Consider the following 144,179-nt stretch of genomic DNA (forward strand, 5'->3'; position numbering starts at 1 on the left):
ACCTAATTGCTCAGAAGGAACCAAACTTCTGTGAAACTTTTCATGATGAATGTCTTAAGTCTATCATGCTAGATCTCAATGTTCATAAAGTTTTCTTCTTAGAAACATAAATGATTTGCTGATAAACTTGTTCTTAGAGAGGTTTTTTTCAGCTTATTTGTCTTGTGGGTACTGTTGACCTTATGCAATAATAAACTTCAGAATTTAGTTTTTGGGACTATAGCATTTTAAGCCACAGCATTTAAGCACTGTTGTAAAGGCAAGTGGAATCTTCCTATGCTTGAAGTATGTCGCTGATATTTTTGGGGCAGTTCAAAAGCATTCTGATCTTTTCAGTGGTGGGCATAGAGGGGGAAAGAAAAGGTTTTGTTGGTTTGGTTTGGTTTTTAAAAAAATTGTTTATTTGTTCATTTGTTTGGAGTTTTAAAAATAATGTTGTTGTGGTTGAAAACAATTTTAGAGAACTTGGTTACTGGTCTTGTATGCTTTTGAGTTTAATTGGAAACTTTGTTACTCATGGCATATGTTCCATGTACTGATATAACAATTTTGAAAAACCTAAATTTCTATGATTCGGGTTCCCATATTCAGGTTGGAAAATTCCATGATTTTCACTATCTTTCTCTCATAGAATATCATGTGTACAATTATCTTTCAGCACCTCTTGCTGTATGTACAACCCTCTTCCTGTATGGTTACTGAATACAAAAGTTGTGTGCATGATATCTTATTGTTACCTCAGTAGTATCCTTTCCCACATGTAAGTGACAATGTTGGATAATGATGGCTTGGTGTGCTCTTATTTCTTTCTAGAGAAGAAGACTTTCTTCTCTCTGGAAGTTAATGTGTTCCTTTTTCAGCACAGGGTGCAGGCACTCAGACATATAATGTAACAAAGCATAAAACCAAGGTTTCATCTCAAATGATTTTTATTTTTCTCTAATAGTTTATTGTGATAGAAGACTTTTTAAACTGCCTTAATTTTAGTAATGAATAATGGATGGTGTAATTACATAGAAATAGCATTTAATTATGCTTTTTTTCTTTGCACAATATGATATATTAGCTACAGGGATTGAAGCCCATTAAACTGCAATAGACAACAGCATTCACAGTGTGTCTTGGTCATGCCAGAAACCTTTTGCATCATTTTGTACAGTTTGACATTACTTTATTATATTTGAGTGACTGAAATGAAATATGAACTCTATTGTAGCTAAAATTAAAAATTAAAAACTAATTAATATTTGAAATAAATCTTACTTCACAATCCTAGCATTGTTCCTAAATAATAGCACATTATGTTCTTTCAGTATAACTTTCTAGTTTATTGAACTACAAGGAATAATTATTTATTAATGGAAAAGCATACAGAATGTTGAGCAAATTTAGCTAATTCTACTCAAGCATATAAACCACCTATTATCCCAAATTAACACAATCCTTGAAAAGTGTATAAGATTGAAAACAGTTAAGAAAGTTCAGAAAACTGAAAATATGAATCTGTAAATGAAGGACTGATCAATCAGAGTGAAAGGTATCAATACAGGCTGGAGGATGAAGGGACCAAGGGCAACCCTGCTGGAAAAGATTTCAGGGTGCTGGTAAATGACAGGCTGGACATGAGCTGGCAATGTGCACTTACAGCCCAGAAAAGCTGCATCAAAACAAGTATGGCAGCAGGGAGGTAATTCCTTCCCTCTGCTCTGCTGTCATGAGGCTCCACTTGGAGTATTTCATACAGGTCTGTGGCCCTCAAGGTATTGGAGAGGGTCCAGAGAAGGGCCATAAAAATAATTAGAGTAATAGAACACAACTCCTGTGAGGAAAGGCTGAGGAGAGCTGAGGTTGTTCAGCCAGGAGAGCAAAAGGCTCCAGAGAGACTTTACTGAGGTGATGAAATACAAAAAGGGGTCTTATAAGAGTGATGGGGACAAACTGTTTAGCAAAACTTGTTGCAAAATGAAAAGCGATGATGTTTTCAAACTGAAGGGGGGTAGAATAGATTAGATAGGATTAGATTAAGAAGAAGTTTTCTTACAATGAGGGTGGTGAAACACTGGAACAATTTTCTCAGAAGTGGTACATACCTCATCTCTGGAAATATTCAAGGTCAGGCTTGAGGCAGCCCTGAGGAAGCCTGATTCAACTGAAGATGCTGCTGGTCATGGCAAGAAAGATTGGACTAGTTGACCTTTAAAAAATCCCTTCCAACCCGAGTTATTCTATGATTCTGATTCTATGATTTGAAGTAAAAGAATGAGTAGAGAAACGTCTTGTATTGGTAAATAAGAATTCATTCACTCATATCAGTGAAAGGGCTGAAGGACTGATGAAATTTCCCCAACAGTGAACTGAGGACCTGAAATATTCTAAATGGCAAAGGTTTAGAAAGTCAATGCTAATAAATTGCTATGAGTAATACTCTTTACTGTCTGCCTGAGAGAATCTGATTTGATTTCTGCATTTGTTCTCCTTCCTTTTCAGGCCACCAGGATTCCAGCCAAGATCCCCTCTTGCTAAAACAAGCCTGTCTTTGGATGTTGTCCAGGCTTTGCTGAAAGCATAGTGACTGCTTTATTTTTCCATAGGGTTGGTGCCCCTTCGCTATTTAACCCACACTGGTAAAACACATCTGAGTACCATGAGTGTGAGAAGAGCTGCTTAGGAATCAAGCTATTCCCTTTAGGTTACTTGTGGGAAAAGACACTGGAAAGAAAGGTCTAATTCCAGGGTGTGAATACTCAATCAAAATCACTCCAGGAAATCACAACCTGGCTTTAATGAGAGCAGAAAAAGTCAAGTCTTCTTAATGAGCATTAGAATACCAAGTTGTGAGGCTACTGTCAGAATACTATGTATGCTGCAGTTGATCTAGTTTGCCAAGCTATTTTATTAGTCCAAATTAGCTAATTAACCACTACATTAAAAGTAAGATCATACTTTCCTTAGCCCCTCATCTCACTCTGCTTCTTTGAGAACCCAGTTCTGCAATGCCAGCTCAGACAAACATTCTTTGTACTTAACTCCATTCTTTGCAGTGGATGTCAGATGAGGAACAATTGTTTATGTGAGTGGAGTACAGAAAGGTTTAAATATCTTATTTGAGAAGTAACTGCTCAAACTGGGCTGAAAAAGCATAGAAATATTTAAATGTGAGTATTTCAATATGTAAAATACCCTCACACAGAGGTAGAAGAGCCAGTTTAGAGAAAATCTTTGCAAGTTCTTAGAGCCTTCCCGACTCGCTTAACCTCCTTAAGGATGAGCCATCTTGAAGGGAAATAAACCAGTGGCTACAAATATACAGGAGTCTGAACTATTTCAGCTGTATTACTACAGCTATTATTTTGTTTACATGTACCAGATTCTTTTAATATGTTGCAATAACAATTACAAAGCTGAACTCTAACTTGATTAGAATATCAGTCTAGTTTTAATCTAATTTTTATTTGAAATATGTAATTATCTTGGAATCCAATCTTGAGATTAGATAATGGCAGACTGAAGTCTTTCATTTGCCACTTGATTTTTTGTCAGTACATGCCACAGCAGTGCTGGGGGTAGAACAGACTGTTTAGTAGGAAATGCCACTAATGCTGATATGAAACAGTAGCTTAGACTTGTTGCCTCTAGCACTGCATGCAAATGTCTGGAGAACCACTGTTCTCCAATGTTGTGCTGAGGATATGTAGGTTGCACAAAGATAAGAATTGCCTCAATTTCCACAAATTTTGAATTAGATTTTTTTTTTATTTTTTTTTTTTTTAATCAATATGTCATTGAAGTCATAATGGGAAATAATGGCTTAAATGAGTATGATAGTTATACTTCCTGGTTAATTTTAAGGAAGAAAGCCTAGGAGAATCTCTCATCTGATTATCTTTTCATTTGAAGAGCAACAAACCAAAGTCACTTGTACAAATATTTGGCAGTGATATCGAGTAAGATCATTAGGAGATTTAAAATCCCAATGAATTCTTGAGGACTGGCAAGCTGCCAATGTGACTTTCTGAACTCACAAGCCTAATGCAGGTTATGTAAGACAAGCTACAGAGAGAAGGCTAGATAATTCCAACTCTTTGACACAATTTACTTATACACTATTTGACTATACTGTATAAGAGTCAGTGTCTGGGATGTATTTAGTATGCTGCAGGTGCTCCAGTGCTAAACCACAACCTTCAAGTAATGACAGATATGATGCAATCTGGGATGCAGAAGCTCCTTATGAGTATTAATACTGCATAGGAAAGCCAATTGTTTTTCTGGGCCCATCAGGCTGGCTTTGATTAGAGAAAGACAGCAGAAATATTCAATTAAACAGTTCTTTCAGAAAAATGGCCTGTGCATCTTATTCTCTGAGTATTTCCAGTGTGTAACTGGACCTGTATAATTTTCTGTCAGTCTTTCCAGCTCCTGTTGAGTTTTAGCTTTTGTCTTGCTTTCTTTAAATATTTTTAATTTCCAGGCTTTTTAACAAGCTGAATTAATGTGTCATCGCAATCATTACTGAGTGAATAACACAGCTGCACCACAAGGACCACAGAAGAAGGTAAGGAGACTAAACTAGTAGCTATTGCAGGGATCTACATAATTTTAGTTAAATTAGTCTTGTCTATGTATTGTGTAGGTGTCTTTCAATTTTGTATATTTTTATAAGCAGCGAATGAAATGCCTTGTTGTATTTAAGATGCAGAAATGATAACATAAAAATCTCCTCTCATCAAATATTCACTACATGCCTGGATTGTATTTCCTATAAATTTCCTATTTTTTTTTCTAAGTCTCTGAGACATGACTGACCTTAGGAGTCCAGACTCCTAGTCCAGACACTTCAGCTGCTATCAGGAACAATAAACTGTGCTTTGTCAGCCCCTGCTTGCCAGCTCACATGGGAAAATATTTGAAAGCATAAGTCCAGAGTGACCATACTGTGGTCTGTGAGGAAGCTGTAATCTTCTCAGACGTTTTTTACACATTTAACTCACAGCTAAGTGTCTTGACTATAGGAAGTTTTTGGGTCAGAGACAAAACCGAAACTCAAATAATTTCTGTGTTATATTTATCACATTTCTTGTCAAATATTAACTACAGATAAAAAAAAAGGGAGCTGACATTTGGGCTGTGTAATCCCTCATAGTAGTTTGTCCTCCATTTGGAAATGTCCTTGTTAGGAGAAACACTTTACCAGTGGGCAAAGAACATGCATATTGTTCCTTCACCTTGGGGTGAGGTACCTCCAGGTTAGAACTTCATTTATTGACAGGCTGGCACTGATCTAGCCTGCTCAACAGAGAAACCAAAGACATAAGTTTGTAGGAGTGCATGTTTTCAACAAGTTGTACAAATAATTGACTGATTTCCTTCCCACCTGGAATGAGTAACTAACTAGTTCGTGCTAGAGTTAGAGGAATGAACAGAAGTGTGAGGGTGCATCACTCCATATTTGCAATGGGTAGCAAACTGGTTATTTTGAACTAGTTGATTTCTTTGTCAGTCTCTCAGATTTGTTTCTTCCTTAGTATTTACGTTCTCATGGACGTCCTACTCATAACTGTGATAATATTGCAATAATCTCTATGGAGAAGTATGGGTTTTCCAAGATAAAAGACAGCAGCTGTCAAAGTGGAAGAAGCTCCCATTTCTGACGTTCCAAAAAAAAAAAGAAAAAAAAAAATTTCTCTGCCAGTTAATGGGTAATCCTTCCTAAGACTGATTTTCTATAATATGTGCATATAACCTGTTTATTTTCCAAATAATATCTTTATCAAAATCACACAAATTGTGGAAACATTTAGGTATGTTTTGTTCAGCTTTGCTAGCTTTGCTGAGTGTGACAGGGTAGAGGATGTTAATTTTAGCAAAGATCAGCTGATGTACATTGTTATTCCTGGAGAAATTTGGTCATGTGCCCAAGTTCTTTCAAAGTATAAAGCAGCATAAGTGATGGTAGAAAACCTCTTATTCTTTGTGATCTTGTGACAGTATATCTATTCTTTTGCTTCACTGTAGCATGAGTATTCCCTAAATTAGTCTGATTTCTTCTCTTTTCCATTTTCTCAGTCAGAAATAAAATTAAAAATTAACTATTTATGTGTAGTCTATAAGTCCCTCCTATATTCAACTCATAAGGAACATAATCCTGTTCAAAGCACTGCAAAATATATATAGCATTGTGCATATGGGATAGGCAGAACCAACTGAAGTTTCTCACTTTCGCTTCTCTTCTAATTTAAAAATGCCTACTAGAACTCAGGTTTTTGGGCACCAATTGTTCATACTCTTTCCTAGCCAATATGGTATAAAATTTAATAACATTTCTTTTCATTTTTCAGTTACCAAAAGGCTCAGTTACTTGTAGCAGGGCAAAGTAGTAACTTAGATTGAATCCTTTAGACAGGAGTATACCCTAAAGGGACATAAAAATTGGAGACTTGATGTCTTACTGTGAAAATGTGCCAAGTCTTTTCTCTGAAGACTTTGTTTGGTTCAAAGTCCAAACTCCTTTATTTAACATAAAAAGGAAAGAAAGAAAAGAAAGAAAAGAAAGAAAAGAAAGAAAGAAAGAAAGAAAGAAAGAAAGAAAGAAAGAGAGAAAGAAAATAAAAAACAGAACCAGAAAAAACTTAAAGAAGAAAGCTGTCCTTCCTTAAACCTTTTAAGCACAGCACTCTGTCATGAGATTCATTTTGCTGCTAAAATTGGAATCACTTTGTGCCTGAACAGGTACCCAGGATGCTCTTTCTTTCAAATGGTCTCTGCAGAGTCCTTAACAGTAGATCAATGTTTCTGAATTTTTATAAAGGCTTTAAAGGGAGTACTGAAAGGAAATTCTCTGTTCCTAGATATAGTAATGCACTGTTATATTTGGAGAGATTTTACAAAACAGTTTCTTTACTGGTTTACTTGAAGGACCTGTTGGGTATAACTTGATATACCTTGCTCTTTCCAGCCTGTTCATACTACTAGACACAGATAGAATCCTCAAAGTCTTTGTAAACATGAAAAGAACTTCCAATGCTAGAAAGACTGCTGGAGACAGCAAGATGAGCAGATAAAGATCACCAAAAAATAAAGGTATTCCTAATAATGAATGAAAAGTGTTATGGAATCAGAGTGAGTGTTCTTTTTATTTAATGCCATTTATGGTGTGCTTTCTTGCATTCCTATTACATATGAGATTTTAGTTTAAAATCTCATCCTAATTTTTCTTCAGGTTTGATAATTTCAAGAAAACCTGAACAAAGTGAATAGGAAAAAAACCTTAAGATTTTTCAAGTATTCCAAAAGTCATTTTACTCCAAATTCCTAGTTCATTCACAGTCTTATTAAATTAACTGTCAGTAGATTTACTTTCTCTTCCAGTCCCAAGGAATAAACCCTCATTCTTGTAATTTTCTTTGATGTCCTCTGAATGCTAGCATTCCAAAATCTTAGTCTAGTAGCACCTTGTGCTCATTGTTATTGATACAATAAACTGATGTCTTGAAAATATTTATGTAGGAAATCCATAGGGTGTACATGGCTAACATTTGATACCACACATCTGTCTCCAGTTTTAAGTTAACAACAGAAATCACTGACAAAGTTGTACAGAACTGAAAATGAAAACCTATGTTGGCGCAGGTTTTAAAGAGTATTCTGGTTTTTGAATGTGCAAAAGTTAAATCAAAGATTCATGCTCACTGACAGCTCAGTGTAAACTTTGTCTGTGTGCTCCCTGATTAGTTGTGTTAAATTTTAGAACTAAACATATATGATATCATGGTTACAACATCCTGTCAATAATTTATGGTAATTGGGATTTTGGGGAAGCATTGGTTTTGGGTTTTGGTGGGGGTTTTGTAGTTTTTGGGTTGTGTTGGGTTAGATTGTGGGTTTGGGATAGTTTGTCTGGATTTATTTTGGCAGTTTTTATATATTTTTAATGTCTAAAATCTATCTGAACACAGATACAGCAGCTTTATATTTACAAAGCACTGAAGTAGAAGTCTATAATTGGACTTTCTGAATTTCCGTCTTTTGCACCCTTACAGCTCTGGGTGCAGATGTAACTATTCATGCTGATTTCTATGGTACTGAAATTTGTGAACTAGTAGAAACATTTAACTTGTTACTTGAATTTTCTTCCCGTTTCCTCTCTTTTCCCTCCATCTCTTACAGGGAAAATAGAAAGAACAAAGTGTAGAAAACTAAAACCTTGTACCTAATTTTTGATAGAGTTTTGCTCAGTTTAAACTTTTAGATAAGGAATGATCAGGATTCAGAACAGAAACCTACATCAAATGGGAATATAATGAAATGTAATATAATGTACAATGAAATATTATATTACAAACAGGACGAAATATGGTAAAAATATTTCTAATGTTATGAGCATATAATCTGCTTTGTGGTGTGATACTCACTACCAATCTCCAGTGAGTTCCTTAGGAGTAAAGCTGTCTTACTTCTCACAAGATTCAGGATTAACAAAGTTATACCTTAATAAAGGAACAATGCACAGTGCTGGTTGCTAAGGGAGCAGGTGAAAAGCTAATGTGTCATGCTGTATTGTCACAGCCGAAATCTTCATAAAGGATTGCATTTGATCATTAAGAGAAATTATTTCTGAGATAAGATCAGAGAATTACAGAGTACTTAACTTGTGCTTTGAATGCAAGCAGAAATTAGTCAGTTGATGTTTGTTCATGCAGGAAGCTCAGAGCTGACACTTTTGTTCCATATGACAAATATAACTGCAGATATATGACCTTGATTTCCATAGTTCAACTCAAGAGCTTTTGAGCAAATTATACTGCAATTAAAGGAGAACAAAACAAAGAAGTGTGGATCACTGCTCTCTGTCAAGTTACAGTGATTGATCCAAATAACCACCACCACTGTACCATTTCCACTGATTCAGTAAGATTTCTGGAACTGCAACACACATATATGCACACATACAAGACAGTGGCTTAGCTACTTGTCAAATTTTTAAAGTCAGTGGTTTTCAAGGGATATATTCAAATATAATGAAGACAGAAATCTCACTATTTACATCAGTCAAACATGCACTCACAGGCATGGCTAAAATGGAAATGGTTTTGTCAGAAATTTTAGGCAGGAGAAAAGCCTCACAATTAGATTATTTATTTATAATTTAGATTATTGATTAGATTATGTATTATTTTAAAATATTTATTATTTTAAAATATGATTAGTATGTTCAATACAATAATGGGCTTCGAAAATTCTTTTTTTTGTTAGACCTCAGACAAAAAACTTACCAAGATTTTTACTCTTAATGATATTTAGAGAGCCAAAATGTCTACTCTGTAAATAAGAGATTCCAGTTATTCTTCTGCATCCTTGTATGCCTGAGGCTATTCTACTTCTCTCATCAACCAATTTGATAAGCCATTGACCATTTTATTATAGCCTTCATCCAGAGAAATCTTCTCTGGCTGCTAGCATGCTAACATGTTTCCAAAATGACAGAGAAATGTCTCAGAAACAAGTAATAAATGCCTCATCATGTCTGAGATATTTACTTGAAAAAGTGGCAACTGCTGGGGAAATCTGACCTATTAAGAGTGAGACATTCATTCATTTCAATTCAGAAATCAATTTAAATTTCAGGCAAATCAATTTTTAATCAATTCGATTTTTTCAGTTTTCAGTTTCACTTAGGCATTGGCAATCCCTCTCTAAATGAAACCAACTTTCACCATAAGTTGGTAGTTAACTGGTGAAATGAATCCAAAAGAAAAATTAAAAAATTAAAGCCAGATCAGTTTCTACATCTGGTTCAGTGTCACACAAAGGCAAAAATGAGTTGCTAGGCTGAAGAAAAGACAAGACTTCTTACAGAGACATTCTGTCAGATGTTTTAATGAAATTTTGCATTAATTCTTGTTGCTTCTCTGGCAAATTTTCCTCTTGTTTTCTTGGTTGCACTCTCAACAGCCACTTCAAACTGCAGACTCTTCAAAACCATCCACTTACTACATTAGGCACTATTTATCTCAACATTTCAGTGTCAAATACATGCCTACCCTATCTAATCATTATCAAAGACCAGAATATTTTCTTACGGGTTAAAAATTTGAAAAAAATAGCACTTCTAACAATACTGATCAAGAAATGAGAGCAAGTAATAAATAAATAGGAGAGAAAATGTGCACTGGGAAGAGTGAAACTCAGTGGGTCTCAGCATAGTTCAAAATGTAAGAAGTGGAAATCAGATCCAAAATTGGCTTAATACTTATCCTTAAATCACCTAAAGTTGGCATTTTCATATTAAAAGGTGTAGGATTATTGAAACTAAATTTTGAATATCTGGGAAAAATTAATTTTTGACCCACTAGTCATAGGTAATCTGAGTGAGATGTCAGGGTGCCTTGCCTCAGTCTTTGCATGTCACTACCAGACAAACCAGACAAACTACTAACCAGTATCGTTAATTTACTGTGTCTATTGGTTGATAAAAACCGTGCAGGATTTCCTAGACACTATCTTTATCAAGAGAAAGAATTCCAAGTTCTCTTAATATCCTTCCTACACTTATATAGGCTATGTAAACATATTTTTGATTTTTTTTTTTACTATTTTTGATAGTTCATATTGCTCTGCAATCATAAATATTTTATTTCAAATTATGGAATAGATATACTTAATTTAAGATTTTTTTTTTTTGTTTATTTCACTACATGTAAATTAATTCAATATAATAAGAGCTAGAAAAACTTCACTAAAGACATTTGCAAAACAGTTTTAAAATAAAAACCTGCCTTGCCCTTCTCAGTGAGTGACTACTGCTTTGCAGGGCAGCAGTCAAAGATGGGTTGGCAGTGAAAACTTCCCACATGTGAGGGAAACTTCAAGTATCATTATGCAGATCATCATTTAGGAGCCACTCATATCTGAACAGATGGTAAAATCTATTCAAATGAGAATGTAAACATATTTTCAAAGATCACAGCACCCTAAATAAGAGCGCTAGAATTTATTTATCTTGAACAGTTTTTTGATGTCTTAAAATAAGACAGAGATAAGATTACTGAGACAAAGATTTGTCAGTGATAAATGCCATTTCAGATGTCAAAATCCAAAATTTAGATCTTTAAAATCTTCTCATGGCCACAGATGTTCCAGAATTACTAAAGCACCAACTTTTAATGCCAAAAGGATCTTTATAAGCCAGTATTTCTGAAATGTATCCTATCATATCATCTGATGAAATCTGACCATGGCTTGATGCTACTACATTTTATCTCATTAAGGGCTCTGCAGGTTCAAACTAATGATCACAGAGAGAGCTGAAAATCTCATAGCTTTGATGAAATCTACTAGATATGTAATGAGATATTGCGTTTAGGATATTAATTTATACAGAATGAACAACAGATCTCCTTCCTGTTTTCATTGAGTTTAAATAGCCATTAAGTATTTTAAGGAAATGAATAATTTCTCATATTTAACCAACTATATAATAAAAAAGATGGAATCTTGTTATTTTCTCTGAGATCTACTGTTACTCCTGAAGAGTAAAGCAAGAACACTTCTTGCAGATAACTTCCTTTTTTAATGCCTCTGTTGAATTATAGCTTTTTTGTTTTAACTAGTATGCTAAGATATTTGAATCAGAAGTGATGACAAATGGTGCAAATACATTATTTAAAGCCTCAAAGCCACTAAATATTTTGTCTAACAAATAAAAACTCTATTCTGCTTCTCTATTTTCACTGACTTATACCTTAGAACTACCAGAGTGCCCCCGAGAACAAAGCAAGGACTAGCTTTTATATATATTTTGCAAAAAAGCATTTTGAATCATGCACAATCCGTATGTGTGACACTCACACTTAGAACAGACAATTTAGTCATTGTGAAAATCTTTTGAAGTGTAAATGACTAACATCTCTTTTCATCCTCTCCATGATTTCAGTTTTATCTGAAACATGTCGTTAACAGGAGAAAAGAGTATCCTTAAAGCAATCTTGTCATATTCTTTTCAGCTCTCACTGAACCAAGAGTTCCCATTTCAGTTCAGGACATCTTTTTCTAGTCTATGTGTTTTTTTCCTAACTACTCTACAGTTGCAAGTACAGCAATTTAGAAGAAGTTAGCCTAGTGTTTGCATTTGGAGACATAACGTCAGAAAAAGAAAATCAGTTGCATTTAAGTCAGTTAAGAAATTTTTCCTCTTGGCAGTGGTCTGTGTCTACCTGTATCTGAAAAGAAGTTTACCTGTGAAAAAGGAAATCAGACTTTCTGATGAGAATGGCAAACTTTATTTATGTGTATATTTATATTTATATTTATAGATAGTAAATAGAAATCTTAGACTGAAGGAATAATTACAAGTATATCAAATATGAAAGATTATTTGTATGGCAAGTTAAAGAATTTACTTTTTAAATATATTGTATAGTAGTTGATTGTAAAGAAAGGTAAGAAAAAAAAAAAGGTTTCCTTATTATTCCAATGTAATCACAGTTTTAATCAAGATATGCTTTTTTATCATTTCATTTGTCATAATATATGTCTACTGCAGTCCTTGCTGTATACAGAGGAGTTACCAGCAATCTACTGTCTAACATAAAAGTGACTGTCTGGATTAAGAAGTCTCATGTTCAAATGATCAAGGAAATATTGCTTAGGCTGAATAATTTTAGTATTCCAGAAAAGTGGTAACAGCAATCTGAGAGAATAAATCAAGAGGATCCCATTAATTGTTAATTTCTTAGTAATATTAAAAAATATAATGGCCATATTTTGAAACATACTCTTCTACTCACTTTTCCCTAAAGTTTCCAGCTTTCTTTTGCATCTTATTGAAAAAAGAAAGGCAAATCTTTCATTTCTCATACATCCGCTGTAGCTCTAACAAAGTTTTATTGCAGCTCATCTAGTAACAGAAAAATATGAAAGAAGAAAAAGTATTTATTAAAAAGAAGAGCATTGTGCTGCCTGATATTATGGAGAATTTATACTGCGTATCGTGTAATTATTCTACAAAAAAATCTTTTGTTGGCATGTACAACTATCTGACGAGAAAATTACTGAAGTATTATTGTGAAAAAAACAACCAAACAAACAAAAATCCTGAAAACATACGAACAAAACAACAAACAAAACAAAACAAACCCCTCTTTTTTGTAAATACAAACCAGAGATATTTAACTTTCAGTTTGATTTGCCTGTAATAATCAAGGTGGAGGCCACTGTACGTTTACGCTCCTTGTCAAAGGCCTGAAGAGAAATAAGATCAACAACAACTGAAACACTACTTTCCACAATATCTCTCTGCTAGATTTATGTTTTATTGATTCACTAAACCTCTTTCCTGAAATCAGATTGTGAAAAGATGTGGTGAGATCTTTGCAGCTAAAGGCTACCACTTCACACTGAAAGAGGCCTAATAATCTAAACCTGAGAAGATTCAGATTCCTTGAGACAATCTCCTCCCTTATTGTCAGTAAGAACTGAACCACGACCTCAGTCATGGAAAGAGGAATATTTTTAGATGGCAAAACTACCATGCAGTAGCTCATGAAGAGCAAATGTTAAAGGAGTTCTCTTTCAGCTCACCTTGTACAATATGGTGAAATAATTTTTACAATTACTCCAATGCAGCTGTAAATAGGTTACTGAACTCTTACAGACTGAAAATCTGCTAAAACAAAATGCATTGAATTTGCAGTGAAACTGAGCAATAAATCCAATGTATATTTGGGTAATTGAACTTTGAATGTTCATGGCAGATGATTTCTCTGGATATTAGAAACCTGTGCCACATAGCACTGAGACAATTTTTCTCATTCTTCTTTGCAATCAAGAAATTCCTGCCTGCCTACAGTTTAAGGAATTGACTTGTCTGTCTTGTCTATTTAAGTAGGCTCTCTGGAAAATCTTAACATAAGGTTTGTTCTTTCTGTAATATTTAATGGTTTATGAGTCATTTTTCAGGTGTCTAATCTGCATGCAGTTGTTGGGAAGATGCTAGTTCTTCTTTTCTAAAACAATACAGGAATAATTTGGACATCCTTAACTGGAAGACAGTAAGATCACAAATGCATTTGGAATTTTGAAGAAAAAGTTGCTATGCCTAAAACATGTAAGATATAAAATTAGGATAATGAGGTGAAGAAAAGGTTTATTTTAGTGCCCTTTTCTATATTTTTTGTTCACAAAAGAACTTCATTCATTCACATCTCTATCTGTGGTGTCGAGACCTGTTGAGAAGTTCAAAAATCCACTTTGTCACTGGAAAATTGCTGGACATTTCCTTGGACGTAATCCCTGTTCATTCTTCCAGTCTGTCATGGAACAGAGAAAGTAAGATGGCTCAAAAAATTCTTTTAGGGTGTTAGCATGAACACTTGCACAACCTTGTATCTTTGTGAAACTAGAAAAACTGCCATAAAATGTTAAACAACTTCTATGGATGTATTTTTTTAGCAGGATAATCTTCTACATCTGCCTTGAATTAATACTGCTATTGCCTCAAGAATTCAATAATCCAGCTGGGAAACACAGAATTGTCACCTTAGTCCTCAGCTTAAATGTATAAAGATTCTTCCAAAAGGTCTGTGACCCTTCACAGGTCTGAGAAAACAGAGGAGCTGTTTTGGAAGAGCAGAGAGAAGATAACCCTCATGTATCCACCTGTTATCTCTCAAAGTGTTTCAAAATAGAACCTCATGCATGGGTAATAATTCTTATATGAGTGAAAATGGTGCACATAGCAACGCAAGGTGGGTGTGTTGATATTGCCTGGTAGCTTGAGCTCCTGCAGGAAATTTTTGAGTTCAGGTTTGCTGTGCTTTCATTTGCACATGTACGACATTTTCCTATTCATAAGCACATATGATCATAAATGTTTCAGCAAATGTTTGGAGAATATGAGTAAAGTAGATTATGTAGTTGTTTCTTGTATCCTAACAAATTTAATTTATGTACTTACACAATTCAGTGTACAGATTGTCTAAAATTGAAATGAATGGAATATAACACCCTGCTGACAGTAAATATGATCAAGACTTGTTTCTCTATGGACTATTAAACCATATGACAAAGCACTCTTGCTTTAATGTGTTTGAAAGGAAAAAAGGGTTTGGCTGTAACTTTTAGAGGTCTTCTGAAAGTGTTTTGATAAAAATAGATCAGAGTGGAGACTGAGACATAAATATGCTCAGAAAGAAGTAACTGTGACCTCATCTTATGTCAGAACATTTTTGTTGTATTGCATTGTTTCCCTGTGTTGGTGAAAACATTATCACAGGCTGATTGCTCAAGGTCATGACCTGAAGATAGAAGATAGTTTGAGAGATAGTTTTTTAGTGCAGACAAAAACCAATTTTGAATCTTATCATCCAAGTGAATATCCCAAACTTTACACTTAAAAGTACACATGTAAAGTAAACAAAGATTCCTATTTTATTTTGAACCAAAAAATGAAAATAAATTGTAATAAGAATCAGATTATCTTCTACTGTTCTATTTACAGATCTTGTAGCTTAAGGCAAGGATATATATTAGCTTTACAGAGGATTACAGCAGTCACTTGGTAGTTCATAAGACACCAGAAAATCAAGTGGTTGCTTATTTTCAACTTGCAACAAGAAAAGGGCCAAGGACCTGCTATTAATATCACTTTGTCATTCATGTCACCATTACTATGCTGCCTTTATCAACATTCTAAGTGCCATTTACCCATGAACTGGTACTTGAATAGCTTGTATAGTGAATCCCTCAAAAATAAATCACTATCAAAGCTTTCATATCCCCAGACATGTGACTATACCATTAGGAATATCTGTTTTCTTGCATGACGTTTTTCGATATATTCAGAACTGTCTTATTACTATCAACACCACCAGCATTAGACACCATGTGAAAAACTCCAAAAGGGGTATGTGCTGGTGTAAATGCTAAATGAAATCTTGTTTGACTTTTCATTACCTTCTGAAGGAGCTATATTCTCTTTTTGTTATTACTATCCTCTGGAAATAGTAGAATATCTGCTCAAGGGTGTTTTGCAGAGAGAAAGGCATTTTTTGAACAGAGTATTTTTACATTATGGCATACCCTGCTGATTTGGAAACACTAATGGCATGCTAATTTATCTGACAATGTAAGACACTCTTGTGACCACATGAACACTAGTCAAAACCCTAAATATATCAGATCACCTCATTTTTCCAAACTACTAAAGATTGCAGAGATAAATTTTCACACATTGCTTGCCCCAAGGACAGTCAATGGTAGGTGTCAAAGCAGAGAAGACTAATTAGTTACCACTCAGTACTTCAGGGTCAGAAGAACAGGTTTTTGTAGCTTGCATAAAGTGATCATCTACACTTTCTTATGGCAGATTGTTCCTCTCCATTTTTCCCATAATTTTTAAGGGAACACACGAGAAAAAGTTATGATAGAGAACTTATTTCTGCAAAGTACTTTGGGCATCATCAAATTTTTGTGTAATTCATCATTTTCTTCATGGAATCAATTGATCTTGACTGTATTTTGGTAACTGTGTTGTCTGCTATTTAAGTCTTTTTATCTTTACATGTATAGATGTGTATTTTGTATCTTTTTAATGCATGTCAGGATTCTGAAACTTTAAAGCTTAATGTCACCTTGTACTTCTATATGTTTAACATGGATGTGTGATGATTGCCCATCGTCATTCAAACTTTCATCTTATGGTGTCTTTGAAAAAGCTTAATGCTACATGAATGCAGAAGATAATTTTTTCATAGTTCCTAACACAGTGAGTTGGTTGTTCATTAATAGATGTTTGGAATTTCACTGAGTGTAATCCAGTCAAAATTATTTTCTTGTCACATTTTTTGAACAATTCATTATTTTGCTAGCCACTACTATTGCTCAAATAAAAAATTCAAAATTTAATAATTTTTTTAAAATCTCAGTGTATTCTTGTAAATGGTAACACATAACTACAATTTAGAGGCATAAATTATTTTTAAAATAGGTTTGTTTTACCAGTGAAACTAACACAATTCTTCAAGCCTGGCCATTCATATCAGATACTTCACATCCATATTATACTTTGGGAAAGGCGTATAGGATGGGTATGATAGATTTTCAACAGAGAAGGAGTTTCCTTTTGTGCTGTAGGAGAAAGCAAAGTTGTGACAGATGCTCCAGAAATTCTTCAGCTTACTCTGGAATATGGCCAAACCTTATTAATGCAGTTCTTAAAAATGTTGGGTTCATCATGGAACAAATGCTTCCTTTCATCTATGACATCTGTAGGGCACATAACAGAATAAACTTCTGAGCTGATGTCCTTTTCTTGCTTTTATTTTCATTTCCATTACGATCTCTCTTCATTTAGTCAGTCATGAAAAATTAGAACACTTGCTCCCATCTGAACTGCAGTTTCCAAACCTAAAGTTACTTAAAAGATGAATCCAGTTAGTCTGTAATTAAACACGAGGGAAAACATAAACATCAGTTATGGGTCCATGTTAAATCAAGAAAATAAAAAAAAATCCTGACTATGCTTAAGGATGAAACTGACTTTGGAATGGAGAATTTAAACAGAGTTTGTTTTTTTCCCTAATGTATGGCTAAGAGTATTGGATTGCACGTTGTAGTTGTAGCAAGATTTTGGGAATAGCATTCATTCAATGCACTCAAAATACATGTAAATGTAGAGTACATTGAGGACTAAGGAACAGCAAAACCTATGAATGATTTGCATTTCTTTCACACATTGAGTCATAACAAGCAAGTGAATTTCATTCTTTTTCTTTTAAATATTATGAGTTAATGTGGCATTATGAAAAAAAAAAGACAAAAAATAAGCAAGCTCTATTTTACTTAGGGTTATGAAACACAGAAAATATTTGACTAAAGGCACAACTTTTACTATAGCCAAGCTGCTAACTTTTCTGTAAAGTTCTGTTAAATGAGTGTTGATCTGTTGGGTTTTGAGAGTTTTGTTTGGTTGGCTAAGGTTTCTTTGCTCTTCACAGCAGTATGTAGCACACCTGAGTTGTTGAATTAACAGTTCAATCTCTATATAGATTAAATTTACACTGAGATTTTGCCTCTGGGAATGTAAATGAATCAGATCAAATAACAGAGTGCATATTTCAAGGACTGAAGCTGTGTATCCCACTACAGGCTTTTACCTAAATTGTAGAATAAGCAAGCACAGGCTGTGGGATGTTACCAGTGTACTGACAGTCTGGAAACCAGGATTTCCAGACTCTGTAGACACTCAGAGTCAAAACAAGGACTCCAGAAATCCCAGGAAGGGTGTTTGGCCAAGAAAAAACCTTCCTGCTAACCCTGGAGTGAGATGAACCTGAAAACTCCAGACTCCTAAGCTCATTCAAGGAAGACAAGGAGCCCTTGGGACTTAAGTAGGCGAAGAGCCCTTTTGAGACTCCCAAAAGTCTCAGGGAGCCCTGAATATTGCAAGAGCTCTGTGGTCACCACGGTAGGAGATTGCTTGTCGATACTCCCTTGGAACTTGAAAATCTGAGTATCTTCAAGCACTTTTGACCTGCTTGAGGGAACATAAGGGAAAAAAGAATCTTTCAGGTTTTTCTTATGAGTTAGTTTAACTAACAGAGAAACAGACAGCTTTGAAAGAGCCCAGATCACTCAATGAAGTCTAGTACTTGGCCAGGTTATGATATGACAAGATCCAGGTAAACATTTCCTTCTTTTTAGGCTTTTTATAGAGATTGAATTCAAATAATATTTTGGTGTGCCTTTTTTTTTTTTTTTTTTGGTCATTTTTTTGAAACAGAACATGAAAATCCTGCTAATACAAAAATTTTAAACTATTATGCATTGCATCAAACCAAGATCTTGTTCAATGTCTTGTCCCTCACAATCATCAAGAGCACATTCTTTAAAAAACCAAATAGGGATCATAGATTTCCCACTTCATTTCACTAATAATTCTGTGGGCTTTCCATCTTCTGTCAGTATCCCCTCCCCAAACCTATAGAAGGTACTCCATTTTTCTCAACACACTTCCTGTATTTTGATCCCTATTTTTTATATTTTAATGTTAGTTTTTTTAAATGGGATGAACAGCACTGCAGGCAGAATGCAAGACTATGCATTCTAACCAAATTCTTACTTATTCTTTTTTTTATTCCTGAATGGCTAGCATTCATTTGCCCTTTTTGACTGCTGAAAATTCTATATGATATTTTCAAAGAGCTACCTGCAGAAACCTCAGGAGCTCTTTCACATCATAACAAAGCAGAATCTTTTATTATGGTTATGTCATCAGGTGACTTTTTGAAAATTAATTACCTTGTATTATTTCATTTGAATTAATTTGCCACCTTATCTTCCATTTTTTGATGCTTCCTTCAAATATTATAAGGTCGTCTCATTATACTTCACATTCAGCTTTGCCCCTTGTGCCTGATTTTGTATTCCTAGAGAGGTATATCACATCATTGCTCCTGTAATTTTCAGATTTATTTGTAAACATATTTGACAATTGAGAAAAACCAAAAAGGTCTCTCTGAGAAGTCCCTGTAGTTCTGAAAACTGACCATAAATTCCCATGTTTTCCTTCTTACCATGCCTTAATCTTCCCTTATATCTCTGACTCCTTAGTTTATTTAGGAACTTTTGTTCTGTATGTACTGAAAAGCCAAAAATACTTTATCAACCAAATTGCTTTTTATCTTCTCACAAGTTTATTGCTCTCTTGGAGGACTCTTGGGATGTGTCAGACATGTCTTTTCTCTACAAAAGCTCTGTTGATTCTTTGTAGCACCAGTATTTATCCTCTTGTTTGTACCACTTTGTCCTCTATGGGTAATGGTGTTGATCTATCGTTATCCAGATAATTATCCAGCCTTCTTCCACAAGTTGGATTTGCTACAGTAACAATTTATTCCCAGCAACTCTAGTTTAAGCAGTGCTTTGAACTCACCCATAAAGAATAGTTCCAGAGAGGAAAAATCCTCACCTCCTTTGTAAGCAAAACCAATAAATAGGATTCATCTTCTTCTTTTTCTGATAAAACTTTAGTGTTCTCACATATTCTATTTATTGTCTGGATCTGTCTTATATATCTGATTTTTCGGGTTTTCATTAAACTATGAAGCAATGAAAACTGAATGAACATATTCCCTTTTCCTCTACATCATGTATTTCTGATTTTGAAAGTAGTATGAAATCCAATATTAATCCTATTAAAATTTTCATCTTGTAACTCAGAATGTGAATGTGACTTGTGGTAGCTTATTTTGGGAAATGTAGCATTTCATTAAATGAAATGAGTGATATTATGATTTAATTCAGAACTACAGTGGAAATTAAACCTCTTCAGTAGAACTTTTAAAATTGAAATAATTTATTTTGCAAGGGTAAAGACAACTTAGTGATGAATTTAGGTTCACTTTCAAAAGTGCATTTCAGAGAGCATTTAAAGGCAGTAAGCAGATATAATGCCAAAAAAAACTAAAAAAAACCCCAAAAAACCAAACCCAAACCCCAACAGTCTATAACTCAGAGTATTCTTGAATTAACTTTTAAATCATCTCAGAAATTATATTACCTGTAATAACCCATCCAGAAACAACATAAGTGGTTTCTGCTAAAACTAAAATGCTTTTCATAGACCACTGAGAAATCACTTAAAATATCCCACATAGAAGCTTGAGAGGCAGTAGTTTGGCAAACTATTCCTCTGCAGGTAATTTAGAGGGAAGAACTGAGATTGTAAAACCTACAGTTTATGATTTGGGATATCTGTGGTTTTGTACATTTCTTCTGTGATCTCAGAGCCAAATACTAGACTGATCATAATGCTAAAGTGAAAAATCTAGTTCCCTTAATGGAGAAGTAAATTTCAGCTGTTCAGCATCACATACCCTGAGCAGCAATGTAAGCTTGGAGCCTCTTGTTGCTTAAATATACACAGTTGACCCATGTCATTTTGTCATTATATGGTGGATTTGCACCCAGAAAGATTCAGGTTGAATATTAGCAATAATAGAGTTACTAGAGCATGGAAAGAAACTGCCCATTGAGGCTTTTCTATCTCCTTCCATAGAGAATTTAAGGTCTGGCTACATGAGCATGTACCAGGAATGACAAATATATGGTTCACCTAGTCTTGTGCCAGAGAACTCAGTGACCTCTTAAAGACCCTTTAATTTTTATTTCCCTATGATTCTATGAAGATTTGAAAATAAATACAATAAAAGCTTTGAGATGGAGTAAAGGAGCCGTATAATGTTTTGAAGAGATGACACCAGTGCTGTCTTCCTGGGACTTTTGCCAGGTAAGTGATTTTAAACAACAGCTTTTCTGAACACTTATACTACTGAATCCCTCAATTTATTTTCATTGAAGTCTTTATTCTTAAATCCATATTAAAAAATTAGGCATCTGTACAGAAGGGAAACACACTCTGGTCTTTAGGAATTGAGCAATATGCTACAAATATTAATAAATGTAAATACCTCTGTAAAGAGCATTTCTGTATAATAGATATTTTCCTATCTGACCTCTCTCAATTCAGACTGCTGGCCAGGCCATCTGATTAGTAGTATGTACATGCAAATCCAAGAGGGTTTTATGAGCCTTTCAAGCCTCTTAATATTAATGCTGCCAGAGAAAAAAATGGTAGTTTTCTGTGGTCAAAGCCTCATTTTGGTATAAATTTGGTATAAATTTTAAAGATAAAGTCAAATAATAGTTTTAATTGTTGCAATGTAATTTAGATATGACAATCTATACGAAATTGAAAATTACCTTGAAAAGTAATTGAAAACATGAATATAATATAAACTTAGAAGTTAGGTATGCTAAGTGTGAGATTATTTTATATCCTGATAATGTCTCTCATTTGCATAACACCAATATAGAGCTTAATTAGTTTATCACAATCTATTTTCTTCTAAAAAGATTTTTTCACACAAGAGCAAAGCAATAGCACCATCTAGAAGAAGCCTACTTTCAGTTATATGTTAGTCCTTTCATGTCTATCTTTTTTCCTCCCTCCTTTGCACTGGCTAGTGCAAACCCTTTGTGTTTCCAATTCAGTCTATTTGTATAGACTTTTAATACTATAGTTATTTGCATGAGGAATCAAAAAATTAAATTAATTTTCTTATATTTAAAGTAAGGTCTTTAAAAACTTTTCAGATAAATAATTAATTACCAAAAATTTTTTTTATATTAGACTGAGAAATGATTCAACCATTCTTGACATTTTTATAAAATACAAAGACAGAACCAGATACTTGGCAGAAAAAAAGCTTACACAAGTAGACAAAGCTTATAAAAATATGAGAAACTGAGAATGGACCCTAAAATCCAAAATGCTAAGACACCTGAAATAAGCCTTAATACTGGATATTCCTCCCAGGATTTTTTTTTCATATTGGTAATACTGGAACAATATTAACATGCCATGTGGCCATGGGCAGATGAAAAAATATTTGTCTCATATAATACCATGATAATACAGATAAAATTTTCTGCCACAAAAAAAAAAAAAAACAAACAAAAAAACCAAAAAAACCCCAAAAAACCCAAAAAAAACCCAAAAAAACAAAAAAAAAAAAAAAAAAAAACAAAAACCCAAAAACCCCCAAAAAATCCCAAAACAAATAAACAAACAAAGAAACAAACAACTGACATAAAGTTTTATCTGTAGGCAAAGAGCAGTGGCTTGAGTGTTCTGTACATCAAAAGTTTCTTATGTCCAGCACTAGATTTTCCAGGAATGTTAAATATATAAAACAAAGCCTCTTGATAATAATTTAAGATGCAGCACCCCTAATTTAAATATGTAATCTAAATCAGAAAAAGAAGAATCAAAACCCCTTGAATCAGAATTTCACAGATTTCAGATGGAGGTTTTCTGTCCAGATCTCTAAAAGAGTTTTAGAGAAGGTAAGGTCAAAATGCTGAACCTTGTAGCTAGGAAGAAAGGGGAGTATTTTTTAGTCATTTCCTTCACAATGATGCCAAGATCTTGCATCAGTTACTTAAATTTCATCAGATGCTCTTGCAGGCTGAACATATAATCTGCGATAAATTTTTAGATTTTGTTTTGTTTTGTCTTGTCTTGTTTTGTTTTGTTTTTAAACTAGATGATTAGGTTTGTTGTCTGTCTTCCTTCCCAAAATTTGAATTGATCTTTTAGTTTCCCTGGGTTCTGGCCATAGAGTAGCAACTGAATGAGAAATTATAGAGAAAGTCAAGTATTGTGGAGAGGGAAGGACAAACACAGTGTGTCCTTGTCAATCATCTTGCACAAGCTGGAATTTTCTCCACATGGGAAATGTTGTGGCGACACGTATTGCATTGCTGCAGTTCTGCTGTGAGGTGAGATAAGCATCACAGACAGAAGCAGTAAGGCAGAATTGTGTTGTGCAAAGCAGCTCTGTACACAGATACCTGAGCTAGCCCCAGGCAATGCTGATACCATCATGTGGTACACACAGCCTCCTGTTCCAGAGAAGTAACCCTGATCTCCTGGGTGCCTTGTAGCTCAAGCTTCTTCAGGCCATGGGGATGATCCTGATGGAGATTTCTCTCTGGCAGTGAGGGAATCACTGAGTGCTAATTTAGGACCAGCTATGCTGTGCTCTGTGGCACACTGCAGACATATCTGCAGACTTTAACTGCTCCATGAGGAGAGAGGCCAAAGATGTTAGACTGTAAAGTTGTAGTAAAAACAAAACTGCCCAAAATTCTTGTTTCACAGAATCACGGAATGATGAGGGTTGTAAGGGACTTCTGAAGGTCATCTAACCCCACTGCTAAAGCAGGTTCACCTGCAGCACATTGCATAGGATCATGTCCAGGAGGGATTTGAATATCTCCAGAGACCTCACCACCTCTCTGTGCAGCCTGTTCTAGTGCTCTGACGAGTGCTTCTTCACATCTAAAGTGCCTTCCTTGTGTATAATTTAAAGTCTGCACAAGATGGAAGTTGAAAATTTGCAAGCATAGAAAGCACTTCACAGCTTCAAAAGAGAACCTCACGCCTTCTGTGGAGTTAGAGGTGGCAATAGTCACAACTGCACAGCTGAGGTCTGACATCCTACACAGTGCAATTATGGTGTAACAGTTGATATTCCTATTCTGCACAGACTGGCAGAGAATCAATAAGAAAAATGGCACAACATAACCAATGAAAAGGCATATAATATTTTCCCTTTTTTTAAAATCAGCTTATAAAGAGCAGGAACAGGAGAAATGCCTTTAATATGTTTCAACTTGCATTTAAAATGTATTAAATGTAAGTGATTTAGACTTTTTTATTTCATGTACTAAGTACAAAGAATCAGGACATTAGTATTTAGTGTTCTTTTAATTAAAATAGCAGTTTACTCTAAGCCCTGGAATTAATTACTTTTTGAACTGCTTCTCTGCTCTGCTAATAATGTTTGACAGTTTTAAAATAGAATAGTTAAACTTGAGGCTATTCAGTTTAGTAGGCTGATGCAGAATGCACTGAGAAAGATGAACTGTAATTTAAAAAACTGTCATGTGCAATAGGATACCATTCATTTAATGATGAAGACCTCTGTCAAAATTTGCATATGAACACTGTGAATGAAAGGCCATTCAGAAGATGGAAACTGAAAGTAATTTTAACATTTATTGACTTAATGATGCTAAATTTTGTCCTAGCTGTGACTTTAAAAAGAGATGATTATTTTTACATGAGATTGGGCCTTGGAAAGAAATAGTTTACATTTTCCAGGAAATGTGTGTTAAAAATGTTGGGTTAAACTGGATTGAACTGCTGGGTTTTTCTGATTATGAAGAAGTGTTACAGCACTTAAATTACAAGATGTGCATTTTAAACTAGAAACAGAAAAGTTTTCACTTGTAACAACTTATTCATGTAAATAATAATCAAAGAAGAACTCTATTTTTAGTCACCTTCTTGGAAAAATTGCAACTTTAAAGCATACTAACATAATGTCAACGTTAACTAACATTGCCCTAAAGCATAATGGAATAATTTTGCCTTATTTAGAATATTTTGATGCCAGTTTCCTGAAAGCAAAACCCCATGTATACAGATTCCTAGGTCTGTTAGTATTTGCAATGAAGCAATTTTACCTGAGAAAAGTCTTCAGCATAATCCATTAATATCCAATTAGGATACTAATGTTAGGACTATGCCAACTTACCTTATATATGTATTCTTTCCATCTTGTGCCAGCCTTCCCCTTTGCTTCCATCTCAAGGTTAAGAGAAGGACAATACAATGAAAGTCTAAACTGTGTGTTAGTCTAGAAGCTAGTCTTTTAAAATAAGGCTTCACTTGGACTGACAAATGTGTATCCAACATCTTCAGTGAAATTCTGTTGATTTACAGCTGCCGATCAAGCCAGGCTTTTCCTTCTAATTCAGTGTTCCCAAATAACTCTTCCCCTTCTGCCTTCATTTCAATCCAGTTTGCAGTCCATCATTTATTTACTTGTAGCTTTGCTGCATGCACTACATGTATAACTCATGGGCTAGATAAAGCAAAGATGCTGACTTGGAAGATAGAAAATTGCATACAGCTTTCAAATTCCTTTTCCATAAGAGATCATAAATAAATGCCTTTTTTGAACCAGGTCTACAGTAATTAGTAATTTCATAGTATCTTGAAATAACTAATTTAACTCCAAAATATATGATTTGTGACCACCTCTGTTACTCTCTCGCAAGGATGAAAGGTTTGGCAAGACAGCAAGATTCATGGATTTCTTTCCATGGAACAATGTTATAAATATTCCACCTAAATAATAAATATGACTCACCCTGCCTCTCTAGTGTAAAAAAGAATATTTGTCTTAAATGGTAAATTGAGCCCTATTAACAAGTCCCTGGAAAAATACATTTGATTACAGCATTCCACTGGAACACTAATGAAATAAGAATTAGTTGAACTTTCCAATTAACCCTTCTAAGATTCCACACGACTGTGTAGGAGAAATGGTGCTGCTTTGTCTTATTAAGGAGGTAATTTCTTTTATCAGTACTAAACAGATTATTTCAGGAAAACGTCCAATTATCTATGTAACTGAATTATATTTTCTCTTAAGTACTCTTTTTTCTTATAATGAAGAACAGGTTCATAGAGTTCTTATATATGTCACATTATTTCTAAATATAGTTTTCAAATGGGACCCCCATTGATTATTTGGGTTTATTTACCTTAAAGAGTTACAGGAAAAAGAGTGCAGTAAAAGCTGCAATGGAATGGCTCAGAGGTAAGTGTAGATGAATCAGCTAATAATAGACTAGTATTTTTTTGCTAATTTTTATTATGTAGTAATTATCATAGCTTTGTAAGGAACCAGTTATTTATTTTAAACTAATTTTAGCTTCAGGTTTTAATTTTAAAATATGCAGATTCCCATGGTACATCTTCTGCTGTTGTCTTCAAATTCTTAACCTTTGATTGATGATTCAGAATATAATCCTGAAAAGATTTACCATGAGTTTCATGTTCTCTTACAGTTGTTTCTTTGAAAACTTATAATTTATCATTTTTTCTTGTTCTTTTGTTTTCATTTTGGGAGTTTTATTTGATGTTAGTTATTTTAGTCAGAGTAGTAATCACAAAATTCTTACTAGATGACTTCGAAAGGAGAAAATTTTTTCAAATATTTCTGTTCAACAGCTTTTTTCCAGACTTTGCCAATAATAGGCATGGGATTTCTTGAGCTCTTTCAGATAGCAACATGTCTGTGTTTAATTCATAAATCAAATCATCAATATGTGAATGCCAAAAAACTTAAACAACTAACAAACAAAACCAAAACACCCCACCCCCCTTCTGAAATGCTCATTATTCTTGAAATGGTTGAATTAAAGGTTCTTGAAAGTCTTAATTTAACTGACAAATTTATCTCTGTCTTAAATGTGAAATCTGAGCTAGCACTTTTGCAAATACCATTTGCTCCAGAGGGGATATCTGGTAGAACTTTAGTGGTATTCAAACTTTGTTTGGTAGCAAACCCCTATTAGTAAGAGATTTTTAAGCCTACAGCCTAATATATGTTTGTTTACTTATTTATAAAATACATACATAGACTAATGTGCTAATGCATTGTGTTTATAAACCATATAAAAATAGAAATTAAGAGGGATGAGATAAAGATGAACTAAGAAACTTTTCCTTTAAAAAATGTTTTGTTTATTGATGATGTAAAAAATATTTTCTTTCTGCACCCCAACAGGTTGTATTTTGGAGACCACTGTTCTTAATAAAAAAAGAAAACCAAGTACAGTAGGCAACCTTGACAATTCCTGTATCACCCCAAAAAATTATTTTTTAATTCATTCAATTTCAGAGTGAGACTAATCTAACAGGATAAAAGAGAAAAAGAAATAAAAGTGTCCTATAGAACAGAAGTCTTTTATCCACTGAAATTGTGTGGTATCATGTAAATCCAAGTTGCACTTATTAAATACAAGACTAATTATGAAGAACTGTAGGTGAAAATAATCAGATTTATCTTCATTCCTTGTTTAAACTGCTTTTTTCTCATATTTAAGGTTATCTCCCAGACGGGTTTGCAGAAGGGAAATACACTTCAATTTTCAAGAAAACTGTGTGAGAAAAGATGTTCTAAATGTGTCATATTTAGGCAAATATTTGTTGGAAGAGTGCAGACTCAAAGTTCTTCTGCACTTACAAGAGACAGTCTGCGAATGACCAGAAAATGGATAAGAGAAATGGTGTTATTTTAAGGGGCTAAAATGTTCCATTATCCTGATATCACACAGAAAGGTATGTGTTACGCCTCTCTGTAGGTGTTTCATCACAAAAGAATGGAATGCATTTCAGTTTTTTGTGTTTCAGCTTCTAGCACTGTTGAAAGAAATGCTGAATAAGTCCATATTAATGTACAATTCAGGGCAAAAGGAGCCTATGTGAGGGGTGAAATGGTTGGTACAGAGTTTTCCATGCCTGCTCTGTACCTGTTTTAAAGGGTATTTATTTAGCACGACTTTTACTCTGTTCCTGTGGGGCTGCATGCCCTTTAGAAGTTAGAAAACAGACTTTGCTCTAGGAACACATCTCTCAGCTTCGTTTCATCTATGAGAAAAACAGCTCACACACTCAAAGCCTGCTCCAATTTGCAATCCAAAATGCAGTAAGTGAAGGCAATTGGGAGATTCATTTTAGAATCACACTCCTAATCTGAACTAAACCGTGAATGTAGATGTGCTGATCAGCTTGGTGATTCATTTCAGTGTTTCCAAATGTCACACTGCACATAACTGTTATATGGAGCCTGTAGTTTGGATTTGATACATTCTAGCAAAAAAAAAAAAAAAAAAAAAAAAAAAAAAAAAAAAAAAATCATTCACAAAGAGATTGTGGCAAAAAGTGCATCTGTGATTACATATGACAGCACAGAATCCAACATGTTTTTAAAGAAGGCATAGAGAAGAGAAATACCACTCTCGTATTTCTTCCTTCCCACCCTCAGAAGCATAAATTGCTTTCCCTAAATAAGGAAGCCAGTGCCTTCTCCATTTCATAACTGTGCTGTTTCTTTCAGTTCAAGGAATGTTTTGTTAAAAATGTGGGAGAAACTTGTGTTTATTTTGAATCCTTTAAATCTCTTAACTACACAAATAGGAATTAATTCACTTAGTTTTTATGGGGTATAGTTAGAACAGTTGCCAATGGAAGAGTTGGAATAAAACAAGACTATCCAAAGTAGCCAAGAAAGGATGGACAAATGCTGGTCAGGTCTTGTTTTCACAAGAAAGAATTTAGTTGAGAAAGGCATGGAGGTAATTTACCTTGGGTTCCTCCATGCTGAGGAATTTTTAACTGAGAATAATTTACCATTTTAACTGAGACTGAATAATCTCCTCTGGTTCAAGGAGAAAATAATCGAGATATATTGTCTCATTTTCTTACCCACTACAACTGAAAGCAAGCCAAGTCAGTCCTGAATATTAAGGAGTTTTGTTTTCTCACCAAAACTGTTCCTCCACTTTATGCTCCATTGTTACCCACTGTTAACAGACTGAAAGCAACACAGAGTGTTTGAGGTGGAAAGGGATGTCTGGAGTATTTCTCGTCCAACTCCTTGCCTAGACAGGGCCACTTACAGCCAATTGCCCAGGACTTCTGCTTTTAACATACAAACACATAGGCTACCCACAGAAGTGGGGGAAGGCAAAGCAGAATTTTTATTTTCTTTTCTTGTCATTGAAACATCAACATAACACAATTCAGAGGCAAAAGCTTTTTTTCTGTTGAGGAAAACTCTTCAATGCTTCATGTAGATCTTGATCAAAGATTGTACACTACTGTTTTGGACAAAACTGTTATATATTTTCATGCATGTCAAATTGTAATCTCAATTGGAAAATGTTTCACAGTGCTTGAACTGGTCTATACATGGTGATCTCCTTTCTGTCATACCAACCTTCCTCAGGCAGATCAGTGTCTTAAGTTGGCCTAAAGATGTTAGACCACAGGAAGGAAGTGCTTCATATCTTGCTAAATAAAATATTCTGGGTTCAAACAAATTCCTCTAAAAATCAATAGAAAAATTCAGCTGTGAATGTGAAAGAGACAGGATGATAAAATTTGCTATATGAAGAGACTGTCAGGTAGTGGATGGTTAAAAACTACAAAGAGCAGCATTGTATGTACTGAATCAAGGAATATAATTATGTTAGGTTTTCTTGCTTGTTTTTAAAAACAAGGTTCAGCTGACAAGCAATATAGAACTAATAAAAGTAAATTTCTAATCTAAAAGTGTAGTTGTCATTCCATGAAATAAAATAAGCCAATGTCATTACTCTAAGAAAAATACAAAACCTAAACTCATTTAAAAATCAATAGGACTCTGATCAAGTAAGTCCAAAGACTTCCTAACACTACTAGGATGCCATTTGACATAATTGTTTATGGCTATTAGGCTTTCCCATTTTTTTTTTAAAAAATCATGTTTTATTAAATGTCAGTCCTTTTCTTCCTTTTTTTTTTTAGTTTACTGCTTAGTAGAAATGTAAGGTTCTGGCAATTGGCTAATTAAGGATGTAAAAATATGCACTAAGCTTATAAAAAATTAGCTATGGAATTCCAGGGTAGTGGAAGATGCGCCCACCTAAAGGCATGAGCTATTATTTTACTAGAAAGGGCTTTTATCAAAACTCACATAAAGAGATTTTGCAACAAAATAAGACAAAGAGCCAAAAAAAGATGGTGGTGAAGACTTCAGCAGTGGTTAGAAGTTCAAAATTTCAAACTCTCTACAGAAGAGGTATCTATTGAGGCAGAAAGCAATTTTGACCAGTCTCTAAAATACAAACACTGGGTACTTGCTTTTAAGCACTTTTGCACAAGCTTTTAGCATTCAACAATGTAGATACTGAGATATTGCTAATGAGAACATGCAGTGGCCATTGTAGTCATGCCTCATTTATTGTGTGGATGTCTCCCTCCATAATGATGGTTACTGATTACATTTTGGCATAAACACACTAGGTATGTACCACTTTCTATTTCTTAATACTATTGCAATGGTGTCCTTAAAATTATGAGTGACAATAAAAGATCTAAGAATTTTAAAACTGAAAACACACTATTTCAAAAAAGGAAAAATGTGAAGCTCACTGTTATATGATGTGACACAGCACATTTCCCAGAACAGCAAAATCAGCTGTTTTGTGCCTACTTGGTCTATTACCTTTTTTTTTTTTTAAGTAACTATAACTTGAAACTTAGCCATATGGATGTCTGCATCATCCTGCAGAAGAAACATCTGACTGTCTATAAACATTCGTATGACTGTTTTCAACATCACCCTTTTTCTGTTACTCTACTGTTGCTTGACTAAGGTAGATGGCACATCTGTGTAGAAGTTTATCCTATGGGTAAATCAGATGTCTTTCAATTACTCTACAAATAAAGTCCTGTAACTCATTGCGGATGAGAATAAGGAAGGTCAGAGAAAGTGCTGAGAGGGTTAGAAAGCAGAGTAGGACAGTTTATTAAGATTAACAGTTGCAAACATGATGTTGCTAATGGCAAGACGGATTACACAAAACAGGTGAATCCTTTCACAAAGTCTTGTATCTTCTGTATTCCTTATTATAAGGAGCTTACTCATAGCCCTGTAGCAAACCCCTGTGCCCTTCTTACCCAGCAGGATTTTTAAGTGCTCAGGCAGGCTGGCTGGCTGGTTGAAGGGCTGAATCCTGCTAGCTGAGATCACCTCAGACTTACCCTAATGTGCACACTGCTATTGCTGACTGCCTGCAACCGTGAGCATCGATGGCAGAGACAGCCTTCATTTCAACTATGGGGCAGACAATCCACAGGCTGAAAGAAACCTCTGAGGCTTTTTATTGGGAAAAAATAAATAAATAATCAAACAAATAAATAAATATCCAGGCTTCCTCACCATTCACCTTCCAGAACAGCTGCTGTGCTGCTCAGTGCTGTCCCAAAGGCAGCGAGGGTAACCACCCCATTAAAAGGCGCCCTAAAGACAAGAAGCCTGCCGCCCCGGGGCTACAGTGCCCCCAGACCCTGGGCTGGGGTCAGACCCGTCCTGTCCCCCGGGCATCCCGGCCCCGTCCGACCTGCGCTCACCCCGCCCGGGCTTTTCCGCACCCGCGCAAAGGAGGATCCTGGCCCGCATCTCATTTTTAATTGCCTTACAACCTCCTCCCCGACACCCCCGCACCGCCCCGGCTGCGCTCCCAGACACACTTTTCTTGTTGGAAAATGCGTGAGCATCAGGTGTGGGCGAGGAGGAGCGGCGCCGGCCCCGCCTCCGAAATGCTGCTGCTGCTGCGGCGTGGGGAGCCCGGGCAGGGGCTGCGGCTATCCCGGGTCTCCTGGCTGTTCCCCAGCCTGGCCGCCCGCAGCAGCCGTGCAGAGGAGCTGGAGAACCCCATCCTGCTCCCCCTGCTCTTATGTGGCACGTATATTCCCTTCTCCACGTCCCTTTCCGCCGCCCCAGCCGTGCGCTCCTGGCCGCCCTCCCTCCCTCCCCTCGGCTCTGCAGGGCCGGGTCCCCGGGCCAAGAGGGGACACAGCCCGTTCTGTCCAACCGCTCCTCCTCGCCTCTTGTTCTCCACTGAGACCATTCCAGGTCTTCTCAATACTCTTATTATTGATGTGTTTTCTCTACTCTATTTCCCCCCTTCCCTCCTCGCCCTGACCACTATCCCTCCGCAATCCCGTCAGAGGGATGGGGTTTTGGGGTGGGATGTAGCTGGGGAGGAAGATAAGTCCTAGGCGCGGGGGGAGGGCGGGAGAGAAAGGGAGAGAGATATTTTGCAGCCGTCTCTGGGCTGATTGGAAGAGGTAATCATTGTATCTGCGGCCGGAGGATTAGCAGATAAACTTTTATTGCTCCCTTTTGTGCGTGTGTGTGTGTGCGTGTCCTGTGCGTGCTGGCTGTGGGTGTGGACAGAAAGAAGTCGCCTCTCAAGGGGGAAAAATCTCTTCAATTTCCCTTTGGCAGGTGCAGGTCAAGGAGGAACTCGTGAGCATTCTGTCTGATCCATGAACTGATGAGGAGAGGGGAAGCGATCCCTCTCCTCTTACCCTTCCTTTCCCAGTTTTGAAATGATTCCTTCCCCCCCACCGCCGCCCTCCCGCCCTCCCCCTCCTCTTCCCTTCCCCTGCACTGAATGAATGGAAGAGTCTCCGCGGTTTTCTTCTACTTCCCGCCCTGGACTGGAGAAGTGAGAGGGCATCTATCTATCTCTCTATCCTCATCCATCTCCTTCTCCCTCCATCCATTCCCGAGGGGATTTCAGACCGTGCAATGTCTCTTCAGCCTCTCGCCGCTGCCGCCACTTGACACCGCGTTATATGCGCGGGGAGGGGGCTTCGCAAAAATGGATTTATTCGATTTTAAAGGATTTCTTCTCCAATGAGATTCTCATTGCACACAAATATGACTAAATCCCCTATTTGGTAAATCTTTCTCTACCCCACCCCTCCTCTCCGGGTTCCCTCCCGCCCGCCCCCACCCCTTCAGAGGAGCCAGCACAGGGAGCTGATGACGGACCCATTAATCCCTTCTTCAATGCATCAAAAGAAGCCGAAGGGCTGGAAGTCGCTGGGCTCGGAGTCCTGCAGGAAATGCTTCGATCTGCTCTTGGTTCTGTATGAAACTGGTGACTAGGGGCTCGGCCCGCTCCGCCGCCGCCCGCCGGCCCCTGGAAACCCGCGCGGGCCTCGCCCGTGGCCGCGATGCTCCGCCCGGGGCCGCGCCGCTGAGCGCCCCGCTGCCATGGGAGCCGGCCGGCCCTGAGCGCTCCAGGGCGGCCAGGGAGAGCCGGGAGGGGAAGGGCTGCTCCGCTCTGCTCTGCTCTGTGTGGGATTCGGGATTCTTTTTTTTTTTTTTTTTTTTTTTTTCTTCTTGTTCTTTTCCTACTTCCATCCTCTCCCCGCCACTGGAAGTCCTCCCGTATCTAAATGGAATTAGTGGAGACCGAAGCCCCTTGTGTAAGGAACAGACATGACCCATGGGCGCAGCTTCTTTCACAGTGAGTATCAGTCTCCCCCTCCCCACCGCCCACCCCGGGCCGAGCCCCGCCGCCCGCCCGGGCTCCTGCTCTCCGCTGCCGGCACACCTGGCCTGACGGGACGCCCGGGATCCGCGGCGTGGGGCGAATACCCCCGGCACACACCGCATGCAGTGCCCCGGGGGGCAGCCGGTGTCTGCCAGCGCCGTGGGGCTGGAGGCTTTCACCTGGGCTGGAGGCTTCCACCTGGGCGCGACGCTCCTGGCGGCTCTTGCCGCGCAGGGGAACTGCCCTCGCCGCCCGCGGCGCTGCCCCGGGGCCGGGCCGGGGCTCGAACCCGCAGCCGGGGGGGTGAGGGGGCGCGGGGCAGCGCCGGGAGCCGCGGCGGGGCGGGGGCGGCCACAGCGGGCACGGAGCCCGGAGAGCTGCGGGGCGGGGGCGGCGCCTTGGGCTGAAATCCACCAGGATTAGCAAGGAGGCACCGAAATATGTCACCTACTCTTCCAAGAGCTCAAGCTGTGCGGTTGGACCCCCTCTCCTGCCTCTGTTTGGCAGAGGGTCCGCTGTTCTGGAGGGGCTTGGCTGGCCACAGTTCCTCCTGCACTTCTCTGTGCGCCAACACCTGTGCAATAGCGTCATGGCCAGGTATTGCTCGTCCAACAACTCTTCGCCAGGCTAAGCCACCTCCGTGCCAAATCACAGCCTCCTAAAAGCCTGGCCAAGAGATAAATCACTTAATGTGCAGCTTGTAATGAAAAAAATGTATAGATCCAAAAAAGATGTAAAGATGCGTAATCAGAGTGGCACTAGAAAGCACGATTATAATTACACCCGTGATGAGGAGGGAAATGGGGAGGAGGAAGACAGTGAGAATGCAACAAGAAATTTTGTGGAAACTTTAAAATAATTCCCAAACCGACACAATCACAATATTGTTGCTATGCTGCCCAGCGCTTCCCAAATGACAGTTTTCAGTGAGTGAAGATTCTATAGTCGGTTTCTCTGGGGTGTCTTTTTTTCCCCCCTCTCTGAAAAGCACTGTTCTTTTCTGTGGCTTAAGAAAGAAAAAGGCAAGGGATCATAGAATAAAATGGTCTGCTTTGTCTGCTTAAATGAAATATATTGTGTTGGCTTTTCCCAGGAAGATCACATTTTTAATTACTTTCTGGACCCATGCATATTTTAGTGCTGCTCTTAATAACACTAAAGCAAGAGTCTTTCTCTCTCTTTTTTTTTTTTTTTTTTTTTTTTTTTTTTTTTTTTTTTTTTTTAATACGGAAGAAATGTTTCACTTTATCTATCCAAATATTAGATATTATATGTCCTGAATAAGCACCAAACCTCCAACACACTTAGTTTCTTAGTCTCTGCTTGTCTATTAGACTTTATTATCGAGATTATTTTGACTGCTTAGTAGTAACAAATACTGATATGATGACATGTAAGTATAGCTCTATGCTTTGGGAAAACAGCTCTGTGATTTGGAAACCTCTTTTCTAACAGTTATAGCTGTAAGTGAAAAGATCTGTAGGGTTTCTTTGTCATCTTGGTAATAATATATCTGTGACTTGGACCAACTCTACTTCTCTGAACTCCACTTTTTTTCCATATAAAAAATGAGGGGACATCTAATAGATATAATGCTTAAAATGAACCTGTAAGAATCAGATATGAATTGTCATTAGTTGCCTAAAAGAAACACTTCTCACATGGAGTTTGTTTGGTTATCGTGTGTCCTATTCTGGCTTCCACAAATTTGGTGGCAGAAGGAGCACTGGCAGCTGATTCTGTATTTGAACACCAATCCACTTTAGACTATTGAGAAATTAGGTGTAGGCTGGTGAAGATTACAGGCATAGATGCATTATGATCACTGCCTGAAACACAACTAAAGTAAACGAGCAACTGAGTGAAGGGGCGATTCCTGCCTTGCCTTTGGATTTTGACACATTTGTCAGGCAGAGTCCCAGCTAGTGTGTGTTTCCAGAATTCATCCCTGAGGAGAGGAAGGGCCTGAGTGGCTAGGTAGCATTCAGCTCTGAGCAGAAGGTGTAGTGTTCTCACTGAATGCCCATGACACATAAGAGTTTTAACTATCAGTGCTGCCAACATCTGTCTCTAGAGGCTGACTAAGAAATAGTGAATTTGCTGCCAAGCCTTCATTTTCCCAGAATTCCTATCTTGCCCTGGTTAATAGGGCAACCATCATCCATGCCTCAAATCCTCTGTCACATGGGAAAGGTCAAAGACATAGAAATAGGGGTCTCAATGCCATCAGAATACTGGAAATACGGAGAGTGGCTTCCTTTGGGGTGAAAATTACACACAAATTGTGATAGAAAAGGTGAAAATGTTGAAGACCCCATCTTGGAAAGGATCATAGTTACTAGCCCATGGTGGCTTTTGGTGTCTCTTGAGGAAAATAAGAAGAAATTATTACTTTCAATTGCTTTTATTAATTGATCAGTTCCTCATCACAGTCATTAACAAAATGGTAGCTGACTGACCCAAAATGTTCTGAATAACTGCACAACTTCATTTCCACCTTAAGGTCAGCGCAGCCTGGGCACTGTGTTTGGGTCTAATGCCAAACTAGCTGGGGCAAAGCCCTAAACACTCCAAGAACTGATGGATCTACTCTCTTCTACTCTTGCTATTCCACTTTCTCTGATAGCCAAAGATATGAATGATGACTGGAAAATCAGTGTGTCATTTCTTCATCAGGTAGCTAGCTAGTCACTTTGATCTTCCAAATTGGTCTCACTATGGCTGTACTAAGGGTTGGCCTCTTAGCCTTTTATAGTCGAACTGTTAATTTGGAATTTCCCAGAAACCCAGTAATTATCCCCAGGTCAAAGTCCATTTCAGAAAGGTTGCATTTGTTTCCAAGGGGAATTGTTTTCCTATCTTGGTTGGAGACAATAGATACCTGCTTGTAAATGGGCTGCAGATTCACTGCATCAAAAAAAGCAACATCCTCTCAACAAATCAAAGTAGATTAATGGGATTGTTAAGCACACACAATAATTTACTTCACTAGAGATTTGCAAATGCTTTGATGGATGCGAAGAACCCAACCCCTCACTTCCTTCCTACTCCCAGTACTCATTTTCAAATTTTATTATGCCATAGTGAGAGACATGTAGTACATACAGTGGCACTGAAATTTAGTCTCCCTCTGTTGAAAGCCACTTTACTATTACTGACACAAACTATTATTATATAAATAAGTATTATTAAAAATGTTTTTCTCTAATATTAAAGAAAAAGGAAAAAATAAGATGAGAACATCAGTGCCTGTGGATTTTGTTTCAAACCCAAAAGATCTCTTTATTTGCATACATTTGCAAAGATGAGTACTTACAAGAACAGGCCATGGAGAAATTTGTTTATACAATATGTGCAATTAAAAGATGCAAGTAAACATGAAACTTTTTCTTTACAGTAATGCTAGTTCATTTGTATTCTTGTGAGATATATGAGTACAAGTGATTTGATTGCAGAAACTATCACTCTGTGATATTTAATGCATATTTCTCTTTCAGTTGTAGCAAGTCTAATCATCCTACATTTGTCTGGGGCAACCAAAAAAGGAACAGGTATGTAAACTTCAGACATTCTTCTCAGTCAATTTATTAGAGACCAAAATATGAATTTAAATTTTGAGTTTAGTTTTTGAAATTTTTAGTAGCTCATTTACTTCCAGTGTCTGCCCTTTCCATTTGATTGGAGTATTCAAATGCCTGAATACACATAAACAATCCAGGGGTGCTCATCAGGCTCAGCCTGACGCTGACTAAAGGCTATAAAATACTCCAATTTCAAATTGGAAAATCCAGTTTGGGCACTTACCTACACTGAAAATCTTTTTTCTTGTTGAAGTATAATTAAAAACCCGGAATTTGGTATCATGGGTGCATTTGTGCAGGGGGGGTGTAGGAAGAGGTTCTTGAAAGCTTTGGATGCTCAGTGTGAGGACAGCCTAGCAGGGAATGCTGCAAAGCACAGTGTGTCTGAACCTGTGCCTGAATCACAGTCCCTGCAGGCTGGAATTTGTTGTAGGACATTAGGCTCCATGTCATATTCTGCCTGGATAGTGACCAGGGTGAAAAAGAAATGCTTGCAAAGTAGAAGTCAGATCTTAGACGGTTACTATCATCCGTGGAAGGTGCTTGTTTTTCTCCATTGATCCTAAGAGGGAGCCTCAAACACCTCTACTCTAGGCACCAGGGGCTTAAGTCATACGGGACAGTTCTTTGATTATTAGATACCTTATTCAGAGCAACACCAGTCTAGAACCTACTATCCTTCATTTTAATAGCAGCCTAGATATATTTCCTGAAGAACCTATCTCATTTTAGCCTACTTGTCAAAGCAAGATCCTCAGGAAGGAATCACTGATCTTCCTCAGCTTGAACTGGCCCAAACCTTTGACTCCAGTCTCTCTGCCAGAGAGCAGAAAGAAATGCAAGAGATCCAGGGCTAGGAAGAAAGCAGACAAGAAGGTCTGACTCTGCTCTCTGATGATTCACTTAGGAGAAGGAAACTTCTGGGCTGTGATTCCTGGCCTCAGAGCTATTTATTAATTTTACAGCAAACAGTGAGATAAAAATAATCTATGAACCAGATTCCAGGGATTCCTGTCTACCTCTGTCTGGTGAATATGGACTAACTATGCTGCAGATTTAAAAACAATTTCTATTTACAATCATAATTCTCTGAGTTATTTCCTTGATTCTGTAACTGATATATTTCTGTATTATGGGATGAAGTTTGCTGATAGAGCACATGCTTGAGCTTTTTGGGATGTATGTGTAGGAAATTCATGCCTTCCAATTCTCAAGCACATGCTTTCCCTAGAAGGTTATTATTTTAAAAGCAATGCAAATTTATTTTCCCCTAGACATCCAAACCTCTCCTCTGCTCTGAAAAAAGTGTTTTGAGTAAGAATTATCTGTTTGTACCCATAAAACCAGCCTTCTTTTCCCCTAGATCATACTCAGTCTCAACAGGTAAAAGTTTGAGGCCACTGACAGAAAAGGGGCTGTTGTATTTATCCTCTTAAAGAGTTCTAAGTGTCATGTGGACATAATAATTGGTGAGCTAGTGATATAAAGTTCAATGTCATCATTTCACAGAAAAGCAAACTACATCCGAAGGACAGAGACCAGTGCAGTGTGGAACTTGGACAAAATATGCAGAAGGAGGCATCTTCACTTCTCCAAACTACCCCAACAAGTATCCTCCGGACAGAGAGTGTGTCTACATCATAGAAGGTGACTGAAAGAAGAGTCTTTTTATATTTTATCATCAACTGTATTAAAAGGAATAGGTTTTATTATATGCGAAGAGTAGGTAAATTCATGGTAATAAATCTTTCCAAGACAAAAGATTTAGAGAACCTCTTGATTTCTACCTTGATATAGCCCATAAATTGGTTAAGGTGGTAAGTATGGCTTAGTAATGACTCAGTAATAAACAGTACCATTTATTTCAGGATATTTAGAAAATTAATAGAACCTAAAATGATGTAATGTGACAGGAGAAAGGATATTTTAAAATGAGTAGTAAAAGTGAACACGGAAACAGAAATTATTTTGACTTTCATGCAGACATTTTAAACTTACCATAACTGAACCAGGGATGGCAAGCTTAGCTAGGAAAAGTACAGTAAAAGAAGTCATACAGAAAATATCCATATAGTGAGTGTTAAAATGATTTTCTATCCAGTTGTTCATAAGAAATGAAAATAAAAAAGCCCAACCAAAATAGAACTAGAAAAGAATAAACATCAGCACAAAATACTTCCAAAATGTAGTTTTTAAAGAGAATACAATTGCACTGAAGTGATGCAGGGAAGACTAAAGCTGTATTACAAACAAATTAGGTGGTTTCTTTTCATTTGTCGTAGTACAATGGATGTTGAAATAATGAATCTATGGAAAGTAGTAGAGATTAGGTTCTGTCAGAGCTCAGAAAAGATGAATCAGGTACTGTATAGTAAGTCCCTGGAATCAAAAACTTTTTATAATGAGTTGTGAATACATGTAGAATAAAACAGTGGTGGTCTTCTATCCATGCTTCATTTAGAGGATTATTAATTAATTAATGATGGAGAAAGGAATTACAGAAATAATTGTCTTATGAAAGATGCAGGTAGTACCAAGATTTATTTCCAAAGATACATAGCTGATTTAAATTGAATTAGCTGTTCTAGGTCCACACGCTATGTACTTTTAGAAAGTCAAAAGTCACAGCAAAATGACTGAATTCCACTTTGGTGCTAGATAACTTGACTGAAGTCAGAAGAGGTGATTATAAATAATGTAGCCAAACAAACTCTTAAAACAAAATTTATGCTTATCTGCCTTTGTATATGTCTGAAATTTAAGCAGACATATGATAGATATTTAAATTGCATCATAGTTTAGTAATTGGTTTAAAAGAATTTTTTTTTTTTTTTGAGGAAGATAAATGTATAGGTTCAAAATGTACAATTTAGCTTTTTTTTCCTGGTTATACATATGTTGCTAGATCCAGATCTTTTTGCATATATTGATCAAGTGATCTAACACTCCTGTGAGACTGAGAAGAAGAAAATCTGTTTTATCTTCAAAGATCTAAAACATGGGATGTTTTAGCATTAAAGTGAAATGGTGCAGAAAATAACCCACCATTTTTATGAAATTTAGTCCCATATCTCAGGTCATGAGATGTTCTTCCTCACAGTAAGAAGGTGCTTGAAAGTCCAATACTGTAAAGACTTTTATCTTTATTACAGTTACTAAGTACTTAAAAACATTAGTTAATATGCTGAAAGATGCAAAATACACTGTTGAAATAAAGTGATTTAAAGTACCTTAAAATAGAAATGCCTAAGAACAGTTTAAGAAGGAAATATTTAATTAACCAGCTACTCTGACAAAGATGACAAAGATGAAATTCCATATTGACAAGTTTAGAGCGATGTATAGGGAAAAGAGTAAACTCAACAGAAATCATGTTATAATTTATTGGAAAATTCAATCTTGTAAAATCCAGCTGAACAGTTTGTTTATGGCACGGGTATTTTCTTCTTCCCATCCAGACTAATCAACAGTTTGGATTGCAGCTGGTCATTTTAAAACCCTCAATGAACCATAGGCATTGCACAACATTTTCAGCTCTGATCTCCCTGTGTCTATTTCTGTCTTCTAAAAAATTCAGAAATAGTAATGTCTGTCTGGAAAATGTCACAAAATAAACAGAGATATAGGAAGATATCTGAGCAGTAGTATTTTAAAATGTGGCAGATTAAAAAAAAAGGCAAAAGAGCTACTGAAGGTCAAACTTTTTTGTAATTAAGATAAATTATTTGTCCATTTTTTTGCAACATGTAAAATGACAGAAAATTATTAAAAAGCAAGCATCAGCTTTTCCCCAAATCTTTTATAATCTGTAAAACTCATTATCATAAGACACTGATATTAAAGGATTGAAAAAAACCACAAAACTGATAGCAATGTCTTTGAAATCAGATAACAATTTACAGACATTGTGGAGAATCCTTACTAATGGAGGAAATAAATAGTTTAGAGTAAGACAGAAACATCTCTATATGCATTTTATTTCTTTATTTATTATTGAAACTTCAAAATGCTTGAACAGCTTTTGAATCTTGTTGAATGCCAAGTACCAAACTAGAGGGACTGTTGATATGGTCCATAAAATCATCCCCCTATCACTATCTCCTCATTGTATGTCTCCGGGAGTTCAGCGTACCAGGATTGTAGATACCATACTGAAAGCTGAATGATGTGAGTATAAATACATATATGAATCACTGGGTTCTTTCCTGGCTGCTTGCATTCATTCCTTCATTTATTTGCTATCAAACATGGTCTTAGGGCAAATTCAAACACAATTCCTAGTGACTTTGGAGGTCTTTACTGAGGACTCCAGCTTGTAGCATATTGTAAATAGTTGACTTTCGTCTCAATTTTTCTTCCTCCACATTGTAGCTCAACTTACATGCGCATGCATGCCTTTTATTCATGTCAAAATTACTTTGGTGATGTAAAGGAGCTAGCAAAAGTTGCCATCATCATAGGCTATGAATTTCTGAAAGAGAAAGGGATTTCTGATTGCAGAGGCTTCTATCCTAGCAGTCAGACATAAACAAATCAAAGACTTGCAAGTTTCTTAGATTATTCTGCTTTGTCTCTCTCTTTTTTAATTTTTTTTTTATTATTATTATTTTTAGTTCTGGTTTGCCTTTCTAAAAGAAATCCTTTAAGTCATCTAGAAATTATGGACTCTGTACAAAAATTGTTATGCTAAAGAGGAGTGTCACAAGTGAGGCTTGGAGGAGGTGGATACAATTCCCTGAGGAGCTTCTGATGAATCCCATCTGCCTTTCAAAATGCAATGAGAATTTGTTCTTTTTGTTTGGGTTTTTTTCTTTCTTTTTTTTTTTTTTTTTTTTTTTTTTTTTTTCCTTTCAATCTTATTTGGCATATAGAAATCATAGAAAATGAACTGAGAAGAATTGGCCAAATTTTACCCTTATTTTGCATATTCGTGATTCTAACCTGACAAAATTCACAGCTGCCCAGAACAATCACAGCAGTGACAGCAGTAGCCTTTGCCAGACTGCAGAACATTTGGCATGTGTGCTACAAAAGGAAATTTGCACAGGAGATTTTGTAGGAGCAAAGTCTTTTATTTATATTAAAATATTGGGGAGTGGGATAGTCATACTGTACACACTATAACTCGAGAATTGGTTTAGAAGTCCTGTAAGTGAAATACCTGTAAAATTATAGCCACTCTTCAGCATTTAGTAATTAAGTGCTTATTTATGAATATAGTTATGGACTAGAATTGCTTTACAGAGATATAAAATATATCTTCCACTTTACATATTTGTGAACATAATGGGTTATCGCTCTTGAAAGTCTCATGTTCTTACAAAAGACGATTAAACTCTTTCATAATATTTCACAGATGTTAGAAAATTGTCATGTTATCACCAAATGAAAAACCTCTGTTCAAAGTCCTTTTGTATTTCACAGTTATTTTTGTGTTCAAAAACTTTCACCAAAACAATGAAAGAACACTCTTTTCAAATGGAGATAAATCTGATTATTTTATCAATAATAGCAGGATAACCAAAAGGAATGAGGATTATTGAAACTATTAGCAGGGTAACAGCTCATAGAGATGGCAGTAGGTGTTTCTCATTTCCATGCAGTGTGGCAAATTGAAACAGATTTTTTCACTTAACTTCAGCTGTCACTACACACACTTAGAGGGTGATGAGAATTAAAACCTTAATTGTGTAGTTTTGCTGCAAATGTTTTACTGCAAGCTGAAAGCCAATGACTCTTCTTTTTCATCGGATATAAAATCTCAAGTCAGCACTTGTGTAAGATAATTACATGAAAAATATGACAAGACATGCAAGCAGTAAGTAGGTCTTTCCATGGTACTGAACATTTTTGAGGAAAGAGAATTGGAAGTAAATGTGGAAGTTGTGAGATTTAAAATCAAGTCCTTTTATGAGACAATATATTATTCAATGTATTCCATTTGGAGCTGACAACAACTTTTCCTGAAAATGTAGCCACAGAAGTTCTGAAGATGTGAATGGGCTTTACCTGTGCATTAGGATATCACAAATAACCACTCCATCCCTCCTTTTCTGACTAGATGGCTATATGCCAATCCAGTCTGGAAAATTTGCATATTCTGTGGGGTTTTTTTTTTGTTTTATTTTTCTGTAAGTACACACAAAGTATTAGTAACTATTCTGGACTTGTTCCCAGTTTATTTCTGTAAATTTTACTGTGACCTCATGTACCCACACTTTGTTGCAAAAGCTGTGGCACAAGATGTATATTTAAACAATAACTGCTTGTTCTACCTTGCATTTAGCAAAGAAACCCCCTATAAAACCAGGGCATAAGTATGAAATTATACAATTTTTGCTAAAAGGAACTTAAAGTTGAGAATTTGAATTATATGTTTTCATCCCTTATGGTCATATCTAGGAAGTTTTGATTAATTATGTGTCTTATGTAGATTATTGCAGATATTTAACCATTGACTAAATATGAAGCACAAGATGAAAAGCAGAGGTGCATTTCAAAGCACTTGATGAAAAGATCATGAATTTGAGTGTTGCACCCTGAGGTTACACACAGTTACAGAAATATGAAGTGTTCCTACTGGCATGGCCAAAATGATGCCAGAACAGGACTTCACATTTAAGGAGTGTGAACGGGCAGTGGTCCAGCCCTCAAACTCAATCCCCAGCCCTGTTTTGCCCCCACTGGACAAGTGCTGCTAATGAATAGTCAATGCTCCATTCTTAAAGTGAAGTAGCCTCTGCTCACGGGACTTTAGGGAAAAGTGGAAACTCTTGAGCTCTCCTTGAGCTGATGTGATTCTCTCTGATCCTCTAGCAAGAGTTGAGCTTCACTAAGAAAAGCCTCATCTCGACTTTGTTGAAAAATAAATAAAAGCAGAATAGTGTGCACTGTAGCAATATTCTGGTCATAAAACTGGTTGGAGATGTGAGATTCAGAAAGCTACATAAAGATTATGGTTGTGGAAATTTTGCATTTTCTCAGATCATGCATTCACCCAGTCAGTAGCTCTCATGTAACTCTGCAGGCCTGATTCTTATTTACCCACAATCTTTCCTTTTACTTTAGAGCCTCCTATACCAAGGCTATGGCTCGCTCTAGGGCTCCTTTTCAACTGCAAAAATCACGTCAAATGACTGAGCTCTGAGGAGTCCTTGTGGCCATTTTCAATGTTACATAAGTCTTGTATACAGAGAAGACCTGTTAAGGATTTGACTATGGGCCAGCACTTGTAACCCTTTTCTTGCCACGGAATAAGGCAGCAGAAAAGAAAGTTTTCGAAGGATTAATATGTTATGATATTGACATAAGCCATTTTTGAAGCAATCACTTTGGCTTTGGGAAGTACAGCAGCCATATACTGTTCTTTGCTGCTGTATGTCGCTAACAGTAGGAGAATCAATCTTCGTATCTAGTTTGTGACATTAAAATATAATAATAAAGCTCTAGGCAGGTTAATAGCATAACATTGGAGTCATGAATGTGGAAGATTTTCAAGCCATGACAATCATTCTCTAAGATTACCTGAAGTGTTGTCAGGATAGAGTTTCTGACACCTGACTGCAGTCCTTAGGTGAGTGATGAACACTTTTCAACCAATCCCCTGAAATGGAATAAGAGCATGCAGAATATGACTCCAAACTGAAATTGCTGATTGATCCCTTCTGTCCTAGCATTGCTTAGTTGAGTTTAAATCAATAATTTTTATAAAAGTGTAAAATAAAGGATAGAAACATCTGAATAAAATCAATCAATAATGTCTTCCAGATATTTAATCTATTACTATAATCTAAAAAGATTTTCTTTGTTCTTGAAACCTCACAAGGATAGCATCATTATGATTTCCTTTGCAACCTTTATTATCTGACTTGACCTTTGTAAATTTTTTTGTACTTTCAAAGTGCTTCCTTTTCCCTAGACTGTGAATTTGGTGCAATTATATGTAAAACATAGACCTTTGCTTTTGCTATTGAATTTTTATGAGCATAAACATCACAAATTTCCTGTAAATTGGTATAAATAATGACAGGTCAATAGTAAGTATTTCCCTGAATGTGAATTTCTTCAAATTGAGAGCAGTAGAAAAGGTATCTTTTTAATGTTAAATTAAATGTTACAATAAACATCAATCATCCAATTATATTAACATTGTAAGTAAAGCTGTAAAAATAATCTTTCTTTTCAAATAAGATGTTTTTATTAACTTCTTAAATGCTTCCTATAAAATGAGGCTGTATTTCTTTACATAAAATAGTTGCAAAAGGGATCTATGTGCTCTTATGTAAAGATTTCAAAAATTTCAACAAAACTTTACTTAAAATCTTCTTAATTCAGTTAATTTTTAATAGTCTCTCTCCTTATGTGAGTAATGAGTTCTTACCAAGAGCTTCATTTTAAGATGTTTCAGAATCCAAACAAGATACTTGTTCTGGTCACACTGACAGTTTTGTTACTACTCTTGAGGAAGGAAATGTAGAGATACTGACTCCTGGAGTGGCAGAAGTTTCCATGCTAAGCAGTTTCCATGCTAATAACTCAGCATGGAGTTTGATCTTGCATATTTTCATGTGGAAAGAATGGTAACTCTGGCAAAGCTCATGGTAATGCAAACCTCTTTTGATGTGTGTCGAGTGTAGGACGTGATCGTGTGAGAGGCAATGACACATCAAATCCTAATCTTTCAGAAGGCTTTGTCAGCAAAGGGCTCCAATGCACCATGCTCCGGACGTGGAAGGCACATGGTTTTTGCTATGGCCAGGATTAAGTCTAGAAAACAGTGCACCTCTAGGAGGTTGCCTCTGATAAAATGTATCAATCCAACCATGACTTTTTCCTCTCCTTTTAAGCAAATACCATATTTCTATCAGTTACTTTTTATGCTTTATACAGGATATGTCAGTAAATATTTGTTTTAGAGATCGTTCCGTCTGTCTGTAGACTTAGTGCCTATCATTAAAGATGGATTTTTTTTTAAAATGTCTAATTAAGTGGCCACTATGGAGTTCCTTCAAGATTTTCAGTATATCATTTGCTCTTCAATTATCATCCTTATCTAGTTCTTTCTTAAGTGAGAATTCACTGCATTTGTTCTTATGTTTCCAATGAGAAGTAATTCTGAGTAGAAGCAGTTCCACTCCAGTCTGCCATCGACTGCAATACCTATAGAAACATAACCTGTCCTTACTGAAGCACAGTTCAGATCAGCCTTTTTGTCTTCATTTTTGTTAGTACTAGATATAAAAAAAAAGTACTCTGATTAACACCTCTCCCCCAAATATAAGAGAAAAGCTATTTTTCTAAATATGCAAGCTTCTTGGAAACATTTTATGTTTGAAGAAATTCTTCCTGTCTGTATTTTATTTTTTTCTTTCTCTTAGCTTTACTAAGTACTGCTGTCAAGAATACTTTTTTTAAAGGAGAGTAATAGACAAATAAGCTGACAGTGTGAAATCTATAAAAAATGCAGATGTATTAATTTTCCAACAGGTTTTTAAACAAAATTTTTAAATATATACAGAATTGGTATATTTGATTTTCTTCTGTTTTGCTTTAGTTTTAAAGGTCTTGGGTTAGAAAATAATAAGATAATTTTCTTTTTGTCTCTAGCTGCTCCTAGACAATGCATTGAACTACACTTTGATGAAAAATATTCCATAGAGCCTTCTTGGGAGTGTAAATTTGACCATATTGAAGTACGAGATGGACCTTTTGGCTTTTCCCCAATCCTTGGACGTTTCTGTGGACAGCAAAATCCACCTATGATAAAATCCAGTGGCAGATTCCTGTGGATTAAATTTTTTGCTGATGCTGAACTGGAATCTATTGGGTTTTCTGCTCGGTATAATTTTACACCTGGTAAGTACAAACCATCACATTTTTAAATAGAAAGAGCTTATCTTTTTAGCTTTTCTAATGATGTATAATCTTGCTGTTGAATAAAATCTTTAGCTGGGACTTAGTTTATTGTCAAGGAAGATATTAACAGATAGGAAATTGATAAAATTCATATATATCTTTTGCATAACTAATAAGGCTTATTCAAGGGAAAGATGTTCAGATTCTGCAGTTTTGAAAAGTATTATTTTCAAGTGAATGTTATTACAGAAGGTCATTCAAAATGCTTCATGGGAAGTTTAGTGTTTTATGCTTGGCTGCTACATTGTATAGCTTTTATTTCAAAAAGATCATTGATAAAGTATTCTAATAAAGTATGTCATTATCTCGGAAAATTCCATCATTGCTCTTCCACTTCACCAATCATTTTCCCAGCTCAGGAGTGTAATTGTTCTTCTTCCTCAATAAAGCAAATTATTACAAGTATTACTAGAGGATGTGTGAGGTTCAAATTGTAACATGTATTGAATATTTTTCTAAAAAGGCAGTAAATCTTAACTGCAGTGGTACAAGTATTCCTTGTCACTGTCACTTCATTCCTTAAAGTAAAACAAAATTAATAGTCATATTTTCCATTAATTCCCCTGCTCCCCCACTTATTAACAAAAGATTGCTGATTTTAAATTTCTTCTTTGGCTGCAGCTCCACTATAACTGCACTGCAACTGCACTGCTGGATGTGACGTAGTTCTGTGACTTCTTATGTACTGAGGGATGAGTCATGCTTTAATATAGCTCACTCTAAAGCACTGTAATTATTATGTAATTTTGTCAATTATGTCACTATTTTTTTCAGCTAAATTGTTGTATTAGCTTGAACAATATTCTCTGGAATACCACCTAAAATTACCAGACCCAAAATTCTTCCTTAATTATTCCGGTAACATTGCAGAAGTTGGCAGGTCTACATGCTCTATGTTGTTCTTCTTTCTGGTTTTCTTTTGTTAATTCAAGAAAAATACTTATAAAATTAACCAGCATAGTTAAATTTCCTTTCAAGTCAAGGATACTGTTTTGCTGTGGCTAAACAAATATAGAAGGTTCAAACAGCAACTGAAGAGAGAATTTCTGTAGCAAATTATCTGATAGCCAAGTATATCTATCTGTTGTAAATACAAAGAAAGTGGACAAATTTTTGTTACAACCATGTATTTCCACTCTGAAAAGTGAGTTAAATTTTTATCTCTCATTTACCATGGGTCTATGGGCTTTTGCCATTTCACCTGCACCCTGCCACCTCATCCTGCAACATGAGTTCTTTGCTTTAGATTTCTTTACCTTTGTTTTTCCAAAGGGTTGTGCATTATGGTTGAAAAGATATTCATAGCACAATCTGCAACTTAGTCTGTCTAAAAAACTCTCAAGTAAAAAAAAAAAAAATCATGGATCATGTTTTATCCTCATTCCTTTTCTACTGATGTAAGGAGAATTTCTACACAGAGATCAATGCTGGTAAATTGGTACAGCAGCATAATTTTTTCTAGACTTCAGATGGAATACCTCTATCTTTTTTCTTCCTTGTTTCTTTCTGTTTTTCACCTCCATACATTTCAATAGAAAGCTCTGCAAGTAATAGGGAATTTCTAGGAACATTGGCCAAAATGAGAATATAATTAATCTAACAAGTGCAAAACAGCAATACTGCCTCTTTGATCACCAATAAGAAGAAGCACTTCACAATTTCACATCATTACTTGGACAGTCTTTTATTATGCAGACATGGATAAGGCATGACATTTTGAGATCTACTGTCCATGTGTGTGCACTGGGAGGAGTTTCTACCAACTCATAAAACAGATCAATAGCTTTGGAGATTGTATAAGAGAGAAGCACAGAGAAGGCTTCACTCCAGAGTATAACAGAGTAGCATAGAGAGGATTCCAATACAGAAATTATCACCTAAGCCACCTAGAACCAGCTTAGGTAGTGACAACAAAAAAATTAAATTATGAACAATGGGAGATCAGAAGAAAACCTTCAGCTAACCTCTCTTTAAAGAACTTGAAGACAATGATCCAAAGCAAAGGCTTATTTGGAAATGATTGCTGTCTCAAGCAGCTGAATGCTCAGGGGAGATGCAATTTTTGTTGCCACTGATCTCACTTGTTGAAAGCAGGACACTCTTCCTAGCTGCAGCCTGCAGAGGAGGCTTTCTTCATCCAGACACAAGTGCAAAACAGCTATTTCTCGAGTATCAGCAGTCTTGGAGGGTCCCCACCTACCCATGACGTGTCTCTCATCTGCCTCTTTTGCATTTGAGATCTTAATGGAGGATAAAGAGATGTGATGTTAAATGTGTGGGTGTGTGCCAAGATTTAAAAAATAAAAAGTAAATTTGACTAAATCGAAGCTGCAACTGTTTATTGTTATTTGAATGGTACCTGGAGAAACAGGGAAAGAAATTATTTACTATGTCTTCAGGGTATATAGAAACAGCTAACTGGATGAAGTTGAAAAAGAAGATCAATTAGGGTATCATGAAAAACGCTGCAATGAATATCTATTAGTCTGTGCAAATGGAAAGAGTCCTACACCTAAGGCATTTTAAATCTAGTTTGGACTAAGTCCTATAAAAAGCAATTATATAGAAAAATCCTAAGGGATAGACTAATAATTTGCAATTACTACAACTTTTCTGTTCAATAGTTTCTTCGACTCCTTAGTATTGGAATGGTTGGAAATCCATCCACCAAGGCAAAAGTCCAGTAGAGACTGTGGTTTCAGAAACAAACGTAACTCTTTGCCATTCATTCTTTCCTTTTAAATAAACCATTTTTCAGAGGTCTTTTCAGTACTCTAAAAGGTGAGATTTTGCAGAAGAAAAAACTTTAATAACAAAATCAGAGCTACACACATAACCAACATGAACACACCCAGAAACTGGTAAAACTACTGAATGTTTGGCAAAAAAAGTTCCTTATTAAGAGGATAATTCAGGGTTTCATTTTTGTCATGTCTAATTTATAATGTTAAGTAACATGTGGATGAATGAAGTTGTACTTATGGTATAATAGGCCATTTTCAATGTCAAAACTCTGAGCTAAGGGAAAAGCATTCATCTTTTGCATTTTTACAGCTAATATCAGTAATAACCACATGTATTTTGATGTAAATTTTCAACCATTTTGCATATATGAGAGTTTATAAATAAATGAAAACTTCTTTACTTTGTATATCCTATTTTAATTTTTTTATTTAAAAATTCTGATTAACAGTGTTCATTTCAAAAAGGAACTTTCTGAACTTATTGAACCTTCATAAATATATACAAAACATTTTTGTTGGGTTGTTTCTTTTTGAGGAAATCTGATGTGTGGGAGAAATACATATCAGGCTACAACATTTTCAGGTTCCTCGGGCTCATTTTGAATACAATTTTGATTGGCTAGGGAAAAACCCATAACACAAGTCAAAGGATAATTCATCCTTGCTCTTGTTTTATCATTCTTTGGGCCATTGAAAGGCCTACACCTGAAATTTCATTTCACAGCTCTGAGTCCTTTGACTCAATCTATTACACTCATTTTTCCTAAAAAATTTTGTCTCAAGACTGTCTTCCAAAGTGGTGTTGAATCACTGTTTTTTGTAGAAAAATTCAAGTCCTACCTCAAATCATTGACAATCTTCTTTATAAAGAGTCATTTTTTTAGTACAGACAAGGATTCAGGCAGAGAGAGGCTGTGTTTATCTGAGCTTTCTTGCTCAGCTAGAATAATCAGATTTCTGTTTATCCTGGTCCCTGATTTTGCAGGACAGTGGCTTAAGATAGCACATCATTACTTTCAGTTCCTTCACTTAGTAGAAGCCATCTGTGTTTTTATTTAGCCTCATTAATATAAACGTCAGTCAGTAATGTTTTCTATTCAACTGCTTGATAATGGAAAAAGAAAGAAAGATTTATACTCTTGTGTCCCAAAAAGTGGAATATGAAACACTTTCTAACCAGAGTAACAGTACTTGTACATTCCCATTTCAGTGAATGTCAGAGTAATAGAGTAATAACGTCATCTCTTTTGAGAGAAAAAATAAAAAAAACCAACCCAAATTCTTCCTCGTTGGGGAATTTGCATATTTTAGAACTCATGAAAAATTTAATGTGAATTTATTAAATTCAGTTGCAATTCTAAAATCTTAGATAAAACATTATCAAATCATTTTGCCATCTAACGTCCATGCTCTGCCTTGATTGTATTTAAGCAAGAGATATTTCCCAGGCACCTCGGATAGCTGAATATTCATGTTGTGAACTAGCTCACTTGTACTTTGTTGTTTAGTCTTCTGAACCCGGTCTGATTACTTCTAATTTAGTGCTAAGAATGACAATCACTTTTTAGCAACTTGAAATCTATTTAAGTTTTTTTGAGAACCAACAAACAATGCCAGAACCACTCAACTTTGAACAAGGCAATGCTTTTTATTTGGCACCAGAGTCAGTTTGGAAGTATGAGAAACTACTCATTATAACTTCTTTTAAACTTTTGAGACAGAATCAAGTGATGTCAAAAATCCCCAGAATGTGTAAATCTATTTTATTTTTTGAGATACAGCCCCCCAGCACTTCAAATTGCTATAAGCAGATTCCTGGAGTTATGAATGTTTATTGTGTTCCTACAAGTGCACTTCATATGAGTCAGGCACTTCATTGCTGTTTGCAAGGCATTAGGGCATCTGGTCTTGGGAAAGGGAAGGAATTTCTCTCAAGTAGGATGATGAAATACATTGAAAGTCATGATCTCAGGTTTATATTAAATTTCAAGTGAAAAATAATTCCTTATGTGGAGCAAATGAGTATCTAAAAGGTCTCATGGGGTTCTCAGATCCCATACTATGTCTTGCCATCACACAGTTATAGATTTCTTTCAACAATACCCAAAAGGTAAATACAGAAGTTTCTAGTTTAGAAATCTCTGTGTGCTGGGAGTATCATATTATCAACAAAAGGAAGTTAAACATTTAAGCCCCTACTCTGTTGCACTTTGATGTAAAACAAGAGTAAGAGAAATATAAGATACAGTTTTAAGCATTTCTAGCACTGGAGTAAAGAAAAATGATGACTTAACTAGGGACAATTACTGCTTCCCCTGCCATCAGTGCACCCTGTTCTTTACAAAATCTCTTGACTGTATTCATTCCATAATAAGCTGGACACAGACTTCTAGAGAAGGTTGACTGGGATATATAGCAGTACAGGTACAAATAACTTTATTCCACCTCCACAGGAAACACCTTTCTTCATTTATAGGTGACCACACCAATAATGGTGATTATGATGTTTCAATGATAAATATGCTTTTAAGAGGAGTCTAATTTCTCTGACAAAAAGTCTATGTTTTTGGAATACCTGTGAGGGATCTTTAGGAATCCTAGATGTATTTTAAAAATTAGTCCTAGAAAACCAGCTTTTTAGATTAATCTGCATTTTTACAATACCGTTGTCATTCTATAAATAGTTTATATTATTACTTGTTACAAAACAATTAAATTAAATCTTAGAAGCAGCAGAGGATTTTCCTTAAATATGGTCTGTTTCTTATCCTCTTTTCCCTAAGGATAAACTTTTGACTTTATGTAAATACTGTGCTGAGTTAGCTTAACCTTAGGTCTGATATAAAGTGATTACCCTTTGCTTTAAACACGCATAAAATAAAGGCCCCGGACATTTGTTTTCCCTATAAATTCTTGATTTCTCTGTAACATTTGTGAAGCACTTGGAAATGGCAGATCAGGGATATAATATGGAATTTGTGCTGAACAGAAAGCCTCTGTAGTTGTCTTCAACAAGTGTTTAAAAACAATTTATTTACAATGAGAATTTTCACTACCCACATTCAGAACAGCACCTCCAAAACCTGTTGTTGTGTTACTCGGTAGTTCTCATTCAAACATTATAGCACTTACTTCTTCAGGGGAAAAATGGAAACTTCTAGTCTCATATGTAATAAATAAGGAGTTTTTGATTACTCTTCAAAGATTTTCCAGGTCATCTGATTTTCTCATCTGGCAGATTTTATAACAGCTCATATTGGGATGCACTCCTAGGTGGGTGGTTGTGTTGTGGTCTCATCCTGACAAAATTGTTGTTGTTTGTAATAGTTTCTCTTGAGGACCTTGGAAATGTAGATATCTGGAGAGATTTTGCTGACATTGAAGCAATTATTTTTCTTCACAAATACTTTTCTTAAGCTGTTCAATTTTCATCTCTATGGATTGTATCTGCAGGTTTGTAAGGCGTTACTGGTATAGCCAATAAATCTTAGCAATCACCCCAGTGCTTTTGATCAGTCTTAGGGTGTGCCCCATCTTTTAGGCAGAAAAAGTATTTTTTAGTGTAGCCATTCAGTTGCAACAGGTTTGATTCTTTTAGTTGTCAGCATATGTTAGGTAAAACTCATGTTTATATAATTTCTTTTCAGTAAGCTTTTTTTTGTATAGGTTCAATTAACTGTGATTGTAGATTGTTTTTGTTATTATCAAATTTGTTTAATGAAGCATTTCTTAATTCTAACAGCAATAAATAATGACCTTTATTGAGATATTTACCTTTCTGTAAGAGATTTTTTTACTCTTTGTATAGTGCTTCTAGCTAATTCTCCTTAAGGAAATATACACACGCTGTTGTTAGAAGTCACTCAGTTCCCTATATCTAATAAACAGGGTTCTTGCCCAATAATTAGTACCTTTGTAAACTTAAGGCTTTGTGAAAATGAGTCTTGTTTCTTTTTCTAGAACTGAAAATTTTTGCTGTATTCAATGTTTAGTAAATGATGAAATGTGTCAGATAAAAAGTAAATCCTCTGTCACCATTTGTTATGTGTACTCATCTATTGTCTAGCATTGGTTCATTTTCTAAGGACAGTACTCATATTTTTGAAAAGAGGACAATCCAAAGAATCTCTTTTGTTTGCCAGTACTGAGGTGAATGTTATTGAATATTCTTTGCATATTTGTAGTTCTAGTAGGTGTTTGTTGTCATCCTAATATATCTTTTGCCATATTGATGGTTGAGACCTATCTTGATTTGTTTACTGTCTTGTTGAGTAATGCAGACTATGTAATACCTTCAATTCAGATATCACACTTGAGCTTCTTTGATGGTCAGGTCTAAAAATAAAAACATGCTTCATTCAACTTTGATACAAATTTTGTTTTAAATATTTTGTAAATAAAGTTAACTTGCCCATTAGAGCATCTATGCCTTTGATCCATTTTCTCTTTTTCTCCTGTTATATGCTAAGATATCAAGGAGCCAGCAGTCTTTAATACCATACTGCTGTCAGGGCGTTGGAAAATACTAACATGTAAAGTCTTTTTCATGCGAGAAACAGATTATACAATGATTTCTGTGAGAAGTAGGTGTCATCTCTATGGCTAAATCAGGCCAATACATCTATTGCTAGACACAAAACTCCTGGAAAATCAAGACTGAATCAAGCCTATGAACACCCTGACACCCTGACTTAGTCCTCTTTTTTTTTTTTTTTTCTCCTTTATTTTACCCTCTCTCTCTTTCTGTACAATTACAGCCTGTCTCAAGCTTCTGACAACTTCCTTTTTACTACACATACTTTTATCTTATACATACACTGAGGAGATACAAACCGCCTCTCAAAACATTGACTGATGACATCTATACAACAGGGCATATTGTCCTAAAAATGATCATGACAAATTGATGTAGTGAGACATTAATTTTTTTTAAGTTCTATTTGAAAAGGATTCAATTTTCAATATATTTAGGTTCATGCAAGAGTCACCTGCTCAATGTGGGTGTGGTTTGATATTTGAGAATGCTGAGTGGATTAACCTTATACTATTAACTCACATTAAATAGAGATATTCCTAATCTTTTGTTAGGGAGAATCAACAAGTCATTTTTTTTTCAGTTTATGTTCTATGTGTACATATTTTCAATTTGCATGGGTTTTTTTTTTCATAGTGACAAATCCAAATGCTAGGTGTCCTTATTTTTTTTCTTTGCAAAACCTGTTCATTTCATAACGGCCCTCAGGCCAAGTAAGAATAACAGCTACTATAATTTAACACTGTAATCCATCAAAAATCTCTGAAATTACTTTCTGATATGCCCAAGGATAATTCCAAAGAACAGTTGCTTAAGCTTACTATACTCAAATGCTTGCACTGACAAGCCACTAAATCTAGTCTCAATTTAGCAAAGAATTTCAGGAAGCCTACATCTAAGCATGTGCCTAAATCCAGGCAATCTCTAGGCTTGGGTTCTTACTTAAACATAAGTATGTTTAAAAACTGTCCTCTACCTTTTTATCTATGGAACTAAGTAAAAATTAAATATCCTCTTAGGTTTTGAGAGCAAAACTACTGTTTCTTCAACTCTTTTAATGAATTAAAACTAGTTTTCTACCTCCGCACAAATTATGTGGTAGATCTTTAACAATTCAGTATTTATCCGTTTGATCAGTATCAAACTAATATAACCTTAAATAGGTTCAGCTTACTCTTGCCCTCTTTTTCCCTTTTTTTTTTTTTTTTTTTTAATGTTCTCTTACAGTAAGCTGTTGGAGTTAGAAAACCATTATTAATGATTTTTCTGTCTTTCTGTGCTGTTCTTCCTCTAGATACCCTTGCCCCTGACAATACTACCATGGAATTGTCTGAAACAAAATTATTTTCTTCAATCATCTTCTGCTTAGGATATAATTAATTCAAATAAGCTTTTTTGGTTCAGCTCAGTTGGTCAGTCAGATTTACAAGTTGTAAAATGAAGTGATACAAGTTCTGCAATCATTTGCACTGAGTACTGGTTCCACTCCTTGGATTTAAAATTTGAAACCTAAAATAATTTTCCAATGCATTTTTACCCCATTCTCACTAAAACTTTTGTTTGTGCATCCATTGTCAAAGGGTCTTTTTAAAAATAAAAATAGAGCAGTACTTATGGATAGGTTTTTGAAAGAGAAAATTGTATTATATAATAATAATGAAAATAACAACAATAATAATTTTCTCTGAAAATTCTTCTTGATTATTTTGAAGACACATTGCTTGCACAACCACAGCATAATCTGTAACTCACTAGGGAGAGGAATGCTTGAGATTGTGATTTCCTCAAACAGGTTTGTAGAGAAGGTTTCAACATCAATGAGAAAAAAATTGGTTTGGAATACACATTGTAAATTGTACTTCAAATTAATTTTTGGTATTTAATATATAGGGAGGTGAGATTTACCAAAAAAATTAAGAATTACATTAAAAGGAATAAATTAATTGTAAAATTGTGAAAATAAGTAAGCAAATACTTTTGATCAACACTTCAAAGATACCGTTTCAGAGATCACTAGAAATTAGAGATGCAAAAAGTTTATTTGAATATTTGGATGTCAAAAATCTATGTAATATCCAGCAATTTCTGCTAAGAAAGTTTGCTTGAGGCATGAATAAGATGACAAAAAGAGAATTGCAAAATATTGTTTGAGAATTCAGAATTAAATAAGCCAGTTTTTGTGACACATCCATTGTTAAAATTGCGTACTAGCATGACAGAAGCAGGCAGTGTGAAATGTGTTATTCTAGTCACATATCAGTCCCCTAGATGACACTGAGAAGCCAGAAGATGTTGTGTAACAGGACTTACATACATCATTTGCCAGATGTTATCTGATAGCTGAAGCTCAAGAGACAATGTTATCAAATCTGCTGGTTGCAGTATGTGGGTTAACAAAAGATTGTATTATACTTCTCTTGTTTTTTGGATTTTTTCCCTTTCTTTTCCTGTAGCTCATTTCTCAAGTCTATGTGAAAATTAATATTAAAAGAGAATGCAGAAAATACTCCCCAGAAATATTTTATTCCTAGATGTTGATTTCATTATGTGGTTTAGACAGTTGGTTAACTACTACTAACTATGAATTCAACACTGAAATTCTACAAAATAATTTTATAATTTTTTTTTAAACAAATCACATACTGGCTTAGGATTAGAAATGAAATTTGGTAGTTTGGATCTCTGTAATTTTATGTGCATCCTCCACACAAATGATTTTTAGCAGTAATACTGTTACTTTTATTCTAGAATATTGAATATCAATGATATTTCAATATCAATAGAGATCAATGAATTACTAAGTACTTTTAAATTGAAGGTTTAATTTATATTTGACTTTTTTTTTTTTTTTATCTCTAGAACTTTAAATGACTCTTTTAAATCAAGCTAGGAAAAATCCTGCTCTTTGGCAGTCAAAAACTTGATCTGGTCAAATGAAATTTAATTATTGTCTGCTTGCTGGGTAAGCGGCTGACCCCTGCTTAACAATCCTGAGAGCTGTGACTGGCCATCATGTTTTGACCTGCTTCTGCTGCAAGTCAAAACTCTCCTGAGACCTCATTCCTCCTAAATATTACCACATCAATGGTAGAACTAGACAATCTCTAATCAGTACCCACTTTGCTGTTCTTTTCCCTGTCTCTTCAGCCACTTACATAGTAATATTGGGTATTGTATAAAGCAGACATAAGGACTTATGAACACTGCCTTTCTAAATTGTGGTTCAATGAATCACAATGTCTTTTTCATTAATGTGATGCAGAAGATCAGTATTTATTCTCTGTATTAGGCTGAGCCAGTCAGTTAGTGTTGGATTCAATCGATTGCTAAATTCATCTCAGATTATGGACCTAAACCAGCTTCTTTTAGAATCAATATTAAAATTATGAGTAAATCCAGTGAAAACAAAATTACTGCTTTGGACCAGTAGATACTGAACAGAGGAGGAAAAGAAGTAAATCAGTTAAATTCCATGTAAACTATTATTTTTAAACCTAAAATCTAAGGTTATGCTAATAGAATTAAAAATTTACTAATCTATACTTATAATCACTGTTTAGGGACAGCAGAATCTGGAGTTTCTGGGGTAAGGAAAAGTATGAGGCAGAAGAGTTCTATAGACTTGAATGTAACTCTACTTGAATTCTAGTTTCTAAATCTCCACTTACCCACAGACTCACTTGTTTGTGATGTTCATGACAAACCAGTTTGAGGTAATTTTGTGAACACAGAGCATGTGGCATACCTGCTACTTAGAACAGACTGAGGATCTATTAAAAGAATGTCACTGAAAGAAAAAGAGATTGAAGACAGTGTGTCCTGGTTTAGAATTTATTTTCATGTTGTTTTTTTCATAGAGGCATACAGTAAAACATATGTTAGTGTTGTTTATGAGAAACAATCTTTATTCATTAATTTCATTGGAAATGCTTGGGGCTAGAGTTGGTATGAATTGTGTTTGGTTTCCATAGTAAAGTAGGGCTTTTCCCATCAAAATTGTAGAAGTCCCAGCTGACCTCTATCATGTTTCTAATAGTTTATATCTACTCTTTGTCAGTATATGGAAATAAGTGTGGTTTGGACTTTCTCTGGCATTTTTAATTGCATGAAATTGGAGAAAAATTATCAATTTGAACAGAAGTGAATGTCACTTTCATGAAGTTATAACCAACAGGAAGCAAATTAACTGTTAGGCAAAAAGCCTGGCTGTAAAGCCTAGATTAACAAAAAATTGTCTAAAAGTTTTTTTTCCCATATTCTCGAGGGGGAGCTGAATTTCATAATACTGGAAAAAGGGGAATGATTGATTATTGCTCACTTCCAATGTGTTATTTATATCTTTTAAATATGTGAATGTTACCTTGTGTAATAAAATGTAAAATTAACATTTGTGGGTAATTTTAGTTGGGAATTCACAGTTTAACACAGAGCTGTGTTCTTTCTGAAACGCTTCCTCAGAAAGAGCTGCTGCCCTATGCATGCAAAAAGATGAAGAAGCAAAAGTGTTAGAATGTCTCCAAAGACACTCCCCAATATACTCTGCAGCTATAGTTCTTAAACATGCATCTTCTCATTCTGTACATTTGGGGAAAATGCTGAGGCCAACAGCTCACTGCTCCCTGAGAGGACAGTTTCTAGCCAGAAAACTTCCTAAGAGTAGCAGAAGAAGAAGGAAAGATCTAGTGTCACTGAAATTCGTACTGCTGTGAATTCTAAAATGACAGGACAGAAGACTTACTATTCCCATGGTTGTTTTTGAGACTTGGTGTTGATTTGCCTTCCTCAGAAATTCAGTGGGCTGTGTGGCTTTTATAATTCTCCTTCTTGTTCACTGAAAGTTGTCTATGGTGGGCATATATAATTACAATTGGAGGTGACAATTGGGTTTAAGAAATGAATTTCACTTTTCCTTTGATATATGCTACTTTTTTTTTCCTTTACAAAGCGAACATTCAGGCTCCAGTGGGGATGAAAACCTAGATTTTTTTCCCTTTGATCCTAAAGATTTCTACCCTAGATACAGAATGCATTTAAAAAACATCTTGTGACATTGACTTTTTGAATCATATAACGACTTTGTTATAGGAGAGTACTAGAATATAATTCATCCAACAACTTTCAAAAATCTAGCAGTTTCACAGTAAACTAATGAATGAGGAGGAGGGATTTCAGTCTGTTTCACTTGTTTCTACTCTAATAATCTTATTTTCTTGAATGTTTTGTCTGTTTCATCTCCTTCTGATATATATGGCCAGAAGATTTAGCAAGCAGTTGTTTTTACAAACACAATTCAGTTCCCTCTAGTGCTCTCTGACAGAATTCTTCACTTTAGCAAAAGACCACCTGGTGCTTTGCTAGTCTGTAAGAATAAAATATTTGGAGGTGTGGAAGAATTTGTTTGTTAAAGTGGGAAGTGAGCTATTCACAAGTGGAAACTAGAGGAGATATTTGGGTTTCTCAGGTGAGATGCAGTTATCTTCAAAAAGATGCCATCACTGGCATGGCCAGCTACAGAAAGAGAATATTAGTAGGCGTAAATACTGTGTTGTATTTCTTTTTTAATTGGAAGTGTGCCACAGTGTGCCGTGAATTACATGTTATACAGTGCTACTTGAAGCAGCACAAGTAGTATATTCTGTTGACTACAATAGCTGTAAAAGATGTAGATATTCAAAAGAACACTACACTAAATGCATTTATTCTGTTGAATGTTCTGAGGTAAAACTAGGAGAAAACATTTCTCCTATGAAAAAACAACAAAGGCTACTTTAAATCACAAAGTTATTCTCATAAAGTCCTTCTGTCCTGAGAAATCCACCCAGTGGACTGATACAGCATAAATATCTTGAAAATAATGTGCAGATTCTGCACTCAGTGTAGCAAGAAATAATGTGTAAATGGGTTCAATCTGCTTGGTACTCCAGTTGTGGCTAAACATTTGGGCTCATTTTTTTCCCCTAGTCTTCTGACATGAACTTAAAGTGTTATTTCCTTGGACTGGGCCAGAAGTCATCTATTAAAAAAATGATGAGACAAATCCTGAGCCTTTAGTAGCATTTTGCTGAAGTGGCATGACAAGGAATACTTAGAATTCGACATTATTCAGGAAAAGCACCATAGCGTTGCACATCTCTCTTCCTAGTCCAGTTCAGAGACCATTAGTCAATTACAGGAAGCCTCCAGGATATTATCTTGGGGAGACACAGACAAGGTGCTGCCCTTGACTGATAGTCAGTCCTGGTGGTCAAGTCAGCTGCACTGTCACAGCTAGGCTGCATTACTCAGATAAAGTGGACTCCTGGGCTCCTTTAGTCTTCTTTCAATATTTTCAGGCAACCAGCAGATGAAGGTATATGCAGGCCTTGAAATATTCATCATAGGACCACTTTTTTTCCTGCATTTCCACACACAGGGTACTGCATAAAGGCAATGTAATGCCTAATTAGAGCACTCAGCTGCTAGTGTAAATATTTAACATAATAAAAATGATCTGTCAAATAATCCCATGCATAGCAAGGCTCCAGGACATCCTCTTTCTACTCATCTGCATGAGTATGACATTGTTTCCCATTCTTACTCTCCTTTGTCACTAGGTCAGTCCCAAAACCCACTTTTCACTTATGGGATTTAGGCTGAAACACCCTTTGAGGATGAGACCCAAAATCTCATGCAGCCTTTTGTTTTCTGACATGATTCCCACCCATAACAAAATTTACAAGGGAGAAAGACTCTCTTTTAAAGGATTTCCAGGATAGACAACAGAGGCCTGCAGGCTAAAATCTCGAAGCCTGCCATCATATACATGAAAATAGAAATTTAACTGCAACTTCTGTTATCATGTGCTCTGTTCCAATAGAATTCATTCAGGTGCTTCTTGTCTGTTCAGTTTGACCATTCTTAGCAAGAAGTTATGTAAAGACATGAGTTGTTTTTTTTTTGTGTGTTTTTTTTTTTTTTTTTTTTTTTTTTTTAATTTCCAAAAAGATGACAATGAAACAGAGAAACACATAATTTTGGCATACAAATATCCAACCATTGCTAACACTTGTAATATATCTAATTTTACTGAGATCACCATAGCAATATAATTAGTTTGTAAATCACTATCAGTGAAATTCTTTGTAAGTATAAGCTGAAAGTAGTAAAGTGAAAAAAGAAAAAAAAAACTAAAAAAGAAAGACAGTATTGTAGGAATCAAAATTTTGGGTAATAGTTTGTGTTATTTCAACAATATTTGTCTTCATATGACTTTTTGATGATTTAATGGCAGTTAGATGTTCAAGGCAAAATAGCAGGAGTCAAGTCATGTTCATTGCTACATTTGAACTTACCAATTTTGAATTCTTTCACAACAGTGTTAAGAACTGAAAAAATTGAGAAACATTATTTTAGATAATAAATATGCAGTCTTTGAAAGGGCTGAAATTGCTTACAATATTGTCCTTAAAAGAAAACATAGAAAATAAAGAGCAAATACAGCACATAATATTGCCAACTATAATTATTAAAGAACTTTCCAATGTCTAGCAAACTATAAGCTTTCTTCAGACACTATTTTATATCATTAGTACAAATATATATATATATATATATATATATATATATATATATATATATGGAAGTTTCAAAAAGACTACAAATATGAAAAAGGTCATCAGAACAAATTTCATTTTAAGTCAATAAGAAATAATTTTAGGGGTTTTGCATCGATATTTAACTTCATATTGTTTTTCTTCTTACTTCTTTTTCTTTACTCTCCCCAGCAGAATAGCTAAGTTCCTTTTGAACACCACACAAAAAATGTTTACATTTTCACATTTGTTCAGAAATGTTTCTCTATTTCAGAATTATATTAGTGATTCATTGACAAGATTTTTATTCTTTTAAAATCTTTTGGCCATTTTCTTCCAATACTTTTACTCTATCATCAAATGCTATGAGGCAATGACATAAAATACCTTAGAATAATCATGCTTTTCTGTACTGAGTTGTTCAAGCTCTGCTTTTATAGAGAACTATATCTCATCCATCAAGAGGGCAAGCCTGTTTTAGGCACCCAGAAATTATTGTAAAAGAACCTGACTTAGTAAACTTATGGATAAATAACTGGTGGCTTGCTGTGTAATGCAATTCTCTTTACTTTTCTATGAATATTTACATGCAAAATCAGGTCTCTAATAAATTTTCTGACAGAGAAGCATGTGCATGTATTAAAATTTCTTAAACATTGATGGATAGGAGTTGAATATTTATTTTCAGTCAAAGACAGAGAAATGAAAAGATAGATATATATGCAGCTGTCTGATCAGTGAATAAAAATTTACAGTCTTCCTACTTCTGATTAGGAAATACGGCTTCAATCTATTGTGACTACTTTCCGTATGTAACCATTAAAAATGAGATTTTTGTATTCACAAACAGCAAAAACTCCCCTAGGTTTTAAACATCAACCCTTTGTAGTGTATGGTTTATTCAAATAGTTCAAGTAATTCCTCCACATCTCATTTATAGAAGAAATGAGAGAAAAATACATCAAAAGTTATTCAGCATCAGAATTTTGCATTACACATTTCTTTCCTCTTGACTTTGGCATTGCACATTTCCTTTCTCTGGACTTTGAACTGTACAGCATTTGCTCGTGTTCTTTACTGTAGATACTGAACTTCAGATATTTAAAAAAAAAAAAAAAAAAAAAAAAAAAAAAAGTGTAATTAAGTATAATATAGTCCAGATATGATCAGGAACACATAAACTCAATCTTCCATTTTTGAAAGAGATATAAATTTTTGACTTATATCTGTTGACTTCCAGAGTGAGATATCTATTATTTTTTATCAGTGAAAGCGCAGGTTTGAAATTCGCCATGCAGAAAGTGCACAGATGAATTTTATATGAAAAGCTAAGGAAAGATGAATAAAATGTGAGAAGTGAACTTACAAATTTTGTCTTTGTAAGAGTGAAAACACTAATTTTTCTGTATTGCAACATTACTTTTAAGAGCCTTGTGCCATCTCTCTTTGAAGACAAGTTGAATGATCTTTATAAGTGTGGATTTTTAAATTTAAAATGTGGTCTTTAAAAATTGATTTGCAAAATACTTAGCAGCAGAACATCATGTTGTTAGCAATTAGTTTGAACTTTATGCATTTTTCCTATGTCTCACAGAAATTATTCAAGTAATATAATTTTAAACAATTTCACTTCCTGTGTAAGTGACATGGAATGAGGTGTCACATGCACACGTGCATGCATGGGTGGGAAAATGTGTTTCTGTGGGGATATATCTCAGCTGGGCAATCCCATAACATGCTGCAGTGTACTTGTAAACAATGTAATTTGCATACTTTTTGAAGATTTAATCTAGTTGATGTACAATGCCTTTTAACTTTACATTTTTCTTTATTTAATAAGATTTTTGAGCAATCAGGTGCCCTAACTCCTTGCAATTAGCTTCCTGTTTTTCTATTTAAATTCTGTGTTTGCCAGCTGCTTAGAAGAGCCAGACTTCTTGCATAGGAACAGTGAAATGAAAAAGAAAGAAATGTAGTACGGTTTCCATGGAAAATATAGATTCCAAAGCCAGCATCCAAAATCTTTAGAGTGTCCCAGGACCTAGTGGAGCTTTTTGAAACCAGGCCTAAGTATTTCATATTTCTCCTGGCTGGATGGATATGTTCCTGCAACTCAGAGCAAATTCCACAAAATCAAGTCTCCGTTGTGATAGAGATTTGTCTAACTTCTGCTGCTACCTCAGATAATAGGTCTAGATTTTTAATTTGTTATTTGACTATTATCCAATTCTATTGTTCAGCTATTGTTTAGACCACCTCATCTTGTCCAACCCCCTTTTCAAGCAGGGTCACCTAAAGCTGCTTGCCTAGGATCATGTCTAGACAGCTATTGAATATCTCCAAGGATAGAGACTCCTTAACCTCTTGGCTACCTTGCTAGTCCTGAGTCAGCTCACACTGGAGAAGTGTTTCCTGATATTCAGATGGAACCTCTTGTCATTCAGTGTGTGCTCATTGCCTCTTGTTCTGTCACTGGATACCACTGCAAAGAGCCTGGCTTCATTCTCTTTGCACCCTTACATTAGGTTTTGTACACCTTGGTGGGATCACCTCTGACCTTTCCCTTCTCCAGACTGACTAAACCCAACTCTACCTCCCTTTCATCGTATGTCCCTTAAAAATTTCAAGACCCTTAGTCAGATTGTCTCTAGCAGCTCCATATTGCTTCCTATTTTGCCTCTGATTTTTCTCTCTCCTTATGAGTGATGCATTTTATTTTTCACAGAAAAGTTTTCCAGTCTTGGGTGTTTTCCTCATGGGAACATGATTTTCATCTGGTTATTGGAAGATCTAGCCAGTCAGTATTTATATAACATTAATGTTCTGACCCAGCTGGACCGAGAATAACAGTTTGATTGAATTACATACAGAAGACCTGCTAAAATCTAATCCATTTGATGGGAGACTATTTAAAAAGAAATATTTGATAGTTAAATATGCTCAAACATGGGTGAATTTTAAGCATCTGTGATAATACCTTATTTACAGTTTTTGTTTTTAATATAGCAATATTAATATAAATATTTACTGAAGGTTTATCACCTCAGGTGTCATAGATTTTAATTCCCTGTCACTCTTGAAATGCTGAGAGCTTGCAAAAATTTATTTTTTAAAGCTGAGCAGATCTACCATACTTCTACAATGTTAGCGAATTGTGCATTTTGATATGGGTTGCTACTAACATTACTGTATTGTTAAAGGAGAACATACTTTCAGTGTTGTTTTGTGGGTCAAATTATATGGTCTAGATTGTACTTCAGCCTGGATTCTTGCTACTAACACTGCTTTATATGGGTAAAACACTCATATGGGTAAAATTCTGGCAGGACGGTTTTTTCTTTCTTACCTCTTATGTACTTTACTAATGTGGTGGAGTGTTTTCAGTAAATAAGAATAATCGTTGCAAAGTAATCCTCAGTAAAAGGAAGAAATGCAATGGTTACGTGAGATATTGTTGGGATGGTAATTTGAACCATAAGTAAAAGTAGATTTCCTCTAAGTATCTCACTTTCAGAGTTAGATATCCCAAGCATCCCAAGTACGTCAGCTGAAATATTTGATTACATTTAATGTTGTTGGTTATCACATATATCTACCGATCTATAAAAGTGCATAACAATTAATACTAATTGCCTACTCAGCTATATTTGCAGTCCTGTAAGCTCATGAGTATTTACTCATGATTTATGTTGTGCAACTGTAAAAGAAATTTGGGAAGAACAACAGCAGCCTGGTTATAGAGAGACAATTTAAAAAGCAATTTTAGAACTCCAGTTTTTGAAGTCAACACATTTTGACCGTTTAGATTAAAATGGCTGATCTTACTTATACAGCACTAGACTACTCTGTTATATTATCTGGTTATGATTCTTACTGTTCTTAATTGACTAAGGCTAGAGGGAAACAGCAGCTTTTTTGTCTTGGTTGTGAGTTTAATTTTTTTCATTTGATACATCTCTTTCTTCCAAAGTTTTTTTTAAATTTATTTATAGTCCTTTTTACACTGACCCAGTTGTGAAACAAGAAGATCAGTTTCATGTGCAAATGAGAAAAACAGTGCACAACATTCATTTTAGGTAGAAAAGCAGTGCAAGCGATAAAAAATTTCCCAGACAAGACCAGTCTATTCTAAGAAATAATTTCTTTAAATGCTTTAGCCTCCCATATTTCTGATTTTGGACAGTATCTTCAACCTGAGACAAATTGTGTGAAATTATGGTTTATATGTGTATGGTTGTCTATTGAAGCACAGGTCTAATACCAAGCTCATTTCCTCTCTAAAACCACGATACAAGCCCTCTCAGATAGTAAATTATCTGATGGAAAATAGCTCATGATAGACTTATAACCTTGTTAGCACAATGACTACTAATGGTTATTCTTATAACCATTCTTTCTTCCAGTAAGACCAAATGGATGTTTGAGACGAAGAAAGTGTCTCCTCTTTGTCAGTAGGGATGGCAGAGAATAAACATAAACACAGAATTATGTTCAGATTTCTCTAGTTAAATGCAAAATAGGCAAAAAGATTCTGAATGGATCTGTAAATATATCCTCTTTCACTACTCTGATGTATTAAAATGTCATGTGGTTAGCTGTGTGATGTTCTGACTTGCTAATGTATGCAGAAATATTTTTGTACCCTTCTGAAAGAGAGAGACAGAGAAAGGCAGGATTTCATAACACAAAAAAAATAGCTTGGTATGATGGTATCAATAATTTCTGCATTAATAATTATTGTGTTGCCATAGTTTTGAAGCTGTTCTCATTTCCAAGAAGTATATGTATAATTATATAACTAAAGTGCATTATAAAATTTGAGCATATTGGCATAACATGCTAGATATTGAACAAAACTAAATTTGTCTTTCTCTGTTTTAAGATCCAGATTTTAAGGACCTTGGTGTTTTGAAGCCATTGCCAGGTTGGTATGTTGTTTTTGGATTTTTTCTAACTTGGAGGCCTTTATACTCTGCTGTAGAAAACATTTTGTTTGCTGTTCAGGTTTCATTTTTTCTGGTGTTTTGTTATTCAGTTTGTGAGTTTGAGATGGGAGGACCTGAAGGAATTGTGGAATCTGTACAAATTGTTAAAGAAGGAAAAGCTTCTGAAACTGAAGCAGTAGACTGTAAATGGTACATCCGAGCACCACCCCGATCCAAGGTCAGTCCTTCATCCACTTGCTGATTTGCCATTTAATTTAAGAAATTGACTTTTTTAATATATTGTGCATTTCTTAGTACAGTCAGATCTCGTTTAATAACTTTACAGCTTGAACTGTAAACTATTTTTTCCTTCTGCTGTGGAAGGGTAATTTGTCATCTCAGCCAAAATAACCACATTTCTCAATAAATGATGATTTGGGCAGTACTAATGTGCTTTTTGTGCCATAAGTAATTTTCTTAAATTCATCTTTAATTTTGCTCATATTTTTAAAGAATCTATGTGTGTTTTAAAGTAGGAAGTAATCTTATAATTTTAATTTTCAAAATATTTCAAATACCTAATATAAGGTCTACTAAGGGAGCACTGCTGGCTCTCTCAGGTCACCATTGTTTCTTGTCTAGGAACTGTGAAAATGGACCTAATGTAAATTAATGTTCCTCTGTGTATGAAGTCCTTAGTTCCTTTGGTTTAGAGACACAGACAAAGAGTGTTCTCATTTCTTTTCCTACACAGTCAGCAAGCCAGGGCTTTGTAAGAAAGATGAGAGGGCTGCATGTTGAATGAATTCAAAAATACTTTTCTTAGATTCCCCTTGATTTTTTCTCTTATCCATAACTTATCAGTTATGATATGCATTGATTGTTGCTGGCTACATTACCACTTCTCCCCTCTTTGCTATAGGAACAGCTTTATGCCTCCTACCTACTTTCATTCACTGTGTAAAAGACACCCCACAGTATACTTTTTCTATCTGTCTTATTGGGCAGGAAAGGTTTTAGAAAGAATTTATATGTGCACTACCCTCTGCTGTCTTAAAACAGATAAAGGCTTTTTTTGTATAACCTCGGTGAGGAGACTGTACTGAATATGTAATTGTCTCATCATCAGAATAACACATGGATGAATGTTGAAGGATTCTTTTCAGGAAGGGTTTTCAGAAGAGAAAAAGTCGTTAGCATCAGCATTTTTCTGTTGGGAAAGTTTAGGAATAGAGTGGGCTTACAAAGACTACAGATAAATTATTTCCAGAAAATCTTATACATTTAATCTTCTACATATTTTTTACTTTTGGATAAAATTAATATTGATAGAGGTTTTCAATTAATTAGATGAGCTTCCCATTTTGCTACACTAAGTAGTGATATGAGATGATTGGACTGATGAATGGATATTCCATGTGTTATAGGCAGCTAATATTCATTCAGGGCAAATCCCAGTATGGATACAAGCTTCAGGAAGAACAGATGGAGAGCAGCCCTCCTGAGAAAGTTTTAGGGATGCTGGTGGATGAGAGGCTGGACATGCCCCAGAAATGTACACATCCAGCCCAGAAAGCTAATTCTGTCCTGGGCTGCATCAAAATCCATGTGGCCAGCAGGGTGAGGGAGGAGATTCTGCCCCTCTGCTCTGCTTTGGTGAGACCTCACTTGGAACACTGCATCCAGCTCTGGGGTCCTCAGCATAGAAAAGACATGAGCCTGTTGGAGCAGCTCCAGAAGAGGGCCACAAAAACAGTGAAAGAAATGGAGAACCCCTCCAGTGAGGAAAGGCTGAGATGAAAGGTTATTCCATCCAGAGAAGAGGACTCTGGGAATATGTTATAGCAGCCTTCTAGTACTTAGGGGGAGCTTGTAAGAAAAAAGAGGAAAATATTTTGTCAGTAGCAATAAGACAAGGTGTTTTAACCTAGAAGAAGGTAGATTTAGACTAGATATGAGGAAGATGTGATTTTTACAGTGAGAGTTGTGAAACACTGGAACATGTTGCTCAGTGAGTTGGTAGATGACCATCCCTGGAAACAATCAAGACCAGGTTGGATGAGGCTCTGAACAACTGGAATTTGTTGGAAACATCCTTGCTTATGGCAGTGAAGCTGGACCAGATGACCTTTGAAATTCCCTTCAAACTTTAGCTATTCTCTGATGTATTTAGGTCGTAGTAGAAAGAAAACAGAATTGTAATTAAAATAGGCACAGTTAATTAAGCCAATAACATTTCTCTATAGTCTAAATTCAAGTTTATGGTTGATCATATAATGTCATTGTGTTGTTCTTACTTGGTCTAACTCTAAAGTTCTCTATGATTCAAAGCCCTGCTAAAAATCCGAATTTTACCTACCTGTAGTATTTGTCTATACTTCAGTTCTAATGTGAAACTCCAAACTAGGTATTTCTGTAACTGGAAATCCATCGTGTATCAGAAGAATACTACACTACCACTGTTAATAGAGGGCTAAAAATTAAAGTTCATTAATTCTTCATAAACTTCCATACTTGTGTTTAGTTTTGTTGCATTCCAAGAAGCGTATCCTAACTGAAGGGCACCTGGAACCTGGAAGGGAGAGCAACAAGAAAGTTTTAGAAAAATGAAGTAATACCGAATACTATTTAATGTGATCTAGATTACATTAAATTTATGATTTTAGACTTTGTGAAGGAGTGTAATACAATACAATAAAATGCTTTAACAGGGAAGAAGGAATGTTCTAATGCTCATGTCTGCAGGATAACTCAGTGTCCCACACTTAGAAAGAAAGTTTCAGGTTAGATATGAAGAAAGAAAATTTAAACATCAGGGAGGGCATTAGGAATGTTTGTTTGAGAAAGTTGGTTCAGCTGGAATTGTTAGAGGTCTGAAAGTGCAGGTTAGATAACATCTGTGAAAAATGAGAGAAACATTAATAATCCTACCTTTAGGCAGAGGGCTGGACTGGGTCATCTCTTGATGGATCCTGTTGTTCCCATCTTACTGAATTATCTGAGTGGAGAGATTAAGCAATTAAAGTGTATAAATCAGTGTTTCCTAATGTAGAGCTGAAAGGTTTCACAGCAAGCTAGGAAAAAAAAGAAAAGGTTCTTCAAGCCTAGATCCATTGTTAAGGGGTAAGTCCAATTTAGCATTTGAATTTAGTGTGGTTTTCAAACAGATATATTTACGTACACACAGACAAGTATATACCTGCACAGATGCACACACATACAGTTATGGTTTCATCATACTAGGACAAGCTGAAAAATATGCAGTTATTACAGAAGGAAGTGGATAAATTTTTAAGAAATTTGTATGAAGTAAGTTTTGTAATAAGATTATTTATGGATCTGATTCAATTGAACTGGAATCTACTGTTCATTTTTTACAGTCAGCTTCCTTTGTCCCTATCTAACCTTGAATTAATGACATAGTCAGTACAATTATTTAGTGACATCATTTTAATTTATGTCAGCTTGCACCTATGAAAACAAGCTCTCCTGCTAAGAACAGTGAGAACTCAGCAGGCATTTTTAAACCCACATGTTCCTGTACTCTGGGCTGCACAGTTTGTTACTGGGAATTATGCCTAAAAGGCAAGAGTTTCTCAGAGAGAGTTTGTGTTGGACTTTTTCATCTTTAGTTTCTTAATTAAACTGTGCCAGAATGTGAGTTGCTTGCAATTTCATTTGGCGTAAGCTCATCCAATCTAAACTGTCTAAAGAAGCAAGATGCAAGTCCTTCCCTTGGTTTCCAATTCCAGATTGCAGCCAAGTCTGATCTCAATATATGAGCAATGAGATCAGCCAGGAAATGTGTACTTGAGGTCTCTAAGCCTGAGCTTCAAACAGACAGTCTGGGTCTAATGCTTTTATCTTCGCTGATCTGGAATGGGACAGAGAGCAGAAAATTTGTTGCACACTTAAAATAGAGTTATCACTGATTACCTTATATCACATACATACACACACACACACACACACGCATGCAGAGAAAAATAAATCTGAAATGCATTCAGAACTCAAACATTCTCCAAGTGCAGAAGGCTGCAGAAGGCAGTCCGAACACAGCTTATATGCAGACCTAGAGTCTTACATGTGAAAGTGACTAGTTGAAAAGACTGTGTTTCTTGTAATCATTCAAAGTCAGTTCCTGGTGAGTAAGGATAGCTGAGAGTTTTGAGTAGAGTAATACTAGGGATTCTGCATTCATGTGGAATGTGACCCCAATTAATATTCAGACCAAGAAAGGAAAATTAGGAAGAGAGCTTCTGACTGAAAGTGCTAATCCACCCAGAAGAATAAAGTTCTGGAGGAACCTCCTCATCTGAAAATTCTTCAGTGTAGAACAAAGCCCAAAGAAGGAAGTATAAGCTTATTACACAGTGATTTGAAAAATTTCAGAGACATCATTGGCTGCAAGCAGTGGATAAGAAAAGATTTTGTATATTTAGGAATAGAAAATAAGAAAATTAATAGAATTATAATTTCCTTACGTTATGGTAAGGGTGAAGTATTAGAGAACAGTATCAACAGATGTTTTTCTGTGTTGGATGAGTCAGCATAGTTTGACAAAGCCCCCCATTATCAGACTCTCTGGGCACCTCAGAAAACAGCATCTAAACAGGAATTAATTTGTATGTAGTCCAGTAGAAAAAAAAAATCTATTCTGAAGGAATAAGCAATAAGTACATTTAGACTGAACAAATAGTGGAAGTTGCCTCTTTATTTGCACTATGAGAGATAAAATGAAGTTATAAGGTAGTTAGGAAAAGTGATGTCAAATTCTCTTGCCCAACCCAAACAGGATATTGGACAAAGGTTATAGGATGCAAAACTTAACACAAGAGATTGAGGAAACCCAAAGTGTCAATTAATGAGTATCTAGTTTTGACACATCATGGCATCATCCTTAACCCTGAGCTGCCAGTGAATGGTGGCATCTCTTTCAAGCAGAGCCATTGGGGAGCAGTGGGAAGGGGACACATGGCGCATGGGAGGGGGCCAGGATGAGGGAGGCCACAGTGCCAGGACATGACTGATGAGACTTGGACAGGCCTGTCCATGGTGGCTGGAGTGTACTGGTGGCTGGCCTTGCCCAGGCAGCAGGGCTGGCCCAAACACAAGCCAGCCAGCAGCTCGGCACTGGCTGAGGCTGGGTAGTGAGGAATAAGGCTGGGAGTGGGGCAGTGTGACCCAGTGTGACCAAGATATTTGCAGGTTTGCTGAAGGTTTGTACTGCTACCTGGCATGCTCCTGACCAAATGGAGGGATGACTCTTTTGGTTCCAGGTGCCTGCCTTCGTGGTGAGTGTAGTCTAGATAGAGACTGGGTTATTGTGTGCATTTCCTAGACAGTTAGGAGGAAAAATGAAGTGAAGCAAATTGCAGAGCTGTGAGTGAGTCTGTTTAAACTGATCTGACTAAACCAAAACATTTTCTGATCTCCCATGTGAAGTGGAAATTTGTGCTCTTAGATGAGACCTTCAAGAAAAGCAGTTTAAGCTGTCGGCACTGGCAGGCTAACATACACTAATTTTTGGAGGCTTCTTAATCAGTTGTAGAAGAGAAGCTTTAAGTAGTGCACTAAAATTTAATAGGAGCCATTTGTGTGGTAATTCTTGAAAAATAAAATTTAAAGGCTGAATAACCTAACAGCCGGAGACACTTTTGCAAGCTTCAGATGGTCTCCTTCTCTGAAGGAGCTCTGAAGCTTACAAAAAGCTTAAAAAAAGACCAGTATATATATATGAAACTAGGTGAATAAATTATGTTTAAAAGAGTAGAAAATATTATTTACCTGTGTTAAACTATTAAAATCCCTTATGTGAAATAATTTTCTGAGATGAAGATGCGAGACAAGTACGTGTTTGGAATCATATATATAGAATCTGTGCTATGAAGGTATGTCAATGCACACACCAGAGTAACACAGTCAAAACCCTCACTTTTAAGTTACCATGAATCTATTCCATCCAGGTATAGAAATATAACAAACCTCGTCATCCTCAAATCAAATAGTTATTAAGAAATGTAATTTTAAAAAAGCTATTAAAGAAAGTAATAAAATGTCTGCTAAAGAGAACAATAGAATCAGGATGTAATCTCCAGTTTTCAGTGTTATAAAGCAGAACAGTACCAAGGAGCTGTAAATGTTGCTGACTTGTGAGCATTTTTGGACTGTACTAGAAAAAAATGAGGGTGACTTGACAGAGTAAGTGTCAGCTATTGGATAGTCACAGAAGTTTGAGGAAACAAATAGGACAAAGCAAAGAAATCCAAAAACTGTCTAGAAAAATGGTGTTCTGATACATGAGCCTTGGCTGTGAATCACAGTATCTTAGAAGTACCATATAAAATTGACATCTTTGATGGACAGCTCCATCTCCAAGCTCCAGAATAGAAGAAAATACAAGCTCTCTCTTGTACAGCATGGTCCCAGACTAGTAACAGAAGGACCAAAAATGTTGAATAATCCCCCAAAATAACAAACAAAAATCCAAAGAGATCATGTATTGTTAACACTTGTGCATTGAAGTAATGTTGATTGAAAAAAAAAATCAGCATCCAAACAAGAGAAGAGACCATTTCAGATGACAAATTCAAGCATCATTCGTAATATGCTTTTTAGGCTGCTGTACTTGGTGTCTGGTTGCCTTGAAGGAGTTTAATTAATGTTGCACAATCTGCTTTAAAAAAAAACTGGGTTTCCCAGGCCTAAATACTGGAGGACTCATCTTGAAAGTACTTTGTTAATCACACAAAGCTGAAAAAGATGTAGAATAAAGCAGGTGCTGTAACTGATCACTGAGCAATGGGACAATTTAACCTCATCCTGTGCTTTCAAGTGAATTGACTGAACCCAGAAGGTGAATATGCAAAATCTGGACATTACGCTTGGATGAAGAGGAAGTTTTTCTCTTATGCCTAAATTACTTTTGGCAGCTGAACGATGGCTTTTTGTTTGGTTTGGTTTAAGGCAACTGAGTGTCTGTGCAGATATATTAAGTCTGATATGCTGGGATATGGTTTGGAGCTTTTCCTGACTGGCCTGATCAATCATGTTGTCATCCCTAACCTTCAGTGATTGATTAAAATTAAGAACTCATAAAAAGTGATTCAGTATGAGGAGATTATATTCTGAACATTTTACCGAGGTGATATAGTATTCTTAGTTTATAATAATTTTGGGGGTTTTGCTAATATGTTTGGTCAGAGATTTTTGTTGTTTTCAAATTTAAATGAAAAGAAATAGTAAAACTTTCCCAGCATTTCCTTTTTTTGAGTATCATTTATGGTGGCAGTACAAAACTTACAGGTGACAAGAGAATTATTTAAAATATAATGTGACCGAGTGTAAATACATATGTCACAGTTGCAGTGAGGCTTCATCAGTTTTGTTGCTAATGACATTGGCATTTGCAGTGACATCTCAAAACTCAGTTAATCTAATACTTGAGCGGCCCCCTCTCCTAAGTAATGTGAAGCTGATGATTTGACAAAAGTGTCTTATTAAAACTTGGCAATAAAAATGTGAAAGAAGAAGATATGGGAGTTATGCTTCTTCTTTCAAATAAGATGTTCTCTTCACTAAGAATGCCTTGATTTTTCTAATATAATGTGTCAGTATCTATAGAAATGTTCATTCCAAAAGCTCCTATTAGCATCAATGAAGAAATGCTTAATGAAGGCAGATGGTGGTGTTTGAGTCTGTGACCTCTTCTTTAATTCATATTCTTTCAGAGGAACAAAGTTTCTTATCCACTGCTGGTAGAAGTAATGGCTAAGATCTCTGTAAATGAAATAACCAGTAATATTGATAATTTTTTTCTCACTTTCTGATGAATTTTTAGTGACATCCATATACCGGTGAAAGTAATGAGAATATTGCCACTGATTTAAAAAAACCCTATGTATAGGGAACATTTTGCATTAGATAAGAGTTTGTCATATAATCAGTTTTATTCTTTCCCTGGGGAACTCAATTTATTATTAGTCATTTTCTTCTGCCAGTTTGGGTCTTACAGCCAGTGACAGGAACAATGGCAAATATATAGCAATGAAACCACACAAGCTGGCAGGGGCGTGCAGATGCAATTAAATTATTCCAGCTCTTTAAAATAAAATCTGATCCAATATCAGGTTGTCAGTTTGTGTAATCAGTTTCCAGTTTTTAAAAATGGACTGCAGTCTTAAGCCAAAGGTCTGATTCAAAAAAATGGATTAAATTATACCCACTGATTTTAGGGTATGTTGTATCAAGTCCTCAATATATAAATTTATATAAAGTTCTGGGAGTAGTCATCTCCAAAGACAATTATGAGAATGAAGCTCCAACTTACCTCAGAATATCAGGAACTTATTTTTGCTAATTTATGAAACTTCATACCATTGGAGAAAGCAGCATCTTTCTTCTACAGGATAGACATAGATTTTTAAGTCAAATATTTCTTTCCAGTGGTTCCTCTAACTATCAGGTCTATATATGTTATGGTGTTGGCTGAATTTCTCACACAGAGGAAGGAGCAGGTATGACCAGCAGCAGAACTCAGGCTTGGGAAGAACTGAATGTTTTGGCTTCTTCACTGAAAGACTCAGAACAAAATGCTGAGTTATTATTCTCTTGATTACTTTTCAGTATTTATGACTGCTACTCCAAGAAATATTTTACTATTTTATAAGGCTAGTGTGCCTCCAGAAACTAAAGAATGTCAAACGATAAGCCCATAGAAATAAGATTTTGTCTCTACTGCTATATGAACAGTGTTTTTGAACAGATCAGGAATAATTGATGAATGCTGGAAATTGCTGGGAGAGCTGATATTCTGTAACCACTGTGAGGATTAGCATACATTTCTTGTAAGAATGAAAACTCATAAAAATTACATCTCCATACTGAAATGGGATACCCTTTAAAAGACATACATGTGCTTAGATATATATGTATATGCACATGCAGTTGTACATATAAATACATATATAAAAGACAGTAGGATAGAAACAGCGAACACGTGAACAAATGTGCAAAGCTTTTCACTCAGCAGGTATAGTTTTGTTATTGTTCTGCCCTCAGGTTAATGTAATTTTTTTCTGGACTAAATATGAGCTTTCCTGGAGTGGAAAATAGATAAAAAATGTGATGTGATACATTCCACTATAACTTTGTGGTCTATCACTATATATATATATATATATATATATATATATATATATATATATATATATGAAATATAAATGGTGTACATATGATAGGCATATATAGAAACTATAAGTAATGATTCATGACAAAGCATGTTGCAAGCCTTCTGTTCTCTGTGAACCATCTCTCTGACACGTTTCTCTTCCTGGGAAACAGTCACATGTATGCAATATTACGTACGACCAGCTGCAGGAAAATCTCATTGCACTGCCTGTGACAAGGCTGACAAGCACTGGGGCACCTTTCTGAAGCAGACTCTTTGGTTAACTGAGAAAATAAGAGCAAGGGGCACATTTAATTCTCTGAGCTTTGCAGAGATGGGCTATGGATTGTCTCAGCAGCTTCCCAGGGGAGTCTGGGTGCCAGGGCCACACAGTGATTGTTGCACCCTTGCTTGAGAAGAAGTATCTGATGTGTGGGACACAAAAGCAGCTCTCTGGTATGTCCCAAATATGGTCAGTTGCTGAGTGTTTGTGTCATGGCTCTGCCTCTTCCCATACCTCCCTCCCCCCTGGGGGATTCCCTTGTGTGGGATCTTTCTCTGTCAGCACAGTAGTGCTGACAATATCCATGTTTTACTGAACAACCAGTAAATGAAGTGAGAAACACTATAAAAACTATACCATGATATAACATATTTCCATCTCAATATGTCTGTTTTTATTTCTGTTAGTTGTTTCATTTTGTAGAGACCATTGCAAGCAGATTCCTTAATTTATAGCATGTAAACTCCAGGATACATGGTGAAAGTAAAATACATTTAACTGCACTTTAATGCAAATATATTCCTCTGAACTCTTCTGAAGGATGGAAATGATGGAATATGAGTAAGGGTTACTGTAAGATTGACAGATTAGAAAATAGATGTGCCTTTAGAATACTTATTTCATTTGCTAGTAAAAATTTTTCACAAATATTCTTTTCAGAGGGGCACTTACGCCAAGCATAACAAGGAATGAAAATATACCATAATATACTACCTGAAAAGGCCCATTAAAAAATCTGAGCTATTATTAAACTCTAGCAGACTGCTCGAGAGCACATAATTCGCAAACCATAAGAGCTTTAATATATTAATGAGGTGAAATTTTGTGTCTTGTTGCTACTAGGATACGCACTGCTTGTGTACCTTTTGAAAAAGCAGAGAAGCTTATTAAGCATTTGTTCTGTGTATATGAAAAATACCTGAAGTCAATAAAACTGTTTGAAAATAAGAATATTTGATGTATAATACAGTGGGGTTTCTTTTTTAGTAATTTTTTTCAAGTGAAGATGCATACAGCTCTATGCTGTGTATGTTCACCTCCTTTTTATACAATTTCTGCCCTAGTTCATCTTGCTGTATCATTCTCCTGAAATCTCATGAGCCTTTGGCAGTTTGATTATATATCATGTATCTATTAAAAATAGTACTTGCCTTCTCTGTGAATTGAATATTTGATGTTGCTTTTATAATCAATTGCTTTTAAAATTGCTGGTTTTCCCTATTAAAGTCTATATGCACTTGAATATCAAATAGTAGCTTTTTATCCTCAGCCCGCTTCTTTTTAGGTAGATTTAAAGAGTTCTTTGCAAAGGGCAATATATCTATTACTTTATGAGATGATTTAGCTGTATGCAAGAGACCTAGGTTTCTAGGAGTTTCCACAAAATACGCTTGATTTCAAGCCTGTTAAATTAGGAAAATTTATACCATAATGCTTTGTTTAGAAGAGCTGAGATAGTAGCCTGATCCTTGAGGAAACATAAAAAGATTAATGATGGAGTTCTCAGAGTCTCACTTCCTGAATCAGTGTAGCAGAAACATATAAGATGACACATTGACTCTGGGGAGGGAGTGAGAGTGATTTGCCTTATTATTTCACATGTCAGTCATGTAATAGAGCAATATTGTTCCAAACAGTAAAAGAAGAAATTTCTAGCTTATCTGTCCTCCAGCTTAAAGAACCATTGTGCATACTTCTGAAAAAAAAAAATAAAATAAGTAATTGGAAATTAGGACCTTACTGTGGATAAGAACAAAGAAATATCTAGATTTTCTGAGAGATTCTACTTGGAAGTAAGACAAAATACCAGGAAGTACAAACAGTGCACAGTTTGCATATTAATGGCCTTCCAAGGAAGTGCCCTGTGGATCAACAGCTCCAGAAAAATTGTTTCGGTGGGATTTGTTACATACTCTTTCTCCTGCAATGTAAAGCAAAGTTGCTTAATGTGTTTTTTTCAGTCATTCTCAAATATCTGTCCATGTTGCCTTTGTTGTTTGATTGATTTATAGATCTATTTGCGATTCTTGGACTACGAGATGCAGAATTCCAATGAATGCAAAAGGAATTTTGTAGCAGTCTATGACGGAAGCAGCTCTGTGGAGGATTTGAAGGCAAAGTTTTGCAGCACAGTTGCTAATGATGTGATGCTGAGGACGGGTCTGGGTGTAATCCGCATGTGGGCAGATGAAGGCAGTCGAAACAGCCGATTCCAGATGCTCTTCACATCTTTCCAAGAACGTAAGACCCTAATCAATGCATCTGCCTTTCAATTTGTTAAATGGTACAAGTCCCAAAATCTGTTAATAATTTCTTCATGCAGAGCAGCCACTGAAGTATGTTGCCAAACAGGCTGTGTAAATATTCAGCACAGTCTTTATTCCAAGCATTTGTAGTGAGCAGTAATTTGTAATGCAGTAGACAGACCAACAAGATTCAAAAACAGGAAAACAGGAACAAGTGAATCATGACAGTCATATAACTGTGAATTTTTGTTTGATCCCCAAGCTACATGCAAGTTTTTCCTTACACAACATGGAAAATAATACAGCTCTGAAAGTTTTTTATCAAGTCAGATAATTTTCTCTGAATTTGATTTTTAGATCTCATTATGATATGTATTTGAAAAATACCTTATGATTATTTTATCACAGGTAGTGTGTGTGTGCATGTATCAGTGAACATGTGTGTCAGATATTGCCAAGCAAAGAGTTTAGGGTTTTTTTGTAGCATCAAAAGCTTTCTAAAATCCTTTCAAATTTTGGTTAATATTCTCTTTATGTGCCTTACTTGTGTTTATATTTTTATATGAAATCTGGACTCAGATAATAAGCAATATAGCCTGTGAAAAAACAAAATGTAGTTCTAGACAGTTTAAGAAAAGAAACACTCAAACCAATCAACTCAACAAAACCCAATAGTCTCACTCACTGAAAATGATTGACCCAGATAATCCTGTGAAAGACCTCTGAAAGATATACATTTATTTTCTTTGATAGGAATAATACATATTTGTCCTCTTTAGAAAGGCGCATTTATTTTCACATACTGGTTCATGTTAATTTTTAATGTGTTTTTGGTTTGTACATCGTGTGTCTGACAGAAAGATTTCTTTGCTGCTGTCAGTGGTTGGAATGAAGGCTCAACCTACCAAATACATTCTTCATCTGTATTCTGTGTGTGTGTGTGTACCCTGCAATGAGGCAACGAGTCTCTGTTGAGAACAGCCTCCGTAATTCCTTAATTATGGCTCTGATTAAAAATTTCTGACATTTTACATGCCTGAGACTGCATACGCCACTGTACTCTCACACTTGCAGCCTTAGGGTGGATTACATTATTTTTGCCTGCAAATCAGTCTGGGGTCTAAAAGACACTGAGAACCCTTGGTTGAGATGATGCTGCCCTTTTCTCATTTCTGCAACTGGAGATGTCTTGAATATTCAAGATCTGATTCATTTATTTCACAAGGCATCTTGATCTGTTACCTTAGAAACAACTGCACAGACACTGGAGGTTCACAGAATATAAAGAACTGGAGAGTGAAGCACTATGATGACTAACTTGAAATGAAGGTTTGAATAAGTGTATCTTTGCAAAGCTCTCATATTTTAAAGGCTAATAAGGAAAAATGTGGGGCTTTTTTTCTCTTACAGTATTCCTAATAAAGTTACCTGACATGCTACATCTTATAAGCTGCTCCTTTCATGTAAGCAGATGATAGTTTATACTGAATACTATTCCGACTGAGAAATTCAAAATACTAACAATATGTGTTTTCTGTAAATTTACTCTGAGGAGTCATTGCTCACTAAAAGCTGAAAAATTATTAAAGGCTAAACAAGACTTTGAAATATGTCTACATAGCCTGCTCATAAATAGTAGAAGAAACTGCATCTGTGATGTTAATGCTAGGAATTGACTTTGAGGGTTTAAAGGTGCTGCAGATGGTGTTTTCTGTGTCTTGTCAGTTGTCCGTGAGTGCTGCCCCATGCCACATACTGGTGCTGGCTGTCAAGAGTGGGCTAGAACAGATGTCAGTCAGACACACTCTGAGACACAGCTCATGCCATGTAAACTGCAATGTCTTTCAGCAGCATGTGGGAATAATTAGATCATCTGCATGGAAGAGAAGGAATGTCAGACCTCATTCAGGGAGATGTGCATCAGGGAACAGACACTGTGTGTCTATTCAGGGACAAAGACAGGAAAAAGTTCTATATTGTTCATATGTAGCTGAGAAAGGAACAAAATAGATTATGTTGCAGTAATATGAATGGGAAAGATTGACAAAATATTACTGTTCCTGTGGGAATGACCAGGAGGTATTGTGATCTGTTGTTCTTCAAGTTCCTCTCCTTGGTGTGGAGTTAGGCTGTTGAGACCGTGAGTTTTCCCTTACACAAGGCTCTGTGTAGTGGAAGTGGTATCTTGTGGAAACAAGCTACTAAGCCTGAGCATTGTTTTCTTTCAGTGGCAGTCTGTTCAGTGTTTATTCTTGTTACAGAGCCATTTCTTGAGGACTTGACATTTCTGTAGAACAGAGAAATCTTAAAGAGATTTCTTCTATGATTGTTTTCACATGTTTCAATCAGTGTGTTCCAAATCTATTTAAAATATGTATGCATTTTTTGTTGGCATCTAAAAAGTGGTATTGCAAGTTTCCAAACCTCTTACAGTGATGTTTTCAGAGTAGCAGTGCTATAAATATGTCTTAAGGAAAGGCATACAGTGCATGAGGTTGTTAAATTTCCTGCATAAGAAGATCAGGAATGATTCTTATCATTGTCAAAATAGTAGTTGACCTCTGAGTAACACTTAATAATTGGTTAATTCTTAATAGGTGATAATTTATAGTGATGATCTGATATTTCATTGCCAGCATTACTAACTATTGCAACTGTCATTGTGGGGCTTGACTCCTTATATCCTTGCCTTTTTAATCTTTAAGATGTCTTCTAATCATAATCATATTTTTATGCATAGGAGTCACTGTTACACTGGATTTTAAATATCCAATAAATTAATATAAGAATCAGTAAAAGGTAGACAAAAATCTGATATAAACAAAAGGTGTCTCTTCATCTGATAAGAAGACTTGAAAAATGAGTCTTTGTTTTCCCACCCACTAACTAACTGTTCATTTAACTTTTCATGACTGAAGAGTGATCTCTAGCTTGATTAATGACAGACATGCTACACCTACAGCTTTTTCAAAGAGCTACTCCTCAGCAGACACACCTACGCTTTAGCCTAAAAGCAGATTTGTAGAACCAGGGCATATGGGATAAGAGAAAAACCCTCTGTATGCACAGTAGACAAGATGTTCACTTTCTCACCTCTGACTGCTCTTTGGTAGCACAGCTTCATTCTGTGCCCATAACTCTGCACCAGAAACCCCAGACCAGAAAAACTTCATTCCTTCTCTTATTATCATTTTGAGCTCTAAGCCTGTTTTTAGAGCCCCGTCACATCCAACATTCCTAATGGAGCACAAGCTCTATCATTCTTATTTTATTTTTATTTTATTCTTATGAACAAACCCTATATTTGTACAGAAGTCTTAAGGCCATGCTTAGAAGAGTAGGGTGCAGTTTGAGCAAGTAACTCAAGTCCTTGTTTACAGACTTGAAGAGGATCACCCAGCATGGGCAGTTCTTTAATGAGGAAAAAGGACTGCAGGTATGCAGTGCTAGGGACTGTATTTTTTGTGGTAAAGCTAAGGGAACAGCTGAAAAAGGGAACAGCAAGGTGTTTAGTGCAACCTGTGAAGAGGCAGTTTCTCTTTGCAAGCACTTAGGAATGTAAACAGATTGCAGCTTTGCTGGTTTTGCTCTCTGCTCCCACACTAATATTTTAAAAAGAAACCTTTGGGATTGCCTCCTTACTGGTGAGCACTCATCTGTGATTTTCTTCCCTTCTGTGCTATTTGCAGCTATCTCTAGTGAAAAACGCTCACTGGCTAAGCATCCCAGTGACTCTCTGACCCTGAAGAAAATAATTGTTTGTGGTGCCCAGAGAGTATTAACTGAACACAGGCTGGAGCTCTGAGCACAGGCTCCTGTCCTGCCATTCTCTGGTGACTTTTATATATATATATATATATATATATAAAGCCCCACCAAACCTGAAAAAACCTCATGAAACCACATAGAGCTGTTTTTGAAAGAGTAGATTGTTGATCTGTATATGGTATTAATCATCCATAATAGTTATATTTATCTTGAACAGAACTGTCTGAAGGTGACTGAGAAAGAGCATCAGTATTAAGCTGATCTCATTTTCAAGTTTCTAATAGCTATATTTTAACAAGCCTTTTTTTCATTAGTGGCAAATCATATACTTGTAATGCACATTGCTATAGCAATCTTAATAATTTTATAATCTTAATAAAGCAAGTGAAACTGTCTCTCAATCAATATTTTTCCTTGAAGGGAATGATAGAAAACTTCTTCCTCTGTTTCAATGATAATTCAAGGAACATCTGAAGAATTTAAATTTTCCTTCTCTTGTGCAGGAAACAAAGCCTTATTTTTCATTAAAGAACAATGGGAAAATCCAAATGATCTGTACTTAAAGAATTCTTGTGCAGAGCATGATGCAATGAGCTATCTTGAGTAGAGGAGGAGTAGGTGTGAAATGTCTAAGGACTTCAGTGTAAAATGTTTCTCGGATCTAACCATTGTTAAGATTTCAGGATTTTCCCATTCACCCTTAGGAGGAAGCAAGACCTTTCAAAAACGTTATGACAAGAAAGGAAGGGGAGAAAAGAGGGAGAGAGATAAACCTAAAAATAACAAGTAGGGTAGGACGTTTGTCTAAGATTATCCCATCCTGGCCTGAAATCCCTGCCTTGAAACAGGCTCAAAGGGTAAATCCACACGGTTCAGTGAAGAACAGCCTAGACACCCAAGCTGGCTTGCTCAGAGCTAGTTCACACACAGTTGCACTAACTGTGGATGGTGTTGAGAAATACTGAGAAATACACTGGAGAAAGCACTGCACTGTCGTGGAACAGGCAGGCTGCACATCAGCTCCATAACAGATCTGCTTTTAGCTCCATCTTGTAAAAATATTTTGTCTTGCTCATGATTGCAACTTATTTCCAGAGTATCCAGCAATAATGTATTTTGTTACTTATGTAATAACATCACAATGGAATAATAATTATTAATAACATGGAATATTTAATTTCTATACTGCTTTACAAATTCTGTAATTTTATAGTATAAATTGGAATGCCTTACTTGTGACTATTTATTTTATTGTCCAAGTGAAACTAGTATAACTTTTTAAAATATAAATTATGGCTTCTTTTATTTCATGTTGCTTTGTAAGGATGACATGGAAGAACTATTAATACACTTTATGTTTCTCTGCTTCAGGGCTATTCAGGATTAAAATACTAATTTTTTTGTTGAAAAATTAAAAATTGTAGATTATGGGCACACACGTTTCTAAAACTTTTCTATAGTAAGAAAATATAGTCAACTATATTGGTTCACCTTTTAAGAATTTTGAAAGTAGTAACCTTCAAATACCAAACAGAAGCTTTTTTTAATACTGTGGTGGAAACCTTATGGAAATATGAATAATATAACAATCTACTAATTTTTCCTAGAAACAGAAAATATTTCCGTTCTTTATAACAGAAAGAGGGTTGTTATTATTATAGTTGGGATTTTTAAACATACATGTCCTACACCTGAAAAAGACTGGGATATCATATCTATTCCTGTTAACACACTTGCTTATATATCTTCTAGATAAGAGCACCATCTTGTGTTCAGTGTAAATAACTGTTGCAAGCCAGGAGATGCTGCAGTATAATCAATTCAAGAACTATAAAATTTGTTTGTATATTAAGATATAAGATATCCTTACACATAGCACTCACATTCATAAAAAGAAAATATTATCATTAAAAATAATGTGGAATGAAAATTCTTGGTATTTTTAATATTGTATATATGATTTTATAAAAACTGTCTTTTATAAAAATAATTATTGGTTCAATTGCAAAAAGAAAAAGAACCTTTAATAATATTTTCTTTAATTAGTGATTTAATTTAGATTATAGTATTTTTGTGATGCAAAAATCAAAGAATTGGCTAGAGATTTAAATTTATTAAAATATATAAGGTTGAATTATATGTGTAGCTCTAATTTTCTCAGTTTGCTATGATCACTATGAATTGTTCATTGTGCTGAATATGCTATCTCATTTATTTCTGGGCCCTACCTTTGTAGAGCTTGACTTAAAGCAGCTTTGAGACACAGGAGAAATAACACAATTGTGTGTTCCCAGCTGTTACTTTTAATCTAATTATGAAGTCAGGGTTTTTTCAGAGAGCCACAGAAGGGATGGAAGGGACTCCAGGATATGGTCTAGTCCAATCCTTTTGCTCTAAGCAGGGTCAGCTACAGGAGGTGGCTCAGGGTTGTGCCCAGTTGGGCTTTGAGTATCCTCAGCGATGGAGACATCACAACCTCTCTTTGTAAACCAACACAGTATTTGACCAGCCTCAAAGTAAAAGTTAGTTTTTGCATTTAAAGGGCATTTCCCGTATTTCCTTTAGTGCTCATTGCCTCCTCTCTTGTCACAGGGCATTGCTGAGAAGGGCCTGGCTCTGTCTTTTTTCTTCCCTCCCAGTGGGTGTTTGGATGAATTGACAAGAGCCTGCTTGAAACAGTCCCTGCTTTCTCAGCCTCTCCTCACACCTCCAACATCTCAAGCCTTTAAAGGCCTTCATGGCCTCTTGATGGGCTCTCTGTGTTATATCGGTGTCCCTTTTGGACTGTGGAGCCCAGAACGCAGCACAACATGACAGATGTGGTATCACCAGTGTTAAATAGAGGGGAAGGATCATGCCTCTCAGGATCATACCTGCTGACTATTCTGCTTTTAATGTAGCCCAGGGCAGTGGTGGCCTTCTTTGCCATGAGAGCACAGTGCTGGCTCAAAGTGACTTTCAAGGTGACCTTATTGCATGCCAGAACCTTTTTTACAAGCTTGCTTTCTAGTCAGTCAGTCCCAGCACGTACTGGTGCATGAAATTATTCATCCCAATGCACAGGACTTTGCATTTCCTTTTGTTGATCTGCTTGAAGATCCTGTTTGCCCAACCCATTGAGGCCTCAGCAGGACTTTTCAGAGCTGGTGAAGAGTGGCTTCACAATGATGTGAGTCACCTACTGGGGGGATCACATCAGACCCAGGAGTTCGTGTCTGTCCAATTGATTAAATATTCCGTAACCTCAGCCCCTTCCACTCAGAGAAGTCATATGTCTGCTGGGATCATGTTGTCCTACTGCCACCACTAAATGATATGTATCCTTTCTATATTTGAGCTTAGTCAGGAGCTCATTGTCCATCCATTCAGGACAACTGCTACCTCCACTTGATTTTTGGCCTGTCTAGATAGACAACTGCTGAGCTGGGAGGAGGTGATCTTACAGAATCAATCAACTCTCCTTGAATCTGTATCTTTCCAGGACCTCCACCCATGGCATTTTCCCACCCAGACCCCTCACCAGTGAACTTTTGCTTTTCTGAGGCCCAGAAGTATGATTGTGTTTTTTGGTTTATGCCTTATTTGCAACATCCTGAACTCCATCATCTCATGCTCTTGACATTCACCTTCCCAACAGATTCTTGTTTATAAAAGTACGAGAAGCAGAGGCGCCCTCATCAGCTCCTTTATTACCTGTGTCAGGAAATTATCAGTGCACTCTGGAAACTTCCTGGCTTGTTTGTGCCCTGCTGTGTTGCCCTCCACAGATATCAGGTGGTTCAAATTCCCATAAGGACCAGGGCCTGTGACTGTGAGGCTAAATCCAGCTGCCTGAAGAAGATTTCACTGACTGTTCCTGATCAAGTAGTTCAGACACAAAGTACAATATTGGTAGCTTTCCACTAATCATGACCGAAAAGGCACTTGGCTCCTCCCCTGGGTGAGCTCTCTGCATTTCCTACTCTTCTCTCATATAAATGGCATCTATATAGTGATGGGGAAGACCATGGAGTGATAGAGTATGGCTTCTGGTGTGTGGAGATGTTTGTGCTGCTTTATCTAGTTGAAGTTCATGATAGCAATAGTTTCCTTTTGTGAAAAGATTCACAAGCTTGCTGTCACATACGGCTTGATCCCACTGTCATCCTGGGTTCTGTAACAGCTTCAGGACTGCAATCAGATCCATCTTTCTGTGAAAAAATCTGGTTTACCACCAGTTCAGTTATTTTTTGTTATTAGTAGAATGTCCTTGATGCAGCACCCCAAGACTCCTTTGCTGTGCCTTTTTTTGGATAAGAAAGGAAGTTCCTCCAATGTCCAACAGGACTGAGAAGTTTTCAATTTCCCTTGATGTTTTCATTCATTTAAAAAAAACAAAACAAAACAAAAAAAAACCAAAAAAAAAAAAAAAAAAAAACCCACCTTAATTAGAATGGGGAAATATATTGACTTCTTGTCCAGCTTAATCACTCCAGGATCATGGGACCACAGAGAGGACTTGGCTAGTTTAATTCTACAAACATGAACAAGAGGGAGTTATTTGTCATAAATTTTCTGAATCTTATGTTTGGGTTTCTCTCATGCTAAGTTTGCTGTACTGGTTCTGAAATTGCTTTGCTTCACTATTCATCTTGTTTTGACATTTATTCACATACACTTTTTTTCCTCCACTCTTCAATAGCACAATTTAAGAAAACTCAAATTTTCGTTCTTTTTTCTTACTTTCTCTTGCCTTTTTGCATAATTATTCCTTCTTCTTAAATCTGATAAAAAGGTATTTTTATTGCTCTTGATTTTTCTTTCATCTATGAAACATTTCCTAATATTTTTTATTTGATAGAAAATCTTGCTATTTCTTTTAGTATAGAATAAAATAAGCAATTGACATTGGTTTTGTCTGTAGAGATCTCTTTCTTCCTCTTCCTTTCACTTCCTTGCTATCTTCCTTTAATTCTCCTTTTCTACTTACCAACACTATAGTTCTGAATTCAGACAGCACTCTGTCCTTCCCACTTCACTTCTAAGATCCTCCATGTAACTCTGAATGTTTTTTGGCATTTTGGTCTTTTGGGTTTTTTTGGGGGTTTTTTTTTGGCTTTAATAGCATAACCTGTTCTACTCCTGCAAATGTTTTTTTGTTTGCTTTTGTTTTTAATATTTCCCCCTTGTGCCTGTGTCACTCCTTGAACTTTCTCCATGTGATATTTGGGTCCTTTTTTTTGGTACACTTTCTATTTTGAATGGGTGGCTCTTTAGATACTTCTTAGGTTTCTCACTTTTTTTTTTTTTGCTCAGAGTAGGCAGTGAGACTGTTTCTGCATGTGGGAAACCTCTCAAAAGATCCCCACCTTGCCTGGAAACAAGCATTGCAGCTAGAGTGCGAAAAGCTGATTATGCCTCTGATGTGTTACCTACAGGATGTGTTACATCATGATGTGGCACAGTATCCTTCAGGCTCAGACTCTGCTGTCCCCAAATGACAGCAACAGATAGATAAGGACTGTCCCTAAATATCCTCCCTTTCTAATATGTACATGTGCTCTTCTGATCTGTCCAGCATAAAGTAGAATCTCTTCTGTAACAAAATGAAAATGTGACCAGGTTCACTGCACCTCAGGAGATGTATACCTCTGGTATACCAGATTTAGAAACAAAACTTGAACAGTGGACAGGCTGGATGATGTCTTCTGGCTAAGAGATACAGTATATATGTACAGTGTTATATCTGAGTGAGTGGTTGCATATTTGGGGTGTGCACTTTGATTTTGATGGCATTTACTATTTGCTTAACACACCATAACTGCTTCAAATAAGCCAGTAATGGATATCTTAACTTAAACACTTATTAGTAAGTGGATTTCTGGACATGATACATGGAGTCATTAAGTTCTACAGTATAAATCCTTTGCATTGTGCTTTGTTTGCAAACCACTAAACCATTCTCTGTGCTATGCATTCATGTTGTCATAGGAACTGCTTCTAAAGTTGCAGAGGAGAACAATTTCCATGAAATATCAAACTTGAAGTGTCAATAATATGAGCATTATAACTGTTCTGATTAGTGAAGGGTCTTAGTTTATATTTTAACTCTCCCGTAAAAATAATTATAATAATGCTTTTGAGTTGCTTGAACTAAAAAAAATACAGAAGAAGTTAATTTTTGACAATTTGACACTGAAAAAATTTGCAGCTTTTCTAAATTACAGAAGGCTTTCTCATTTAAAGAAGAGATATGAGGAATATTTATTTCCACTGTATTATACATTTTTGGAATAGTAGCTTCACAACCCCAACACCTAATGATCTCCCAATACTTCTGTAAAGATCACAGTTTAACAGAATCTTCAGTACCTTCCAAAGGCTTTCAAGGAGTTTCTTCACAGTAATAATGTATGGTCATCAGTATAACCATTTTCATGTAGCTTTAATCTGCATGATTCTCCTAGACCATGGGCTTCAGGGACACTGAAGACTGTTGTGCTTCTTTCTTTATCTTCATACTTGTGATCAAAAGGGTGTTTTTTAACTGTATCATTTTTTAATGACTAAAAGTTTTTAAAAATAATTTTACTATCTCTGTGTATAAATAGTCAGGCACCATTGATGTCCTCTGTCAAGTACATATATTCTTTGAGCCACACAAATTTTCTTTACTAAATTGAGGTTTCAGCAAAAAATTTAAAAGCTGTTATTTACCATACATTGGATCAGTCTGGGATACAGCTAATTCTTTTCATAGCAGCCCATAGGGTGATATGTTTTGGATCTGTGTTTAAACTATTAATAACACATTGGTGACTGCCCAACAATGTTTGGAGGCCAACCCACTACATACATGAGAGTCATGCAAGGGAAGGTTCAGTCATTTTAGACTGAAACAGAGAACCTCTTACCACAGAATAATGAATAGTCTATGACTTGAGTGCTCTCCATGTTGCATGTCAAATATTTAATATGCTCAAGGAGCATGTGTTGTATCACTTTGTCCTACTGTAGAATACATATCCACGCCTAGATTTGTTTGTAGAGGAGAGATGAATGATTTGCTAATTTAATATAATTTATAATTTCTCTCATTTTTAGCCCCTTGTGAAGCCAACACATTCTTTTGCCACAGTAACATGTGCATAAATAATACACTGGTCTGCAATGGACTCCAGAACTGTGTGTATCCCTGGGATGAGAACCACTGCAAAGGTAACATGTAGAATGGAAAAAGTTGTCATTTGCACTGCATGAGATACAGCATACGATTGTCAGTTTCTTTCTAAGTGTGTGCTAAATGGGTGAAAACTCAGGAAGAGTGATTCAGGAAGAGCATACATTAAGCCACAGAGAAAATGAAGGAAGGTAAAAAAATGCCAGTTGGTTTTACTTTCAGTGTTTTCAATTTTTTTTCTCTGGTGTTGCATTGGTTATGTCCTGGTGTCTGTTTATGTGCTTCTGGGAGGCTTTCTGATCACTTGGTCTCTGCTTTCTGTACAGTCTAAAGTATAATTAAAGGTAATATTTTGGTTCCTTTACCATAGTTACCTTTGCAGTGAAGTAACATGTGAGTAGCAGGTGTCTTTTAGCTGCATGCTATGCCCATAATAGCCCAGGTAGTCTTATAAGGGAAGGTGGAATTAACACTGTAAGAAAGCAACGAAATCTACCCACAATCAAGTGAAATTGAAGTGCAAGGAACAGGAACAGGAAATCAGATGTAATATTCATTTCATAGGCAGGAAGCAATAATCCTGTCCATGTGCTGACAACGGTTTCTAAATATTTCTGTGGTTAAAAGAAAAACAAACCAGCCCCAAAACAGCATCTGTGTTGTCTTCAGGGAAAAGAGCTTAACTAACTTACATTGCAGGCTAGGGAGACAGTTCGTTTCTGTCTTGTATCCCCTTGTCTCCCCCCTACTGCAGATTTGTTCCTGAATGCATGGGGTGTGCCAAATTTAGGAACCAATCAAGAAAAAAATTCAGAGGGAGGTGGATTAGCAGTCAGCCCATAAGTCTACTGAAGCCTGTAAAACCCTGACAAGCAGTGCAATAGGGTAAAACACAAATGAAAACATATATTTCAAAAGAACACAGCTAAACTGTGGCATAGCATAATATTCTTCAAAGAAACTAAACAGACAATTGGGAAAAGATTGTTCATTTTTTAGTTCATCACAACAGAGGAAAACAGAAAACCTTCACCACTCTTCAATTTCCAGGATGATTTTCATCTTTCCTTCATCAAGTATCTTTTATCAGGTCTTGTGCATTTATCCTCTCTTGTTTTTCTGACTACAAAAAGGAGATTTGCTGATTCCAGCAAAAACGTTGTTTGCTGCAGTGTTGCTTTTTCTAATTCTGCTTTTTCTCCAGAGTCTTTGTCAGTCAGTTAAAGAAACACTGAGTGAATCTACAAGCTTAGACAATGAACTACTGAAGACTAAAGTTTGGTATCTAGGAGATTATGAAGAGATGAATGTTACTGTTTTGGTGCCAATAACTTTCATTTCAAAGGCTTTTTGTTAATTCTTTTTAAATGTTTTAGGTTGCCAGGAAAAATTACACTAAATTGGGTTTTGGATCTTAACCACAGTTGTCTTGCTATGCCTGAGAGACTGATGCAAACACTTTGAACTTGAATTTCTACAAGGCTCAGTCTGCAGCCTTTTATGAAGGCAAACCACAGAGAAAGACTGGTTTTATTTCATTATTTTACTGCATTTTTCTGCTTTATTCACAATGCAGAATTTTCTGACTGACTTATTAGAGGGTCCTGAGTAAAGGGTAGTAGGTATGATCAGCTTTTGGATTTTTAAGGCTGTTTAGAAAAGTTTTGGTAATTAATAGGAAAAAAAAAAAGAACAGAAATAGCTTGCACAAATTTTTGGTTTTTTCCCTTTCTGAAATCTAAATTTGAATAACTTTTCTGTTTTCTCCTGATTTAGCACTTTCATTGAACACTGTCAAATTTCCCATTCAGCTCACAAATATTAGACCTTAAATCCTGTAAAATCTTGTTCTTTCATAGGATCTAATGTCCTAGCTGTATATATTTACTAGTAGAGAAAATAATGAAGAGAACATCTGTAAACTTCTTGGGGGCTTTAGCAGCCAAATGGAGTTCAGAGGTGACACTGAAGCCATCTGCTTGTTATGGTGGTTGCTTTTTATAAAAAAAATAAAAAATTCTTTCATTTAATTAAGCTTGTAATATACCCTGAATAAATAAGTTTCCAAGTGACTAGGTACACAAAGGATTTGTGTGTTGCTTATTTGACTTTCACAAATACCTGATTTCTTCCTCTTTTCTTTTTTGTTGGTGAGATTGATTGAGTGAACTCAGACATAGACTAGGGTCAGCCTTGCAGTAATCTGTGAAATCTGTGAACCCATCCTAGTTGTTTTTATTCTTGAACTGCAATTAATGCTTTTTTTTTTTTTTTTTTTTTTTTTTTTTTTTCTTTTTTTTTTTTTCTTTTTTTCTTTTAAATTCCTTGTCACACAGAAAAAAGAAAAGCAAACCTATTGGACCAACTTACCAATACCAGTGGGACTATAATTGGGGTGACTTCTTGCATTGTGATCATCCTCATCGTTGTCTCTATTATAGTGCAGATCAAGCAGCCTCGTAAAAAATTTGTCCAAAGGAAAACAGACTTTGATCAAACAGTGTTCCAGGAGGTGTTTGAGCCTCCTCATTATGAGTTATGCACCCTTAGAGGGACAGGGACTACAGCTGACCTTGCTGATGTTGCAGATGACTTTGAAAATTATCATAAACTGCGGAGATCCTCTTCAAAATGCATTCATGACCATCACTGTGGATCACAAGTGTCTAGCATTAAAGGCAGCCGTAGTAACCTCAGCACAAGAGATGCTTCTGTCTTGACAGAAATACAACCCCAGCCTGTAAAACCACTTGTTCAGCCCATGAACAGGAGAAATATTCTTGTCATGAAGCATAGCTACTCACAAGATGCTGCAGACGCGTGCGAGATAGACGAAATCGAAGAGGTGCCAACCACGAGTCACAGGCTGTCCAGACATGATAAAGCTGTTCAGCGGTCAGTATCAATAGATTTTTGATGAAGACTATTGTGTAAGGACTTGATTGCCCAAATATATTCACTCTTTGTTCAGTAAAGACATATTTTCTTTTTTCTTTATTGTTTAAATTTCTGTTCCCTGATAGCACACGCCATTATATTATCTCTCTGTCGTACTTTCTCATCTCTGTTCCTCTTTGCTGAAGGATTCTATTATCTCCATTTTACCTTTCTACTTTCTTCCTTTCTTTTTCTCTCACTGTTTTATATACCCACATGCATACACACACCTATCAACACAGAACAGGCAAAAATTTTAAAAACCAAAGAAGATTCTGTGAATTTAGTTTTTGGAAGAGCCACATACATGTGGTTTTCTTTTAACTGAGGTGGCCTTGAATATCATCCACTGTTGGTCTAACCATCTCTAAATAAATTCATCAATAAATAAAATATATATGTATTCATTTTGATGCACAACACAGGAATGAGGAACACAGTCCTGGGGCAAGGAAAACTGCTTTCCTAATGGAACATTACCTTTTATATAATGAATTGCAGTATTTCAGAAATTTTACTGTAGCTGTTCCATTACTGATCACAGTATTTTTTTTTTGTCAAATAAACATAGATAGGTTAGAACATGAGACAACATAGTGAGCTCATATATTTATATCTAAGAAAAAAGTTAATCTTTCTAATTAAAAAAAAAAAGTAAATTCGAGCATAATATTTTTAACAAAAGAGCTATTTCTTCTGTGTATTTCACTTCGAATCACTTTAAATATGAATTATCAAGAGTTTATAAGGAAAAAAAACCAAAAAAAGTATGAACAATTTATTTGAAAAGGAAAACATAACTCCTTTTTAATATATTTATGTTTTATCTTGCATGCATTATTTATGCATTTCTTGTTACTGTTTACATGCCGTCCATATTTATTTTGCACATTAAGGCATTTTCTTATCTTCAAAAAAATGTTATTTGATTATTTTAATTCAATTGCATGTGTATGTAAATTGCTTCATGAATATCAATCAGATTATCAAAATGTACTGTTTTTTAAGTATCTATATGCATATATTACTTTTCTATGCAAACATTATAATTTTGAATGAAATAGCCATAACATTCCAGGTTCTGCCTCATTGGGTCTCTAAGCAAACATGAGTCTGAGTACAACACAACTAGGGTCTAAGAGAAAAACCTGAGGTAAGTAAACATACCTATACAGCAATTGAACCATCTGTTGCTTTCCATTTTATTTGTTATATTGCTAAAATGCACATTAGATTTAAAATTGTATGTCATCTTGTATGGAGTCAGGTTTGAATGGTAAAAAATCTGAAAGCCAGATGACCACTTTAGCATAGCGAATCAAGCAAAATCTGTTAATTCCCTATTCTTGGCAGAATTGCAGTCAGCCTCTAGAAGAAAAAAACTTCATTCCAACTGCATTATAAAGTCATTTGCTTTGCATGGCTCTTGCATTTCATTAATTTATTTCTTAATTTTTATTTATGGAAATAAAAGTTGGAGGCCCAGCATGTGAAATAGAATGTAAAACTTGGCAATTTAACTTGTCAGTAAGATGTGGAACTGTGTGTTTTCAGCTCATTTTTTCATCCAATCTTGTGAAGTGTTGGGGGAAGAGTGTGTGTTAGTAAGGATAAATTCAGAGATTCTTTAGCACTACGGTTAATGTTTTAAATTAAACTTACTTTTTGGAGTATTTTCCATTATTTTCATTTTGCATATTTTTTATTAGCACTTAATAAACATAATCTCAGATGTTTATAATGGAATTATAGATAGCTGCTAGTCTGTGAGTTTATATATGTGTATATATAAGCATAGATATGTTTATGCTTATATGTATATACATTTTTATTTGTATATATGTATAAAGAAGCTTTACAGTTAAATAATCCATTAATGGTTTTATTGCCTGTAGATAGTTTAGGTAAATATTTTTCTGCTTTTTTTTTCCTCAGAGAGACCATATTTTAACTTAGTTTTATTTCAGACCACTATTCATGCAGTCATGCAAGCTCTGAATGGAAAAAGTTATAATGAACTATCTCAGTTCTTTGAAAGAGAGAGTGGACAATTTTCCAGTTTAATTTAATTGCCTTTATGCAAACCTAAGAAGTATAGACATTATCTTACCTCCTTAGCAAGACATGCCCTTTGCACAGAAATAAATTTCTTTTGTAATTTGGTTTCTGGCCACAAAGTGCTCCTTAGTTATTAAATATATCTGCAGATTTGCTGAAAACTTGAGGAAGAAATTAGTTCCTGAGACTGTCCTTTTATTTATTTTTTTTAAAACTGTAGTTTTCTTTAAGTTGATCTGTTTTATGTCTGTTATTTACTTGTATGTTGTGTGATATGTGGAAGAAGATTTACATTGAACTTTTGTTATATGTACGTTGTTTTCATTATATAGACTGCTTGAGAATAGTGCGCTCCTGGGTGATTTTGAACATGCTACAATGAAATGTGAAACTATCGTCTTTGGAAACACCAGCTAGAGGTTTTATGGACTCTGACCAGCTATTCTCTTATCATGAAAAAATTCAGCAGTGTTGAGTAAAATTACTAGAAGGCAATAAGACTTTGGTTATTACGCTTATCAGTCATTTCTCTTTTTCTTTTTCTCTCTTCTTTTTGTTGCAAGTAAAATTCCCAATTTCAGGAACAATTTATTGAAATCAGGTATTTAGCCATTCATAATCACTTCAATAGAAACGTTTGTTGGATAAGCATCTAGCAATATGACTGAATTTGACATTGAGAAATTAATCTGCATGTATGTTACTGAATATTTGAGTTGGCAAAAATCCCTTTATTAGATACATTGTAAAAAGCATGCATTCACAGTTATTGCTGTTACTGTTCCATTTCTGTGTCATATGCTTGCTACTTGTAACTTTTATATAAAAATACATAAAACAATGTATAATAATTTTGTACCTTGAGTTTAATGCAATGTTTTCTTTACCTAATTTACTAATCCTGTATATTTCAGGAGATTAAGCTCAAAATGTAGTTTCTAGGAACTTGGAACACTTGATATAGCAGAGAATCAACTGTCTCTCATCCCTAATTACCAAACAGAATGCAATAATTTTTTTAAGATTTAAATGAATTCATAATAGGTTGATCACCTAATTTCAGTTAAAAGGTTTGTGATAATCTATGTATTCCATTCTGTACTCTTAACTAATTTATTTCCATTTTATTGGAAATTATTAGGAAGTTTGCTTCAGTACAGGAGAGTAGCAGATATTTATCAGTTACACAAATCTCATGGTTGGGTTCCAACTTTAGAAATACAGACATAAACTCTTTCCTTAAGCAAAATAAAATTATATTTGTAATTCAAGCTGTAAGTATTAGTAACCAACACCAAAATCAAGTTTGAGAGGTTATGTTGTTAAGTAATTATTATAGGTTGAGGAGCCACTACTATGTAAAGTAGAAAGCCTCCTCATCTAAGAACTCAATAACCATTCCTAAAATCATAGTTTCATTATCTATTTAAAGTGTATCTTCCAAATTCTCTTCCAAAACAAATCTCAGCTCCTTTGAAACATCTTGCATCATTCATGGTTGTCAGGTTCTTCTGCATAAAAATGTTACTAGAATTATTGGAAAAAATCTATCAGTCTATCTTCCTAAACTATAAGTACATGGGAAAAAAGAAAACTGAAAAGACTGACATAAAAGATAAGGTGATCTATATGAGCTACTTACTTAAATATATAATATATAATTTGCATAATTAAAAATACAGAAAATCTGATTTCTACAACTCTGACTAAATAGTGACATGAGAAGAAGGGCTTCAGATATTTGACTACTTTTATATTTATAATGTATTTTACAACTATTTTTTAGCTTGAATAATTTGTTTGTTTTCACATATTAGCTGCAAAAACGGTTTTCTGTCCTCTGTAGTCATTGAGAGTCATTGAGTCATCCCTCAGTTACATGAGTTTGCAGCATGCACTAATAGTTCATTTCCAGATCAGTAGCTCTTCACATGTTCATTTGATTTATCACTGTTTTTTTTCTTTAGCCTTTCCAAGTCCTAGCTCACCACCTTTTTTTAAGTATATTATGTCAAAATATTTGCCACATCCATGCTTAAAATGGATGCATCCATTATAAAATAAAGGAAGAATTAAAGACTTGCTAAAAGAAATTCATATACATGCAGACACTTGTATGTATATATATAAATATTTACTATTGGAGATAGTATATAAATAAATATATAAGAAGAACTCTAAATATGAATATAGCTTTGAATTAATTATATTGCTCTCACAGAAAAATGCTGACCCTTTTTTAAAAAGTTGCTGTATATTTATATTTAAGTGCCTAAATCCCACTGTGATACAGAGTTTGTCTACTCCCTCCTAGACAAATACAAAATAAAATTAATTTTAAGGTTTTTCCAGTGAAGTGTTAACTGAAAAAACTGAACTGGAGAAGATGTGCATATTAATACTTACATTTCATGCTCACCCTTTCCTCTGAAAATATCTAATTTTGCTGGAGAAAAAGGAGGTAGAAACATAAAATGTTGTGTAAACAGAACAAATTAAGGAAAGTGAGAATGGTAATGCTTGATGCTGGAAAATCCTTTAGAAACACATTGCCTAATAGCTAGGTATACCCTTAAACAAAAAACATTCTAAGTACAAAATGTGTATATATTGGGGTAACAGGGTCAAATTATAGCTATTAAAAATATAAACAAAAATTAATTCAAACAGATAAAATACTATAATTAAAATATTTAATTTCAAGTAACTGAATTATTTGTAAAGTCAGTGTGAATAATAGCCTAATCCACTATACTGCAAACAGTAAAGATAATACTTGCTTCATATCACACAATAGTAGGATATCTTAATGTGACCTATGAACCTCAAAATATTAAAATAAAAGGGGTCGTTGCTGGGAGTAACCAGTTTTCCTTTCCTATCAATATTTTTCATTATTATGAATACACTTGTTTAAAACCAGAAGGAAGTTCAAACAAACTTTCAATTTTATGGAAAGGAATTTTGGATTAAAGTAACACAGCTGTATGTGTTAATATTGCATAACAAAGTAAATTACTGTGGATTAGCTGAGTTGCTAATCCTAGGTTCATGCATTTTACCTCATATTTGCCTTAAACTAAAACTAAGAATGATATTTAGTAGATAATTTTGGTTTGACTGGTGCAATGAGCGTGATCTATAACTGTGTTGACAGTATGCTTATTTCTTATATACTTTTTAAAAATGAGGTTTTGTTATCACAGTACATTGAAATATTGTTTCTAGTTTTGTGTTTTGGTTTTTTTCCCCTCCATGGATGCAGTGCTATGTATATACTTTTCTTTTTGCATGATAGTTGGACAGCCACATCCAACCTTTTTTGTCTGCTCCAGGAAATATGGTCTTTGCAATTTGTCAAGGACTCTCTGCAAGATCATTTAAAAATCTCAGGAACTTCATATTGTAAATTATCCTAATCTAAACTTTCCTCTCTTCACAATTCTATAAACAGCTTGGAAAAAAAAAGCCCTGATAAATGTTAGCACCTTATCCTTCAATTTTTCTCAATTTTTATGCTGGAGATATTCTCTTGAACCCATCAACAATGTAACCAGTGTAAAGGAATAAGAGAAAGTAGGAAGATTTCTTCTTAAAGAGAAATTCTTACTCCCACACTCTCCCACGCCCCCAAAAAATCAGACAAAGAAAAGGAACACAGAAATGTATTATACTTAGAAGAAGAATATAAAGGATTTTTGCTCATACCTATTCCCAAACTTGCAAACATATTTAGGACAGATAAATTCTTTAACCACCAAAAAACCACATTCTGTTCATGTCCAGCTCTGAAAGACAGAAGTAATACTTTGCAGAACACTGTCCTACAAATATAAATTTGGAACTTTTTTGTGTGTCTTCTACTTTATGTGCAAATCTCCCTGATGCCACAAAGATACTTCAGCTGAGGGAGCACAGCTGAAGTACTAAGGCATATACAAAGGACAAAAGCTGCACCATTCAAAACTCTTTTGAGCATAGAAGTCTATATCTGATCTGAAAATATCTCCTCACTTGTGACTCAGTACTTGATGTGAAGTCTTACACTCACGACTCCACTGCTCTTCATCATTACCTTAGGATCCTCTCTCTTTACTCTTTGATGGTCACTTAACATCTTTATAACTTGATGCCTTTCATTTCCGTCCACGGTGAGTTTAGTTGGAGTTTAGTTCTGTTCCCATCTCACCTCAAAATTCACTGAAAATGCTGAAATCCTACCAGCTCCCTGCCTTTGCCTTACCCTTGAATCCCCCAAGCTCTTTCCCATCTGTCGCTTTTGAGCCATCTTAATCATACCTTGCCTATAAACAGCAAAATGAAAACGTGAGCTCTCAGTATATCCTAATCACCCTCAATTTATGTAGCACAACAAAAGCTGTGAAGGTGCACTGGAATGGACAGGGGGATGGGCTCATTAGGCATACTGAGTCTGCATTTTAATGATTGTGCATCAGTGTTGTCTGGGCTGTCTACCTCCATGTGTTGGCATGACTGCTCCTGTGATAGCCATACCTCAGTGTTCATCCATCATTTTTCTTCTCCCAGTGTATAGCATTGTCAAAACATTTCCGGCACTTTTAAGTTTTCTTCTGTGATGTATTTATATTATTGTGTATCTCCACGCAACATAAATCCTTGTCCTGGCCTCCTTCACATCCCTGTTAAAACAGTGTACAGCCTGGCAAACACCTGCCAATGGTGTGCCAGAGCTATCATCAGCAAGGTAAGAACATCAGCTACCAGAAGAAGCAGGAGTTGCTGCTTCCATCCATTTTCTTTCCCAGGAAAAGGAATTGTGCTGATCTAAAATCTCCAAACAAGGTCACTATGGGAAAAAATGGGTAGCTGCTATCCCCTTCAAGCAATGAATCCTAACTGGGAGAAGAGAGAGAAATTAAGAAACCCATGAGATGAAAAATGATAAGAACAAGACTGCTTAGATTACCAAAGTAACAGGCCTGACCAACAATGTGCAGCATCATTTCATCTCTTCATTCTTACATAAAGGAAAACTGCAATTGAAGCCTTCTTTATCCCAAGAAGAAGGATGCTACAACTGTGAGTACCAATTCTATTCAGACCTCTGGAAGAACTTAAAAGTTTCTTGCATAAATGTAGGCAGACCAGGACTTACTAGGCCTATGAGGGTAGCCTTGTGCTGTGCAAAAGGCAGCATCTGCAACATATAGTTATTTATCTTTTAAGGTTTCCATTCTTCAGTCGGTCCTCCTGAGCTCCAGAAAGGTACATAATAAACACACTCAGCTACTGTAAAAAATTCCAGGAGAGCAATTCTTGGTATTTCATTTAGTTGGATGTGAAAATACCTGTGGTGCTTGCTGCAGCTATTGTGAAAATATAGGTGCTTTTTTTTTTTGCCCAGATGCTAGATTAATGTGTCTGGTTAAATGAACCATTCAGCTGGATCAGCCGCATCACTAAATGAAAACACCCTTCATCTGAGATTTTACTTGTGAAACTGCAGTGCCTGATTCATGCTTTAGTCACATCCTCCTTCTAGATCCTGCTTTTTTCTGAGTTCAGTGAAAGTTTTAGTTAAGAAAAATTAGTTTGTTGAAAGTCAATGGCTTTCACTATCTTTAGTGAAGCCAAAAATATGATTTATACTGGGGAAGGAGAGCTACATTCTCATTTCTTAGTGCTAGAGGAGTTTTCAACACAAGTCATCTACTCTTTCCCTCTGTTTTAAAAATCAGCGATATAAAGCAAAATTAATGCTCTATACTTAGGTAATCCTTGTATGTTTAAAAAGAGAAGTAAAATAATGAAAGAGAACACCAGAAATCCAAAGTAAGCATCTTTTCCCAATGATCAAAGCAACAAAAATATTTTCAGAAGTTACAGTCAAACGCTTGGTTACTATACAAGCCCAACCCTAACCTTCATTTTAAAAATAAATTTCATATTATCATGAGATAAAATTCAGCAGAGGGAATATAAGTGATTTTATATTTTTATATTTAAAATTACAAATTTAACATTTAAAAATATGTAAGGTGCTGATATCCTTTATTTTAAACCCAACTGATTTTGCTGGTCAGAAAGAATTACTGACTTTTTTTTAGAGATAAGTCTCTGCATTTTGAGTTTTCTTTGCCAAATGGAAGACATTTTTAATTCCTTTCCAACATTTTCACTCCCACATTCTACTGACTAGTTCTTGGTGCAGAAAACACCCATGGGGTGATTTTGTTTGATATTCTGAGCATATCTGGCACCTCTTTAGTAATGAAACAGTACATTACAGCTCTTCCTGCAGGGAGAATTTCTTCAACTGTTATCTAAGTTGCATGGCCAAGATCCAGGCCCAGAGACTTGTGCTGTCATTTGAGAATAACTTTAGTGACATGAAGTATTTTGTTAGCTTTTAGAGTCTTGGTAGAAAGTCTACACTAATCTAGGCAAATATTATCTAACTAGAAATAATTTAAATATTACATTTTTAAAATGTCAACATGGCATCCCCATTTGCTAATATTGCCGTCTCTTTGGTGATTGAAAAAGAGCATGATGTTAACATGGAAAACTTAAGAGTTCATAGCAGAAGGCAACAAAGTTTATTTGATATTTTTATTAAATATACTACAGTTTTCAGATCTGCAATTTTTTTCTTTTAATTCAGCTAGAATTAAAATTCTCCCCCCTTTTGTGATGTAAACTTCATAGTCTTTATCTGTCTATCATTAGCATCTCTTCTGCAGTTCAGTAGCTTACGGGGACTCCAAAAGAAAAAAATATTTCTTGTGCTGGCATATCGTATACAGCTTTATAAAAAGTCTATCAAATATTATAAGAGTTTAACTGGATCACAATGTGCTGCTAGAAAATTATTAAATTAGAGATGCATACAAATAAAACTAGGAAATTGCTCTAGAAGTTCTGCACGATTTTAGTTCTCTAAGATTTTATTGTTCAACTGCATTTGATCAAAAGAGAATTCTCAACAGGCATAAACTTTTATGGAAATCTCAACAGGGACATAAACTTTATATAGCATGAAGTTTTAAACACACATCTGTTTGGAATACATGGAGAGAAGAAAGGGAACATTTAGAAAGTTTTTAATGCTGTGAGAAAATGAGTTCTTCTTCTGTCTCAGAATTAATGAAACAGATTTTTCACAGGCTCCTTTCTATAGAATCTGTGCATAGTGATGAACAATCTATTTGAATGAGAGGCATAAAATGCAATATTTATGAAGGAACAGAAGTTCATCATGACAGTGAAAGTGTTTAGAAGTATGGTGTGTGATTCTGAACCTGGCAAATACACCTTGAAATACTACAAAACTTTTAATTCTTTTGGTTTCCTTACTGCAAGGCATGTGATTTAAAGCTGTGGCATACCAAGGCATAATAGCCAATTAAGTAAATAGGAAATTTTTCTCTTAGAGTTTCTGAATCAGAATCTTGTCATCCAGCCTCTAAGACTCAGCACCCTCTGTTGCTGGTGACACTAAATGAGCTGATAATTCAGAAGGCTCTTTGTGACAGACATCTTGTCATTTTTGTTAGGACTGCAAAACCTGCCTCCAGCTATGATGGTAATAACAGAAGTTGGTGGGTGATGAAAAATTTGGTTCAGTCAACCCTTAACTATATATCTGTATTGCCTTTTATTTGTCTTTAAATTTTACCAAGTAAAGGAGAAATTAGAGATTAGATAATTTAATTTTAAATATGTTCTATTACTCTGTCTGGATTTTCTTTAGCATTCGTGAAACCTGTTTGCTGATAAAAACCTATCTAATGTTTCTTATTTTATGCCATGGCTCAAGTGATATTTAGCTTGAACATGAAGTTCTGAAGATACAAATTTTGTCATGTTACCTCAGCCCTTGACATTTATTAACATTTCAAAGCTCTCCAGCCTCTCAGGATCTGCTATCCAGTTTGAAGCAGACTTTTGTCAGTGCTGAATACCAGCTGTGTCAGAAGAAAGACGAAAAACTTTTCATCTGAAGATTACTAATCCATATTCTCAATGAGGAGAACAATCTCAGTACTAGAGACACATGGTACCTTCTACTGCTAGGTGGAAAAACCCCTAACATTTCAATTTGCCAGGTTGTATTTCTGCTATGTGAAAAGAGTCCTTGTCTCCAATTTCAAAGCATATTCAAGAGAAAGTGGAAATCAAAGGAGGATGATAAGGAAAAAAAATCATGCAAAACACCAACAATGGTAAGTAAATAAATAATTGTACACTTCTTCCTAAAGTTAATGTACAATATAATATGGGGTGGAGCCACTTCTGTTCATTTTGGATAATTTGCAAATCCTCTAATGAGTTTATGGAGATTATTTTTAGACCTCGATCAGGCATTGTCTGTTATCACTTTAGTTAAGTTTTCATCTACTTCTAAGATTTAAGGACTCTTTGCATTCCTAAATGCTTTTTAAAGGTGTTAGAAAGATGGTTCCAACAATTTCCACTATTTCACTTATTTTATAGATTGTATATAGATCATATATAGACTATATAGGAACTATATCTAATAACTACAATATGGAACTTCTGTTGAGACTAGAAAAACATTGCATATCTATGGCATCTAGTTAGTATTGTAATCAGAGCATTTTTTGAAAAATGGGACAAAATACAACAATGTATTATAATGTCACATTCAAGGACATGATCCACAGAACCCTAGAAAAGGACCTTTTAAAAAACAGGCAGTACAGAGTCACCTCTAAGGAGCTTTCCTTTGTCCTTTTTCATATGCTGATTTCTATGATAATAGCAAACATTGGGTAGGAGAAAGGGAGAACAAAAGCATAAACCAGATTTTTTCTTTCATGATAATAGTAATGCTTATCTCTACATCTACTGCTTGGTAATGTATTATTTGGGGAGAATTCTGTACTGATACAGACTTTCAATCATAATATGTAAGGATGATTCTGATGCAAGCCTTCCCCAACACTGTTATTGAAGTTTCATAAAATTCATAAATCCAATAAACATGAAGTGAGAATATTACAGCAGTTTGCCTTTGTTGGTTTAAGCAGGAAATGCATTCTAGATTAAAAACCTGCAGAAAGCTCAAGTTTAAAAAAGTCACTAATCTCTCCCCACTCCCAGTCCTGCATATTGTGAAGTTTAATACAGACTAATTTATTAAAATGTAGTGCATATGGTGACATATACATCAATTTTTTAATGTGGCATGCATTCCATCACTTAGTATGCATATCTCCCAGGTACATGGATTATTTATTACAAACACAGGAGCTTGTATGTCCCCAGACAGCAATAAGCAGTCATGAGCTTGCTGAAAACTGCAAATGTGCCCAAGCTAATGCTGCAAGTATTTGGACTGATATTACACAAAGAAGTTGAACAGAGAAATAAAAAAGAAGACTTTCATCTGTTTCCAGAATATTTTATGCTTGGCATTACAAAAAGTATTTCAATTTATATGATCATGAACATATATTGAAAAGATTTATCAGTTCACTTTCTGAAGATGCTGGTAGTATTTTATTCTGGAGGAAAGAAGGGTGCTGCTGAAATGTCACAATGCTTAGGAAATCTGTTCAACCAGCTCATGGCTAAGGAAACTATACCCTAACTTTATTTGTATTTTGTTAATGGTTTCTGTCTTTAAATCCCCCTTCATGAATGTTAAAAGCTGTTAGTCAAAGGTATGTAATGCCTCAAAGCTGAATCTTGGTTTAAATCTTAGATGGTTGAACTTTTTCTGGTTTAAGCACAACAGAATCCAAAGGAAAGATGGGTACTTGGCATTTCCCCAAGCCTGTGCCACTGCAGGGAGAGCTGAGAGGGAATCAGCCTCATTTGGAAAACTTCAAAAGTTTTTTTAGACCCCTCAACTCATCAGGAACCAAAGTACTGTAAATAAAGTCCTGCTTCTGTAAAAGTGCTTCTTTTGTTGTTATTAAAAAAAAAAAAAAAATGAGAGGCAGGTTAAGGCTGTCTGACTTTTTGAAAAAATTATTAGTAGGTGATTGCTCATCTGCATTAGTTTTCATGAAACTCTGAAACTGATTGGGAAGTTTCAAGCTTAGCCTGCCACATGAAAGAAAATGGCCTCTAACCAGGGGGCCAATGAATGAGACTCCTCTTACTCCTCTTCTTTCACTTTCCCTATTAATCTAATGAATGTTTGTCTTTAAAAAGAAAAGGAATAATTCTCACATGAGTAATTTAACAGAGTAATTTAACAACTAGAGTGTTGCACTTGTAGGCAATTAGTTTTAGAATTGTTTCCATTAAAGCTAAATTCACAGCTTCATGTAACAGTATCTGAAACCTTCCAGTTGAAGGCAGTCCCTGATATTGCTTCTGTCTTTCCATGTTTCAATTCTATTCCAGTAGAATTTGGAAACTCCTGCTTCTGAGGGCTGGAAGAAAATCCCTACAGAAGAAAAGATGCTTCACAACATCTGCCTTACACAGCAGCCTCCCTTCCTCTCAGTGCAGTCACACTCACAGATGACCAAGGTCATGGAGGTGGCAGTAACCAGGAGCCGCTGGAGAAAAAAGACCCTGAGGGGGTATTGGAAAAGGGAAACTGAGGTCTTTTCTTAATGTACTTTTTCCTGATTCCTAATTATTGCTGCTGTTTTACCAGTAACAACTGATAAGTCATCTTGCAAACAGTAAAAGCGAGAAATAAGTTTTCATTTGTCAGCCCCTCTTTATGTGAACTTACACCTTATCTGAGCTTACAGCAAATGCTGACTGGCAGAGGAGATTATAAAGACAAGGGTCTTTTCCTACCAACTAATTTTGTATTTTCACTTCTTCGTTAGGGAAAATTTCAGCATTTTTTGTGTTTAATAGAGATACCTTGTCTCCAAGGTGTTCAGACACCTCAGGTTTTATTGCAGGACAGCTTTTAAACACTTCAGTAGAGCAGTCAGCTTCTAGTGGAAAGCTCAGTGTCCAGTATTGTTATTTAAATGAATTCATAGTCAAAACTACTCTCTTCACAAATACTTATTTCTTTTGATCCATGTCAAAACAAACTCAATTGACTGGCTCTGTGACAAATTTCAATAAATCTTTCTTATTTCTTTTTGCTAAAATGGGGAGATGAGGGGAAGAAGGTAACATATTTTATCTGAAGTCAGTTTCTAATTCAATTAGAGCTTCATCTTGGCCCCATTGATCTCACTGGGCTTTTTGCCACTGACTTTAATAAGGTTAGAATCAGACCCATAACATACAGTTTCTTATTTCTTCCAGATAACCAATTAAAATATTACATATCTCAGGGTGAACGCTTCCTTCTCGTCTACATTTGATATGGTATTATTGCTTTTTCTTCTGTCCTACCATAAGTTTTAATTAAGAGTTCCTTTGTGTGTAGGTTAAGAAGGTTGTTTTATTTTAAAACTTTCCAGGATATGCTTTAGTTTTGATGGCTTCTAAAGAGAGAAAAAACAGAAGCTTTTTTTTTTTTTTTCTAGCGAACGCCTAATATACCAAATGTTCTTGCTTGAGGATGAATAGGGAAATGAGATGATGAATAAGGGGTATGAGAGTAAACATACACTCTTTCTCTCATCTTTTAATTTAAAAAATAATAAAAGGAAAAGAATGTATTTGATTATTAAGAATCCTAGTTCATCAGACTCTCCAGAAAAAATAAACCTCCTTTATATTTAACAAAATGTCCATTGTGAAAATAAGATTGTTATTACTGATAGCTGGATTAATTTCTGAAGCCTCATTACATTTACATCCATTCATTCATCTGTCAGATCAGTGCTTACATTAGGCACAACTGAAAATAAGGCCCTTTGATCCAATTTGTGTCATTGGTTGCTATGTCTGACAATACAGGTAAAAGGAATGTGGTATCAGGGATTAAAGACTCGGATAAGAGCTTGAAGCAGGAGATGTGGGCAAAACAATACCTCTAAAACATTTTTGAATGTTGGTATATTCTTACACAAAGAAGGAAGCTATTTCAGTGCTGGAGAGATAAGAAGGGAAAGAGAAAGGGAGTGAGGAGGGGGAAGGGAGGACCTCACTGTTCTCTAAAACTACCTGAAAGGAGATTGTAGTGAGGTGGGAGTCAGTCACTTCTGTCATATTTTAGTCAAAAGAATGTGAAGAAGCTACCTTAAGTTGTACCAGGGAAGGTTCGAATTACATGTTAGAAAAATATTTATCAACTGAAAATGATGGTTAATTGTTGAAATAATTGCCCAGGGGGGTGGTGGAGTCACCCTCTCTGTCAGTGTTCAGGAGGAGTCCAGGTTTGTCACTCGGGGTTATGGTTTAAGGATGATTGTTGTTGGGAAAGATGGGACAGGAAGGGCTTGTGGATATGATTGCCTGGTAAGAAATACTGAGATGTAAAACCTGTGAGTGGAATAGAAATGAAGGCCAGCTTTGAGATGTGATCATGGCAGGCAGGAAGACAGTGATTAGCTGGAGATAGGTTGAAGGACAGAAAACAAAAGGACCCAAGAATGTAGCCCCTTTCTACCCTGCCAAGGCATCAGGGAAAAAGTAGATAAGAAAAGTAGTCTTTGGAGTTTAGAATATAGCATGGTATGGTAATATAGCAGTTCTCATAGGCTGCATGGAAGGTTTGTAAGTTTTGTATCTTGCGCTGGTTGGTCACTGTAAATTAGAATATTCAACGCAAAAGGAGAGATAATGTATTGTAACAAGGTCCTCGCTTTCTTACCACTCCATCTCTCCTACTCTGACCTCGCTCTTGCTCTTACCTCTCTCTTACCTCTTGCTCTTACCCCTCTTAGCTTTTTTACCTCCCTTACCTCATACCCCCCCCCCCTCTCTCTCTCTCTTTGGGGCTTCCCTTCAGCCCAGGCTGGTGGCTGAAGGCAGAGCCCTTTTTACCCACAACCCTTGCAATAAAACCACGTGTTTCTAGAATATCTCAGGTCTGCAGAGTTCCTTGTCCCTGCCGTCCATGGATGCTCCTACAATTAGGGTGATGTGAGGCTGATGGCTGGACTAGATGATCTTGAAAGTTTCTTACAATGTTGATGGTTCTGTGTGACTCTGGCTTGATTTTCCTTCAGATCTGTTCTGCTGACTGTGTACTTGTTGGGTGGCAGCATATGTACCAGTAGCACTGCCTGGATAATTCTTGGACAAAGGTATATTACCATCCATTCAGGCAAATATTCGAAATTCATAACTTTGGTCTAAGCAAAGGTTTTGCACTACAGTTATTGATTTGGGCCTTATATGCAAGGCCAAAAATATTCTAGTGACTCCTTTTCTGCGCAAGTACGTACAGCATATTGGTATATGCAAGGTGGTAATTGAAGGCCTTTAAAGAGATCTGAAATTTAATAACAGCAGGGGGATAGAAGGGGAAGAAATAAAATTCCACCCAATCTATTGATGTGCCAAGTTGGTAAAACATTATTTCTAATTGTGTAATTAAGTCTACTTTTTTATTTTAAAATCTAAATTACAGGGTGTATGGTGCTAGATGCCTGAGAGCAATTCCCACTCCTTGTAAGAATTAAACTATTGGCTACTTACAAGGTTTTCTAATGACAAAACTGTCTTGCAAATTCATTATGGCCTTGTTTATTGATTTATCTAGGTCTCTAAGGAATATTACAGACTGATCTGAAATGCCTGTCTCATGTATATTGAAAGACTTAAAGCTGCTGAAAACAACCTATTTGATGTCTGAATAACTTTGCCTAATTGTTGACTTTAACACTAGCTTAAATAATATATTAGATGCTCTCATATCATTAACTTTTCCCTCTGATGAGGGTTCTTGAGTGTTATGCTGCACATTTAAAGTTCCTTGCTCTAAATGTAGTAAGGGCAAAAAAGAATTTTTCTCAATTCAGCCTTTTGCTGTGAAGACCTCTCCAGTAAAGCATTTCATCTTGACTAGTATTTTTTCTTTTGTCTGAAAATCAATGTACAGTCTTTTCTATACACTGTACATCCTGGACAGCTTCCAGGTTTTGAAATCTTTTCAATGTCATTGTAGGACTCTAGGGGCAGGAATGTAATATTTGTTTAGTAAAATCGAATGGGAACCACGGATCAAGATATTATTAATAATCCAATGGAACAGGCTAATTTTAGTAGCCAAGCTATATATGTGTCAAGGAAGAAGTTGCTAAACCTTGCTTAAAGAGCTTTGATGTCTATTGATCTTGCTGATTGTAGCCATGCTTTTCATCTGAGAGTGATAAATGGATAAATTGAAAACCATATGAAAGCATATTAATGCCTTTTATTTAATCAAATAGGTGGGTAACTATTTTTTTCTATATTAGCTCCAGACAACAACATTTAAATGGCATTAATTTTCTCCTTTTTTCACCTGATCCAGGTGGTAGGATGCTTTCATTTTGTCTTTCAGACCATGACTTGAATGAAGCAATCTTGAATAAAATGAATTTCAACAAGAATGAAGGGATGGAAAAAAGATACTGAGTTAAACTGAAAACAGTCCTTGGATTTGTTCAACAGAGTTGCAATTGGGGTAGTTTTTGTGCTACTAAACACTGTATTCAAAGGTAGTGTGTCTGGCCAGAATTTTTAGATGGAGGAGAAAAAGGAATACATGCCAGACTCAAATCAGGTGTTCCTTGATGTTGGTCATGACTGTATGAGTTTCAGATGTAATTAAAGTTATCTTGTATTGCAAGCAAATTTTCCTTTGACAGAAACTGACAAGATTTGAAAAATTGCATGTTTATTTTACAGCAAAGTAATCAATCAGGTGACCTTTTTAATTCATCAAGGCAAAAAAAGAGATACAAACTACTTCATTTTATTATAATACTCAGATACTTTGCAGAGAAATTTATGAGTGCGTGATGATTCATACCATGGATCCAAACATGAGAGTTTTCTGTATTTTGGGAGAGTTCTTGGATAAGCAAGTTCTTATTTATATATATGCAAAATAAACCTATTCCTCTGGAAAATGGCTGTATTTTGATGTGAAGATTTAAGATCTCCTTCCTTTATCTTTTAAATTAATGAGTATAAGAGTTGTCAGCAGGCTTCTAAATTGTTTAAACTATATGTGAGTGGTCAAACAGTATTGCAGAACTTTCTCTGAAAAAAAAGAAGTAAAAATGAAAGCACAAAACTTTTATGTGTTTCACTGGCTTAGTGGGGGGATGGTGGCATGTTTCCAAACATTTGTAGATCAGTGAATGGGCTGATATTTTAATAGCAAATACTATTGAAATTATGGCAAATTTCCATTGATTTTTTTAAGTCCGACAATATCACTTTAGAAATATCCTTATCATAAGGTACATGGCGACTTGGAGGATATTTTTTAGTAGAAAAATTAGTAATTGGTTTAAAAACATGCTTCAACTTTTGAGCCATTTGTGTCAGTATGAATAATCAAGGTAAGATAATAAATAATCCTAATGGCAAGGTAATGACATGTGTGTAGTGAATAGCACTAGAGATCTTTTTGAATGGCTGATCTATATATTACTTTATCAGAAATGCAAATTTTAAACAGCAATATAACAAACTGTGTTTGTTTCAGATTTTTATTTTAGATAAAACTGATCCTAATACAGATATATTTTATATCTGATTTAATAACACTATTATTGTTTATCCACTTACTGTCTGTCTGTCAAGGTTTGTACTAATATAACAGTCACAATTCACATCTGCAAGTTCAGAGAACTTAATGGTATTGCTATTCGTAGTGTCTTTCTGTCACTTTTCATTATTTGTGAACTGATGGTTTGCTTTGATGTGCAAACTGAGAAAAAGCTTTGAAAAATTCCATCTCTCACCTTAACTATTAATTTAAAAAGAACTACACCAAAAACCTTATATGTTTAAGTGTGCTATAATATTTTAATTTGTCCTTTGTAGTCAGGCTCTACACTGATCTCTCCAAAAGCATCAACATGCATCTATTCATTGGTCAAATCAGAGTCTACACTGTATTTCTGAAGTGTGCCCTGATCAACATGAATTTCTTTGGCTCCATTTGCTCTTGCTGTTTCGTCATTAGGATGCCCAAGGATTTTCACTGAACTGGTGGGACTGACTATAACCACAAACTGAAAATGGCCCCATTTAGAGTTTTCTTGTCACTAGAAAAGACTGTGACTTCATATTTCAAATTCCAAATGGAATGAGGATCTAAAGTGAACTTGTTCAGCTGAAATTGACGGGATCTCACGTACTCCAAACTACTGGAAACACCTCCTGTTATTAATCCTGGATTAATGAAGAGAATGGACTTAGGGCATGATCCAGAGCCCATTGTAGTCAATGGGAGACTTTTTCCATTGACTTCATCGGGGTTTGGATCAGGCCTTTACTACCTAAAATGAATAAACTCCCAGCAAAATCTTCCATAAGCAAGTTACATCCTTTCCTGAGATCTTAGAAGATACTGGAGATAATAATACTCGTCATACTTCACCCATGAGTATGGCTGTGTATGTGGCTCACTGCTCATGGGGAGCACCCAGTGTATCTTAAAAGCAAATAAAAACCCTTAAAAGTCTAAGCATTGCTGGTCACATCCAGAATACTTGGTCTGGAAAGTAGGGATTTATGTACATAAAATAAATTGCTAAATTATGAGAAACAAAGCTGATATATTTGTGAGTATTTCTTAGTTTCCAAGGGAAAGGGGATTATTTAAGTTTAAAACTCCCAGAATGTGAGTTCTTGATGTTCGGAAGCAAAAAACAACAATGTCAACAGAGACTTCTGTCAAAAACTGTAATGATAGTACTAACACAAAATTATCAATTAATCTAAGAAGAATGATGATTTTTAAATGTTTATAAAGAGATGTCAGTATGGAACAAAATTGAAGGCAACTGAAGGATTTATTTAAAAATAACGAATACAAGGGATTTGCTAAGTTTCTGTTCAGTAGTTGTTGCTGTGTATTTTTTAGAAAAAAAATTTTAATCTCCCCTAACTCTTGTACCTGTGTACTTTCCAAATAAAAAGTTCTAATCAAGTCCTGTAAATGTCTGAAATCCTGAATTCCTGACAATACAGTCAAACCAATAGCTTCGGGGCTTTTGGCTTCATATTTTTGATTAGTGATATCTGACATGATATCTGACTTGGACATCTGCAGGACTGTCTCTATGTCTGAGATGCTTGAAATTTCCTTTAAAGATAACACTTTCGTAGCAGAAATCCTCTTATGCTACTGCAGTTGTTCAATACTGATCTGATTAATTGTGTCCCAAAATTATCTCTATCTCTGTAATCATTATGAAAGAAACAAATATGACAACTAAAAAATACATGTATATATCTGAGCACATAATTTGCTTTCTCCTCCATTCTCAGGATACTTAAAAAAAGGATCCTTAAAAAATCTGAGATCCTTAAAACATTAAGATCATGACCAACCAACATCTAGAGTTTCAATGGTGAAGTGGTTGATACAGCCTTTGGACTTCCAGAAATCCTTTTTGTAGCAGTAGAGAGGACTTAGACACTGCCACTTGTAATTTTCACAACTTTGAAGCAAGTGATTTGCAAAGGAAAGAAGAAAGAGTTTGAAAGATTTTTGCCAGATGTTCAGGGACATCTTAAATTCAGAAATCCTTCATACACTCTTCTCCTTTTCCTCCTATTTGAAGGTGCTAATATTTTCCCTTTATTGACAACAGCCTGAAGTGATTGCTGCCTTGTACTTGTAGAAAATTCTATCCAAAATAGACATTTTTTAACAGAGTATTTTGTTCTTTATTTCCTTGGCATAGTGACATGCATAGAGAGAAAGAAAAAAATTATGTGGTACCTTTGAAAAAGTTGTTTGTAATGTTCAGCTAAGATTTTTTTTTTTTTTTTTTTTTTGTCAAAACTAATAAATAAATAATATGGGAGAGATTGTTAGTGCTTCTGAGGTAATTACTTTTTCTGCAGTAATTCCATAAAGGCAGAATTTCCTGGTAAACTGAAAGAGATCTTAAATGGGAATGGACCTGCTTGAAAAATCTGCTTGGGAGATAAAATGATGCAGTGAAACTCCTCAAGAATTCTTGCTTTTATATCAAATCCAAATTTATTTTCCCATTAGCAATTAAATGCATTGATCTTGGTTTACACAAATTTGGAGAAAACTTCATGATCAAGATGTGAATTGTAATTGATCATAATTTAATTGTAAAATTTCTTTTCTTATAAAAAGTTCAGTGTCTTAATAAGTTACTCTTGTCATGGTTCATATCTCCCTTGATTGATGTGATCCTATTTGACCCCATTTTGGCAGTTCAAAATGCCATATAGATAAAAAAATCAATTTGAACACTGGAAACATTCACCATTACATTTTCCACAGTTATATTCTCTGAGTCACATCGATATGACTGTAGATTATAATGCAATTAAATTGTAAATCTTAAATTGTAGATACGATCTTGAGGTTGACTTTGGGATACTGGTTTTTGAAATTTGATCCTATATTATTTCTTAATAAATGTTAAACTTGATATTTTATATAGTCTCTTCATTTTATTATTTTTTTATTGCAATTCTTAGGCTTCAGCAATAACACTGATTAAAACTGTTAATAAATTGCCCTCTGTAATTAATGATTTCCTAACGTGCAGGAGAATGTTAATAGTATGCCTCTTTATATTCTTGAAAAATTCTATGATAACACTGCCAAAATATTTTGCAATTGTTTTCCTTTAAGCTCTGTAAATTATTTTTGTCATTTATGTTAATGCAGTTTAATTCAGTAAAAATAAGCTAACAAACTGTGAAGGGCACAAACTATAAACCTTTCAACAGATTTGGCAAGAAAAGTAGTGAGAAAAGCATGAATGGGGATTTGGAGGATCTGTTCTGTGAGTGAGTGATATTATAAAATAAGGACTTTATGGATGATGAGTTACATCTTCAGCTTGAAAAATAATCTACTTTTGTTTTACAGTGTGTTAATTCAAAGTAATAAATTACAGAGCTGTCACCAAACTTCCTTTTCAGCTGTCTACCCAAGACAAATCCCCTTTTTTCCTTTATTCTGGTTTGGTTTTTGAGGTTTTTTAAAGAATACAGAAAGATGAAATGCAAGAATTCATTCAAATATGTCACTGTGGTATGTAAAATTGCATATTGTCCTGTTTCAGACAGTGTTCTGCAGAAAATGTATGTGTTATCTCTAGCAACTTGTATTATCTGCAGACCACCTAAGAGATGCACTCTTACTTTTAGGAATCTTTGAAGCGATGTTAGCTCGGTAGTTATCTATTAAATTATCGCTTTTTCAAATATATCTGGAATACCTTATTCTTATTTTCTCATCTCAAAAATGTGTATGCATTAACTGAGAATAGAGGTGAAATGGTTGAACATTAGAAAAACATGCTTATGGACAAGGTGACATAGAAAATAAACTGAAAATTATAGGGAACTGAGTATTTATATAGGTTTGTGTCATTGATTAAGGTTTATTTACTACAGAAAGTCAAAAGCACATAGGAAAATAATTCCTCTCATGAACAAAAAGAAAACAAATGGATTCTGATGTGAAAATTAGCGACTTAAGTATCTATTACATACAGGGCTATTGAACAAAGCATTGTTGTTGGCACATGGTTTTGATTTTTTATACATCGTGTAATGGTTGAAGTAAAAGTCCAAAACAATATAAAAGTGTGACATCTTTATAAATACTAGAGAGATAATTTTGATTTTGTAAAGAAGCAGTACATGTTAGAAGAAAAGGCTTTTTAAGACCTCTTAACCTGACAATTTATACCCAGAAACAGAAAAATTATTTTGATTCACAGTTGAGAGTCTCAAATTGATTTGTCCTTCAAAATCAGTTTCATTGCTCAGAGCTGATACATTTCAAAGTACAAGTAGTATGTTGGAAAACTTGTGTCTTGAGAACTTGAGAGAAAATCTCAATTGCCATATTCACCTACACAAGGGAAAAATACTGCTCCTGAATCGAGATGTGCACAGACACAGACATACAGACAGTCAAACACCCTCTTCACACACAGACAATACCTTTGCTATTCACTGCTTTGATGGCTCAGTTTCAGTCTTTCTGGCATATCTTATTTCTGAGAGAAATTTTTGAAATAAAATATTCCATTAATTATAAGAATAGCAAATAGAGATATGACTTTGGCACATGTGGGAATAAGGTTTAGGAATAGCTTCAGTTTCTATAGTCTGAGAAGCACAGCTGTGTCTGAGAAACACGGGCTCTGAGATGGTCTGCAGATGTTGATTTTTTAGCCTTAAAACCTGCATTATTCATATCAGAACTACAGTGGATCAACCACCACCTCTTTTGATAACTTTGATAACCATACACTGGGATGTTTCAACAGTTTCATTGTGAATTAAAGCTGTAAATTTTTTTTTATTATTTTTTTTTTTTTTTTTTTTTTTTTTTTTTGCTTTCAGTGGGTCTCCTGTTTTTTCTCTAGCTATTGAAATTCTCAAAATGAAATATCTTAATTTTTGCTTTCTTCCATATCCTTAATAACTGGTTATCACTAATAAATTTTGAAGCTGAATTTCTGTATTGCTTTCAACTCATGCAAGCTACCAAGTGAAGCTGACAATTGTGAATGTCATGCAAATATGGTATTGAAGAAGACAATTACTGCAATTACCAGTTTAAATCTAAAATTATCTTTTTTCAGTATTCACTTAATCTCTCAGATGAAGACTGAAGGAGAGATATTATTGTTTTATTTTTAATAGAGAATAACCTGCCCATACATTCTTTAGGGCATATTACCTTGAAAACAAAGATAGTGAAGGGCAGTTTTGATGGACAGAGTAGAGTATTTTCATTTTGCTCTCCACAAATAGTATGAACTTTCTAACCATCAAACTTCTAAGGGCTAGAAAAGAGACGGGTTTACATTAATTAATTTATTTTGAATCCACTTGTACATACCACACACTGAAAATACAGAACATAATTTTTTAAGGAGATCTGACAGGTGAGTTATCAAACATCTTTTGATAACTCCCTTCATAACCTTATCAGGTAAAAAGGAGGCAGAGTTTTCAACACAGCTCATTCATCTTTTCAGGTACTCATCTCTGTCTGTATATTCTCTTTAAATTGCCTTTTGTGAAGTTTATGGCACTCTCTCTTCTAGACTTCTCATTTATTTATTTTCCAGGACTTGCCCAGAGGAAAAACTTCAAGATGGATCTGATTTCGCATATTAATTGTTGGAGCGCTAACATATAGCATAGGTGTTTCTGTTTTTCTAGGAGATAAATTGCATCCTTTTGGCTTGTGGAAATACTGAAAATATAGTAAGCTTTCACAGTACCAGATGGTTTCTAATTACTAATGCCATTGCCTGAAAGATTGTTTTTAGTCACTGACAAACTCACATTATATTTGCATTTAAATGGCTCTCAGATGTACCCAATACCTTCTCAACACACTCTCAATAGGGGTACAACTCCAATCCTATACAGTATCTTCACCGAAGCAGCTACTGACCAGATGTCTGTGCATAAATTGAATGCACTGTGGCTCTAGTGATGTCTGGTTACCTTTTACTTCTTTCATCAGAACAGGGCTTTGCCTCCTCCCCGATAAACAAACCTCTATCTTTAACATGACAACCTCTTAAGTCTCTTTCACTGTAATTTTCCCATATAGTTACTGCAGGTGCTGTGCCTAAAAATCTACTTAAAACAAAGAAAAATCCATTTTTTTTGGTAAAGCTTTCATCATAGTACTGCCAAAGCAGAGTCATTATTGTATTTCATCTAAAGTTGACAGAACTATGGTTCAAAAATAAATTCTATTTAGTGAAGATTGACTTCACAGAATAGATTGCACAAAACTGCGCTTTACTTTAAGGGTGTTTGTGTTGCTGTGAAACCTGTGTAGGCAGAAAAATTGTTTGGAGGAGATGTGCAATGTAGAAGAAAAAGACATATTAAACATTAGATAACAACTGTGTTCTCAAACTTGTACACTGCTGATCACTGACATGTGGAAAACTTTCTTTGAATATTGTTTCAAGCTTTATGGTCTGAATTTAACTATTCTAAGGTTAATTTTTTTTTTCTGATTTCTATGATTTAGTGAACATGGCAGTGTGTTTACATGAGTTATCTCTATCATATTCATACAAAAAAAATCCTTTAATCTTTTCCACATATAGCAGTTTCATTTGTTTACAAATTTACTGTAAGGGTTTTTCAAGTATTTAATTTTATCATTAGAATTGATAAAGATGAGAAAAATATTAAGTCTTTTTAGTTCCATTATCCCAGATAATGGCATATCCTATCAATTTCTGAAAGCTCTTTCTTTTAATTTCTGTTTCAGTCACTGGCCATGTATCTGTCTGTCTTGTTATAGTTGGCTTACATATTGTTGCTGTTGAATAAAAATTGTCAGCAAAGAGCAGTGCCATGTTATCATTACCTCAGACGCAATGGCAAGATGTGCTATGAACAGTTTTCATGAACTGCAGAGGAGGTGAGCATGTTCTGATGTCAAAGGAATTGTAAGATGAGTAATTAATTATTTGCACATATTTTAGTGTTATACTATATACTTAGTTTTTTAGTTTAGGCTTTTAGCCCACAGAATGGGGAGCTTTTCTGGGACACACTCTCAGTCTTGCTGAAGTCAATGTTAAAAGCCTCAGAAAGCTCAGATTTCATTCCAGGTACCTTCATTCACTGCAGATGGAAATGTAGTGACAGCTCCTCTATTTGCTCTGCTCATTTTGAGGGTAGGGGGTTGAAATCAGCCAAATATGAATGCAGACAGCTGGGACAGGACTGTTTTTATGAGTGTATGAAAATGAATCATATTTTGGATGAGGAAAACCAGCTACCAGAATTTTTACCACCTGCACCTTTATAAGAAATGCATACTTTGCAGAACCACATTGTTGTATTGGTGGCAGTAGTCCTGGAGCTGTCAGTTCACATGACAAAGGATGGAGGCCCGATAGCCTGACAGTGATGGGAATTTTTTCTCTCGAATGAAATACTGGTCCTACGTACAGTTTGTCTATATCTGGTTTTCCCCTGCTCCCATTGCAGCCTGCAGGAAGGTACAGGCTTCTCTAGAGAGTGATTCATTCCATCCAAAGGCAAGAGTAAAGATGTGCAGGGTGATTCACCCAAACTATTTCCTTCCATCCACTTGGAGAAGAATGACAAACCTGACTAATATAGACAAGTCAAATAAGCAGATCTCTAATAAATCACTTAAACAGGATCTTCAAAATATCATGTTAAAAAATCTTGACACATCTAAATATAACGAACAGAAATAAGTTTAATTTTAGTTTTAAGGTCAACCTTCAAATTTTCCAGATGAACAGGAGAGAATGATGAAAATAATTTTCCTTTTTAAATCTTGGCTCCTATGTAAGGTGCTTCCTACAGTGCAGGCTGTTTTCTCTTCCAGTAACATTTTTAAAACCATCTGTATAAACAGGAGCTGTCAAGGGCAAAATCCACTGGTGTCTACCAGACAAGCTGGGCAGGCATATGCTCTATAATACTGGGGGGATATAAATGCAAACATTATCCCTCCTGCTGCCTGTGAAGCCAACAGGCCTCAGAATATACATAAAATCATATTTTACTTAACTTGTTGGTGTGACTTGCTTGGTTCCAACAAAAAAAATAATTTTCTTGTCAGCACTGTGATGGTTGCCTTTAGGGACATACACTTCTATAGCCATACTGTAGTAGAAAATATTTGCAATTGATCCTTACTAAAGGCTACGCCTTTCCAGTGCTTTTGCAAAGACCCTGCCCCAGGAAAGGAGAGGACATTCATGTAGGTAAGTTTGTTATGATGAGTAAGTAGAGAAAAGATCTGTAGACACCAGATCCACGTCCTGCATCAGGAAAATATCTCTGTCCAGCAACTTAAATTCAACATGCACCTTTCACCTGCAGGCAGCCTTGGGCAGGGCTTGGTGCAGGGCTCGGAGGCATTCAGATGAGTGGAGCAGCTCTTCTCTTTGGAACTCACAGCAAAGAAGAGCATTCACTAAGGTTGTTCTGGTGAAAGAGAACCAAAATTAAACAATCCTTTCCACACATTAGGCTTGTGTCCTGCTGAGGGGCATTTTCATTTTGCATTCCATCGAAGTTCAAGTGAAGAAGTGTGTGGAAGGTGATACACCTAAACTATTTCCTTTCATCCACGTGGAGAGGGATGAAAAGCATGACTAATATAGACTAGTCAAATAATTAGATCTCTAATAAATCTTCTAAAAGGGATGTTCTATAAATTTTTAAAGGGACATTTGCCTCTGTAATTTTGACCATAGAAAATCTGTTGCCTCTAGACTGTTACTACTGATCACATCAGAACAATTCAATTAGAAGTTACATGAATTCCTCAGTCGTAAGACAACATGTCAGTTAGGCATGAATGTTTCAAATTTTGAGAACTGTAAAGCATATCTGGGAAAAAAAAACCCCAAACTTCTGAAAAGTCTGTACCAAACTAAGTCTTAAATGACATAAATCTGAGTTGCATGGACAAGAAGAGACATTTGCCATTCAGAGAAGTTTGGTTGTTTAGCTGTTGTTTTTGTTGTTTCTTCCTTATTTGATTTGTTTACTTTCCCAGATAACTGGTCCATTCCACACTCTCTGAGACGTTAGTTTATAAATTTTCAGAGTTTTGACATTTAGCTGATCCAGAACAACAACACACTTAATGTTAACACAGTGTTTTTAGCTTAATAATAATTACCTTAAGTCTAGAAATAAAAGAAGTAATTTGTATATAAAACTCAAAAGAAATAAAAAGTAATGGAAGAGAATGGTTGTTATCTCAGCTTTAAGCACAAACATCTGCTTTTGATGCTTTTATATATATTTATCATACAAAAAAAAAATTTACAGAATATATTTCTGGATTTTTATGAAATGGACCAATACATGTCAAATATTTTTGAGGTGTCATATGTTTTTGAAATAACATGACTGGCTGGGCAGATTTATGGATTCCTAAGGTAGTTTGTGGTAATTTTTTACCTCTGATCCAGAGCAGAGTATTTAAGGATCTGCAAATCCTGAGAAATTAACTCAGCAAAGAGCTGTTTGACTTGAAGCTTAAAAACAGTAAAAAGACAATCCTTGGCACTACTTGGACTTGATATTAAATTATATCAAAGAAATGCAGTGTGCTCAATATTCCTGAATATGAGTAGATGAGCAGTGTCAAAATCACTGTGTACAAAATAGCTACAAGAAGTATTTGCTATTTTAAATCGAATTAAGCAGTGTTATCATTGGAATCTATTAATTTCAATTTTATTATGTCAGCCTATTTGAACTTGGTTTTGTCATTATCTTTTTTCTCTCTCTCTTTTTTTTTTTTTTTTTTTTTTTTTTTTTTTTTTAACTTATTAGTCAATTCTTTCTAATTTGAGTAATTTAACCAGTAGAGCAATATCATATTTTTTCTGTAATGAAGAAAGAACTATATCTCTATATGAAGGATAAAAGGGTATGACTGATGTGTAAATTAACCAACAAGCAAACCACAGTCTAATCCATTTATTCATTCAATACCATTGACTTCTGGACTTCTTTTGAATCAGAAATAATTGCTACTGTCTTATATAATTAAAATAACAAATCCTTTTGCTTTATAGAATTGTTCAGTAAATCCAAAGCCTCTTTCAAAGCTGAAGGATGATTTCATTTGCTTTAAGGAATCGCTTTGCAGCGGAATTTATTACCTATATGTGTGTATACATATTCAAGCTAGCTTGTTGCAGAATTTCTCTGTTGCCTCTGTTGTAACTACTGCTTTAGTGAGATACATGTTTGGCTACACCACTGTGGGCAGGAGAGAAGACGAAGAAAACCTTGTGCATATCTGATAACTGCGATTTTATGGAAAGCCCTCTCAGTATTATTTTTAAAAGCTTATTGAACAAATGAACACTCACCTGCACTCAGTAAATTGCATCTATGTAATAATGAAATTTAAAATTGTCCACAGTTATCAGGTAAAGAAATGGGTTTAGATCTGAAAAACTATGAGCAAAACTTTTGTCATATAAAGCAACAGTTCATGGAAGTAATCTATATACCTGAATTTAAACACAGAATCAGAGTAATGTAAACAGAATTCTGAGAAGGTTGGTTTCCTTTGAAGTTAGTTATTCATTTTCCTTTTGATACAGTGTGATCATCTACGGTAATAAAATCCTGAAAAGAGCTAAAAAGAGTATGGTCACTGTCATTACTGATGACAGGATTCAAGATGGGACATTTGAACATCAATATGTTTCCCTGTTGTTAATTATTTAAAGCTATTGTCTCTATGACGACCTGTCCATGCACACGGAGCTATAACATGCAATACTGAGCTATGTTGTTGAAAACCATTTTATTACTTGTCTCGTTATGCCTCCTACTGAGGACATAAAGTTAGTCCTTTCCATCTGAAAATAAACAATTTTATTAGTTGTGGAACTGCCAAGAACATTACAGGGCTCCCTGGAGTTCTGTCAAAGAAATGTCAATTTGATCAATACTGTGGAAGTTGAAAGCTCTATAAAAATAAGGCAAAGTAGGACAAAGTACACTTGCCACATGAAAAGAAAAAACTGAAGTTTCAGGAGCAGTTCTCTTGAGCTAAACATCTTCTTATGTGCAAATTTACAGTTTAGATTCAGCAGTCAAAATGCAGGGTATGTGTAAGTTAGATGAAATTAGATAAATTTGTATGCACTAGACTTTCTTAAACCTCCTAACAATCTACTCCCAGAGGAGTGAATTCAAGTGCCACATGTCAATCTACTACTACCACCATTGTCCTATTTTATCAATTTACGCCTATACTTCCAAAACAAGTTTAAATAAACAACAAAATAAAATACTGTAAAGGAAATCAAAGGAACCAGATCAGACTACACAGATTCCATGTTCTGTGAGATGATCTTGCCACTTGTTTCTGACAATTTTGATAGTAATTTTGTTCCAAATCAACTCAAGTAGATAGCTTACACCTATTATTGACCAACATTCAGCATAAGTGTAGGGAAGTAATTGGGTCAGAAGTTAGTATAGATCTATTTAACTAGAATATAATTAATCATGCATGAGTAATACACAAGGACACTGAATTAAAACCTGTGGTGATGTATGTCTTCAATGAAATCTGAAAACTCTTTAAAAATAAATGACATTAATTAAATGCTCTTTTTTATGTTCTATTATTTCAGATTAGTGAAGAATCTAGTTGATGTTCTAAATGGATCAACAAAACTAGCAAAAGTTCCTCACCAAAAGTCCAAATACTAATAAAGATATTTAAAGGATTTCAGATACTTGTTCTCTCTCAAGAATCACTTTTGTCTGTTTTCTTGAACCATTCAGTATGAGAAAGAGCATTTTGCAGATATTAAAAGCAATGAGATTTTGCAGAGAGGACACATGGCTATTCTTAATGATAATAGTATAAATAAAATTTCTAAATAATAATCTTGATCATCCAAGGAGCTGAGATGCATATTGTATAGAGGGTGTATAATATTCAGTTTTAAATGAGGAAGCTACAGTGAGGATTCATTCCTTTGTGATTCAATACTGAGTTTGTCAAAGGCAGCTGTTATATTCATTGGCTGGGCTGTTATTCATGTGCCATGTCCCAGTACATAAGCATTTATAGAGCCAAGACCTGAGTTATAACACACCTCATTGTAGCATCATATGGAGTACAAAAAAGGAAGAAGTGCTCTTTGGATTTTTCTGGACACCTGTGTAAAAAATCTTTGTCACAGGATCTCTCCCAAGGAGATAGATACATAGAAATAGATTAGATTAGATTAGATAGATAGATAGATAGATAGATACACATATGCATGCTGACATTTTCATACCACTTCTCTCATTGCTCTCTACAAGATATAATTATTTCCCCCAAGATGGAAGGGGCTAAATGAAACCGTCAGTCTGTGTGTGCTTTAGTTAGGAAATGTTTCTCCCACATGTGGGCCAGAGAAATGAGCTTGCATTTGCCTGGCAAGGGGTTCATTAAAAGTCTTTTACTGCCTTTTTCTTGAGAACAGCTGGCTGGTAAAAGTTGCATATTGAATTTATTGAACTCATTCATATTTCAAAACATGTTTATATCTGTCAGTGAGCAGTTTTGATAACATCCCTCTTATATTTTACATCAACAGTATTAACTACAATTCATGTTGTTCATTTGCTATTAAAAGTAACAGATGGTACACTAAATTGTTTTTTCTGCAACATAAAGCATCTACTCAGTTGATATTAAAATGTGTTTCTGCTCTGAAAAGTGGCTCTCATAAAACACACTTTTTGGGATTCGCATTTATCACTTCTTGATGAGTCTTGGATGAGATAAACTCCACTTAAAAATTTACACATTGGATTTTGGAACTGCTTGCAAGTTTGGGTGGTTTGCAAAAATAAACCTGGTTTTAATGGTACTTAAATGGTCCTTAAAGTAAAAAGGATTTGCAATGAGGATGTATGTTCCAATTTTGTTCATACTATATGGTCAGGCACAGATTCCAGCTCAGTCCCCAGACCTATATTAGCTTTACCAAAAAAGACACGCCAAAATAAAAATATGCAGGCCAGAATATGACTGGATTTCCTCTTAGACCAACCACCTAAACTCTAGAAGTATTTTTGACAGCTTAATCAGGTCTACACCAGCCCACATCTGGAACTGCTGTCACACTGTCTGTCACTTCTCAGAAAGTTCCGTGGGCTGCTGGTGTTTGCTCTGGAGGTGTCTAATACTTAGGCAGATCATCTGTCTGTCCAATCGGGCAGATGTGGTTTTCCTTGTGCCAAGATAATACAGATTATTACAAAAAACTCTTGTTTCTCATTGCTACCTATGTCAGGATTATTTTCTAAGATTTCTATTTTGATTGGGCAGCTTTGATTAATCTCTTGTTGTGAAGTAACAAGAGTTGCTGAGAGCTTACAGCTCTTTCTGTTTTCTTAACTCCTTTTCTCGAATAGCATGGTGGTACAGATGCATCTTGCATAAACTTGGATGAATGGTTTACAGTCTAGAAAAACATTAAAATTATGGATAGCTGTAATACAGATAAAATAAAATTTGGTATATTTTGATTAGAAAATCAGTCGATAATTACATGATGGTGTAGAGGTTGTGAGGACATAGAGATTCAATAGACAATGGATACCTTATCTTTGTAAGACCTTATGTCTCTGTTTTCCTTGACTTGAGCAAGAGGTATACTGAGAGAAGACATTTTATTGATGCTTTTAATTTTATTTGAATTCTGACAAAGCAGCATAAGAAATTCCTTACTTCTCTGTGTTGGGATGCAATACTGCAGAATTTTTCCTACCTGTTGTTTTCTTTAAAGATCCCAAATAAAAACATAAGAGAGAGGGTTAAAAAGAATCCCGACTTGTACCTAAAGTCAGGAAACATTGAAAAAGTCCTGCGGTATTTGGTGTTTTACAAAGGATAACAGAGACACCTATTGGCAAAGAAAAGGAACTTGTTTAAACGCTATCATGGATAAAACACTCCTTTCAGAGAAATTCGAAGTTATGTGTGTTATGCCCCAACCAAATTTTCCTTTTGATATTCTAGTGTAGATATAATTAATATAGATGAATGCAGAAAGGACAGGAATTTATGTACTGGAAAATAGCTGGTGATAGCTGTTCCCTGCTTGTTCATTTCATTCAAAGTTCTCACCTCCAAACAATCAATTCTAACTTTAAAATCCTTTTCTTGTTTTCCTGTACAAATATCACTGCAATAACGCTTGGTTAATGGATGGAGAGAAATATGTTTTTGATTTATTTAAAAAGATAAAGCAACCTAAATATAATACTTTACCAGAACTTCAACATCATTAAACAGGTTTGATACAAGCCAAGACAGTCAAAAGATGTGAAGGAACATGTTCTGACAGTTTTCTTAAAAAGAAAAGTAAAAGGTTGGAAGGGAACCACTCATTTCCTCTGTCTCCTTTGTAAAACTGTCATGCAAATGTAAAGCAACTGAAAATCAGGTTTCTTGTGCCCATTAGGAGAAAAAGATCAAATTCAAACAAGCACAACAAATTCACACATAAAGCAGATATAGACAGTACCTGAAACAGGACACAGTTGAAATACCTGTCTTGCTAAGGAAATGTTACTTGGCTGGCATCAAGCACATCAAAATCACAGTGATACAATTGAGGTGAAATATTGAAATTACGTGATTTCTGGATACAATAAAGAGAATGGAAATAGGCAAAGACTAACAGTCTGCAAACTTTATAAAAATTCTATGGAGTTATAGACTTGCTTAAAACGTGCTGGACTTTTGCATTATAAAAGAAAGGAGTGCATGGACAGTCTCCAATGAGTTTAGGTTGTTGGTTTGCACAAGAGAAGAAAAACACATGGTTAGCTGCAGCTGCTGCTTCCTCAGCAGCCTTACAATGCCTCCTCCTTACAATGAACTGCAAGTCTCCAGTTTGCAAGATAAATTTTCTATCCAATTTATACAATGGCATTGTCTTAGCTTGGAAAGACAGGTGTCTGCCAGGAAAAAAAACAGAGCTTCCCTTGGAATGAAGAATTCTTCCCTCTTAATTATTATAATATTGACATTCAGGGGCTTTCAGGCAAAGATAATGGAATAGGAGTAACAGTTCTTTACTAGCAATATTAAAAATGTAGTAATAAAAAAAGCAAACTAATAAAAAAAAGAAAAACACTGACAGAATCAGAACTTGCCCTGACACCCTGTTGGTCAGGGTGTTGATAGTAATCCAATTTAAGTCCTCCTGGAGTAATGGATGTGGTTCTGTTGGAGTAGAGATGATTCTGTAAAAGGGTCCAGTGGTGGTGAGATGGGTCCAGTCTTCCTCTGAGAATCCAGTGGAAAAAAAGGCTGTCCTGCTGTTCTGAATCTCAGCTTTTATCCAGGTAGGAATGCTTGGCTCCTCCCCCTGGGTGGGGCATCTCACAATGGGATGATATAATTTTATCAGTCATACAGTGAGCCTTAATGGCCCATTAACAAAAGATATTTCCCTGGAGGGAGGATGGGTAGTGGAAGAGATAAAGAAACACTGCCCCACCTGGTTTTAACAGCTGACCCATTAACAGAAAGACACCTGCCCTCTCCCCCGGGGTCATGAGATAAAGAAAAACACCTCTTCAACCGATTTCAACAGATGGGAATAGAATACAAGTTGCATTGCAACCCAAGACAGGCATCAAGTCCTATGGTGTTTATCACATGGAAACACTTGAGTCAAGAGGCAATCAGTGCTTGAAATAAATATTTGAACAGGGAGCCTTGCATGGACAGTTCCTAAAGCTTGTTTGGTTTCAGGCACAGTAACCTGTATGAAATAAACACACCTCAACCCAGACGTGTCTATTGACTCAATCCTAACCTCATCCCTAACTTTAATCACAGCCACACAGTCCCTGCCAGACCAATACAAAGCTGTCTAGCCCTGCAGATTCTTGCCTTAAATACATTCTAGTGTCCATCCTACAAAATGTTGTAGCTATAAATTATCAGATGGAACAAAGAGATCAAAAAACGAAAGCCTCTTTCTCATATATAACATATGGTTGAAAGAGATTGAACTAGGCTGGTCTTATTGTGTCTTGCCATGAAACTTAACAAGATGTTTGATAGGTTTTGAGGGGGAGGCAAAATCTTTGGATTGACTTGGTGGATCTTCCAGAAAATTACTTTTGCACCTCTATTCCTTAGAAACACCTGCCTACAAGAACTTAAACACAACAATGGATTCCTGCATTCAAAGACCCAGAGAGGAGAGAGCAAATGTCATGCATGACATACAATGCCTTATGTTCAAATATTTACATTAACTTTGTTTTGTTTTAGATATGTCAACTGGATGAAAAGTTACTTTATTCACAGGTGTGCAAAAAAGAATTACAGGTTTAATTTAAAAAACATTTCTTGTTTCCTTTTGTATGTGTGGATTGTTATATTTTTGACCCTCATCTTCTCTATACTCAAAATTAAATTCAGTAGATGATTGCTGATATGATGGAAAAGAGTAATTTCTAAATGACTATTGTAACTACAGCTGAGATCTGGATTCAGTATAAATAGTTGACCCATCCCTGAACAAAATGTGAAATAAAAAGTAAAATCTAAAATGACAAACAGGGCATTACATTTTCCCTATCAGATGAAGCAAAATAGACATGTATATTCACAGGGAGAATGAGGGAGGAAAGACCTGAGTGCAGCTGACAGAAATTAGCAAAGAATATTACCAACCTTGAAAGTCTTAGCTGGAAGTTCCAGAACCCTCCCTCTTGACTTAATTGACTCTAAAGACTGCATACTTCATGAAGAGACTTTAAAAGTCATGTTCTGAGGCAATTTCAAACTACTACTGTGGTAAGCTGCAGTGCAGAACACATGAAAACTTACCAGAATAATATATATTGATGTAAATACAAAATGAATATTGCATAGTATTTAATGCTGCTGGAGATTAAACTATATTGTAAATATTTAAAGAAGAGCAATTAATTTTTTAGATTTCGTTTTAATTAGAATTGGGGAATTTTTAGAAATCATCCTTAAACTGCGCAATCAGTAGCTTACTAAATAAATAGGCTGTTTTCCAGTTCCCCTTTGTCCTGAGGAGGAAGGCAACAAGATTAAAATCTTAGCCTTAAATTCTTTACTTTTAACCACCATGAAGGCTAATGTAATCTTTGTAAATAAAATTTGGAGAGCTTATCTGGTGGCAAAGAGGGTTGAGGGTAAATAGAAACATTCACATTCTATCTTCAGATAAAGAAGAGGATGTCGTTTCTTTTCCACCATTAGAAATTATCCGTAGGGCATTTTTCAGGTGTATCTGATCCATGAAAGTAATGCTAGCTTTGCATTTGTTCTGTGCTACTTTGTTGCTGTTCCTTTAGTGGGTGTCACTACTGGAAAAGAGAATGAAGACTAAACTAAGAAATGCCTCCAGTTCTCAAAAGTGATAAATAATGAGGAGTGAAGTCAAACAGCTGAACTTTGCAAGAGCCAGCTTCCAGCTGTTTAAGGAGTTGGTGAGTGAGATCCTCAAGGCCACTTTTCTTAGAGTGCAAGAACTTTATGTCCTGGTGTAGGAAATGGAGCAAGGCAGGCCTGAAACTGTCATGGCTGGCAAGGATCTGCTCCTCAAACTGAAAAGTAAGAAATGCACAGACAGTGGAAGCAGAAAGTGCTGACCTGGGTAGAGTACAGGGATATGATTTGAATGTGTCGGCATGGAGTTAGGAAAGCCAGGCAAAGCTAGACTAGAGCAGGACTGGACAAGTGACATGAAGGATTTAATAAAGGGATTCTATAAGTACACAGGTCAGAAAAGAAAGGCCAAAGACAATGTACCCCCCTGAGAAACAAGAAGGGTGAACTGGTGGCAATTGATTGGAACGCTGAAGCACTCAATGAGTTTTTTTCCTCCACCTTTACAGGCATTGGGCTTCCTACTTCTCTCAAGTCCTTGATCCTCTGCATGGGTGTGGGAGGAGTGAAGTCCCTACCACTATAAGCGAATAGCAAATCCAGGATCACTTGATGATGTTAAACAGCCATAAGCCTATGGGACCTGAAGACATTGACAGTGGGATCAAATGCACAGCCAGAAAGTTTGCAAATAACATGAAGCTGAGTGGGCAGTGCAATTGACACAATAGAAGGATGGGATGCCATCTGAGCACCTGGATGAGCTTAAGAAGTTGGCCCATGAGACTTTCATGAAATTCAACAAGTTCAAGGTGCTGCACTTGGGTCACAGCAATCTTTCGGGAAAAAAAAAAATAGAGAAGGATTTGGGGGTTCTTGTGGGTAAACAACTGGACATGAGCCAATTTTGTGCTCACATTCCAACAGGCAAAGTACACTGTTTTTCTATATCTTCCATGTCTTTCTGTTTTTCTCTCTTTCTTCTTCTATCTCTCTTTTTATGTAACATCATTAATACCAAATGGGTTTAAAGGTTTCCTTGTTGGATGGGATAAGCCTGTACTAGGTTGAACTAAATCATTTGCCAAAATTCTTTGATTTTCCATAATTTGCCAGTAAGCTTTTGTGTAGTTTTTTTACCTTTTGAGGGTATTTGGTCAGTATTCCTCCTTTGTATCTACCCAGGTTTAGCCCTGGATTTAAGTGACCAGGATGTAAAAAATTGGCAATGGTATTAAACAAAGAGCAGCTTTAGATTAGATATTAGGAAGAAATTCTTTAATCAGAAGGTGGTAAAGCACTAAAATTGTTTGCTCGGAGAAGCTGTGGATGTCACACCCCTGGAAGTGTTCGAGGCCAGGTTAGATGAGGTCCTGAGCAAATTGATCTAGTGAATGGTGTCCCTGCCCATGGCAGGGTGATTGGAACAAGATGATAAGTAAAGTCTTTTTCAATCAAACCCTTCTGATTAATTCTACAATTACAGCTTATTTTCTGACATATCTTTCACAAAATATTGTCCAAAAAGAAAAGTTTTAATGATGAGGAAGGAAAATATTTTTCTATGAATTCCTGCATTTCTTTAACAGATATGTTGTAATACATTGCTGAATTGGAAGAATCTTGATCAACAAGAGGCTTCAAATACCTTTGAAGTTAGGTCTTCTTGGAATAAGAATCTTTTTCATGTGACTTTCAAAGACACTTTCTGATATATCTTTTTCTCTGTGATGTGAAATTTACTAAAATTAAGTGGAAAATATTAATTACCAAAGTGGATTCTACAGCTTAGTGGAAGATGGTTGTGTTAAGAGGACAACAAACTGGCAGTAGAAGCTTGATGCAGATGACCTATGTGACCTTGCACAAGCTTAGTGTGTTAACCCAGGCTGTATGCCAGGCTCCCACCAAAGCCACTCTCTCACTTTCCTCTGCAACTGCACAGGAGAGAGAAAATATAATGTAGAGTTCATGACCTGAGATAAGAACCTTGAGAGAGATCATCAAATACCGTCATGGGTAAAACAGGCTCAAATTAGAGAAATTAATTGAATTTATTGCTAAAAAACCAGAACAGGATAATGAAAAGTAAAAAAAAAAAAAAACTTTAAAAACACTTTTTCTCCATGCCTCCCTTCTTCCCATGCTCTATCTCCTCCCCCAGTGCAGCAGGGAGAAGAGAATGGGAGTTATTGTCAGCAATCACATATTTTTTTCTCCTGCTGCTCAAAGAAGAGTCGTTTCCCCGCTTCACCAAGGAGGCTCCTCCCATAAGAGACAGTTCTCTGTGAACTTTCCCAATGGGAGTCCATCTCATGAGCAACGGATCTACACAAACTCCTGCAAAGTGAGTCCATCCCCCAGTCCTTATCTCAAACTACTGCAGCATGAGTCACTCTTCCATGGGGTGCAGTTCTTCAAGGACAGGCTGCTCCAGTGGGGGCTTCTTTCTCCATGGACCTCCCATGGGTTCACAACCTCCTCTTAGGCATCTACCTGCTCTGGTGTGGGTCTTCTCCATGGGCTGTGGGTGGATCTCTTCATCCCCATGGACTTCCATGGGCTGCAGGGACACAGCTACTTTGTTGGGGCCTTCACCCCAGGCTGCAGAGGAATTCTAGATCCAGGGCAAGGACTCCTCCTCCTCCTCCTCCTTCTCCAGAGTTGTTTCTCTTGCATGTTCTCACCCTGCTCTTCTCTGGCTGCAATTACAACTGTGCAATAATTTTTTTTTTCTTTCTTAAATATATTTGCAACAGCGACATTACCATAATTTCTAATTGGCCCAGCCTTGACCAGCAGCAGGTCCACCCTTGGAGCAGCCAGGGATTGTCTCTGCTGGACATGAAGGAAGCTTCTAGCAGCTCCTCACAGAAGCCACCCCTATAACCCTCTACTACCAAAGTTTGGCCATGCAAACCCAATACAACAAGTTAAATTGCAGATCTTAATTTCAGTTTTGCTATGTATGAAGTAGAGAGAGGCAATCATCTCCTCTTCATAACGGTGATCATCAAGGACAATGATAGAAATACTGAAGAGTATTGCCCCTCTCTACCTGCCTACTTCTGAAATAAGCAAACTGGGTCCAAAACATGGTGGATGCCGTTGGATCTCTTCAGCACTCTCTTTCTTAAGAGAAAAGGCATGTTCTGAAGAATTTCCATGAAAACAGTTACAAGGCTCTGTTGAGCTTATGAAAAATACTTGTGTTTTTTAATTAGGAAAAGATGATTAAGATAATTATTTCCACTGAGCATTTCCAATTATTATTTGGCAGCCAAAATGGTTGTTGGGACAGCATTGAATAAACTGTAGCTCCCACCTCTGCTTTATAAATGTGAACATCTGTCTGCAAAGGATATAATTTTGAAAAATCGGTCATCTCTTCCCCAGTAGTTCATATGCTGTCAGAGTAATGGCCATGACATTCTCAATATTGTCAGCAGTAACGCTCCATTGACAAAAAGGAAAAAGAATGAGGGCACACACAGCCCCAGGTCTGATAATATTTGCCTTATTGCCCTTCATACCATGACACGTGATGCGTACAGTTCAGTGTGTTGCCCTTTCTGTGAACAAGTGCTTTGAGGGAGCTTACATAATCTTCTGCATGACTGGGTAGGCACCAGTAAAACAGCTTCTTTGTTCCTACCTGTCAGTCAAACCAATCTGAAATTTGATTTAGATTAGCTCTGTCAGTGAAATTATACTTTGCTATTGTAAAACATGAAAAAAAACCAAACTAACAACCACAACCAAAAAAGCCCCAACAAACAAAACTAAACTAAGAGTTAAATCTTAATTCTACTATAACATTTCTTGTAATAAGAGACACACATCTAAGAAAGAAACTGCAAGTTTCATGGTCCTGGTATCTTCTTGCTTGACTCCATTTTAATTGTCAATGGTGTTTTTGTAAACTTTCATCTTAAACCAAAGAAAATATAAAAGTGTAGGCTGGTTTGGAGTTCTCTTGTTTTTCCAATGTGTAGGGACTGAAAAAATGAATGGCTTCTTCTTAATTGTTTTTTACTTTGTACAGTATGGTGGGTTGAAATCTAAGCATCTGAATGTAGTTGATTCTGCTTTCAGAATTGAGCAGTGGGTTGGTGGTTGTTTTTTTTTTTTTTTTTTTTTTTTTTTTTTTTTTTTTTTTTCCCCAGGGCTTGTCATCATTGCAGAAATTGGCACTATACTTTTGGTGCTGCTTATGGCATCGGGGAAGAGCTGTCAAGCAGTAGGAGCCATGCACCACAAGAGGGTGCCAATTACTTCCATAAGCAGGAAAATAAACTCGTCAGGTAATCTCTGGAATAAATTTGTCAGGTAAATGCTACATTATTTACTAGGTGGATATGTTCAGAAGGTTGTGTTGGGCATAATACTGATCATCAAAAGCCTCCGTGTGACCCCTGTCATTAGCATAAATCCATGCGAGCCAAAGCATGCAGCACACAGCTCTGTGATCAGGGGCAGTGTGGCAAATGCCTCTGGGTGCAATTACAGAGACGAGATGAGGTGCATGATTTAAACCACTGCCTAACAGAGCTATGTGAAAACATATGTTGTTCCACAGCCAGGAAATCTGCAGGCAAACAGGTGAGTAACAAGGCGTGAGGACTCAAGGATGTGTTAGGAGTGGTTTACTTGCAGAGCAGGCAGCAAACACACTGGGTGAAATTTTAACTGTGATACGTGGAAAATTTGGTCGCCTTTGTATGCACTGACCTCTGCATGGGTGAAATTTGAGAGTGTGATGTCACAGGAGGTCTCCTTGTAAAAGAGCAAAGAACTTGATAAGGATCTTCCCTGCCCCTTTCCTCTCTGCTACAGTTAGTTCTTTATCCATCCTGCAAACAGTCCCATTATAAACAGCTTTAGTGCTCCTCTGAGCCCCTGAGGAATCCACTAGTAAGAAATAGAGAGAAAGTTAGACAGGATTGTGGGTAATCATATTGAAGGAACAATTATGAATTATGAGCATTTTAAAGTGCTAGCAATCAGAGCCCTACAATATTAAACTAGCCTGTGTTCCAGCAATTTGGATCTTTGTGTTGTTTACACAAGACTTACTCTGGGCTGAATGAATATGCAATACTCGAGCAGAGTGAAAAACAGAGTGGTGGTCAGTCCTATTTTGTTTGTTTTCCCTTTTTTTGGGGGGAGGGGGAGGGGGCAGGATGTGGTGGGTTCACCATGGCTGGCTGCCAGATGCCCACCTAGTTTTTCTCTCCTTCTCCACCTACTCAATAAGTAGAAAATGGGGTGGAAAAGCTCATGGGTTGACATAAAGAACAGGTATACTGATTATTGAGTAATGTCACTGGTAAAACTGACTCACCTCGGGAAATATTAATTTAATTTATTTCCAGTTAAGAATAGAATAGGATAATGAAAAATGAAGACAAAAACTAAAACACCTTTCTCCCATCCCTCTTTCCATCCCTCTTCCCTGCCAGCATCAACTTTACTCCTTCACTCCTTACTCCAAACTTCCTCCCCCACAGTGGTGCAGGGTGATGGGAAATGGGGGTTATAGCTAATCCATAAGAGCTCCTCTCTTTTGCTCCTTCCTCCTCATGCTGTTCCCCTGCTTTAGCAGGGGTCTTTCTGCTGGCTGCATATTCCTTCAGGGCATGCATATCTGCTCCAGTGTGATATCCTCCCCAGTGACAATATCTGCTTCATCATGGTCCTCTCTGAGGGCTGCAGAAAAATCTCTGCTCCAGTGCCTGGAGCACCCTCTCTCCCTCCTTCTTCTCTCACCTTGGTATTTGCAGGACTGTTTCTCACACATTTCTCTCACTCCTCTCTCTCAACTGCTTGCAGCATTATTTACCCTTTCTTGAACACACGTTCTCAGAGGCACCCCACCCATGGCTGAGGTGTTTAACCGTGTCCTAGAAGTGGGTGGGTTGGAATAGATTGTTTTCCTCATGGGAGACCACCCCTGGCAGCCCTTCCCAGCTGGGCCAGTGCCTGGGCACATGTACCTGATACAAGGGCTTAGGGATAAACTATTGCGTTCAAGATGAAGGGAGAAATGGAGAAAAGACTGAAGGAGAAGGGGGAATCTATTGAGTTAACCAAGAGATTGAGGATTCATGACTGAAAGAGGCAGCTGAAGGCTGTACAGGAGGGCACTTGGGTCCAGCAGGACACCAGACAGCTTGTGTTGTAACCAGAGCTCTGGTAGAGTTTGCTACAGGAGACAGGGTTGACCAACAAATTAAAACACTTTATAGGCAGAATAATGAATAATAAACTTCTTATTTCATTTTCTCTGAGGGATTATTTTCCCAAAATAAATATCAGAATTATCTTAGGAGAAAGATTAAGCAAGAACAAGTAGAAATGAATTTAAATTAAAACTTCACAATGTTCTGTGGCATCCTATCCTTGCAGAAATTTACTAGCTAGCTTTACAGTTTCACCACGAGATACTTTAGTGTTTTACCTGAAAGCACATAAATTAATTTATGTGCCCACTCACATCCCATGCCAAGCCACTGTCTGACCCAAGATAATGTTATTGACATCTTCTCCACTTTCCACCAATTTAGTTTCTTCCTAGACAACAATGATAAATCAATTAATTGTCTAGTGATTTAGTTTTAGAAAGGTTAAGAGCTGCAGGAAACCAAATGTGTCTGTGATAAGTAGGAAAAGTCATTCTTGGCTGCTGGGATTGTTAGTGAGTAGCATTGACAGTAACCAAAACACAGCAGAGAATGATATTCACTGTTGCCCACTACAGTGAGCCATCTAAGATATCACTATTTTAACTGTGAAATTTGCCCTATTTTAAATGTGGTATGACATCTTACCAGGTTAAAGTTAAGGCACAGTCTCTTCTGCTGAATCTAGGTCAAAATGAGGATTGGAAGGCGCTTTACCATGACTAATGTGTTTGTGCCACGTTCCCCTCTGCCTCCAGCTCTGCAAGAGGTTTTGGGTGTTCCCATGCAGCTGCTTCTGCTCAGAGCTGACCAAGCAGACAGAGGAAATACATTAGAAAACAATTGTCTCTATGTGGGGAAATGTTAACTCTTATGCCTTTCCAAAGTGTTGTAAGTGCCCATTAGTGAGGAAGTCAAGGAGTCGCTTTTTCACTGCAGTTGTTGTGTGGCTGACTTTGTAATGTGACCCACCCCTCATTTCCTCCTAAGTCCCTATCAGATCTGGAGTTCATATGCTTGGGAATGTTATCAGGAAAGATATAGGAGACAATATCTGCAAAAGCAGTGACTCACTTGACTGTCCTGAACCTTCATATTTACTAGGTCCAGGATTTCAGAATATGCACATTTTACAACTGAAATGGTGACTGTTTTTTATGGGTTTCATTTTGTTTCTATTATACATTGAAATTATTAATTTTCACATGTACTTTGTTGTCTTTGGTATGATGTAAATTTGTTTGGGCTACTAGGAATGTTACAGAACGAATCAGACAGATTTTGGCAGAAAATTGCTTGTCTGGCTTTGTGTGGCATTCCTGGGACATTGAGTGTAGGTTCATTCACATCGCACAATGCCTTGTCTTTGAGGCAAGGAGGCCACATGAGAGACCTGAGGGAAATTCCAAAATTATCTTTGATATCAGTGGGGTATATAAGAGTTCATGAAGATCTTTTGGGGGATGGAAAGTGATTTTAAGCATATCACCCATGACTTCTGACCTGACGAGACTGCTCCAAATGTTGTATGGAGGAGTTCAGACTGATTTCAAGAGATTGTCAGATCAGTCGTGGGTGGGATTGCACATGGAAAAGCATGCCATCCTCCAGTGTTAATGAAATTCCTTTGGTGTTTATGGAAAATATGGATATTGGTGAATGGCAGTATCTGATCATTATTTGTTATCTTGCTTTCTATCTCTGATGCTGTTTTAATATAAATAGTGCAACTTAGTAAGCCATCAGGAGAGGTAATATGTGTCTTTTTCCCCTTTATACATATTTAGATTATGTTCATTCCTTAAATACCGTGTCAGGCAGAGCCACTTGAAAGTGAGATTGATCCTTGCCATCTGTGACTACTGATCCTGGTCAAATACAGAAGAGAAAAGAAACTGCAAGGAATGTTGGGAAGAGCTAGAGGAAAGGCAGTTCGAACAGCACGATTGCTAGACTGCTGAGAGGAGAAGGGAGATGTCAATTTTGATGAAGAAGGAAGAGCTTCTAAAAACTCACTTTCTAAGCTGTGCAGAGTTTGCTGCAGCACAGAAGGTTACTGAGTGACTCAAACCAAGCCTAGAAGCAAGACAGTCTTGCAAAGACATATGAGGCAATGGGTGAGTTGGGTATAAACCCTTTTATCAACATTGTGATTGCCCAAGTCACTTTGATTTTTTTTTTTTCTGTTAAAATTTGCTGTCTTGCTTTACTGTGCTTAGAAACTTGTTCCTGATAGGGAGCCCTCTATATAAGATGATCTGGACACAAGAACTTCCAAGAGATCTCACCAGCTCAGAAGTCGACCACAGGCTCTTAGGACAATTGTTGTTCATGATATTTCCCTCTGTGTATCTGAACTTTGCCTGTGTTTTGTCTATGTAGCTTTCATATGCACTTCCCTCTTCTCATAAAAATGGCCATAAAATTCCTCCTCATGATGTTACATATCAGCTGTCAATTATTTGTCAGCATATATCCTGTTGATATCATGGACTACAGTGAGATGTTTTCATCTACTTTTTTCTAATATATCACTTGAAACTAAATAATTTATATTTATGGCAAGTTGCAAAAAAACTCCTGGTGCATTCATATTTAAGTGTTTGAGTTGTCTGTTGACTCATCTGAAAACCCAAGAAGACAATGTTCTGTATACAACTGCATTTACTTCCTCGTGATTAAGATATTCCTTTATAAATAAATAAATAAACAAACAAATAAATAATGTAAACTTTGAAGATCTGCAGTAATTCTATTCTGCAAACCAGGCATAATTTTCCAAGAACCTGAATCTATGTGAGCTCAGCCACAAATGACAAGTGGATAGAGACTATCATATTTAATTATTCCTCTCCATGTATTTTGGTAGATCTGAAACAAAAATATTAATTTGAATTTACAGAATTAAATCTATCTGAAGGTATTTAATCAAAAGTTTGCATAAAAAATAGCCATAAAGATTAAAGGTTAAATGTAATTTTTGCCAATTTTTTTACTATTTATTTTGAAGCAAAGCAATAAAATACAACCACAAAAACTGCAATTTAATCTAGAAATAAGTTAGAAAGATTACAGCTTTTGTTTTATATAAAAAATAACTGTAATTATCCAAAGGCCTTGATTTCAAAAACAGATAATATAAAGTTTCAAACTCCAAAGATGCATTTTAGGCCAAATGCAAAAAATGTAGCACAAAATGTAAATATATTTATGTAATGTGCTCATAAATGATTCAGTGTTTAGACACCAATCTAATTTTGTTTAAACTGTACCACTTTATTGTAGGCTACAAAATTTTGAAGTTTGAATTAAATTAATGGGCAATATAGATGTAGCTTCTGGGTGAGTTCTGTTTTCTTAGTTTTGCTCTCTGTTATTTTTCATTGTGCGGAAAAGCTTAGCTTTTGGGGGAGGAAAAAGTAAAAAGAAATAGAGAAATATCTGAATAAATCTCTGTTCCTGAATTTCTCTCTGTATGACAATCCATAATTATGATGATAATCCCCCACTTAAAGCAGATGTTCTAGTGTATCTCTTTGGTCTTTTTCATATACTTAGCATTTTTGGGGAGGAGGGGGAAGGGAATATTAGCCTTTAGGAAGTTATACTTGAGAGCTTGACAGACTGGATTGATGGGCTGAGGACAAGGGCATGATGTTCAATAAGGTGAAGGTTTCTGTCCTGCACTTGGGTCACAACCACCCCCTGCAGAACTACAGGCTGGGGCAGGAATGACTGGAAAACTGCCCAGTGGGAAGGGACCTGAAGGTGTTGGTTGACAGCCTACTGAAAATAATTCAGCAGTGTGCCTGGCTGGCCAAGAAGGACAATGGCATCCTGGGCTGTATCAGGAAGAGTGTGGCCAGCAGGACCAGGGCAGTGACTGGCCCCTGTACTGTGCACTTGTGACTTTGCACCTCGAATACTGTGTTAAATTCAGGACTTCTCACTTCAAAAAGAACATTGAGGTACTGGAGCAAGTCCAGAGAAGGGCAACAAAGCTGGCGAAGGTTGGAATCCTGGAAACTTGGATTTTGGGATTCTAGTATATAGTACTAAATATATAGTATATGTGAAGTAATATGGACGACTTTGGGCATTGTCTAAGCCTTTTTTTTTTTTTTACTTTTTTCTTCTTTCTTCTCTATGAGTTTGGGTGGCTTTTTGTAATTGGTTGGTAAAGTCTGCATTGCAGATGTCAAGTAGTTAGTTGTTGGGTTTAAAGTAAAAATAATTTAGGTGGTATTTAATAATTGGAACCATCATAGGTGAAGAATCTAGAAAGAATGAATTAAAAGGAGCTGCTGAGGAAGCTGTGATTCTGAGAAACTAAACTTCTCACAGTACTGTCCAAACAGATGTGATACTAATGAAAATAAATGATGAATGTATTAGTCCTATTGCTGCTGTGGTTCTCTGTAGGTAAGTGTGATCTGCCGCTTGTTTGCCTCTACACCAGTCTCAGAGCTGCTCAAGATTTTGAAGGGACATGTTTTGCAAATCTCCTCTGTTGTACAGATATAATATGTCAGATTGTCCCTCAGGGAAAATAGTTCCAAAACAGAGGAAGCCAAATGCTTGGATGCATGTCTTTCCTTGTATAATAAAAAATTCTACGTTTGGAAAGAGAACTATTTTCAATTTTTGATAGAAAAAATATGCTTCAATGAAAAGATATGGAAAGGTTTCCCATCCCTAGAAAAAAATGGGCTTCAATAAACAGAAACAACTTCCAGGGACCAAACCTCTCAAATTAACAAGGAAGAAACTCAATACAAAACCCCCAACAATTTCTAAAATAGATGTTGGGTTTTATTTGTTTTGTGTTACGAGGGAGGGTTTTGGGTTCTGATGTTGGGTTTGGGGTGTATTCTTGCTACAAAATAAAAAGACTCTAGATTCTTAAAAGAGATTAAGATGTGAGCAAAATTAAGTTACCAACGTATGATCAAAAGAAAAATCCCAGTGAGGTGCAGCATGTCGCTGACTTTTTTATGCTTCGAAGGGGGAAAAAAAAAACAAAACAAAAAATAAACTTATATAATGTTTGAGACAGAACAACCAGAGGAGTAGTCAACAGAAAGATGAAAACACATGGCAGATCATGAATGGTACAATCTTGTGCATATGTGATCCACCCTTAAAGGCCATCTGGGTTAAAAGTTCCTGTACAGAGCTTCTGTTTGACCTTCAGCATGGTAGAAAAATTCCCAAAATTATACAGCCTTCAAGGAAAAGCCAATTATAGTAGGTTCTCTACAACTGGGCTGTCAGAATATGGGCAATAAATTTTGAAGTGGGTAAGAACTTGGTAGTGAGAAGGAGCCCTGTGTGTCTACTTCTCCAGTCATGCACAACTGGAGAGTGAAGGTCAGGGTTATTGGGGGATGATTGTATTAGTTAACCATATTTGAGTTTTTCTGCTTGATGTGGTCATGTTCCCTTTATCTCTTTTCACAAATCTTATCTGATTGAATATACTTATCATTGGGAAGGAAGAACTGATAATTTCTGAGTATCCAAATTAAGAGGTATAGATATGATTCTATACTGAATCACAACTAATTTTGTGCATGATTCTCCAGTTATTAATTAAATGTAATAGAGATGAGCCATAATGACTTTCATGCCTTAAATAATGTTCCAACATAAATATCTGGTGAGGATACACATGTTCTGGGAAAAAAAAAAAAAAAAAAAAAAAGAATGATGGATAGGGGAGGAACATGTTTGAGAGTCTTGTTTTGTACAAAGGAATATTGCTGGAATGAGAACAAATGGGAGAGCAATAGACCTCAGGAACCACTGGAGCATTGAGGTTGTAACCCCAGTAAAAGTTGTGCAAAATATAGTGAATTCTAACTAAATTTTAGATGAAAGAGGATACATTTATAAAAGTAAAGCAACCATGCCATTATCTCCCTCTTATGATTAAAAAACACCTGAAGTGTCTCTTAGTCTTACATGTTCAAACTTGGTTTATGTATATTTTGTCTTTTGAATTGGTATTTTATTTGGCAGATAACTTCTGTTGAAGTGTCTTGACTCTTTTTCAGTTTTATTAGCTAATTAAAACATTTTTAAGTGACTTACTATAATTCTCTTCTAAAATATATGACATTGTGTGCCATAAAAAATGTAATTTAGTATTTGGTGATCTATTGGATATTCCTGTTGCTATTTTCTTCAACATAAAGAAATGTTTCCTTAATCCTGCTGATGTTCAGCTTTTAACTTTTAAGAGTCCATATTTTCTATGTTTTGGAATATGACTTTTTCCCCTCAATAAAAGGATATCACTTTGGAATTTGTAAAAAAATATTTTATTGCACTGTAGAACAAAATTCCTGCCTTCCTTTTCACTGTAAAGCTGTCTCATGGCTCAGAAGTCGTTCTTTAATATTTCTGAAAACTAAAGGGTCAACTGTGGCCTGAACTCTGGAAGTTACGGAAAAGTTTCTTATGCTTTCAAAAGTACTTATGCTTTCACTTACTTTTTATTTTTGCTTCACTTTATTTTGCTTCACTTACTTTTTATTTATTTTTATACGTAAAGTGAAATTTCTTTAATTCTATATATAAACTTGATTTAATTCATTTTAAGGGCCTACTTGTTTCATGAAATCATCTCAAAAAAAGGTTATGCTGGTCAATAATATTATTTTTGCTTAATGTATATGTTGGACAGGGCCTTTAAAACACATTTAATGGTCAAGTGTCTACCATCATCTGAAGATTTCAATCTATTTAATATTCTTAATATCTTGATGTGCAACAGCAAAACAGAGGTTGAAGAGAATGTTCTGCAACAGTATTCACTCTAGTCAGGTTTTCTGTGTAATTGAGTCCCCAAAATGGAACAGGAATTTACATATGTGAGATTTTAGTTAGATATAAGAAGTATCATGCAGAAATTGTTTTATTATTTAAAGATTATCCGTCCAAGGATTTGCTATTTCAAACTGTTAACATTTTATATTTGTATTGCAATACTGTAAATGAATGTTTCTGAATGAAAAGAGAAAATCTCAGCAAGGATTATTATCTCACCTGCAGGTTCTATCCATCTAGCTAGAGATGAAACCTCTTGTAAATTAGGTTGCCTGCAGTGCCTCCCTTCTCCTGTCCCAGCTTAAGCTCCCTGTGTGCTCAGAACTGTATGGAGTATTTCACTGGTGGTTCCACAACAGCTTCATGCATGACTGTTCTTCTCTGTTCCTACTCTGAATATTGTGTTTGTTTTCTTTCCTTTTTCTCTCCCTCTGAGCTGACCAAGGGAAATATTCTTTGTGATTTCAGTCATTCAGAACCAAATGACAGTATCTTTGTAGTTCTCTTTAGTAGATCTGTTTTCCTGAATTCAGTGTTGAAGCCTTTGAAGACTACCTCTGACAGTATGAAACTTTTCATAAGGGAAAGTTTTTGTTCTTTTATGTTACTGTTGCTCTTTGTGCTCCCAGCATTTTAATTAGAGTCTGATTATTGCCTCTCTTCCTGTTGTTCCCCAAAATGAAATCTATGGGAGCAAAAAATAATTGGAAGCATGATAAATCTGAAAAGGAACTGAAACTGAGACTGAGATCTTTTGCTTGTTTTACTCTGTAGATTCTTAAATCTGATAGAACCTTCAGACATTAGCATCTGACTAGACTGAATACTCCTGACATTTAAAGACATCATAAATATCCATTTAACATTATAGGCCATAAAGTTTTGAACAATTCCTGAGTAAATTCTCTGTGTGTCAAAACTGAGTGTGAAGGCTTCACTCATTTGCTCAGGCTTATTCTAAAATATAATTTCCACTCCAACTTCAGACTTAGAGACAGGAATTACTTATTATGAGAAAATATTGAAAACAATTTCTTGGAAGAGGAAAGATGTCTACCATTGAAGTCAGTGTGAAATGAGTTGAATATTGTGACCTTGCGTAAAGTCTGATACTTCAGAAATATTTGGGATAGCTGGAAAGCTTGTGCTCTAGCAGCCTTTCACAGTTGTGTTAGACTGTGTTTTCATCAATTTCTTGCAGCATGAAGCTAGTTTTTTCTTTTTTCAATGAGTAGTATGGAAACATTTGTACGGCACCGCTAATGAACCTTGTCATATAACTGTCTAAAGTCCCACTGCATTTCTGCCATTTAAAAAAAAAAAATCTCTCATGAGGAGTCTCTGAAAGAGATATAAAAAGGAGATAAAATTCAGATTAGCAATGTCAGTTTGGGAAAGCTATGTTTTATGACCATACATACCAAAATAAATAAATATTTTGCAGTCTTTGATTAACACAAATTCCTTTTAAATGTTGGTAGCTAGAATTAATTATGGTGGTTATAAAGTGCCTTTTTTTTTCTGCCATAGGTATAGTATGAAGTTTTGAAACTGAGCATTGGTGTGTTGACCTTAGTTTTCCCCAGGGCAAAATAAAACATTATTCCAACTCAGACCCCTTCTATCTTCATGCCAGAATGATATAGACAATAACTAGACATAGTTTTGCTTTTGTTAGTTTATTTTCTTCTTTGCCTAATTTAGTGTGTAAATTGCCATTATTTAGGTTTGTGCTGCTTTCATCTGCAATGTTAAGTTTATAATCATTGTTGAATTTTAGTGCTTTGGATAAGACAGTAAGAAATTAGAGAAGAGACAAAGGAAAAGAAATTGTCCACATAACTCATGGTAATTAGGGGTTTATTAAACTGCATTCCATTAACCCCTTAGTACTTTCTGAAAATAGAAGAGTAAAGCATATGGAAGAGATTTCTTCAAATCACTCTAAATTATGTCAGCCCTTAATGTGTTTCTTATGTTCATGCTTCCATTGAGGACCATAGTATTCAGCTTATAAACTCCCATTGAAAACAGAGAGAGAGGTATTACAAACTAAAAGTTCTGATTTCTTGCTTTCCAAAATGGTACACAAGAAGATAATGAGAGCGAAACCACTTCAGCCATTTCCAGTGTACAGCTTTATTATGTCTATCTGTAAATACTGTATTGAAGTGTTTGGGCATGGAAGGTGCAAGATGCCACCTACTTAATAATACTTCTTCTTTAAGGGTATCAAATCAAGCCTTATCTGCAAAGTGTGAGGGTTAACCCAACAAAATGTGATATTGTTACAAGAATGTGTTGGAGATATTCATGGAAGTCAGTCTCTTGGGTTTTCTCAGTATCTTAGTCTTGGAGTTAAAGACACTTGTGTTGTCTACTCTATATTGCTCCTGTAAGCTCTACAGTGGTAGATATATAATTCATAAGTTAAGGAGTATGAACTTGCTGCCCTGATTATTTATAGAATTGACTCTCCATTTTTGATAAGCATTTTAAATTAATAATGTAAAAATCTATTGATTTTATTTATGTGTTTCATTTAATATACAGGAATATTTGTTGGGGCATTTATGGAATAATAAAAATAACTCAAAGAGAGATATGATATCTTAAATTTAAAATTTGCACTGAAGAATAGCTTGAATTGTTGTGATTTTAAATTATTGTTGTGTCTTTTGAACTTCAAAGGGGGGTTATATACACATACTTGGGAGTGCTTTAAAGTCTTGCTCATTCATTTTTTTCTGGTAGTGAGTTAGCATACCCCAAACAAATTAGACCTTGCATTATGAGATACAACAGAACACAACAGATGCTGTTGTCAGTTTTTCCAAATTTACAAACCCTGTGGCTGTTTTCTTTAAATATTGATTATAAGAATCAAATCTTTCTGAAGAAAACCAGAACCAGGTTTATTCTAAGTCAAAGAGTAGCTAGACATCACCCCATATTCCAAAATAACCCCCCCACCTTATTAGATGATTATAAACTGTTTGGAAAGATGACACAGGAAAAGCTTACAAATATGATTGCCTGGAAAGAAATACTAAAGATATAAAACCTGTGAGTGAAATAGAAATGAAAGCTTGCATTGAGATGTGATCATGGCAGGCAGGAAGATGGTGATTAGCTGGAGATAAATTGAGGGATAGAAAACAAAAGAACTCAAGGGAGTAGCCCTGCCAAGGTATCAGGGAAAAGGTAGATAAGAAAAGTAGTCTTTAGAGTTTAGAATATACGATGATATGGTAATACAGTAGTTCTCATGGGCTGTATGCAAAGTCTGTAGGTTTTGTATCTCGCACCACTTGGTCACTGTAAATTAGAATATTCAACACAAAAAGGAGATATATTGTATTGTAACAAGGTCCTCGGCCCCTTTCCTCTCTTACCTGCCCCATATCTTACCTCCCTTACCTCTGCAATCTCTCTTGCCTCATACCCTCTCTCTCCTTCTCTCTTTGGGGTTTCCCTTCAGCCAAGACTGGTGGCTGAAGGTCCTTTTTACCCACAGCCCTTGGAATAAAACCACGTGTTTCTAGAATATCTCAGGTCTGCAGAGCTCCTTGTCCCTGCCGTCCATGGATGCCCCAACAATAAACAGAAATGTTGTTCTACCCTCATTGGTTATGTTTTCTACAAGAACATCTATTAGCCAAAGTGATCCGTCAGCTGTTTTGGCTTGTGTGATACATACTCATCTAGAGACCCATTTTCCATTGAACCTCAGGGCTGGAATACTGTAAGAGTTAGTGCAGCATTCTGTGTATTGTG

The 144,179-nt window shown here is 35.8% G+C and overlaps 1 protein-coding gene across 1 annotated transcript; it reads left to right on the forward strand.

Moving 5' to 3' along the window:
- Nucleotides 1–33,088: 33,088 nt before the first annotated feature.
- Nucleotides 33,089–94,882, forward strand: NETO1 (neuropilin and tolloid like 1). The gene is made up of 11 exons (XM_083867471.1): nucleotides 33,089–33,510; nucleotides 37,035–37,088; nucleotides 38,628–38,765; nucleotides 46,725–46,973; nucleotides 66,765–66,806; nucleotides 66,918–67,045; nucleotides 78,272–78,500; nucleotides 89,357–89,470; nucleotides 91,769–92,327; nucleotides 93,448–93,522; nucleotides 94,760–94,882. The coding sequence occupies exons 1-10, from the start codon at nucleotides 33,483–33,485 to the stop codon at nucleotides 93,506–93,508; spliced, it is 1,602 nt and encodes a 533-aa protein (XP_083723597.1). The 5' UTR covers nucleotides 33,089–33,482; the 3' UTR covers nucleotides 93,509–93,522; nucleotides 94,760–94,882.
- The last annotated feature ends 49,297 nt before the right edge of the window (nucleotides 94,883–144,179 follow it).

Source organism: Zosterops lateralis, assembly GCF_965231275.1.
Source record: "Zosterops lateralis genome assembly, chromosome: 1".
Taxonomy (NCBI): domain Eukaryota; kingdom Metazoa; phylum Chordata; class Aves; order Passeriformes; family Zosteropidae; genus Zosterops; species Zosterops lateralis.

What these genes read in the sequence shown, in the direction of transcription:
- NETO1 (XM_083867471.1), top strand. Translation starts at nt 33,483, where the DNA reads ATGACCCATGGGCGCAGCTTCTTTCACA. An exon ending in GTGTGTCTACATCATAGAAG is followed by an intron (nt 38,766 to 46,724) that starts GTGACTGAAAGA and finishes TTTTGTCTCTAG; the next exon opens with CTGCTCCTAGACAATGCATT. An exon ending in TGTTTTGAAGCCATTGCCAG is followed by an intron (nt 66,807 to 66,917) that starts GTTGGTATGTTG and finishes TTTGTTATTCAG; the next exon opens with TTTGTGAGTTTGAGATGGGA.